This window comes from Nuphar pumila, chromosome 11, assembly GCF_984573655.1.
Source record: "Nuphar pumila chromosome 11, dmNupPumi1.hap1.1, whole genome shotgun sequence".
Taxonomy (NCBI): domain Eukaryota; kingdom Viridiplantae; phylum Streptophyta; class Magnoliopsida; order Nymphaeales; family Nymphaeaceae; genus Nuphar; species Nuphar pumila.
In genome coordinates, this window is record NC_143259.1 from 6,477,144 (window position 1) to 6,604,777 (window position 127,634).

A 127,634-nucleotide genomic window follows, 5' to 3' on the forward strand; every position below is an offset into this window, starting at 1 on the left:
TCACATTTTAAGTGGCTCATTTAGACCTAGTTGATGAGACCTGGGCCAAGCCCAGACTCAAAAGCATCGGTCTAATATCGAGGTTCAAATGATTTTTCTCCTAGACTAAGTACGAAAATATACGATATTACATCCCCACCCCTTAAAAGAATTTCGTCTATGAAATTAGAACGTACCGAAGAGGTGTGGGTAGTGTTGACGCATATCCGCCTGAGGCTCTCAAGTGCACTCATCCAGTCCGTGATGCAGCCATCGCACCTTCACGAACGGAATTGCCCTACTCCATAGCACCCGCTCCTGGCGATCCACAATCTCTACTGGCCTCTCCCCTGTCGTCAAGTTAGGTTGTACCTCAATCGCTTCATAGCGGATCACATGTGAGGGTCAGGTACATACTTCCTCAACATCGAGACATGAAACACGTCATGGATCAGCTAAAATTGAAGAGAAAGTGTTACTCGGTATGCGGTCTCCCTGACTCATCCAAAAACCTCAAAGGGTCTGATATACCGAGGACTCAGCTTCCCCTTCTTCCCGAACTGAAAGACACTCTTCGTTGGCGAGATCCGAACAAACAAATGATAGCCTACCTTGAAACTTAGCTCCCTACGCCGTTGATCGACATACCTCTGTCGGATCAAACGCACCTGGTCCGCATAATGTTGGATGATCTCTACAGACTCCACTGCTCTAACTCCAACCTCATCCCAACACACTGGGGATCGACACGGTCGGCCATACAGAGCTTCGTACGGGGCCATACCAATACTGGCATGAAAATTGTTGTTGTACTAAAACTCTGCAAGATTCACATGCTTGTCCCAATCTCCTGCCCAATCCAAAGTGCACGCTCTCACATGTCCTCAAGTATTTGTATTGTATGCTATGTCTGCCCATCCGTCTATGAATGAAACGTCGTGCTAAACTTCAATGTAGTGCCAAAGACATGTTGCATCTGGCACCAAAATCGAGACATAAAGCTAGGGTCTCGATCTGACCCGATCGATCATGGCACCCCGTGAAGTCGAACCACCTCATCCACATATAAATCTGCCACACTCTCCAAGCTCTGACTGATCATGATAGGCAGAAAGTGGGCACTATTCGTCAAACGATCCACCATCACCCAGATGCAATCTCGTTGTCGTCGGGTCTTAGGCAGCCCTACGATGAAATCCATCGATATGTCATCCCACTTCCACTCTGGGATATCAAGTGGTTGCATAAGTCCACCAGGTCGCCGGTACTCGATCTTCACTTGCTGACAGGTAAGACACCGAGAAACAAACTCAATGACATCCATTTTCATCTTGTTCCACAAATAACTCCTCTGATGATCTTTGAACATCTTGGTGGAACCAAGGTAAACGGAATATCTAGACTTATGAGCTTCGCTCATCAGCTCCTCCCACAACGCCTTCGGGACCCACCATCTGTCTCCGAACATGATGGTCTTGTCCTCTTCACGACGAAACTGTGCATTAGGCTTCTGGGCACTCACGCACAGCTTCTCAAAATTTGGATCAACTGCCTGAAGCTCATTGATCTGATATATGATCTCTGGTTGCGCCTACATCCCGGCACAAAGGATGCATCCGAAGTCATCCGCGAACGGTTGCCATCTGACGAATTCCTCGACTAGATCCCAACTGCGCCCAATCAGGCTAGCGGTTGTGACCAACACCTTCTTACCAAGCGCATCTATCACCATATTCGCCTTACCCAGATGGTAAGCGATGAAGAAGTCGTAGTCCTTCAGGAACTCTAACCACTTGGGCTGCCTCAAATTCAAATCTCGCTACGTGAATATGTACTTGAGGCTCTTATGATCGATAGGACCTCAAACTACTTTCTATAAAGGTAGTGGCGCCAGATCTTCAACGCGAAGACCACTACCGCTAGCTCCAAGTCATGCATGGGGTAATTCTTCTCGTGCACCTTCAGCTGTCGAGAAGCGTATGCGATAACCTTCCCGTGTTGCATAAGAACATAGCCTAGTCTGGTTCCCAAAGCATCGTTGTACACAACGAAACCACCCGTCCCAGAAGGTAACGTCAAGACCGGTGTTGTGGTCACCCTCCTCTTCAGCTCCTGAAAGCTATCCTCGCATCAAAGTAACCACTCGAACTTCAGTCCTTTCTGCAATAGCCGAGTCATTGGAGCAGTTATACGCAAAAAGTCCTGGATGAATTGACAGGAGCAGCCCGCCAATCCCAAGAAACTCCTAATGCCAGTCATAGTCTTTGGTTGCTCCCAAGACAAAACGGCCTTCACCTTGGTTGTATCAACCTTTACGCCCTTCTCGGAGATCACGTGGCCGAGAAACATCACTCTATTAAGCCAGAACTCACACTTCGAGAACTTAGCAAAAAGTTGATGTTCTCTCAGTGTCTGCAACACAATCCGTAGATGCTCTCTATGCTCCTCCACGCTCGCAGAGTAAATAAGAATGTCATCAATAAACACGATGACAAAAGAATCCAGCCACAGACTAAAGATTTGATTCATAAAGTCCACAAATGTTGTCGGAGCATTGGTGAGTCCAAAAAACATCACCAAGAACTCATAATGTCCATATCTAGACTTGAATGCGGTCTTCGAAATGTCCTCCGCCCTGATCTGCAATTGCTGATACGAAGAACGAAGGTCAATCTTTGATAATACCTTTGCCTTCCTCAGTTGATCGAACAGATCATCGATCCTAGGCAAGGGGTATTTGTTCTTCACTGTCACCTGGTTCAACATGTGGTAATCAATACAAAGCCACATGGAACCATCATTCTTCTTGACAAAGAGGACCGATGCACCCCAAGGAGATATGATTGGCCTTATGAAACCCTTGTCAAGAAGCTCATGCAACTGCTTCTTCAGCTCCACCAGCTTTGTAGGTGCCATGCGATATGGGGCTTGAGAAACTGGTGTCGTACCAAGCACTAGCTCTATCGAGAACTCAATCTCTCTCTGCGGTGGCAATCCCAGCAAGTCCTCGAGAAAGACGTCTGGGAACTCGTGAACAATGTCCAACTGCTCCAAAGGTGTCGTCTGACCATCCTGCGAGGACACAATGGCCAAGAACACCATGCAACCCTGCTTTTCGACGATATTTTTGTTATTGCTTTTTGACGATATTTTTGGATATCGCTTTTCGATGATATTTTTGGATATCGCTTTCGAAGATATTTTTACATCACTTTTTTATATCAATTTCGACGATATTTTTGACATCGCTTTTCGACGATATTTTTGATATCGCATGTATTCATATTCATAAAATAAGATTTTATTCACATGAATCACTTTTTGAAGATATTTTGATATTGCATGTGTTTCACTACGCATAAAATAATTTTTTATCGCATGCAACATTTTTCGTGAAACCCTTTGTTTCGCATGTGTTTGCTACGCATAAAGTAATTATTTATTACATGCATCATTTTTCGCGAAAACTCTAGTTTTGCATGTAACAATTACTCGCATGCATCGCTTTATGTACAAAATGATATTTAAGACATATACATCATGATATTCATATACATCCTTCTACGTGCAAAATAATATTCGCATGCATCACTTTGGGTATGAAATTATTGGATTAACATGTGAATAATATGCACACACATCATTGACATGTGTAGGCATTCGTAAAAGTGTGAATGTAGTTATGTATGATAAGCATGCATAGAAACTTGCAATAATTGTTATAACTCATGACAGAAATAGGGTTTTGTGAAACCCTAAAAGTGATGAGTTATTCTATCATAGAATAATATTTTGTATGAAATAAACATGTGCAGCCCGGAGGAGGCTAACGAACCTTTTGTTGCCCTAAGAGCACAGGGGTGTTTGACTGCTATTGTACAGTAAGACGTCAAGACCCGCTTGTATATTCTGAGTATGCTTATGACTGCCACGCATATACATTCTAAAATGGGTACTTGGGTTACTGAGCCTCATTTTGACCTACCAAGTATAAGACATAAAATAATGATCCCTGTAAAAAAGATAACTCTTCTGACTCATTATGTTCTAATCTCTACCTTGGAGAAGGTAGATGATACAACCTCGGGTGATTCTGTTATGATCTTTTAGAGCGAGGTATCCTAGTGGTCTCCACTCACTCGTAGGTCTTTGGAGGTCGGGGCTATCCATGTGTCCTAGGTGATAGATCTCCAACTACTAAAGTAATTTAAGATGCATTCTATTTTTGTTCTGCCTTAGCGGTGACTTCTCCTGGTAACGGACTGCCCATTTTGGATATGCTCAGGCAGGCACCTGAGTTAAAATACTTGAGAATAATATACCCCTGGATGCTTCGGTTGTATGCAATCTTCTGTCACCCCATGTACCAGGGTGGATAAATATTGAAACAAAGGCCTCTAAATCACACAGTTTGAGATGAAAACATGCCTTTATAATATAAAACAATAAAATATATTTACACCAACTAGACTGTCATAAGTCTAATCATTTTTATGGGCAAATTATTGCAAGAAAAGACTAGGATGCAGAGCAAACATGGGATGTTGTGGCGTTGTCTACCGAGTCTCATTTTTCTTTCTCGAGCACTGAATTCAAACACATGACATTATATTGGTTTTGTAATATTTTAAATAATACATTGTTCTTTTGAATAAAAGTATTTTATTTGTCATGTAATCTTCTTTTGAATTCAGTATAATCGTTTTTTTGGGCAACGTAACCCACCGAGGTTTTGAACCCCTGTTTGAAAATGTTTTCGATGATAATTTTAAATATTTTCAAAAAAAATTATTTTTCACATGTTTTTATAAGGGTTAAAATCTCTCGACGTGTTACACAGAGAAAGAAACAAACACACTACTCTTACCAAGGAGCACAAACTAAAGCACCTACATTTTGAATCGCCCTTAAGGCAAACCCCCAAGAGGGAGGTGAGAAGATTCAGGTGAATTTATCCAAATCCTCCACTGCATCTAAGATCAAAGGTGGAGATTTCATATCTTCACAAAGATATTAGCAAATGTATCAAGCACACAATTGAAAACATTTGCTACACATACTATTTGTTCATAGAGATATCAATGAGAAGATATCTTTTGTGGTTTAAAACTCCCCAAATTTCTTCTCATACATAATTTCATAAAATGTTTAAGCCCCTCTAATTTTCCTACAATAATTTCCTTCATATGTTGACTATTGGTGTTCAATATTTCCCCATAAAACAAAAAAAATTCAATTTATGTGATAGGCGTACCATCAATCAGCAATCAATTCATGATTTAAAATAGCATTCCGGAATCAGACAAGGCTTTCATTACAATAAGAGATGCATCTATCACCCATTACATCATTGTGGCTACAAAAGGTTAATCAAATCAACTTTACAACTTGTCAGTATCAAACCTAGGAATCTGTCCAGTTAAATAGTTAAGACATGATGAAGCTAATCTATACAAGAGAACCAAGAGAGATCAGAAAAGATGCTCATGCATCCAAATTATGAAACAAAAGTATCCAATTGGTTCAGAGTCTAGGACCGAATCATATTTCGCCACTTATCCTTCAAGTCTATCTGTAAGAGCAACCATCCAGAAAAACAATCAGCAAAGATCCTAAAAAAACAAGAAATTCTGATGTTCTCCATGCTGAAAAACCAAATACCTCTGTTCTCCCTACAAAAATTTCACGATAGCAGTCCAGGATACGCTTCCAGTACCCTATCCCATGCCTTCCCAGAGAGGAAAAAAACCACGCAAAAATGGAAAAAAATCATTACAGCATTTTATATTCCAAGCTAAGTTGAACAACAATAAGCACGAACCAAATTGATGTAAGAATGCAAAAGAAATACTGAGAATAGAATAAACAAGAACCAATAACGTACATGAAGAAAAGCACATTGGGTGAAAATACTCACCTCTGAATTCAAGAGGGAAAAAAAAGGCAAACTAGAAGATTGAGAAAAAACAGTAATCAAGTGTATGGATGTGCGGTGTAGATAGAACTGCAGACTCAAATTGAAATAGAGAGCACTTGTTCCAAAAGATTATGGTGAAACCACTTTTGAAGACTTTCATTCCATTGTGCATCCCCACATCATTCAACAAAAATATCAGTCACAAATGCCTCCTACTTCTAGTTCGTTGGAATAAATCTATTAGCAACAGGATAACAAACATAAACAAGATGGCAGATATGTTGAAAATGTCAAAACCACAAAATTCCATAATTTTCACCATATATATATATATATATATATATATATATATATATATATATATATATATATATATAGGGCGCTCTGGGTGCACCTACACCAATGTAGAGGAAGCCATAAGTTTTCATAATCTTTTGGGTTCTTTTGCTGATCAAACCCTACAGATGGATTTCTTAGTAGAAAACAAGTTTTGGATCATGCGATAGTTGTATGCTTCAAAGCTCAATTCTCACAATCTACCAAAATTTTATGACTTGAAAAATCACATTTTAACATCCAAAAAACATGATAGAAGTTATAATTTGTCTCAAACAAACTATGTTGAATACATCTATGAGGTATCAGTGGGAAGATGCAACCTACACCCATGGTTTCTACTAGGTGGGTGTTGTTAAGATTGTGTGTGTGTGTGTGTGATAACCAAAATACCGATCAGGGGTATTTTGGTCATTTCACATTGTAATAGTGATCAGCCCATTAGGGGCTGACTGTGTTTTTAATTTTTTGTATTTTATTTATAAGTATTGAAACAAGTGACTGATGGGACAGCTCCAACTAGCTGTTGGAGATGCTCCCAACAGTCACAAATGTGACTGTTGGGGGCTAGCTCAACAGCTAGTTGGGCTGCCCCAACTCTCCCTCTCTTGTTATAAATAAGGGTTCTCCCCATGTATCTTTCAATGCTTTCTCATGCATTTTGTAATATAAAAGCATATATTTTTTAATCCTCTTGACCCTTGGGTGGGTGATGTGCATCGACCCATAATTGGTCCTTTGTGATTTGGTTGTGTTCTCATAAGCCCATAAGAGGCACTCATTTGTTTTTGTTCTTATTTCATTACATGGTATCAGAGTCTTGGTGCTCATGGGTTGTGAGATTTGTGGGATTTGTGGAACATCGGTTTCTAGGATCGTTGCATTGAAAAGCTCACCATCAAAGTTCTCTTCAACAAAATTCTTGTTACCTTCTCTCTTCTTTCTCTATCTCCCTCACTCTCTCATTATTGTAAAAATGGAGGATAAAAGAGAAGTGGTCGTCTCCATTCCCGTGAGACTCGATAATATGCAATGTGAACATCCATAGTAAAACATAAAATATGTGAAAAGGGTCTATGGGGTTTGGTTGATGACATCGAAAGAGAGCCTAAACTTATACTCACCAAGATGGAAAATGGAAAGGAGGTGGCTCTTTAAGGAGAAGAGATGTCTAAGGCCGTCACTGAATACGAAAAAAAATGGAAATAATGGAGGATGGGTCATTCCAAGATAAATGGATGGCTCATCAATAGTGTTGACATCAAAAAATTGCTTTAGCTTAGCAAAATTTGATTTTGCTAGTGATGAATCTTAAATTTATGTATAGTCTTAAGAATATAGCTCACATATGCAATGTGCAAAATAAGGTTAGAATTATGACCCAAAGAGAGATGCGCATTAGAGAATATTACAATGACCTCTCTCTTCTTTGGGATGAATTGGTTCTCCTAGAGTCAAAATGGCATTGCCCCCAAAATGTAGAACTTCGTAAAAAACAAATTAGAATGAAGCATTTCTACCAATTTATTAATGGGTTTAGATCCAAATTTGAAGGGACCAAATCGGCCCCTTCTTCGTAGATAAGGTGTACCTACCATAGTTGAAACACTTAAAAATTTAACCATAGAAGAAAATAGGTTGAAAAAACTTTCCTCTTCTAAAGAGGAAGAATTTGTGCTTGCTATGACAAGGCTCGAAAATCACACAAGGGCTTATAAGCCCCCTCACTTTGGAAAAAGTGATGAGAATGGAAGAAATTTCAATGATTATGTAAGGATCCAAAATGATAAAAGAAGCAATCATGAATACAAGAAGAGCGACAAATTAATATGTTGTCATTGTTATGAGTCATGTCATATCAAACTCTTTTGTCCTAAAAGGAGAGAAGATTAAAGAGATGATAAGAAGGGAGCTTCGGTGGAACCATCTCTTGAAAGAAATGGTGTACATAACTCCAAAAGCATCGGCTCATTGTATTTGGCACAACTCATGAAGGCACTACAACCAATGTTCCAGAATCAGGCTTCTTCCTTCTCGGGCGTGGTCGTATCCACATGCATTGATCCCCGGTAAGACTTATTAGATTCTTGATTCCGGTGCTTCTTTTCATATGACCCCAAATGAGTCTATACTATCTGAATGTCATATTAACTTAAATGATTCTTATGTTTCAACCGCCGATGGAACCTCTTTAAAAATCAAAAGTTTTGGAACTTTACAAAAACATCAAACAATTTTTTTACCCAATATTATAATAGTACTAAAATTAAATTTAAACCTCCTATCCGTTTCTCAAATTACGGATCATCGATGCAAAATCTTGTTTTCATCTAATGTTTGTTTGATATAGGATCTCAAGTCCGGAAAGTCGATTGGGCGAGGCCATAAAAGAGAAGATCTCTATGTTATGGACAATCTTGAATTATCAAATCATACATTTTTTAATTTTGTAAAAAAGAAAGATATAGAAAATTGGCACAAGAGACTAGGATACCCTAGTGTGTCGAAATTACATTTGTTTTCATTTTTCACAAATTATAAAGAAAGGAATTTTTGTGAAGATTGTATTCTTCGTAAAATGAAATCTTTATCTTTTGGGCATAATCATTTTATATCAAAGAAACCATTTGAGTTGGTAGACTCGGATGTATGAGGACCGACTCTGGTTATATCCAAAGAAGAAATATCTTATTATGTTATTTTTGTGGATGATTATAGTAGATACTCTTGGATATATTTTCTTAAACATAAATCCAAAGTATTTGATTGTCTCCAAAAGCTCAATTTAAACCAATATTAAAATCTTTAGAATCGATTCTGGAGGAGAATTTGTATCAAAGGACTTTAAAAAATATCCTGACTTAAATGGAATTATTCACCAAAAATTATGTCTCTATACTCCTCAACAAAATGGGCTAGGGGAAAGGAAGTATAGACATATTGTAGAGACTCTAGAACACTTATACCAAAAAATGTTCTAATTTTTTTTGGGCTGAAGCCACTCTTACGGCGGTTTATTTGATAAGTAGAATGTTGTAGAAAACTATCAAAAGCATTTCTTTCATTGAAAACATTATTTAAAACATCTCTCGATTACAAAAGGATGAGAGTCTTTGGTTGTAAATGCTTTGTTCTTACCAAAAAAAATGACACAAACTTTATGCAAAAATTATTCTTTGCGGTTTCCTAGGCTACGCTAAAAAAAAAAAAGGATATAGATGTTATGAAATTAAAAAGAATAAATTATGTCTCAAGAAATGTCACTTTTCTTGAAAAAGAAAATAGATTTGGTAAAGATTAAATCCAAGAGCATTGTTACTATTCATTTTTTTTACCTTGCCAATGAGCATATGAGTTGTGATGGCATTCATGATGTGCATGAGAGTGACAATGAGGACACTCATGATGCACATGAGAATGTGAATGAGGGTCTTGATAATACATACCAACCTCATAGTGAAATTAAAATCTATACTCGACGTACCGAAGACCATCCTTTATGTTCTTTAGAAAGATATTATCAAAATCAAGATATAGATTCCTCTAGTGTTAAAAGATTCATGAGAATTTCAAAGACTCTTAGTAGATTTGTATCCTATGATTCCTTTGAACCCAAATATAGAGCATGTCTAATAGCTATACACCCATATGTAGAACCATCGTCTTACCATGATGCTAAAAATAATTAAGAATGGATTAGAGCAATGAATGATGAAATGAAAGATTTAGAAAAGGCAAAAACTTGAAAAATTCAAACATTACTCAAAGGAAAGAAAACTATAGGATGTAGATAGATCTATAAGATTAAAACTAAAAGTGATGAGACATTAGAAAGATATAAAGCTAGACTAGTGGCCAAAAGATATAGTCAAGAATATAGAATAGACTATGATGAGACATTTGCTCCAATCGCCCGAATGACTACTGTTAGAACTTTTATTTATATAGCATAATTTAAAACTAGTTTATTTTTCAAATGAATGTAAAAAATATCTTTTTGAATGGTAATCTCAATGAGGAAGTTTACATGGATCCCCCACCAGGATTAAGTTTAGCCTATGTAAAAAAAAATCAATTACAAAAAGTTTTGTATGGCCTAAAACAAGCCACAAAACTTGGTATGATTGATTCAGTAGTGTGATAACAGAACTTGGTTTTAAATCCTATTATACTGACACTACATTAATTGTCAAGTCTTCTAATGCCGGAATGATAATATTACTTCTCTATGTTGATGATATGATTATCACGTGAGGTAATAAGCAAGAAGTTAGTCATATTAAAGATGTGTGAAAAGTCAACTTTGATATGACAGACCTTGATTTTTTACGATACTTTATTGGAATAGAAGTGGCTTACTCACCTTGTGGTTACTTGTTATCTCATACTAAGTATGCAACAGAGATCATCAAACGGTCAGGACTCAGATAAAAAATGAGTTGATACTCCAAAGGTCATCAATGCAAAGATGAAGAAAGATGATGGAGAACCTCTGAAGGATCCAACTTCATATAGACAAATGATTGGAGCTTTATCTTATCTTTATTATTCGTCCTAATATTTCTTATGTCATTCATTCTATTAGTCAATTTCAACATGCTATCACTATAGTACATATGAGTGTTGTAATGAGGATTATTAGATATATTAGAAATTCTATTAATTATAGGTTATTTATTTCATCATTTTTCCGTTAGAAGTTATTGCATATTCTGATTCTGATTAGGAAGAGTATGTGAATGATAGACGCTCAACCATCGGTTCTTGTATTTTTGTAGGTGATTCTCTAATTTCATGGAGATGAAAGTAGCAGGGTGTCCCTCTCTTCCACTGAAGCAGAGTATTGTGTCATGGCGACAACTACTTCTGAATTAGCATGATTGAGACAATTGTTAGAAGACTTGGGAGTTCACATTGCAAAACCCTCAAGATTATGTTATGACAATAAGAACACAATATACAATATACATTGCAAGCAATCATACATTCCATGAAAAGACCAAACACATTGAAATTGATTGTCACTACGTTCATGAAGAATTTTTGAAGAAGACCGTCATGTTGCCATATGTACCATCTGAGTATCAACTGATGGACTTCTTCACTAAAGTGCTCATGTCACCTAGATTTCACTTCTTACTTGGCAAACTCTGGGTTGTTACATCGTGAGTTTGAGGGGGGGTGTTAAGATTGTGTATCTAATACATATGTATTCATATGTATATATAGATATATACATGTATATTTATATGTATATATATATATGTGTGTATTCAAATGTATGTAAACTGAAATACACATCAGGGGTATGTCGATAATTTCATATTGTAATAGTAATCAGCCCATTAGGGGATGACTTTGTCTTCTTCTTTTTTGTATTTTATTTTTAGGTTTCGAAACATGTGACTGATGGGACAGCTTCAACTAGCTGTTGGAGCAGATCCCAACAGTCACAAATGTGACTGGACCCCAGCTAGTTGGGCAGCCCCACTGTCCCTCTCTTGTTATAAATAGGGGTTCTCCCCATGTAACCTTCAATGCTTTCTCAAGCATTTTGTAATACAAAAGCATATATTTTGTATCTTCTTGACCCTTGTGTGGGTGATGTGCATTGACCCATAAGTGGTCCTTTATGATTCGGTTATGTTCTTGTAAGCCCATAAGAGGCACTCATTTGCTCTTGTTATTATTTCATTACAGGTGTAGGTGATCCCAAAGCACTCTATTGTTACCATAACACACACACTCATATATATAATAAGCACAAAGTGACAAAGAAATACAGTCAAATGTGCCACCATATTAAAATGAAAAGAAAAGAAAGAAAAGCCATACTTCTTGACAGCATCTCTTAATGTTTCCTCTTCCAATGAACTCCATTTCTTGATTTTTCTTCGTCTCGTGTATTTAGTAGCAGCTTTCTTCTGCATAGGTGAAAGTTTGAATTTCTTTGGGGTAGGTAAATGTATATCTCTTGAATGACTCTCAGATTTTTCAGACGAGGAGGACTCAACTAATTCATCATCCCACTGTACAAACAACACAAAAAAATTATAAAAACCAAGAGAAATTGTTGTAAAAAGAAAAAAGAAAACATGAAGCCTATTAATAAAAATCCACTAGCGTTCATTATGATCAACTGAACTTTAGAACAGTTCCCAAAAAGAATGGATATAAATGATTGCATGAAAAATCCCAATGATCAATCTAGCTAATTAGAATGGCATGAGCTTAACTAAACGTGTAACTGGATTAGTTTATCATATATTATAAATTTTTGGAAAAGTTAACATGTAGTTTTTGACACAATATATATATACATATATATATATATATAAATATATATATATATATATATATGTTTGAACAGTTAGGAAGTGTATAAGAAGAGAGTTTCCTAGGAAAAGGACAACCATATGTCAAGTGAGATGTGTAGCTTGTTACATGAGGCAAGCATTCTCATCTTAGAATCATATTGCGAAATGACATGCAATGAGTGAAATGCTGTGTAACGTAGGTATTTCAAGATTACAAAATGCCTAGTGTTATTCATGCTGAAGGTGATAGTTCTGACCAGAGTCACAGATATCGGTGATATTTTCAAAATATCACAATATTATCGCTGTAAAATAAAAAAATTACAGGAAAAATCTCGTGATATTTTGAAAATATCAGATATTTCAATTTATTGCGATAATATCTGGAAAATATATTCATGTTTTATGTTCATATTTTATTGCTTCTTCACTTAACATATATTTTTTCTTAATTATATTTATAGTCATGTTTTATTGCTTCTTTGCTTAACATGAATTTTTTCTTATTTTTCAACTTTTTTCTATTTTTTTATTTTTCAAGATTTTCCTGATATTTATCAAAAAACCTATAATATCACGAGATTTTTCCCCACCGAGAAATAGCCAAGACTGATATTTGTGATTATGGTTCTGACTGCTAATACAAGGTGCTTGCTGCTGCCATATAGACACATTGTATACTATATAAGATCAATGAAATACTTTAAATGAATATTTTACATCCAATACAGTCAATTCATCATATTTTTAGTGAAAACCCAACTCTCTCTGTGTTAGTAACATGTCCAATTAACTGGACACCCATATCTTGCTTTTGGAAAACAACCAAGTTTTACCAGATAGCAACAAGTATACCCATGTAACACAGCCCAAAAGGGACACTTGATAAACCTCTCTTTAACAAGCCCACGTAGAAGAATTTTGCTAGAATCAAATAAAAATTGGCTACATCAAAATATAAAAGCAAACTGAGAAACATTGACTAGATGTATCACTCAACCATGTTCAAAGGTCACTAAAATAATTTAGCTAAATGCCCCTGGATCATGATAAGCTAGTATTCTTAGTAACAAGACTCGCCTCTTTTCTCCTTTTTCATAGATCAAGGTGAGAGAGACATCAAAGAAGTGATAAAGAGAGCAACATGGGACATGAAATATCAGATATGGCAGCAGCAAAGAAATGTGCCAGAAAACTGATGATGTCAGCATGGAAAGTGCTGACATCAACTGCAATGATAAAGAGACAGGGACTAAAAATTAGAAGAGAAAATAATGAGGAACAAGAAGAAACTTGAGCAAGTTAAGGGAGAAAGGGAAAATGACGAAAACGAACGAAACGAACTAAAGGGACGAGAAGTTACCTTAGATCAATGAAGCACCTAAGGAACTTGTAAATGCATGAGACTTTTTTAGTGGGTTTCACATATACAAGACCGTCTCCAATTGTACCCTTGATACATCTTAAGATTCTTTTGACAGCATGGATATGGTCGTACTTGGGTGCATGCATAAATTGGGATACCTAATTCACAGCATAAACCAAGTTAGGGTGTGTAAATGTAAGATATTGTAATGCTCCTACAATACTTCTAAATTTTTCTCAGAAATCTAGAAGCAGATCATTCTCATTCTCTTGTTGTAGCTTGGTAATTCAACGCTATTAGAGTCATAGAAGGTTTGCATTTCAACATTCCACTATGCTTCAATAAATCCTGGGCTAACTTTATGTAAGCACTAACGAACCAGCTGTGGTCTACCTGAACACCAAAAAAATATTTTAAGAACTCCAAGGTCCATATGAAACTTGCTTTGCAAGTAAAATTTGAGTTCTTGAATGCAAGATAGTGTAATACTAAAAGCATCTATGTGCAAGCAATGAGTAATCACGTTGACTGCAAATGAAATCCATAGATTTTGTTGTTGTGCTGAATGTATCTAACAATGCCCCCAAATGCTTGTTTAAGACCATATATAGCCTTTCACAATCTCAAATCAGTATTGGCAACATTCCCTTCTGGATATCCAGGAAGTGTTCTATATACACCTCTTCATATAAATCTTCATACGAGAAGGTGTTTCCAAACCAAAATTACCTGCAAAGGAAAGCACAACTCTAATAGTTTCCATTCATACCATTGGATTAAAAGTTTTACCAAAATCTAGAACATATTCTTGGAACTACTCTTTTTCCACTAATCTAGCCTTATACATTTTTATACTTCCATCAGCTTTATATTTGATATATAAACTCATTGAAAACTGACAAGATTCTTGTCTATTGGTCTATTTAGAACTTGTCAAGTGCCACATTCATGAAGCGTCATATCTCCTCATTTATGGCTTCAACCCAACAAGGGTCTTACAAGCTTCTACAAAGTGCTTGGGCTGTTTCGCTCACTCAAGTGGAGCAGAATACAATTGAAAATCAAGAGAAAATGTATTATAGTTTGCCAACTTATCAGGTGGATATCACATTATGGTAGGGCTTCTTAGTTGCACACCCCGATCATTGACATGTAAATCACCAGAGTTAGAAACTGTGGGTTGCTCACCACCTTCAACTATTCCCCGCACAGACTCTCTTGATCCAGACGTTTCCAAATGCTGCTGTTATTTTGCACCAGATTCTGCCTTGTCACATCTGACATACACTAAAGGAAAACACTAAAAATTAGCTGAACTGATACTATGCCCAGGATTACCCTTTGGCAACTAGCCAAAGTATATCTTTCAACATCCTATCGTTATTTTTCGTCTTAAAGACCCTCATGCAACAAATAGTTTGCCATCCTTTGGTAGTCTATCAAATGTCATGTCTTGTTTCTATGCAAAGACACGCATCTTCTCCTCCATAGATGCCCTCCCTAGAGGTTAAAACCATCGATGACTTCACAAGCCTTCTGTTATGATACAAGCTCACATTCTTCTGTTACGCAAGCATGCATTCACAGTCTGTTATCAAGGAATGTGGATTAATGGTTGGGCCTGCATTAATTTTCCTGTTTTCAGTCTATAGTTTCCTTTGCACTTGCTCTTCATCAATTTCATAAAACTTCTTGGTTTCAGCACCAACATATTCATTTTCATCTTCTTTTCAAATTCAATTTTGAACCTCTAACATTTTTTAGTTAGGTTGTTTTTTGTTATTTTGCAAGACAATATTCAATGAAACATCTCAACTAAGCACTAGATCGTGTACAGCATCATTGCACCAATTACATAACCAAAAAAGGCACATATTTTGAACCATCATCCAGCTGAGTCCTTTGGTTTTAAAAATTCATACATAGGGGCCACAACTAAATATGCACAAGAGTAACAAGTTTTTCAAACCATATTTCTTTTCAAATTTTGCATTCTAGTGTAATTGTATGAAGCAGATTCACCAAGAAACGTCATGCTAACTTGTGCCAGAAGCATAGCTCAAGGACAGCCATGTTCAACAACCTTCTAGCCCAACAATTGCACAACTCATTCACTCAACCACTCCATTTACCAGGTATAGCAAAACTACCTCTCAAATGCTTAAAATTCTTTTACCTTCTTTAGTCAATGCTTTAAATTTCTGAGAACATGCAAAAATATCATATTTCTTCTTGAGGGTATGAATCCAAACTTTTCCATAGGAATCATTGATAAATGCAAAAGAGTATTTCGAACGACTAATTGATTCAACAAGAACTTTCCGAAGTATCAAAATGCATCATCTCTGAAAAAATGTGCATTTCTAGCAGTAGAAAAAATAAAATAAATTTATTCATAAATGCAATCTCACAAAAAAATTAATTTACAACATTTACTCAGACTTGATACACTTGGATAGCAATTTACTGCTAATCCAAAAAAGATCATTTTACGACATTTTAAACTAGTAAGCAAGTTTCTGATAATAATTTACACGTCAAAAATTTTTCCACCAAGTCTAAAAATAAAATAAATTTATTCATAAATGCAATCTCACAAAAAAATTAATTTACAACATTTACTCAGACTTGATACACTTGGATAGCAATTTACTGCTAATCCAAAAAAGATCATTTTACGACATTTTAAACTAGTAAGCAAGTTTCTGATAATAATTTTAGACTATTGTCACTTACACGACTCAAATTTTTCCACCAAGTCATAGCATAGCATGACACTGCCAGTGTATTCAATAAGCCAATACACAATGTATGCTCCCTTAATGGGTAAACCTTTTCTCTAAAAGATTTGTAGGCACTTCAAAAATTAAAATCTTCAAGTGACAAGACGCTCTTTCTTAGACCAAGAATATGTTACTTCATTTTCCCAAGCATCAATACATCAGATGTGAATTAAAACAAAGTTCGGAACTAGGTGCAAGCTGTTGAGAAGTGCAATATGTGTTTTACTTTTCTGTGTGATACCCATCTTATTCTTTTGTACACATCCTTATCTATAGGGTATTCTTGTATTTTCCCAATTAGTTGCAGGAAATAACCATGTTTGTCTTGTTGTGCCTTACAGGGGTCAACCGCACATATTGTTGTAACTATCCCCTTTAGAATCAATGAAGCATATTGTCTTCTTATTTCTTTGTTCTAGCCTATTGCTTCTTCTTCTTTGCTAACCATGGATTCTCAAGCATGAATATGGTATCGAAGCCAAGTTTGTGAGGAGGAGGAGCATCAAATTGTTTAGAAGAAGGAAGTGTAGTTTCATTCTGTTTCAGAGACACAGGCATTGCTGACATCAGCAAGATGCTGAATGACTGGAGATAAAGGTTTGGGTCCGTTAGCTTCGATTTGGGATTGTGGTAGTGCTTCATTTTACGAGCTCTACGAATCAAATTTCATGAGTTTTAGTTGGATATCGGAATTTATGTGATTTTTTTCAAGTATTTTTTCAGATACATTCTAGTTTGGACCAGATTTGGGTTTTTTTGTTGAATCTGTTCAAATCATTAGTCTATGGAAGGGAAGACTACTACTATTCTGCCATTTTTTATTTAGAAGTATTGTGGATGCATTCATTTGGCATATTTTGGTGTTTGTGATTGGTTTTGGTGAAGATTTAAGAGGGATATAATAGGCGGTAACTTTTTTGCATGTTTAAACACAATCAGGTGGTTTTATTGCGTTGATATTGGGCAGATTGATGTGCTATGGCTGTTGTGTGATGAAACAGTGTAGCTGGCTGTGTTGTTCAAGTATTGAGCAAGACTTTGTTGGGTGTTCTTGTATTTGGCATTGGCAAACTAGTTCTAACTGCTCTCTTTGTTCTTTTGCAGAGTCTTGGTATTGGTGTGGCTATATTTGTTAATTTTCAGCCACATACAACATATTTGTTCTTTGTTGTTATGGTTATTGTTTTCTTGTGCAGCTATTCAATTGTAGTTGTGGTTTGGTGTGTAATGGAGAGGAAGGAAACTATTCAAATCATACCCATCAAGTTTGATGGGACAAATTTTGCGTATTGGGTTGAATTTATGAAGACCGTGGTTAGGGGTTTTGACTATATTGGGTATCTTGATGGTACCTAATCCAAACCCAAGAAGGGAGATGCTAACAACGATCCTGAGATTGTAGAATGAGGGAAGGATAACGAAAAGGGAAAATTGTGGACCCTGGGCTTGATAGAACAAAATATCGCAGTTAATATCAAGAAGTATGAGGCAGCCAACGATGCTTGGGAGTATCTCACACAAGTTTATGAGCAATACAATTGCGCTAGAAGGTATCAATTGGAGAAAGAACTATAAGCCTTAAGACAAGGAAATGAGTCTATTCAAACGTTCTATGCTCAATTTCAGCATTTATCTGATGCCATAGAATCAATGATGTCTATCAGCAAGTGCACTATGTGTGATGAGTGCATTGAGTGCAAAAAATAGAGACATTAAGACAAAGGACCATAAGCAAGTTATTGACTTTTTCATGGCACTTCGTCCTGAATTTGATAGTGTTCGTGGCAGTATCCTCCATCGTCCTTTTCTACCTACATTAATTCAGACTATGGGAGAGTTGTTGGCAAAAGAAACTAACATTAATTCTCGTAGTGGCCAGTCTTCTAAGAAGACAATGCTTGCAGTTGCTTGTCAACCAGGTCGTGGATCTAGTGGTGGCAGAGGAGATTCTATTCAGTGTCATTACTACAGAGGATATGGGCACATGAAGAACTCATGTTTAGTGTTGAGAAAAAAGAAGGGTGGAACAGTTGCAGCCTCCACTGGAAAAGAGAGTTCTAAACCCAAAGATGTGCAGTTTGATGGCAGTGGCAGTGGTGCTCAGTCCACTGCTTAATCTGGGGTGAGACCTTCTAAGCATGCGAGTGGTGCTCAGTTTCAAATTCTAAAGCAGATGCAATAACAAATCCACCAATTACAGCTCTTGTTCAGTCTTCCATTGCTCTCTCATCTTTTGTCCCTTCTTCCGCTTTTGGTACTGCCTTTGCCGGTATCTCGGATGGTTCTCTTGGGTGGTTGATAAACTCAAGAGCATTATGCCATATGACAACTCTTGAGTTTGTTTAAACTAATTGTTATCCATGCAATCGTGTTTTTCACACTGCAAATGGGCCGTCCATGTCAATTTTGAAAGTGAATTCTATTACCGCTAGTTCATATCCTGAGAGTAAATTGAATATCTCTCAAGTTTATTATGCTTATTCTCATGCTATGAATCTTATTTTTGTTGGTCAAATTACCCAACTCAATTATAATACTTTTTCTCTTATTTTATTGTGTTTTGCATAATCAACTATCAAGGAAGAAGAATGGGATTAGCCATAAAGAGGAAAACTTATATTACATGCACTAACTGGATATGAGTTCAAAGAGGAGATATGGAGTTGGTCTAAGTTGGTCTAGAAGCTGTAAGAAGATGAGTTCTTGGATTATCACCAAGCGAATCTTCAAATGGAACCACCAAAAGGATTATTCACATGAACCACAAGGATTCATACACAATACTCAAGAAAGGGTATACCACAATCAGAAGAAAAAATTTGTAATTTTATTGATTGGGAAAACACCCACTAAAAGCATTGAATAACAAGGTGGTAAAACCCCATATTTATAATACAAAGGGAAGAAGGAAAGAGGGAGTCGTTGGACCCTCAACGGCTCTACATATGTAGAGCCGTTGGGGGTCCAACGACTCTCTCACTTTATGTTTTTTGACTTTGGTCAAAAAAGCATAAAGTTCAAACAATGTCAAAAACCTAACTAAAATAAAGAAACTATCCTCATTCTAATTAAACTATAATATTAAACTAAAAATATGAAATTACATATCATGTTACATTATTTAACACTCCCCTTCAAACTTACGGTTGAATAACCGAAAGTTTGTCCAAGAGAAAGTGAAATCGAGAAGCAACAAGAGGTTTGGTAAAGAAGTCTGCCAGTTGATATTCAGAGGAGACATATGGAAGATCAATGGTGCCATGTAGAAATTTCTCTCATACGTAGTGACAATCCATCTCGATATGCTTAGTCCGTTTGTGGAATGTCCAGTTTCTGGCAATGTAAATAGAACTTTTGTTGTCGCAGCACAGTTGTGATGCTCCTGTACTCCTAACACCCATGTCGTGAAGCAGTAGCCATGGTTCTGTACTCGGCTTCAGGAAGACCTTTTGTTCCTTCTTGCACCTCCAAGAGACCAATGATTCCCCTAAAAACACACAAAAACCATTAGTTGAGTGTCGGTCATTGGGATCACTTCTCTAATCTGCAACAGTATAAGCAGTTAAGTCTAAGGAAGATGAAGCTGACAAGAAAAGTCCTCAAAAATGAAAGTTTTAATATATCTAATAATGCATAAAACAACTCCCTTATAGACAATGATAGGAGCATGTTGAAATTGGCTTGTATTGTGAATAGCATGCACAATGTCAGGTCTTGTAATGGAGAGATAAGTCAGTGCCCCGATAAGTTTTTTGTAAGGTGTTGGATTTTCAAGTGGTTCTCCATCATCAATCTTCATCTTAACATTTACAACTTCGGGAGTGTCAACATGTCTTTCATCTGAGATACCAGACCTGTCAATAATATCTAAAGCAAATTTAAATTGAGTTAATAAATAGCCTTTAGGAGAATAAGCAACTTTTATTTCAAAAAAGAACTTTAGAAAACCTAAGTCACTCATTTCAAATTGTATTTTGAGAAACTTTTTAATATTGTCAACTCCATGTTTATCACTTCCAGCGATGATCATGTCATCTAAATAGAGAAGGATAATGATACCTACATCAAAATTCTTAACAAACAAAGTTGTGTCACTAAGACAAGATTGAAAACCAAAATCAAGCATAACTTGACTAAACTTATTATACCAAGTTTTTAGGGCTTGCTTAAGTCTTTATAAAGCCTTATTTAAACGAAGAGTTTTTCCCTTAAGAATATTTATGCAAGGTGGTGGGTCCATGTATACTTCTTCAACTAGGCTTCCATTTAAAAATGCATTTTTGGCATCCATTTAGTATATATGTCATTTTTTACAGAGGCAAGAGCTATTAGAATCCTTATTGTGGTCATTCTAGCAACTGGGGCAAAAGTCTCTTCATAGTCTATTTCATATTCTTGAGAATAGTCTTTGGCAACTAATCGGACTTTAAACCTCTCAAGAGTGTCATCACTCTTGGTTTTAATTTTGTACACCCATCAACAACCTATAGGCTTTTTGCCTATTGAAATATCTTGAATGGTCCAGGTATTTGCCTTTTCTAAGGCTTTTAATTTTGTTGTCATAGCTTTGACCCATTCAGGTTGTTCTTTTGTTGCAGCATAGTTAGAAGGCTCTTTGTAGGAGTGTATCAAGACAATGTAGGCTTGATATTTTGGTGAAAAAGACTCATATGACACAAATTTTCTGGGAACTTTTGACACTCTAGATGACTTTCTGGTTGATATTTGTTTTTATTCTTTAGTGTGTTTTTCAAGAGCACATGGTTTTTCTAAATTTCCCTGCCTAGAGTATTGAATACAACCTTGATCATCACTAAATGATTATGTCCTTATCATATCATTTTGCTCGTCTTGACTTTCATTAATATCACCTTCATCAATCTTTGGAACCAGGTCCGACAAAAAAGAGTACTCATCTATTTTCGTAGGATTCTTACTAAAAGAATTTTCCTTTCCTAGTATATTCCTTGATAGATATAATTTTTCAGTTTTAAGGTCAAAACATCTATAGCCTTTTTGGTGACTTGCATATCCTAAAAAGGCACAACAAATTGCACGAGGGGAAAATTTATCATTTTTATATGTAAAAACAAAACATTTATACCCAAAAACCCTCAATCTATAGTAATCTGAAATTTGCTTAAAAAGTTTTTCCACAGGAGAGATATTGTTTAGTGAAGAAGATGGCATTCTGTTAATGAGATAAGTTGCAGTTAGAGTGGCTTCGGCCCAAAAAGTTTTTGGTACTTGACGTGTAATGAGTACAGTTCTTGTTGTTTCTATAATATGTCTATATTTTCTTTCAGCTAAACCATTTTGTTGAGAAGTATAGGGACATGATCTTTGATGTGTAATACCATGAAAGTTCAAATAATCTTTAAATTATTTTGACAAAAACTCTCCCCCTTAATCAATGCAAAAAATTAAAATATCATTCTTAAACTGTTTTTTACCAGATTATGAAATATTTGAAAATATGAGAAAACTTTAGATTTATGTTTAAGAAAATAAATCCAAGTATGTCTTAAAAAGTCATCTATGAAAATTATATAATACATAAAACCCCTTTTTGATATAACAGGTGCAGGTCCCCATACATCTGAATGTATTAACTCAAGTGGTCGTGAAGAGACAAAGGTTCTTCCTTGAAAAGGTAATCTTTTCATTTTTCCAAGAATACATTGTTCACGTGAATAAGTTTCAAAATTACAAAAAAAAAATCATCTTTGAAAAAAATTGGATCTTGGATATACTAGGATGACCAAGTCTCTTGTGCCAAAGATCCAAGTCCATTTTCTGGACATTATAACATAATGCACTCTTGGGTATTTCAAAAAAATCCATATAGTACAAGCCACCTTCTCTATGGCCTTCCCCAATCAGCTTTCCTGACTAGTGATCCCACACTCGACAACCACTAGAGGAGAAGGAAACATTATATCTATGGTCAGATAAATGAGAGATAGATAAAAGATTTAGGTTAAATTTAGGAATATATTTAATTTATGGAATACAAAATCCTTTTGAGTTTTGAGAAATATTTTCAAAATTTCCTATTACCTTGATTTCAAGAGATGTTTCATCAGCGGTAAAAACATTCGACCCATTTGAGTTACGACATTCGAATAGTATATCTATGTTTGGTATCATATGAAAAGATGCACCTGAGTCAAGGAACCAAAAGGATTTACCGGAATCGAAAATGCCAACGGAAGAAACAACAGCTCTAGTGGATGAAGATGCTCCTTTGAGTAGTAGTTGAAGTGTCTCCACTACTTGAGTTAAGGACATGCTTCAAATGGATGTTGCATTTGAATTTTGTGGAGATTCAACCGAAGCGACCTTCTTTTCATTAAGTTTCTTTAATTTTGGACAATAAGTCTTTACATATCCCGGTTCTCGGCAACAGTAACAAATGACTTTTCTTTTCTCAAAAGCATTCCCTTGTTTCTCATCATTAGTCCTCCCATAGTGTGGAGGCTTGTATGTATGAACATGATTTCCCGGTCTAGATACGGCTAGAACCGAGTCATCATCATTTTTAGAGATATTTTTTTTTAGCATATTCTCTTCCATGTTCAATTCTTCTATTGTGTCTTCTATGGAAGGCACCATTCCTCGATGAAGAAAAACGGATTTGGTTGATTCAAATTCTGATCTTAACCCACTAATAAAAAGAAAGAAGTGATCCACATTTATCTGACTTTGGCGGAGTTCTATATCTTGTGGATAATGCCACTTAGGTTCTAGGAGAGTCAATTCTTCCCATAATTCGGACAAAATATTATAGTACTCTCTAATGCTCTTATCCCCTTGAATCATATTTCTAACTTTGTCTTGTAGGTTGCACAAATGTGCAATGTCTTTAAGAGAATACATTCTCTTAAGATAATTCCAAGCATCGTTAGCATGTTCAATTTTTGCAAGACTTGAACATTTTTTTATGTCAACATTACTTATGAGCAAAGACATAATCTTGGCATGTCTCATTCTCCATTCTTTTCACTTTTTTTTGTAAGTGGTAATGATTTTATTTTTCTCAACTTCCGTGAGAAGTATTTCTTTCTCTCCTACCTATGTTGTCAAAGGCGCACTACCTAGTCGGTTCAGTATATATATATATATATATATATATATATATATATATATATATATATATATATATAAACTACAGTCAGTTTATATATTGCTTATACATATATATTGAACTATATATGTATATATTGTAGTTTATATTTATATATATATATATATATATTGTGTATGTTTTGTTTATCTACTTTATTGATTAATAATTGTTTATTTTGAAATGTTTAATTAGAACAATGGAAGATGCAAGCCCAAGTAATATTAATTGTTTGTTCGATGTTTAATGTCATTCACTCTTATGTTTTGACCCTTTAATATTAATTGTTATGCTTCATACATGCTTTATTTATTTCAATATTGTGTAGTTTATATTTTTCTACATTGTTTGTTCCTAATTTTTTTTGCCCGCCTAGGCCTTTTCGAAGGTCCACCAACTAGCCCCGCCTAGCGCTTTTGACAACATAGCCTTTTACCTTTGTAAGGATTATTTTAGGTTCCAAATTGGTACCATCAACTAGTCCCCACAACTGTTTTCCCCATATAAGGTACTTCATAATTGAAGCCCATGTAACATAGTTTGAATCGTTGAGTTTAATGGTGACATTATCATTGCCATCCATTTTACAAGGTTTGGATAAAGAAATAACAAAGGAAAGAAAGAAGAGTAGAGAAGAAGAATAGAAGAGAGAATATGTACTCCACCGCGGATAGTGAATATGAGTGCTCCTCCAAGCTTCTAAGCTTTTACATGATCACAATTTCATATACACTTGAAAAAAAATGTTGTCTCTCTTTCAAACTTTGGATGGCACGCTTTCTGATGCACCAAAAAGAATAGCTTGATCACTACCGAGCTTTGTTACCATGTAAGAAAATGAGTTCTTGGATTATCACCAAGCGAATCTTCAAATGGAACCACCGAAAGGATTATTCACATGAACCACAAGGATTCATACACAATACCCAAGAAAGGGTATACCACAATAAGAAAAAAATGTAATTTTATTGATTGGGAAAGCACCTACTAAAAGCATTGAATAACAAGGGGTAAAATCCCATATTTATAATACACAAGGAAGAAGGAAAGAGGGAGTCGTTGGGCTCCCAACGGCTCTAAATAGAGCCATTGGGGGGTCCAACGACTCTCTCACTTTATGCTTTTTGACTTTGGTCAAAAAAACATAAAGTCCAAACAATGTCCAAAACCTAACTAAAATAAAGAAACTATCCTAATCCTAACTAAAGTATATAACTAAACTAAAAATATGAAATTACATATGATGTTACATTATTTAACAGAAGCTACCAATATGGATGAGTCAATTTTGTGGCACTAGAGACTAGGACATATCAAGTTCTAAGTTGTCATCAGGGAGTTTGGATGGGTCCAAGATAGTCATGTCAAGTCATGTAGAGAAGTGTGAGCATTGTAGATTGGCAGAGAGTCATGCCTTGCCATTTGCATCTAAAGTTAGGAAGTCTGAAAGTCCGTTTGATCTTGTACACTCAAATGTGTAGGGTCACTCACCAGTTTTTTCCAAGGGTGGTTCAGTATATTTTATTACATTTATTGATGATTGTACAAGATATACGTTGGGTTTTCTTTATGAAAAATAGAAATGAACTCTTCGAGATTTTTAAGAAATTTTGTATCATAATTGAAACTTAGTTTGCAGCTAAAATTAAAGTCCTTTGTACTGATTCTGGTGGAGAGTATATTGGTAGTATGTTTTAAAACCTTTTGCAGAAAAGAGAAATAGAGCAATGTGTCTCTATATACCTAAGCAGAATGGTGTGGTTGAGAGCAAGAAATAGCATATTCTAGAGACTGCTAGAACCTTGCTTTATGAAGGACGTGTACCTAAAGAATATCGGGCATATGAGGTGTGTACGACCATGTATCAAATCAATTGCATGCCATATGGAATTCTTAAAGGTATATCTCCGTTTAAAAAATTGTATGATGTCCCAAATTATAAGATGATGAAAGTTTTTTTATGCACTTATTTTGCGTTTTTACCTTATAGATATAGAGACAAGCTTTCACAGTTGTTAAATGTTGTTTTTTTAGGATTTTCTAATGGGTGGAAGGGTTGTAAGTGTTATAATCCTATTAAAAAATGGATATCTACTATCTAGGCATGTTGTATTTCATAAGGGTGTGCCTTATTTTGGTAACCTTGAAATCATGGAGAAAGATTCAAATGATTTTTTTTTGTTTATGTTTCCTATGAAAGAGAGAATTGATAAATGTATGGAGATTCAAGAGAAAACTCAAAGAAGAGATAGTAGATTCGGGCAAACCTACTCCAGTAGAGAAGAAAATATAATTGAGAAACCATCTTTGGATCAAATAGAGTTAGAGGAGATAGGTAACTTAAAGGCCAATTCTAATCTCCCTCTGGCTGATTCAGAGCATACAAGTTTAGAGTCCCCTTCCACCTCTTCACCTCCTTAGGTACATGTTGCTCATATGACCATGATAAGGACTTTACTTGCAGTGGCTGCTATAAGACAGTGGAATATGTAGCAATTAGATGTAAAGAATGTCTTTTTATACGAATATTTAGAGGATGAAGTGCATATGGAGCAGTGTTATCGAAAATGTGCCTCAAGGTGCAAAAGGTGTGCCTCGCCTCAAGGCACAGCCTTTTGTGCCTTGAGGCGCAAGCCTGAGGCATAAATGCCCTAAGGTGTACGCCTCAGGGCAAGGCACGTGCCTCGGGTGAAATGGGGTCAAAGCTCCCATTTGACCCTTATTTAAGGATAAAGAGGCCTTGATTAAGGTCGGGGCCTCCCTTTCTCCCCTAATTTCTCCTATAATCTCTTTCTCTCCCTGCTCTCTCTCTCTCTCTCACTCTCCCTGCTCTCTCGTCTCTCGATCCTCCCTCTTCCTCTTTTTTTGTCTCTCTTTGTCAAAAAGAAGAAAAAAAAATATTGCTCCCTCTCTCATCTCTCGCCTCTTGCCGATAAGTACTCTCTCTAGTCTCTCTCTATTTGTTTGTCTTTCTCTTGCTCTCTCTTCTTTTCTCTCTATATGTTTGTCTCTCACTCTCTCGTCCCTCGCTCTCTCTACATGTCCTTTTTTTATGCTCTCTCTCTATTTGTCTCTCATTTAAAATGCTGCATGTTGTTGATTAACTGCATGGGTATAAATCCTATGGGATTATTGGGAGTATACTTATTTCTTTTCTTTTTGTAGCATGTGTAACTGCATGTGTAGATCTTGTTTCTCTGTATACTTATTCTTTTTTTATTTTAAATATGATACTTACTATTTGGATTTTTGTTTTTTTTTATTTTCTACATTGACTACATGTGTAACTGCATGGGCTTTACTATCTAGCTGGTTGATTGTCCCTTTTTTAGCATAATGCGGTGAGCCCCTAAAAAGCCTAGGTGAAGCCTAGGTGGACTAGGCAGTACCCCAAATAAAAAAATTAAAAAAACCTACAAAATATGTAAACAAACTACTAAAATTAATAACAAACATGTATATAACATAAAATAAATCAACAATAAGCAATAGACAAATAATAACATGTCTTTGAACAATGTAAAGCAATTATATAACATAACCTACTCAAACAATTTAAGAATAAATTAACAATTGAATAAACAAACTATACAACTAACAATGTGAATGAACAATATACAAAAAATAAAATCATGTATACAAAAAAACTAACAACAATACACATAATACAAGCAATAGACAAATAAAAAGAACAAATGAATCATTAAATAAACAAACCATGATGTAACTGATAATCTGCTCAAAACTTAAGAATAAATGAGCAATTGAATAACCAAACAGTACAACTAACAATGTCCATAAACAATATACAAAAAATAAAATCATGTACAAAAAAATTAATAAGAAGAAACCATGCAACTTATAACTTGCTCAATGCAAATAAAAGGCAAGTAGGAAACTACATAATTTAAACACAATTAAAACTAAAAACATCACATTTAACCAATGTCTTATATGCTAATCTTCATCTCTAAACTGTAAAAATCCTAAAACCAAACTATCTTCTAGAGCCTATTTGCCAAACATTACGACAGTATCTCCTCAGTGTTGCATTCAACTTTCGTGCGATGATCTCTTTATCTTGGGCTATTTTTTTGGCAAGTGGGTTATCATCATCATCATCATCATCATCATCTTCAGAATCTTGAACAATGGTTGGAAGTCCTTCGTCTTTGAATTTTTGCAAAATTCTTCTTATTTGAATTTCTTCCCGTTCTGCAAAAATATCAGCACAAAAAGTGGCAGGAATAGATGGAAAAGGACATGGATGTACATTTTGACGAAGATCAACAATATGTTCCTTAAATTTATGAAGTCCACCACCTCCAATAATAGAACCACAAAACACATATCTCAAGCTTAACCCTTTATTATCAACGCTTGTGCAATATTGCCATGCATGATCACCTCGTGAAGGAGACATCAAAAAATATAAAATAAAACACAACAAAAAATTAAAACATAATCAATTAACCACCAAATAAAAATATATGCATACATATGTTCAACAAGTCTACACACATAACTAACTTAACTAAGTAAAAAAAATCAAACAAGCAACTTAGATGTTAAAGGCGACAAATATGTAGCACATTCAAATATATTTGCAAATATAAAGACATACAACACTATAAGTGTATTCAAGTTTAAAATAGTCAAAGAACCCCAATAAGTTTATAATAATTTTACAATAACAACTTGAATTTAGTCCTTAGATGATGAACTTGAAAGTCCATCATCATTATTTGAATCATCTTCATTGCTATATTGTTCTTCTTCTTCAGTTTCTGCAGAGTTAGCTTCTTCCTCTTCTTCTTCTACCATCACAACCTTCTTTCCTTTGTCAGACCTTTTCTTTCTTAGGTCTTTAGTAACACGCGTTCTTGCCCCCGCCCTATGCCTTGACGCCTTGGATGCCTTATCAACAAGATTTCATGTAAGTGACGTGTCATCTTTGAAGATTGCCTCATCTTCACTTAACCACAAATCCTTATCATTGACTTCTCTTAAAACTATGGGATCGAAATCTCCTTTGTTCAATCGCTCCTCGTACCTTTGTTGCAATCTCTGATTATATTACACAAAAACCAAATCATTCAACTTCTTATGCAAAAGTCGATTTATTTTCTTTGTATGAATCTACAAAAAAATATAAAGTTAAAATATATACAAACTGCCAAATATTATTTAGTAATCAGTAGTAAATAATAATTTACCACTTCAAAAGTACTCTAGTTATATTCGCAATTGGATGCACTGCATGTGAGGCCTAAGACTAGAACAACAAAGGTCTTGAGCTGGGGACAATCAATGGCAAAAGAAATCCACCAATCCACTATAAAAAAAATAAAGTATATAAGTTATAAAAATAATGCAAAGCGAGTTATATGAAATTTAATCATCTTACATGGGGTTTTCACTTTCCTTTTCTTCTTTGCTTACTCTATCCCGAAAGGCCCACTAGCAGTTATATATCTTATAAGTTTGTCAAATAGTACTTCTCGATCTTCGCTTCGAACAAAATGATTAACGCAATCATATAAGTCATTCTTTATCACGTCATTGGACTCGATATTTTCATACTCATAATATATGGTTGGATTCAAATATAAGTTTATTGCATGCAAAGGTTTGTGCAATTGATTGCTCCATCTTTTATTGATTATCTCCTAAACTGGGTCATATCTTTGTTCATCATCACGCAAATTTACCTATTAAATAAAAGAATTGTAAGTAAAAATTATAAAAGCTAAAATAAAATTTTAAAACAAAATTTACAATTAGTAGAATACAAAAAAAATAATTTATAATTATACCTTTATTTGTTCTTTTGTACAGTCCATTTTCTCGTAGATGTAACCCATAGCAGGCTTTTCATCGCTATCAACCAATCGAAGCATGTCAATCAAAGGGGCCATTGTTTTCAGAGCACAACTCACTCCCTTCCAAAATTTTGAACTCAAAATCATGTTTTCACAGCTTTTACCAAAATGACGTTTTTGAGAAACTACTTTTTGCCCAATCATCTCCAATAAACATGGACCTTAGGCCTTTTTTGCAATTATATATGCTTTCTAGAGTAAAAAATCTAGTAGCAAATCTTGTCCCTGCAAGCCTATGTAAGTCCTTTTGTGTGTGTGTTCTCTGTTAAAACATATGTAATAATATGTAATTATACATCTATATATATATATAAATATAGATGTATATTCACCATAATACCCGATAGGGGTATTATGGTCTTTTCACAAGTACCCAATAGGGGTACTTGTTTTATTCCTTTTATTTTGCTGCTTTTTATTTTTGTTTTTTTATTTTTTAAAATGTATTTTGGATACCGAAAAGGGGCCCCACAATGGAGTCGTTGGGGCCCCCAACGGTCATGTCAAAACATACAAACCATCTCATTTCGGTAAGCAAGGGAGTGGTGGAAGAAAAATGATTATATGTCATCATTGTTATGAGCCGGGACATATTAAACCCGTTTGCCCAAAGCTAAATGGAGCATTCAAGCCAAAGGTGGCTTCCGTTGAAGAATCATCCACCAAAGAAGATGACGGCAAGAACGGGGATCTCAAAGATACTCTTGGACAAATTTCCTTGGCTCTCCAACAAATTCTAAAGGCTACTTCTTCTACCTCCGGTGCCGCCATTGCCTCATCATCACCTCCCGGTACGTACTCTTGGATTTTAGATTCCGGAGCTTCTTTTCACATGACCCCTCATGAAAATGCATTAACCAATGTGCACACCAATTCAAAAATGTCTTGTGTCTCTACGGCCGATGGAACTTTTCTCAAAATAAATGGTGTTGGAACTCTTGATTCTAAAAATATTCAAAATTTCCTTGTTCCAAAAGTTAGAATAGTTCCAAAATTAAATCTTAATCTCTTTTCCGTTTCTCAAATAGCCGACCATGGATGTGAAATATCTTTCTCATCCCAAGGGTGCTTTGTGCAGAATCTCCGGTCCGGGAAGCGGATTGGGCAAGGCCATAGGAAAGGAGACCTTTATTTTATGGATAGCTTAATGCTTCCAAATACCTCATTTTGTACTTATGTCCAAGACAAAAATATTGAAACTTGGCATAAAAGGCTTGGACATCCAAGTTACTCTAAAATGTATCTTTTTCCTTTTGGACACAAGTTTTGTAAAGAAAAAGATATCAATTGCAAAGATTGCATTTTTGGCAAAATGAAGTCTACTCCTTTTCCTATTAGAACCTTTGTGACAACAAGACCTTTTGAATTGGTGCATTCCGATGTTTGGGGGTCATCTCCGGTTCTATCTAAAGGTGGTTATTCGTATTATGTTACTTTTATTGATGATTATACTAGATATGTATGGACTTATTTTCTTAATTTTAAATCGGAAGTTTTTAACTTCTTTAAAGAATTTCATGCAAAAGTTCAAAATCAATTTCAAAGTCAAATATCCATTCTTAGATCCGATTCGGGTGGAGAGTACTTATCAAATGATTTTCAATCATATCTAAAACATGGCATTTGTCATAAAAAATCTTGCCCAAGAACTCCTCAACAAAACGGTCTAGCGGAAAGAAAACATAGGCATATTTTGGAAACCACTAGATCCTTACTCATTTCTAAAGATATTCCTAAAAATTTTTGGGCCGAAGCCGTGTTAACCTCCACCTATTTAATCAATAGGATGTCATCTTCAAAATTGAACAATATCTCTCCTTATGAAAAACTTTTTAATATGACACCCGACTACAATCGTCTTCGAATTTTTGGGTGTAAATGCTTTGTTCTTTTACATAAAAGAGATAAATTGTCACCTAAAGCAATAGAATGTGTATTTTTAGGATACGGTGAAAATCAAAAGGGCTATAGATGCTTTGACCATAAAAATAATACATTATTTGTCTCCAAAGATGTAACCTTTTTAGAAGATGAAAATGGATTTGAAATATTGGAAAAACCAAATGAAATTGATTATATGTTTATCAATAATCTTTTAGAAGATTCAAATGATGACTCTTTGAGTCATCCGGAAGTTTTAGAAAATACTCATGATTCTCATGATAATGATGCATCACCAACTAATGGTGACAATCTCCAAGTATACACTCGGCGTGAGGAAGCCCAACCTATTAGTGCTTTAGAAAAATTCTTGCGGCTTAATGAACCTCTAGAAGAGACCTCCCTTAGGCGTTCTTCTAGAGAATCAATTCCACCTAATAGGTTTGTCTCATACGAAACTCTCTCACCTAAATATAGAGCTTGTCTAATATCCTTGCATTCTTACTATGAACCTTCCCATTATAATCAAGCAAAAAGTATACCTCATTGGGTTGAAGCAATGGAAGTTGAACTAGATGCTTTAAATAAAGCTAAAACTTGGGAAATAGTTCACCTTCCTCCAAATAAGAAAGCTATAGGATGTCGATGGGTCTACAAAGTCAAAACAAAAAGTGATGGTTCCCTAGAACGTTATAAAGCTAGATTAGTTGCTAAGGGATACTCACAAGAGTATGGCATCGATTATGAGGAAACTTTTGCTCCCGTGGCTCGCATGACAAGCGTTAGAACTTTAATTGCGGTAGCATCATCTAAGAAATGACCTATATTCCAATTAGATGTTAAAAATGCCTTTCTTAATGGTCAGTTGAATGAAGAAGTATATATGGACCCTCCGTCGGGAATCAGTGTTAACCAAGGTCAAACCCTTCGGTTATTAAAAGCTTTATATGGTCTTAAACAAGCTCCTAAGGCTTGGTATGATAGATTTAGTGCTATCATGTTACAATTGGGATTTCGCTCATGTTATACTGACACTGCTCTTTTTGTTAAACGTGCAGGTAATAGTATCATCATCCTTCTGCTTTATGTTGATGATATGATCATCACTGGCAATGATGAAAGTGGTATTCTTAAAGTTAAAAATATGTTAAAACATAATTTTGATATGTCTGATCTGGGTTTTCTCAGGTACTTTCTTGGTATAGAAGTTGCATACTCTCCTCGAGGGTATATATTGTCACAGATGAAGCTTGCTGCAGACATATGTTCCAAATCTGGGATTTAAGATGATAAAAAGGTGGAGACTCCCGAGGTTATCAATGCTAAACTACGACTGGAGGATGGAGTTCTACTGGATGATCCTACGCCCTACAGGCAACTCATAGGCTCCCTCACCTATCTGACTATCACCAGGCCGGATATTGCTCATGTTGTGCACTCTGCAAGCCAATTTCAGCATGCTCCTACATCTGTGCATATGAGTGCTGTGCTTCGGATCATTCGATATATTAAAAATACTTTGACTAAAGGGCTATTCCTATCCTCAATCTCTTCCTTAGATTTACTAGCTTATACTGATGCTGACTGGGGAGGAAACCCAAATGATCGAATCTCAACTACTGGCTTTTGTGTTTTCCTAGGAGATTCGCTAATTGCTTGGAGGTGCAAGAAACAGCAAAAAGTCTCATTGTCTTCTACTGAAGCAGAATACAGGGCTATGGCAACTACTACAATGGAGCTGGTGTGGCTTCGAAGTCTTCTTCAAGATATGGGAGTCGAAATTACCGGGGCTTCGAAGCTTTGTTGCGACAACAAAAGTGCCATCTACATTGCCAGCAACCACACTTTCCATGAGAGGACTAAACATATTGAAATGGACTGTCATTATGTACGTGATGAATATCTTCGTGGGACAGTTACACTACCATATGTCACTTCAGAATATCAACTTGCAGATTTCTTCACGAAAGCCCTGCCTGCTCCTCGCTTCTTGTTCCTTCTTGGCAAACTTTCGGTCATTCCCCCGTAAAGTTTGAGGGGGGGTGTTAAAACATATGTAATAATATGTAATTATACATCTATATATATATATATAAATATAGATGTATATTCACCATAATACCCGATAGGGGTATTATGGTCTTTTCACAAGTACCCAATAGGGGTACTTGTTTTATTCCTTTTATTTTGCTGCTTTTTATTTTTGTTTTTTTATTTTTTAAAATGTATTTTGGATACCGAAAAGGGGCCCCACAATGGAGTCGTTGGGGCCCCCAACGGTCACAATTGTGACCGTTGGGGGCTCCCAACGACTCTATTGGGAGCCCCTTTAGTCTCCTTTTCTTATAAATAGGGGGAACCCCCCTTGTATGTGTTAAGGCTCTTGAGAGCCCCTCTTCAATAATAGTGATATTATTTTTCATGTGTGTAGCCTTTTTATAAGGCCTTTCGTATATCCTTTAGTGGATTTCCTCTCTTATGCTTGTTGCATTTGTCCGTGTGGGACATAGTGAATGCTCTAGCATTCTTGGATTCTTCCGCATATTTCATTACATTCTCATCATACTTAACACTTGAGTATGTTTGTATATGAATATCACCAATTGCCTTGCTTTTTCAAAAAAAAAATTCAACTCTTTCAATTCTCCTATATCTTCCAACATTAGATCTATACAATATGAAGTACAAGGAGTCCAAAATAAATTTTTCTCTTATCCATCAATAATTTACTCATTTTGACGTAGCTGAAGACATTATCAATAACAACTTGAACCGCATTCTCCTTCCCAACTTCTTCAACAATATCATTCAACAATGCAAAAAGCAAATTTGCATCTTTTACTTCATTTGATGCATCAACCAATTTCAAAAACATTATTCCCAAAGGCCAATTAACCAAAAAAATTAATGAGTGTACACCCTTTTGTATCAAACCAGCTATCTGACATTATGTTGCATCCATATTTGGACCAATGCACTTTATATTGGTCCAAGAACTCCTTCGCTTTCTTCATTTTTTTTTTTTAAAGTGATTCTCCCAACTCGTGATATAATGAAGGCTTCATCCCTGGTCCAAATTGGCCTATAGCTTTAATCATATTATAAAATGAAGGCAACTTCATTGTATTAAAAGGTATTTCATTGTCATAAAACCATCTATTAATGTACTCGCACATTTTTTCCCTTTCTTCCTTTTTGAAACGATTCTCTAGTGTGGTTTGTTTGTTTGTTTGCCTTCCTTTGCTTGATCACTTCGAAAGTACAAATCCATAAGTTCTTCTACATGTGGTGGTCTCAAGCCGAATGTACTACTCGATTGTCCCTCCATTTGTGAAACTGCATCATGTCCTTTGCTAGAATCGGAAGCTGAGAACATACATTTACTTCTTTCATATATATTAATTGTCTCTCTTATTTTTTTCATTTGTCTTCTTCGATTCCTCCATGTACTTATAAAGTACTGGTTTGATTTTTGTTGTTGTTTTCTCACAAGCTTCCAATCCCAAGTAGATGTTTTATTTTGTATATGCCTCCTTTATAAGTTGGTCCACATTTAAGGCACGTCACAGAATTTGAATCTTTTTAATCCTGACAATAGGCCCAGTTTCCTGTTGGATCACTAGATTTCCACTTGAAGTTCTACATATGTTCCAAATCTGGAAATGTCAAACTTGGAGTGGACCCACTAACACTTGTTCTAAAAAATGATAAGAATCTAAAAAAAAAAGAAACATGTAAATTTGCTAAATTAAAAAGAGTAAGCAACAAATAACATAAGCTTATATATTAATATATATCATATATGTGAAAAAAATGCATAAACTATACAATACATATAATATATAAATATATATATATATACATAAAAAAACATATATATATATATGTATATATGTGTGCAATTGCGCATCTGATCGGTGTGTGGACTCTGGGTGCATGCATGTGAACTTGTGAAGTGTGAATTCTGAAAAGGAACAATAAAACAGAACATATGAACTACGCACCAGTCACGCAGATATATAATATTATAATTGACACACACACCTTTGACAACTAAGGATGTGTTAAAATATATTATTATATATTTTTACACAGATCTTCCAGGCATAAAACCAAATTGATTCTGTCATGATATCGGAGAATCAATTTGGTTTTATGCCTGGAAGATCAACTATGGAAGCTATACATCTTCTTAGACAAATTATTGAAAGATATAGAGAGATGAACAAAGATTTGCATATGGTTTTTATTGATTTAGAGAAGGCATACGATAGAGTACCTAGGGACGTTCTCTGATGAACAATGATGAAGAAAGGTGTTTCTCTCAAGTACATTAGTATAATTAAAGATATGTATGAAGGAGTAGTAACCAATGTCCGCACTTGTGGAGGGGTGACAACCAATTTTCCGATAACGGTTGGGTTACATCAAGGATCTGCTTTAAGCCCTTTCCTATTTGCGATAGTGATGGATGAACTTACGAGATCAATTCAAGAAAATGTACCGTGGTGTATGTTGTTTGCTGATGATATTGTTTTGATTGATGAGTCTAGAGCTGAGGTTAATGCTAAGTTAGAATTATGGAGACAGACATTGGAAGCTAGAGGTTTTAAGTTGAGTAAGAGTAAGACTGAATATATGGAATGTCGGTTTAGTAAGCAACGAAGTAGTGATGGGAGTGTAGTGAAGCTTGGTGAGCAAGATATACCGGTGAATGATTATTTCAAATATTTGGGATCCATCATTCAAAAGTATGGAGAAATTGATGGAGATGTAAATCATAGGATAAAGGTTGGGTGGATGAAATGGAAAAGTGCTACTAGAGTGTTGTGCGATCGTAGAATGCCATTGCGGTTGAAGGGAAAGTTTTATAGGACGACTATTAGACCCGCTTTACTATATGGTACGGAATGTTGGGCTGCCAAGAGACATCATATTCAAAAAATGAGTGTAGCTGAGATGCGGATGCTTAGATGGATGTGTGGAAATACAATAAAAGATAAGATTCGGAACGAAGAGATACGTAAGAAGGTAGGTGTTGCACCCATTGAAAATAAGATGCGAGAGAATCGTTTACGGTGGTTTGGACATATTCGGCGAAGGCCTAATGATGCTCCAGTTAGAAGGTTGGAGAAATGGGAAAATATATTAGTTAAAAGAGGTCGGGGTAGGCCTAGGAAGACTTGGATGGAGATGATAGGAAAGGATATGAATGCTTTGAACCTCACCGAGGACATGGCGTTGGATAGAAATGATTGGAGGAAAAGGATTCATGTGGAAGACCCAAAATGAATTTCTTTTTGGTTCATATCGCTGACCCCAATTGTTTTGGGATGAAGGCGTAGTTGTTGTTGTTGTTGTTGTTGTATATTTTTACACAGAAAACATATATACGTGTGCAAACTGTGCAACAACATCTGTGTGTGTGGACTGCGGGTGCATGTGAAGTATACAACAACTACGCCTTCATCCCAAAACAATTGGGGTCGGCGATATGAACCAAAAAAGAAAATCATTCTGGGTCTTCCACATGAATCTTTCTCCTCCAATCATTTCTATCCAATGACATGTCCTCGGTGAGGTTCAAAGCATTCATATTCTTACCTATCATCTCCATCCAAGTCTTCCTAGGCCTACCCCAACCTCTTTTAACTAATATATTTTCCCATTTCTCCATCCTTCTAACTGGAGCATCATTAGGCCTTCGCCGAATATGTTCAAACCACCGTAAACGATTCTCTCTCATCTTATTTTCAATTGTGCAACGCCTACCTTCTTACGTATCTCCTCGTTCCGAATCTTATCTTTTATTGTATTTCCACACATCCATCTAAGCATACGCATCTCAGTGTAAAGCGGGCCTAATAGTCGTCCTATAAAACTTTCCCTTCAACCGCAATGGCATTCTACGATCGCACAACACTCTAGTTGCACTTTTCCATTTCATCCACCCAACCTTTATCCTATGATTTACATCTCCATCAATTTCTCCATACTTTTGAATGATAGATCCCAAATATTTGAAACAATCATCCACCGGTATTTCTTGTTCACCAAGCTTCACTACACTCTCATCACTACTTCGTTGCTTATTAAACCGACATTCCATATATTTTGTCTTACTCTTACTCAACTTAAAACCTCTTGCTTCCAATGTCTGTCTCCATAATTCTATCTTAGCATTAACCTCAGCTCTAGACTCATCAATCAAAACAATATCATCAGCAAACAACATACACCATGGCACATTTTCTTGAATTGATCTCGTAAGCTCATCCAACACTATAGCAAATAGGAAAGGGCTTAAAGCATATCCTTGATATAACCCAACCGTTATAGGAAAATTGGTTGTCACCCCTCCACAAGTGAGGACATTGGTTACTACTCCTTCGTACATATCTTTAATTATACTAATGTACTTGAGAGAAACACCTTTCTTCATCATTGTCCACCAGAGAACGTCCCTAGGTACTCTATCGTATGCCTTCTCCAAATCAATAAAAATCATATGTCAATCTTTGTTCTTCTCTATATATCTCTCAATAAGTTGTAAAAAGATGTATAGCTTCCATAGTTGATCTTTCAGGCATAAAACCAAATTGATTCTCCGATATCATGACAACCTTCCTCAACCTAGACTCAATCACCCTCTCCCAAAGTTTCATAGTATGACTCATGAGTTTTATACCACGATAGTTTGTGCAATCTTGTATATCACCCTTATTCTTATATAGAGGTACCAAAGTACTCTTCCTTCACTCATTAGGCATCTTATTTGTCCGCCAAATCTTGTTAAAAAGATTTGTCAATCATTCTAAACCTTTCTCTCCCAAGCATTTTCAAGCCTCGATAGGTATACCATATATATAACTCGGAAATATAACCCACAAAGACATAAACCAAAAACAAATTATATTAAATTACAAACAGATTATATATAATTTACAGTATATACACATATTTATATATAAATGCAGTATATAATATATAATATGACAAAATACAGTATTAATAATACTGTCTTTCAGCATATAATATTGTATTATATATGTTGAGACACAGTATATACTATGTCACATGGGTGCAGGTGCGGGTGCAGGGATTCGGCACTTCCAAAAAACACGGGTGCGGGGGTGCGGCAGGGGCAAAAATGTAATATATATATATATATATATTAACCCAGCTTAATCGAGTTTCTTCATTAAGCTCTACTGGTCTGAGCCGAGTTTAATAGTTTAATCGAGCACTGTTGGATGCATATATGGTTTTAATTTTTTGCTATTGAATCAGACAAATATCAGGACTTGATGGATATTTGATTACATGTAAAAGAACCAAATAAGATACGAACACCGATCCAAACGGGGCGAGACCCCATTTTCCCCCTGGCCAGGACATATATGCTTGGTTTTCCATCCGACACTTTTAGTTATTCTCTCTTAGTTCCGTAACTGAGCTACTTTAGAATGGTAACCAAGCTGGTCATCCTTGAAGAAAGGCTGCATTGTCCATGATCATTACATCCTGCCCCAAAATCTGGCAGCTCATTGGCTTTAGATATTTTGTATTAATTTTTGTAGTACGTAACCTCCAGCCCAGCGCATATCTCGAAGGAAATCAAAATCTGATTTAATATTTGCAGGCAGGTACAGTGGAATGCAATCTGTATGGGCCAACATGGGCATCATTACCCTTTTGCCTTCCTGAACCCTCTATTTTAACAGAACCATTTGTGCTCTCTTCAATTTTCAGGATACAGTATGGTTGTTCTCTGAGACCATCCAGATTTTCATGAAAAGTTAAGCTCTCATCAACTACGAGAGGTGTCAGATCTTTAGTAAAATGTGGGAATGATGAAGAAAGCCACCAGGCGTAGTATCAATGCATTGCCTAATTCACTCCCCATCAAAGTTGCGGTGAGGACCAGCATCCTATCCAAGAGATGGAGGTATCTCCCCACCGCAATCCCCTCTGCAGATTTCGATGAGGATCATTTCCCTTCGACCATGAAACAACTCAAGAGACAGAAGAAGCTTGGCGAGTGGCACTCGCCGCTAGAAGGAACTGATCTCTTCACTGTTGTTAATCAATTCTTGTTGAACCAGGCACCTTCGCAGGTTGAGCCTGCGCTTGACCCAAAGAAACAATTTAGAGAAGAGACTCCTTGGTAGATGGCTACGGCATGTGGTTGCCGTAAAGAAAGTTGAAGAGTTGTGTCTCGAAACTCGCCATGTTGACAAACCAGTTCCTATGTTTTCTGGCTATCATGCCCATTTCAGCGGGCCTCTTTTTTTTCAAGTCCAAAAGTTGGACATAAATGACCCTAGGTGCGTTGACCGCACCCAGGGTCGGGTTGACCGCACCGGGTGCCGCACCCGCATCGCGTCGCATCGACGCGGGTGCGGCACCTGGTTGGCTGAATCCCTGTGACATAGAGAGTATATATAATATATATAATATATCTAAAATACAGTATAATTAACAGGAAGAAAAAGAAAAAAAATGAGAGATAGTGAGAACGAGAGGGTAAGAAACCGAGAGAGAGAGACGTACCTGCCTTATTCTTCTTGCAAAAACCCAACAATGCCGGTGAGAGAGAGACATACCTGCCTTATTCTTCTTGCCAAACCCAAGAGAGAGAGAGAAGAGAGAGAGAGAGAGAGAAGAGAGAGTGAAAAAGGAGCAAATTAGGGCACCCTTATCCCCTTTTATATCGGTCTTAAAATGGTCAACATAAAAAAATGACCAACCTAGGCTTAAGACTAGGCGGTCCAAGCCTAGGCGCCGCCTAGGTGCTAAAATAGGGCCTCACCACCCAGACCTCGTCGCCCAGGCGGTGGGGGCAGCGCCTAGCTCTTCTAGGCGCCGCCTTTGACAACTAAGGTCATGGCACAGGTTATTGTTGAGATTATTTGAGATTAGATAGCTTCAAAGAAAGTTGGGTGTCTCTATTTGTGAAAGAACATCCTTGTACTATGAACATGAATGTAATCCATATTGCAAAGAATTCAGAGTTCCATAAGAGGATAAAGTATATTGAAATAGATTATCACTTTACTAGGAGGGCATATGAGGATGGAATCATTGTTAAGATACACGTAGCATCTTCCTATGTAATTGTATTTGTCTTGTGTATACCAAAGTACACTTAAGTGTACTTTAGGTATTTTTTCCTCTTTTATGTGTATTCCTGTACATTTAATTTGGTTGTATTGAAAGGTAAACTTTAGGTATAACTTTTATGTATTTTAGGATAGGTATACTCAAGGTATACCTAATAGGATAGGATAAGTATATTTATGTATAATCATAGGCTAGTTTTAGGATCTTTTCATTTTTTATTTTATTCATTTATTTTTATTTTTTTGTATTATTGGTAGCTAGTCCAACTAGTCATTGGACTAGCTGTTGGGGACTACTAGCCATTAGGATGCCTTGTTGTCTACTTGAGAGAGGATGGATGTGTGTGTGTGTGTGCGAGTGTTATAGTGAGGTGTTCTTGTATATTTTTTGTACATTTTTTATTAATAAAATATTTAATTATTCATGTCTTGTTTTCTTCATGGCTACGCATGGTTTATTGTATCTAGTCAAACGCATTTTAATAATGCATTTGGACTTCATTTATGTTTTAATTTTTTGTGTTTCTTGTGCCTCGGCTTCCGTGCCATTTCATGACAATCATATCTTTGGAGCATGTGGGTTCAAAGGACAAAATGACAAATATATTCACTAAAATCCATCCCCTATTACACTTTCAGTCAATTTTTTTCAAACTTGGGATGATTCCTCTTGCATCATCTCAAGTTTCAGGGAGAGTGTTGAGAAGTGTAATACTAATATGTGATTTACTTTTCTATGTAATACCGCTCTTATTCTTTCGTACATATCCAGTTTCATGGAGAGTGTTGAGAACTATAATATGTGATTTACTTTTCTATGTAATACCCCTCTTATTCTTTCGTACATATCCTTATCTATATGGGCATTTTTGTATTTTCTTAATTAGTTGTAGGAAGTCAACCATTTTTGTCTCTTGTACCTTAGAGGGGTTGACCCCATATATTGTTGTAACTCTTCCATTTAGAATAAAATTCAGTTTGTTCTTTTTTTTAGAAAAGTTTTAACTTGATTTCTCATTGTGAAAAACATAACAATTTGGATCACATCCACATTCATTAGTGCAAAACAAACATGACGAGTCCATTCACGAGATTCCTAACACTGACATTTTCCTATGTGAAGGTAAATCACGTGAAAATCAATCTCTCTTTCTAAACACACCCTAATTATGAGGTACATAATGAAGTATAGAAAGGCGTCTGACAATGCCAATGTCGATGTTAGTGTCTTGCCGTTCCAGGATTGACATACCACCGTCTTAGCAATGACTAAAAAACTCCTGGATGGATACAGTGAGAAGTAGCATAGGAACATGTGGAGTTACTCAAAGTTTAGCATTCAATAGAAATGAATGGAGAAACATGTTCCTCAAAAAGCTCATCAGTATTGGTTAATCCTAAGAAAGAATTTTGAATAGATAATATGAGACTTCAAGTTATGCTTTCTGACACATAGGTTCATAAGATAGATTCAGTTTACAGAATATCCTCAAAAGTTAAAGGCAGAAACATTTGTATGCAGAAGTAAACAGTTATAATATCAAAAATAGTATCATATGCACATAATACAAACTAAAAGAAAAATAAGTTTCCAACCTCATAAGTATGAGCAGTTTTATTCCGATCCAAAAGGCTAAACTTAAGGGCTCCTCCAGGACGGTGTACACACCATCTCCCCGAACCAGTTTCCCTTATGTTTCTAGTACTCGGTTCTCCAAAGTCACTTGACTCAACAGCTTTTTCAGCTGTTGTGGGATCTCCTGTTATAACATGTGGAATTTCTTTAGAAGCTTTCTCATTCAGACGATCATTCCCAATTTCATATTTCTTTGCCATTTGTTGAACCATCTCTAGTGCATTTGGAAGAGGATCCTCCACAGCCATCTGCAAATTCAAGGAACTTGTTTTAAGAGCTGCCTGGACTTTGTGAATCATGTGTGTTTGGACAAACCCAATCCTCTCTCCCAAGTCACCATCATCAATCATCTGCATGTCACAAACATTTCCCTCCATGTTTGATGTGTCACCATGAACCACTGCAACTGTCGCTTCTCCACTAGGTCCACAACCTTGAACAGCAGCTTCATTTTCATTCAATACACCCTTGCAACACATATCTGTGTAAGTTGTTCAGATGTAGGTAGTCAAAAATCAGAAAATAGATGTGCAAACATCAATAAAATGTAACAAATGGTCATAATATGCTAACAGAAAGATCTACTAATAAGATATATGCACTCCCTTGATGCTACAAGCAAAGCCCACAGATGAGCAAAGCCTTCCAATGAGGCTGCCACCATACAACCACTACTAAGAAGCCTAAAGGTGCGGTCACACCCTAGACTTAAGAGAAAGGCACACATCCCCATCCACAACTTATTTCAACATTTCTTTTGGTAGTCATTAGGTAGCTCATTCATTGGTTTCCATCTCAACTATGTATTCCACCTCTGCTTCCATTACTACCAATTAAGTATATATGCATACATAAATATAGATATATACATATGTAGAGTAATGGGTAGGTGTTAAATGAAATACGCAAAATGATACGTGCTAAATGAGTCTTTCAGGTTTTTTTGTTTTATTTTTAAATTCTGACCATACAAATGTGATCTATGTACTTGATTTTATAGGGATCAGCTCTTGAAGTGTTAGATTCCGACACACTGGTGAGTTTTTATAAGGTTCAAAAAATCAACGGTCCAAAATCTTTGTAAATTTTTGAGGCTCCAAATATCATTTTTTTCACCGAAAACACATGATCCAGGTGTAGATTCCCGGTAAATCGACCATGCCCAACACATTTATGGGGTCGGAACTGCGAAAAAACACCGGAAGAGCAGAAAAACCCATTTAGCACGTATCATTTAGCATATTTCATTTAGTACCTACCCATTTCTCTACATATGTGTGTATATATATATATATGAGAAATAAATTATAGAGAGAGAGAGTGCACAAGAGAGATCCCTATGCCCCTCAAAGGTATAATTGTTTGAATTCTTTCCTTTGAATCATAAAGGCGTAGGAGTCGAACTAAAGCCTCTCAGAGCTTCTTGTTGTTTACAAAATCTTGAAACCACTAGGATTAGTGGAAAACTAACAACGGACACCCAACAAGAGGCACCTCAATACTTGCAAGGTTTTAAGTTGATACCTCGTTAGCATGGATTTTTGCCTCATACAACTACAGTTTTAGAAAATTTGTTCCATAGCTTTGTTAACCTTAGTTTTAGCAGATTTTTTGTGGTCCATTTTTCATTTACAAGATCACTTCCAGGGCTTCTTATACGGCCTCTTTGAGAGCCTAGTCAACAAGGGGGACTAAGTAATCTGCCACGCTTGTTCACAAAAATCACCCATATTGTTTTTTTTTATTTATTTAAGTTTTTGGTGCAATATGAGCATTTGAGTTTTGATTGCTCTAAAAACACATCAAACACGAAAAATGCCTAATCTAATATATGCTTTCAACGAAGTATAGATAACACATCTACAGGTTTGGATTAAGCAAAAAATACATGTAATTATGTTTTCTAATGGTGTTTGGAACAGTTTAGGACATAAACTGTTTGGGAACTACTCTCTCTCTCTCTCTCTCTCTCTCTCTCTCTCTCTCTCTATATATATATATATATATATATGTATATATATATATATACACACACACAGCTCATATTGCACCAAAAACTTAATGAAATAAATAAAAAATCAAGATTTCTCCTTATATGCATTCGATTCAAAGCACGGTTTATATATATATATGGTCAGGGCCTGACCGTCCAACTGAGTTGGAAATCATAGGTGTGAATCTTGTTGGCTCATTCGGACCTCACAAATGTGTTGAACATGGTTCAAATGTTAGGAATTGGCTTTTGAATCATGTTTAAAAAAAATGAGCTCAAAAATTTTTCAGGCTTGTTGATTTTTGAAGATTTATAAAACTTTGCCTACGTCTTGTAATGAACCACAAGAGTCTATTCCAACAAACCAAGCCATGTAGATTATATAATGTAAGGTTAGATTCATGAAAAAAATAAAAAGTACCTCATTCGCACCTCAAGGAGACCTGACCTATATATATATATATATATATATATATATATATATATATATATATATATATATATATATATATATATATACACACACGGGCCTATTTCCTTCAATGGGCCAGCACGACGCGACGGTCCCTCCTCACCGTCGCAAGCCTACTTGTTAGCTCGCTTGCCGGTCGCGGAAGCTTGTAATTAGAGAGCAAGAGAGAATAGAGGGAAAGAAATTGCAATCACAACGAGGGTGAACAAAAGAAAGCTCAACGCATTTACTTCATTCACAATTTTGCTCGCAGGCTATTACAATTCAAGTATACGAGCTGCCCCTTCGGGGTATTGATTCACCTGAATCGGGCAGCTTACATCAGACTCAACAAAAGCAAAACAGACTCTAAGCGCAATTGTACAATGTAAGTCTCAAGGGAACATGCCCCCCCCTTCAAATCATGCGCCGTCCTCGGCGCCATCTCTTTCGTGGTAGGCTCTGACTTCAGCCGGGTAGCAACTGTTCATTTGGAATGCAGGCTCCCACGTTGGTTCCGTTGGTTCCTCCCACTACACCAAGTATTTCTTCGCCTCCCCCAAGTAGTTGACCTTGCGGCGAAGGATCTGACTGAGGTGTTTTTCGAATCCGTTGTACTGTCGAGGCCCTCTGCATGATAGGAGCGCGTTGTGGCACACTGCGTTCTAGGTCTCCATCATCCGGATGGAACTGCTTGAGGTTGCACACGTGAAACACTGGGTGCACCTTGAAGTCTGGGGGCAACTCCAGCTTGTATGTCAACTTGCCCACCTTTTTTTATGATGGTGAAGGGTCCTTCATACTTTCTGAGCAGTCTGTGGTGCCGCCCGCGAAAGATGCCTGTACGACCAAGATATAACTTCACCAACACTTGGAACCCCGCGAGCCGACGGTGCTTGTTCGCTCACTTCTTCATTCTCTTTGACGCCTTGTGTAAAAATGCCTTCGCCAACTCATTCTGCTCGTGTCAGTCGCGAACAAACTGATAGGCGAAGGATGGCCTTCCCTTTTCTTGTGCGGCAAGAGTGTGCGAGGTCAGTGGCTGCTGCCCCGTGGCTATCTCAAACGGGTTGTGGCCTGAAGACTCGCTCTTCTGCAGATTGTAACAAAATTGTGCCACATCAAGAAGCTTCACCCAATTTTTCTGATTGGCACTAACAAAGTGCCTAAGGTACTGCTCAAGTATCTCGTTGATGCTCTCTGTCTGCTCATCTGTCTGCGGATGGACGCTTGTTGAAAACAGCAAATCAGAGCCAAGTAGTTGAAATACTTCACGTCAGAATTTACTCGTGAAGTGAGCATCGCGATCACTCACAATGTTTTTTTGTATGCCCAAGTGCTTTACCACATGCTTTACGAACAACTCTGCAGGATACTCCTTAGAAGTTGGGATGAAGGTGGCATACTTTGAGAAATGATCCACCACAACCAAAATAGAACTGAGGCCCTCTACCTTTGGCAAACTAACAATAAAGTCCATGGAGATGCTATCCCAAGGACGCTCTGAAATTGGTAGAGGCTCAAGGAGACCGGCAGCCTTCTGGTTTGTCCCCTTATCTTGTTGGCAGATGAGGCATGCCCGCACATACCCCTCAACGTCGTCTCTCATCTGTGGCAAATAGTAGCCACGCTCAAGGAGTGTTAAGGTCTGCTCTTGACCAGGATGGCCGGCCCATAGTGTATCATGGCACTCCTTAAGTAGTTCTCAACGGAGGCTTTCCCACCGTGGCACGAAGATGCGTCCCCTTTTTGTCACAAAGAGGCCATCCTGTAGCCAAAATCGTCGAGTCTTCCCTGCCTGCGCTAGAGAAACAAGGTGTTGTGCAATCGGATCCTTCTGTGTACCTTCGCGGATGCGGCTCAGCAATTCACCCTCCAAATGCACTTCGAAAGGTTCAACGCGCGCAAATTCACCATGCCAAGCACATCCACATGGTTAGATTTGCAAAAAAAGTGTTGAAATGCCCATATTTCTAGTTCTCATATTTCAGTTTGCATATTCTAGTGACTATATATATATATAGAGAGAGAGAGAGAGTAACTAGATTATAAAATGAAATATGAAAACTAGAAATATGACCATTTCCAACACATTTTTTGCAAATCCAACCATGTGGATGGGATTGGCATGGAGAATTTTCTAGGAATCAACCATTGGATCATGTATTTTCGATGAAAAAATGTGATTTTTGAATGCTTGAATATTTATAAAGATTATGAGCCATTGATTTTAAAATCTTAAAAAAATCATGTTTATGCATCAAAATCTGTTGTTTCAAGAGCGGGTTCTTATAAAACCAAGCATGTAGATCACATCTGTACAGTTAGATTCAAGAGAAAATAGCAAAAAATCCATAAAAATAGAGGTTCACACATTAGTTCTCATATTCTAGTCTCTCTCTCTCTCTCTCTCTCTCTCTCTCTCTCTCTCTCTCTCTCTCTCTCTCTATATATATATATATATATATATATATATATATATATATATATATATATATATATATATATATATATATATATATATATATAGCACTAGCACATTACTTGCATATTGATCAACTCTGTTAATAATGTGAAATTAGCACTGACCGATCCATGGAAGGCCAGGAGAAAGAGGAGGAATGGCGCTCTCCTGCCTTCTCTTATCGTTCAGCGCTTGGGAGCCACTCAGCGCCGTCCTGCCTGAACCAGTTTCCGACTTTGAAGCAGCAACTCCCAACACATCCCGGACATCAGACCGAAACACTACACTTTTCCAAACACCATCGAGCGCACCTTTACCCTGGACGGCTCCAGCTACATCGTCCAGAAAGGGTGGCCCCAGGTCGTGGGCGGCGTTGCGCAAGAATACCAGTAGCGATTCCAGGGCAACCCTAAGTGCCTCGCTTCTCAACTCGTGGGTCTGGACGCACTCCCCTCCGGACACGGCCACCACCACCGCCTCGAGCTCGTTCCTCGCTTCCCTCAGGCTCTTCCGAGCCAAGCCCATGCATCCCGCCATCTCCATCTTGGCGATCCGCTCTCTCCAGATCCTCTGCAGCGCGGAGTAGTACTCCCGCTGCTCATCATAGGGCCCGTCCCTCAGGAAGCTCAGGGTGCAGGCCAGAGCGACGTCACCGTATGCGGTTCTCATTGATTCCGTCGATTCCGATACCCCATTTTGCAACAAGGAGTCGAGTTCCTCGACCATCTCGAGGGAATCGAGAGTATCCTCGGAGATGGTGCCCTTGGCGACCTCGGAGGAGATCCTCCGCAAGAGGATGGTCTTCTTGAGACGGGCATCGTCGTCGGAGAGGGAGAGGACCGTGAGGAGCTTGTTGACAATCCAATCGTCGACAGGTTGCCGGAGGACGAATTCCAGGATCCACCCGGCAGTCCGACTGTCCATGAAGGAAGGTTGATGGCAGTTCCAGCAGCGTTAGGGTTCTTGACAGCACGGCATCGCGAGGCGACGAGTGCCCAACAACGAGTGAGAGGAAGGAAAGGAAAGGAATAGGAGAGAGGATGGAACCAGGGGCGGAGCGGGTAGGGTGGGCACGTGCCCACCCTGACTCAAAAAAAAATGCTCAAAACGGTAATGGGTCAGGGTGGGGGTGGGGACGACTCGAGTGTTCGATCCAAATGGGTCTTAGCATAGTTGGCAAATTCGTTTGAGTCAAACCGTTTCTGAAGTAAAACCTGAAGTTGCCAAAAACCAGTGAAACTTGTTCAAGAGGTGAGTTTTTGAAGAATCGTTTAGTTGCATGTTTTTCTTATTTTTTACTTTTTTTTAATATTTTATGTGTATTTTTTATTATTTAAAATATTTATTTATAAAATATACAAAAAAAAATCAAAGTCATCCGCGTTGACTGGTTGAGTCTTATTGAGTCACGAGTCAGACCCCAAACAATTTTTAGCCGAAACACCCTGTGGGCCAACTATGGGTCAGGTGACTCCAAACCGAGTGCGGCGAGTACATGCCCACCTCTCTCTCTCTCTCTCTCTCTCTCTCTCTATATATATATATATATATATAGTTAGAATAAATTTATGGTTTTTTAGGAATTAAGGTATTGATTTGGACTTTTCAAATGATATAAATGTTTAATTAGGGGTTTAATTTTTCTTTCTTAGGAATTAATAACATGAATGTTTTGATTTTAAGAGTTTTATTTGTTTTTTTATCATAATGTACGATGCTTGTTAGGGTTTTTGTGTTTTTAGTTTTTTTTTAATAGCATAAATATTTAATTAAGGTTTTAAGGTTTTTTGTATATTTTTTTAATTAGCAGTTAGGCATGTAATGAATGTGTTAGTTAGAATATTAGGGGTTTTGGTTTTTTCAATGAACATAAATCCATGAATTTTTTTAGAGATTAAGGTATTTGTTAACATTTTTTTAAATGATGCAAGTGCTTGCTTACAATTTTTTTAGTTTTTTTTGTTGTTTTTTCTTTTTCATATATCATTAAGCAAGATTTTATTAATGAATCTTGATTTTGATTATTACTTATTAAACCTCTAAATCTTTGATTTTTTTGTAGAATTTAACTTTTTTATTTGGTTTATTAAATGTCATGAATATTTAATTAAGTATTTTTATCTTTTTTATTTTAATCAATATTAAACATGATTCTTGAATACATGCTTGATTTTGGTTAGAATTTTAAGGATTTTATGTTTATTTTTCAATTAACATATCTACTAATCATGTTTTTAGAATTAAGGGTTTTGATTTATTTTTTAACTATGCAATTGTGCCCACCCTAGCTTAGAATCCTAATTCCTCCTATGTCCACCACCAGCGGACCGCCATCGTCTTCTCCAACACCACTCATACCTTCCTTTCTGCTCAACTGCCAACAACGCCTTTCTCATCGAGTGCAGATCAAGTCATTTGACATCCTCAACGTCCATAATCGAAGCAGGTTATATGTTCCCCCACGGAACACGCAGGTGCATGTTCTCGGGTCTGAATGAGCACCACGTATGTAAGCACGTGGGGCTCGTTTCCCCATGCATGTCTGCATCACTTAGCATCGGAGTTCGGTGCATTTGCAAAGACTTAAGTACCCTTTTCCGCCATTAGCGCCATAAAATGATGTTTTGAGTAAAGGACAAAAATGTCCTCCCGCCATAAAGGGTTAAAATCATCATCGTTTTCGCCCTAACGAGTAAACTCCTCTGCTTTAACAGGAGCTCCTCACAATATGTCGCCCTAAACGTTCTGGATCACCCTTTGACTATGCAACATCTGTTATAACAGGAGCTCCCTTTGACGTCGTCTGCTGTCGCGGGAGCACCCTTTGTCATCGTCTGTTGTCGCCGGAGCACCCCTTTGTCGTCGTTTGCTGCCGTCGAAGCACCCCTTTTTGTTGTCTGAGCGTAGTCGGAGCACCGTTGCCACCATCGGTTGCATCTACCTTCTAGGTGTTTCTCCTCTACTATCAGATTAGCAAAACTTGTGTCATTTCGGTGAATTTTGTATAAGGTTTCGTTATGTAAACAAATCGATTTGTAAATCTTAATACTAATTCTTACAACTGGTTGTACTATTCATGCTAAATAACACCTATTTTCATACTGAAATAAATCAATTTGTACCTATCCACGTTTTGGGCGTCGAAAAATAGTTAGCACAATTTGTTCTTATGAAGGCCAAACATTACAACAATATGTACTTATGAAGGCTAAATTTCTACAATGATTTGTATGTTGGAATGCAACAATGATTTATACATTCAATGTAGTAGTGATTTGTTCGATTCAGCAACAATTTATATGTTTGAAGCAATAGCGATTTACGATTTATGATTCATGATTTATACATTTATGATTTACGATTTATAACGATATGTACTTATGAAGGGTGTGATTTATACAACGATTTGTACGTTTGAAGCAACAACGATTTATACGTTTGATGTAGTAGCAATGTATAATTATGAAGTTACCTCGATTTGTACTTAATTTTGCTAAATCGTACTACGATGTTTACTCATGAAGCCAAATATTGTGATGACTTGTAATGTTGGTGATTGTGTAACAAATGTGATAATTTGTAATAATATATACTTGAGGAGGCAGTTGTAACATATAATGATGCGGTTAAATTTATGTGTTGTGCAAGTTAGAAATGACTACAATTCGTAAGACAAGAAAGCCTTCGTCGTTGAAGGGGATGACTCTTGGAGAAATCATCTGGCAATTCGATATATATGAGGGTTATGTAAAGTACCAAAATATAATGAACATTGAGAATGAAAAAGACAAGAACAAATTGTTAGATATTTATTATGGGGAGCCTGATCCATCAGATATTGAAGATGAAAAGCAAACGAAGAAAGATGAGGAAGAATTAAAGATGAAGAAGAAGGACGACAAAGAGAAGGAAAAGCAAAGGAAGAAGGAGGAGGAGAATGAAAACTATGCGCACTTATGAGGCAAAAGATTTTTTTCCTGCCGACCATGCAAAAATAAATCTACATGCACATCATTCTTCATGTTATCTGGCATGATCGTCAGTTGCATCACACTATACTATGCATCGAGTTGTTATTTACAGTGCCAATAAAAGAAATGACTTATCGTATATGTGTGTTGACGATAGCGATTCACGTGACAACGATTTAATGACTGCTATGATGCTGTGAAATGATTTCAATTTTAATCGCTAAATGAATAGTGATTTGAATACGCAATTTGCCACTGTAATCGTGCAACAATGTAAATACCGCACACACATGTTTCAATATCATAATACAAATATCTTACAAATTGACACTAGCAAACACATAATATGTTACAAATTGATATACATATCGCATAATATATTACAAACAGATACAAAAATTCAGCATAATAGCTTACAAATCAATATTAACAAACAAAACAATATCTCATAAATCGATAGTATGTTACTACAACCGCAATTTGCGTTTTATTATTCCAATATTTTCTATACAAAGACAAATCGTTGTGGCCGACATAGATGTCATTACGTAAATCGCATAAATCGTCAACCAAAATCCAGGTCTCACAAGGCATATCGATTATTGACAATGAGCGAGATGTGAAATGATGTTTCTTTTATAAATAAATGACACATATTTTCGTAACAAAGGCAAATCGTTGAGGCGATTTATGATTTATACATTTAAAGTGTCAATGATTTATATATTTAATGCAGTAGCGATTCATGATTTATAAAGTTACAAAGATTTGTACTCAAGTTTGCTAAATCGTACAATGATGTTTACTGTTGAAACCCAAATGCTACGACTATATGTACTTATGAAGGGTGTGATTTCTACATCGATTTGTATGTTTGAAGCAGTGATTTATACATTTAAAGCAGGAACGATTTGATGCAATAGTGATGTATACTTGTTGACGATAGCGATTCACGTGAGAGCTATTTAGTTATAGTTATGACACTTTGAAGTGATTTTCATAGAAATCGCTAAATGAGCAACGATTTGAACACGCAAATGACTACCTCATGTCGCTACAATGTAAAATCCTCATGCACAGGTTTCAATTACATACTACAAATATCTAACAAATCGACACTAGAAAGCACTTAATATTTTATAAATTGGTACAACTATCGCATAATATATTACTATACCTAACGCTATACCCTAAACCCTAAACCCTAAACCCTAAACCCTTAATATCTTACTAAACCCTAAACCCTAAATCCTAAACCCTAACCCTAAACCCTTTAACTCTAAACCCTAAACTCTAAACCCTAAACCCTAAACCCTAAACCTAAACCCTAACCTAAACCTAAACCCTAAACCCTAAACTCTAAACCATAAACCCTAAACCATAAACCATAAACCTAAACCATAACCCTATCCCTAAACCCTAAATCCCAAACCCTAAAACCCTAACCCTAAGCCCTAAACCCTAAAACCCTAAACCTCAACTGTAAATTTTAAACCTAAACCCTAACCCTAAACCCTAAACCATTGATTTGTATGCTGATTGTGTATATCGATTTATAAGCTATCAACAAGAATTTTATATCGATTTGTATGATATTTGATCATCGATTTGCGTTATACTATGACATTAAACTCCTTGATTTGTTAAACTGCTTAAAAGTCTATGTTATTTTATTATAAAATCTTTGGCGAGTCCCATAAGCATTAAACTCCTCTGTTATAAAAGGAGTTCCTCGCAATATTTCTCCCTAAATGTTCCACAAAAAATCTTTGTTATCGTCTGCTTTCGCCGAAACACCCTTTGCTGTTTCGGTGAGTTTCGTGTAACCATGTGTTTTTATGATTTATGAAGTTACCATGAATTGTACTTAGGTTTGCTAAATCTTACAACGATATTTTTATGTTGTGCAGGTTACCAATGGCTTACATTCGTAAGAGAAGAAACACTTCGGCGTTAGAGGGAATGACTCTTGACAAAATCCTCGATTAGTATGCTTTGTATGAACAATTAAAAGTGTACTACAGAATAATGACACTTGAGAATGATAAAGAAAGGGAGCAATTGCTGGTAAAGTATAGAGCAGAATCTAATTCGTCAGATATTGAAGATGATGATCCAATGAAGAATGATGAGGAAGAAGTAAAGATGAAAAAGAAGAAGGATAACGAAGAGAAGCAAAAGCAAAGGAAGTAGGAGGATAATGAAAAAAAGCAAAGAAAATCAAGTCCAAAGAAGGAGTAGGAGGATGGGGAAAAGCAAAGAAAGAATAAGGAGGAAGAGAAGCGAAAGCAAAAGGAGGAGGAGGAGAGGGAAAAACAAAGGAAGAAGAAGGAAGAGAAGCGAAGGCAAAAGAAGGAGGAGGAGGAGAGAGAAAAGCAAAGGAAGAACAAAGAGAAGGAGGAAGAGAAGCAAAGACAATTGAAGAAGAAGGAAGAGGAAAGGCAAAGGAAGCAGATTCAGGATGAGGAAGAGAAAGAAAGACAAATGAAGGAGAAGGAGGACGAGGAAGAGAAGAAAAGGCATAGGAAAGAGAAGAATGATAAGGAAGAGAAAGAAAGACAAAGGAAGGAGAAGGAGGACGAGGAAGAGAAGAAAAGGCATAGAAAGGAGAAGGATGAGGAATAGAAGGAAAGACAAAGGAAGGAGAAAGAGAAGAAAAGACAAATGAAGGAGAATGAGGACGAGAAAGAAAAGGAAGAAGCAGGAAAAGGAAGAGAAAGAATAGGAAAGAAAAAAGCAGAGGATGGACGCGAAGGAGCGAAGGAAGGAAGAAGTACAAAAGCAGAAGAAGTGAGGGGATGAAGAGAATAAAAGTGTGACCAAGGTACGTTAATCATTATTGTGTATCACGATGTACTGTTGTAAATATTATTAAGTATAGTGATTACTATGTATAGCGATTACTCTGTATATAACGATTACTCTGTATAGTGATTACTGTGATAGTGATTACTATGTATAGCTATTACTCTGTATAGCGATTATTACAATAGTGATTACTTTGTATAGCAATTACTATATATAGTGATTACTTTGTATAGTGATTATTGTGATAGTGATTACTATGACAATGATTACTATGTATAACGATTATGAGGTTACCATGATTTATACTTAAGTTCGCTAAATCGTATAGCAATGATATGAGCAAATGAAATGACGTTTGTTAAAAGTGATTTGATACACAAATTACTATAGTCGACTATGATTTACTGTGATAGATACTATTATGTATAGCGATTACTATGTATAATGAGGCTAATTGTGATTTGATATTTTATGTTACAAGCAGGTCAGAAGAGAAGCAGAGCAGCAGGTGAAAAGCTGAAAGGCCGGTGTCAGTGGCCTGTAGTTCTGTCGTGGTATAGAAAGCTGAATGAATATCAGAATGACCGATTACGAAAGATGCACTTCGACGGCCTTCTAGACCAACATTATTTTGAAAATTGCTGGAACACCATGACCCACCTGATCAATAAGTTGAACCATAAGATGAACATGTTCCAGTTTGGGGATTTTGAGATCACCATGACCCTAGAAGATGTGGCACGAATTACGTGCCTTAAGTGTCATGGAAGTATTGTCCTAACACGAGATTCAAACTATAACCCAAGGAACAAGTGCACGACCCTTCTAGGAATGTCGATGGAGGAATGCCGTGAGTGTATTTCTGGTGGAAGCAATTTCTCATCGATGAAAGTTTATTTTTCTGTAATAAATGGGAAGGCCGGCCCGCTGCATGTGCATCTGAAGCAACTGACCAAGAGTTGTACGACTTCCTTCTTTATTTTTTTTGACTTACTTTATTTTTTGATTGTTCTGGTTCGAGAATAAGTTACTTGTGGCTGCAGTTCCTGAAAGAATTAGATGAAGTCGACAACTGGGCATGAGGTGTTGCTATGCTCGCACACTTGTACAATCAACTTTACCGTGCAAGTAAGGGTACAAAAACTGTCAGAGGATTTTGGCCATTTGTTCAGATATTTGTTTATTACAGATTTAGTACTTGTAGACTAAGCTCGTTGAAGGTTATAGTCTTACTAATATATTATTTTTGTAGGCCTGAATGTGAGAGCATATTATCGCCTTGCATTCTCAGTGTGGCCCTGCGGTTTGTTGTTTTCCCAAGATCGGCCAGTGGGCTACAATAAATGTCAATGAGGAAAATGCTCAGTTCATTTTAGATGGTCTGCAATTAAATGAGGTAAATGATTTAAAATCATTGTAATGTTTAACATTTTTAAGTAATCATCGCTTTAGGATTCTGTCTTTCTTAGTACAAATCGTTATCTCTTAGCATCTAACTTTTATTAGAGTAAATCATTATAATGTTTAGCATTCTTAAGTAATCATCGCTTTAGGATTTTGTTTTCCTTAGTATAAATCGTTATCGTATTTGCATCTAACTTTCATTAGCGCAAATTGTTGTAATGTTTAGCATTCTTAAGTAATCATCGTTTTAGGATTTTATTTTCCTTAGTATAAATCATTATCGCATTTGCATCTAACTTTCATTAGCGTAAATCATTGTAATATTTGACATTCTTAAGTAATCATCGCTTTGAGATTTTGTCTTAGTACAAATCGTTATCGCATTCAGCATTTTGCATGAATAATTATGTCTATATCTAAACCACAATCTCGATTATACAGGTTGTGTGGAGACCGTATGGAGATAGGGAGGACGAGGACGAAGATGTTGTTGTGCCTGCGAGACTGTCTGTCTACGATATTTAGCTCTTTAGCAAATGTGAAGCCGAGTTGCAGCATGGTAGTCGAGTACTCCTACAAGCTGGCTTGGGACAGTCGATACCAAAAGTGCCTGTGGTATTGAGAAGGAAGATGAATAGTGGTGGGGCCAAGAACGTGAATTGACACAAACACTTCAGGAAACAATTGAATAACTAGAACAAATGAAGTGCTCATGTCATACCATATGATTGTAAAGAACGACAATATGACCCCAACTATTTCAAATAATATTTGCAACCCATACATCAAAATTGACATATTGAGGAGAAGCAACCTGAAAGTAAGGTCACTTTTGTCCCCGAGCATGTCGTCTTCCATCATAGACGTAACATCCACCGTGTCTTTTTGGCGTATACTATGATTCTCTCTATTGCAGTATACGATAAGGAGCAAACACAACTCCCAAAGGAGAAGGTATTGTCCGACAAAAGGTTAGCGATGCTGGAGAGAGAGAATAAAGAGTTACAAAAGGACATGTAGAATTTGGGGAGACAAATTGGGTCACTGGTTGAGATGATTACCAGTGGGTTTAATAAGATCAAGGGAACGAAGAGGCCACTGAATAAAGAGACTCCATCAAGGTAAAGAAAGAGACGATTTGTATGTCCATCTGAGTCGTTAAGTGCCAATGAATAAACATATTATGTGATTTGTGTATCCCGATAATTCTATGTTGTAATTCTATCATTCTTTGTTGTAATTATATAATTCTTTCATTAATAAGTGTAATACAGAAGTGCCACTGAAAAATCGACAAGACTACATAAACTTAAGTTTGAAAAATCTTATAAGTTTCCTTTACTTATGTATTCCAAATGTTACAATAATATGTACTATGTAGGGTTTAATTTCTATAACCATTTGAACGTTCAAAGCAACAATTTGTACGTTTGAAGCAACAACGATTTATGAAATTATCATAATTTGTACTTATGTTTGCTAAATCGTATAACAATTACTGGCTTAAGGTTTATTATGTATCGTGACTTCTGTGATAGCGATTACTCCGTATAGTGATTATGAAGTTACCATGATTTGTACTTAGGGTTGCTCAATCGTTAAGCGATTACTGGTTTAGGGTTTATTATTTATAGTGTTTCATTTAAGAGCAAGGAACGTCGCATAACATTAGTTTAGGGTTTAGGGTCTAAAGTTTAGGGAAACGTCATCTGACACATTGTTGATGTTATGCGATGTGTCATTCATTTACACGTACTAACATCGTTTCGATGATACTAGCAAATAAAATGACATCTTTTAATTAATGCGCAATATAATTTATTTATTTATTATATTCTTTGGGCATGATTTTTGAAAATGGGTAGGACATGAAATGATGTGAAGATGTAAAAATGAATGAAGTGTCACATAACTTCAGTAGTGTGTTTTGTAAGGAACACAAGACGTTTCCTTTAAGAGCATGGAACATGTGACGTTTTATTTAAAGAAGAACCAAAGCCTTTCCTATAACCTGCTTCGTGAGCAACGAACAAAAAAACCGATGTTTCCTTTAACCTCCTTCGTCGCAAAAGCTGTATTGATGTCGAAGAAGGACACTACGATTCAGTTGAACGTCCACAAAAAGGATACCTTCGATTCCTTTGGCCTGCTTCATCTTTTTTATGTCATTTACAGTTCGTTTACTGAATACAATGCTACAGTTCATTTACTGAATATTCAGCTAATTTCAGTGCAACATCCACAAAATAAGGTGTCAAAAAACTCAGTAAAGTTCTCGAAGAGAACATCGACCGGATGCGAGATGAATTTGCATAAGGAAACACTATCAGTAATTTTGTACGTAGAAAACCACTATCAATTATACATTTACGTATGCCATGGGTATGTATATTAACAAGTGCATATTTGTTGTAAACAGAGTATACATGATTTCATCATGTATATTCAAAGCAAGGGAACAACCATGCCAGTCCACGTCGTCACCCCTTATTTTATGGTATATTGGTTATCTTATATATTTATTTTCTTTTTGATTTATTAATGTACCTTCATGTTTTAAACTTACTATTATTATTGTTTCGTTCAACAGAGTATCGTTCGTCGAATGCCATACACGGTTGAATTTCTAGATGGACTACAATACTGGGGTAACGATGACTAAATGGACGACTTTTGTTCAAGTGAAAAGGTTTGTGACCATATCGATTTGTAAGATGTTAAATCTATATAAGATCTTGTTTTGATTCTTAATATCGATTTTTAAGCTATCAAAAGGAATTTGCATGTCGATTTAAGATATTGTTTTAATTCTTAATATCGATTTCTATGCTGATTCTAAATATCGAGTTTTAAGATATCAATAGGAATTTCCAAATCGATTTAAGATATTGTTTTGATTCTTAATATCGATTTCTATGCTGATTCTTAATATCGATTTAAGATTACACTATAAGAATTCTGTGGATTAGCGCTGGACGCTATCCGATGCTAATCCATCATAAATCCGTCGCTGAACTGTTAAGTGATGGATTGGCAATAGCTTAGCGATGGATAGCGTCTGTCATAATTTCTTGGTTGCTAATTAGCGACAAAACTGATCTGACACTACTTTCATCGCTAATTCACGACGGACTAATGAATGCTATAATGAGTCGTTAATTTGTCGCTAAATAAAGACTGGTTTGGTTTTGCGACAAATACATATCCTTCACTAATCTATTGCTAAAATTTAATGATGAATATGTATCCGTCTCTAATATCTGTCGCCAATTTAGCGGTGGATTAGCAATAGATTACATTCCATCACAAAACATTAGCTGATTCAGTTTTTTGAGACAGATAAATATTCGTCCCTAATCCGTCGCTAAATTGACAACAGATATTCATTGCCAAATACCGTCGCTATTTTGCAACTGAATTTCTTCAGAAAATCTATCATTGAATATTAGCGACGGATAATATTCGTCGTTAATTCGTCATAAATTTTTTAAAAAAAATAAATCAATTTTATTTTAAATATAAATATCATGAAAAACTTTCTCGTTATACAATTTATATAACCTGTGTATAAAAAACAAATACACATAAAAAATATATATACAAAGCAGGTGAAACAAATTTAACACAAGTTATAAGTGAAACAAATTTAACAATCCAGTATAATCATCGCCAAGTTCTAATTAGTTATAAGTGAACATATACAAAGAGTTTCATTTGAAACAACAAGTTCGTGAAACAAATTCAACACATGAAGCTAATCCTCGCCAAGATTCAGAGCACCATCCTTTTTATTGAATCCACATAGCGATTTCACGGTTTAAAAAGTAAGGTTCAGTTTTCTATTTTTTTTGACAGGGTTTCAAAACCCAAAATAATCTGATTTTTTTATAGGAAATCACTGACATGTTCACGGTTTAACCCTAAATCATATTTTTTGACAAAAACTTGAACATTAAATAATGTGGTTCTCGCGTGCCCGAAATCGAAATCCACATATTATTGATAAAACATGAAAAACTTATTCTAAACTTGAAAAATAATAAAGAAAACTTGCAAATAATACCACGAATTTGGATTTGACATTTGAATGACTAAAATAAGCATGAACATGATAAATAAAAAAAAATGTATTAAATACATGGTTAGAATTTGATTTAGCCTTTAAAAAAAGAGATTCAACCCATCGAACGGGTGAATCACAATCTTTTTCGAGCATTTAGCAAAATAAACTTATTATAAACGATTCTAACAGTATAAAAGCAGGAAAAACTCCATAGATGATCATTAGATCATCTTCTTTGGTTGTGGATCATGTGGTTTCTACGAAAAAGATAAGAAAAGCATGCTTGCAATGGGGATAATGGTGAAAAGTATAAAAAAGATAAAAAAGTAGCTAAAATAAAAAAAGAAAAAGAAATTCTACCTTGGGGGAAGCTGCAACATGGAGGAAGGCTGGAGAAGGAGAGGACCATGAAAATCTAGAGAGAAAAAGAAGAAAAAAGCCTTCTTGACCCCCCCCCCTCCCTAGAGTCCCTATTTATAGGTTTTCAAGCATTAATTAGGGAGAGTCCTAATTGTTTTGAAATTTTCTTAATTAACTTAATTTGGGGGGCAGTTTTTCTAGATTAGGTTTGACTATTCAACCTTCCTAATTAGGCCCTAACTAACTTAAAAGTCCTAATTCTATTAAAATGAGTCCAAATGTGGCGCCACCCTCTGTGGGCCCACACTTGGTTTTTAAAAGTCTAATTTAAAAACTTTAAAAACCTAAGTTAAAATCTAAAGTAAAAATGGAAATTTTAAAATCAAGTTTTGATTCTTCTCGACTCCCAACCTAATTAGAATACTGACTAACCCTAAGTTAACCTAACTCTTTCAAATATGGCGCCACCCAGAGTGGGCCCCACTTGATTTTTCAAAAGCGATTTTTAAAACTTGAAAATGAAAGTTTTCAAAAAGAGGTTGAGAATTTGGAATTGAAAGTTTTTGAACCAAATAGAGTTTTGACTGGATCAGAACTCTTCCAGATGTGGCGTCAACTGAGTGGGCCCCACATCAGGGTTTTGAAAAAGTTAAAATAAAGACTGAAAATGGTTTCAAAATAGAGTAAAAATCACTGAATAAAAATCAGAAGTTTTTTTAAAAATAGAGTCCTAAGCGAACTGAAACTCTAGACTAGAATCCTAAACCAACTAAAACTCTAAAATTTAGGTTTTTGAAAGCCAAATGAAGAGGTTTTTGAAAGATTTTCTCAAAATAAGTAAAAAAAAGCAGTCAGCATTAGAGTCCTAACTCAATCGAAACTCTGAAATAGAGTCCTGATTCAACTGGAACTCTGCGAAATGGACTAATTTTTGAAAAACAAGTGAAGAGAATGAAAATGAAAGTAGAAACAGAAATCAGAATGGAGTCTTAACCAGATTAGGACTCTGGGATAGAGTCTTGATCAGACTAAAACTCTAGATTTTTGTTTTTTCTGACAATAATTGAGAGAGTTTTTAGAAAACAGGTGGAAATAGGATGAAATTTGAAATGAGGATTAGAGTCTTAATCCAATTGAAACTCTAAGACATAATCCTAGTTCAACTAAAACTCTAAAATTTTGGGTTTGTTTTTGAAAAATAAGTAAAACAAAGGTAACATATGAAATCATGGTAGAGTTTTGAACTGATTGGGACTCTGGGACAGAGTCCTGATTCAACTAAAATTCTAGAATTTTGCTTATTTTGGAAAACAAATGAAATGATTTTCAAAAACAAGTAAAAATAGCAATAAACAGTGAAATCAGAATAGAGTTCTGACCTGACCGAAACTCTGGGGACAGAGTCCTAGTTCGACTAAAACTCTAAAATTTTGGCATTTTTGAAATATAAATAAAGAAGTTTTAAAAGGTTTTCTTAGAATTTGATAAAATGAGTTGAAAAACGAAGTTAGGGTCAGAGTCCTCATCCAACTGGGACTCTATGACAGAGTCTTAATTTGACTAAAACTCTCAGAATTTTGAATAAACAAGGAGGTTTTAGAAGTTTTTTTGTAAAAATAGATAAAAACAAGGTGAAAACTGAAATAAGAATTAGAGTCCTAATTTGACTAAAACTCTTAAAATTTAGGATTTTCTAGAAAACAAATGCGAGAGTTTTAGAAAACATGTGAAAATAAGATAGAAATTGAAGTTGGGTTCAGAGTCTTGATCCGACTAGGACTCTGGGGAAGAGTCCTAATTCAACGAGAACTCTGAGAATTTTTGGTTTTCTGAGAAGCAAATGACGAGATTTTAAAAGACTTTTGAAAACAAGTGAAAATGAAATAAAAAAATGAAATCAGGACAGAGTCTTGATTCGATTAGGACTTTGGGGCAGAGTCCTAATTCGATTGAAACTCTGAGAAAAAGACCAAATAAGGGGAGTAAATAAGGTATGAACCCACTTCTGACTCGGTATCAATAAATGGAAGATTGAAAGGTCTTAAAAATGTAAAATGACAGAGTCCTAGTTTAAGTAGAATTCTGAAACAATTGGAATTATGCAAATTTTAAAAGAAATCATTGATTTAGAAGTGACACCACCTGGATGAGTCTCATCTGAGGTTTTAAATAAATTAAAAATTGGTTTGGAATGAATCCAGGTTGTTTTTCTGAAGAAATGCTTTTGAAATGAAGCTTAGAGGGTTAGCCAAATGACAAATGCCAATTTAAAAACCCAAAATTTTGAAATTGCTTTCGAAAGAAAGGTTTTAAAATCGAATATGGATTAGATGTTTAGAAAAACCAGAGTGCTAGATCTCGAAAATGAGATGAAATGCAATGAAATGATGAGAAATGATAAGAAATGATAAGAAATGATAAGAAATAATGAAATATAATGAAATATGACACAAAATGTCATGTGAAATGCGAACCTTGGATAAAGGATTTCAGGTATTGGACCCCGATCGATAGTTGTACCCGTTTAAAAAGTGATAAAATTTGTAAAAATAAACAAAATGATTCAAGAAATGATTTTTGTCCCTGTAGGGCCAAGAGTGACACTAAAAACCAGGGTTTTAATTGGAATAAACTGAGTTTTAGGGTTTCAGAACTGAAATGAACTGACAAGACACTGACTTAACTAAACTCCTAGACTGAATAATCGAGAAATGATATCATTTCTTAGAGAAATGATGAGAAATGATCACTGGAGTTAAGTGAGTTTTGGACGAAAACTGGGTTTGAGTTGGAAAAAAGATCAGTAATATTGAGATGAACTAAAACTGAAGCTCAAACACTAACTCAACTGACTGAACTTAGCTCAATTCCAGCTGAAATGAGCTGAAATGGGCGAAAATAGACTCCTAGACTGTGGAAAATGGATTTGAACTGGAACAACGCTACTTGAACTCCTGGTGAGCTCATGTTAGACTCAAGAGAATAGGGTCGACTGAATTTGACTGACCCGGGAACAATTGACTGGGATTTAGGTTAGAAATGAGCTTATTTCTCAGGAAATGAACCCATTTTGTCGAGAATGGTCAGAAATGAACATGATCTGCTCATCGTGAGCTCAAATGAGCTAGAAATGACTAACATTCTAACTGTTCTAATCTTAAAAATGAGATTGATCGACTTTGACTGACAAGGATCTAAGGTGACCTAAGGGTAAAATGGGAATCTTACTGACAGAATGGAGGTGAAATGACACCTAAAAGGGGACAGACTTAGGGTTAGACTCCTACACTGACCTATAGGTTTGACATCTATGGTAGGGGGTGTCTGGATGTGAACGAGGAAAATTTGGGGTTTTTACAGGCTGTCATAAAAATTGTATAGTGATTCAATAATGCATATATGTGTTCTAAAGGTGTCAAAAAAATTTATAGTGATTCAATCACGCATATATGTGTTCTAAGGTTGTCAAATAAGATTTATAGTGATTCAATCATACATGTATGTGGTCTAAGGTTGTCAAAAAAATTTCATGGTGATTCAATCATGCATATATGTGTTTTAAGGTTATCAATTTTTTTTATAGTGATTCAATCATGCATATATATGTTCTAATTTTGTCAAAAAAAATTTATAGTTATTCAATCATGCATATAGTAATTACCGTTTCGATTCTTAATATCGATTTAAGATATTGTTTTGATTGTAAATATTGATTTTTAAGATGTCAATATAAAATTTTAAATCGATTTAAGATATTGTTCTGAATCTTAATATGGATTTCTATGCTGATTCTTAATATCGATTTAATATATTGTTTTGATTCTTAATATCGATTTCTATATTCATTCTTAATATCTATTTTTAAGCTATTAATAGGATTTTTTATATCAATTTAAGATATTATTCTGATTCTTAATATCATTTTTTATGTTGATTCCTAATATCGATTTAAGATATAATTTTGACTCTTAATATCGATTTATATGTTGATTCTTAACATCAATTTTTATGCTATCAATGCGCATTTTCATATCGATTTTGTAAGATATTTTATAATCGATTTGCAGATATTGATTTCTGCATTATGGCAATTGGAAAAATATTGGGTCTTATACGTGTTGGATGTACAAAAACAAAAAATATGGTTATACAACTCTTTGGACTTTAACGTTGGTGTAGATCGTGACATTGTGCATTTGGTAAGTTTCTATCTATAAGATTACCATATCTTGTATCATAGCCCAGAATTTACTTGCTTTTGCATAAACCACATGTTGGATTTTTCAAAAACATGTTGGGTGTCATCATTGGCCCATGGAGGCTTCACGTCGCAGAGGATGCTCCTTTACAAAATAATGACATCGATTGTGGCATTTGTAATAAACTATATTGAAGCAATATACTATGAACGAGAACCAAAATTCACCGTTGTATGCTGTACACTTAAACATGTTTTATTATCCTACATTATTGGTGACTACATTTCTATATTGGTCTGACTTTCGTTTTTTTTTTCAGGATGATATACCTGAATTCTGCATAGAACTATGCAAAAAATTGATAGATTTTCTAATTGTGGAAGATACAAAAACCCAACCTACAAGATTACCTAAAAAGCAACGAAGGACGCGAGGCCCCCAGGAATAAGAAGTCATTTTAAACGTCTACCTGTTGTCAAGGATAACGTGAAGAGGGTTACATTCTACTGCTTAGAGAGAGAGAGAGCAATTTTTGGTTCAACATTCAATTTCTTGAACATGACAAATTTTTTGTGTACAAACATTTGTAACAGATTTTGTAGACTGTGTATACAAATTTTGTAAGACTGTACAAAATTCACATTGATCGATAAACCAAAATTACGCACATGACACACATGTTTTGAATGCGCAAATCACCACCTCAAGTGCACAAATCGCAACAATATAAATTTCGTAGGCACACATTTCAAAATCATAATACAAATATCTTGCAAATCGACACATCTTACAAATTGATATAATATTACATAATATATTACAAATCGATTCTTAATATTGATTTATATGCTTATTCTTAATATTGATTTCTAAGCTATTAATAGGAATTGCTCTCTCAATTTTTATGATATTTTATCATCAATTTACCGATATTGCTTCCTAACACGATGTCTACTATAAAATTATAGGATATTATATTGATTTTTGTGAGATATTGTTTTGTTTGTTAATATCGATTTATAATATATTATGTTGAATTGCCGTATATCGATTTGTAAGATATTATGTGTTTTCTGATGTCGGTTTGTAAGATATTGTTTTTGTTGTTAATATCGATTTGTAATATATTATGCTGAATTACCATATATCGATTTGTAAGATATTATGCTGAATTGCCGTATACCGATTTGTAATATATTATGCTGAATTGTCGTATATCAATTTGTAAGATATTATGTGTTTTCTAGTATCGATTTTTGAGATATGGTTTTGTTTGTTAATATCGATTTGTAAGCTATTATGTTGAATTGACGTATCGATTTGTAATATATTATGCTCAATTATTGTATATCGATCTGTAAGATATTATGTGTTTTTTAGTGTCAATTTTTATGATATTTGTAGTATGATTTCTATTGTAGAATTACAAAAAAGAATTATAACATTACAACAAAGAATTATCGATTTATAACAAAGAATTATAGAATTACAACAAAGAATTATCGATTTACAATAAAGAATTATAGAACTACAACAAAGAATTATAGAATGCTAAACATTACAACGATTTACACTAATGAAAGTCAAATGCTATAGCTATTTTGTAGCTGAAAAATTCACACGCGATTCCTGTATTGCGTTGCTCACTTTTGAATTGAACTGAGCCTGTCATGAAACACACCAATATCATACAATACATTAAGTTCAACAAGAAATGCGAACATCCCCCCAAATTTGTTACATACCAAAAGACTTGTCAAACTCATGCCATAGTTTCACTCAAACAGGTCGGGAGGATTGTAGGTTCCAACGTTGTAGTGCATGTCTGTAAAGTATTGTTGCATGTTAGAAATTACACAAGTTAGATATTGATAAGTTGCACATAATACAATTTACATGAGAAGCAATATACTGTATTACATACATATTCATACGAAAGGCTTGGTTGCTTAGGAGTTTGTTGTTTTTTAAACATTTTCTTGCCAACCAATTCCAGTGAACCTTTTATCTTCCGACAACTGCGATCAGAGGCAGGTTTCCTTTTGATACCCTTCGCTAGGTGAATATTTCTATCATAATTTACAACATTTGCTCCTGACTTGTCGAAGATGATGTTTATGCTTCGGTGCAACTTCTCATAAGGGTAAGGGAAAGCGTGATTTTTACCTATGTTGTTCTCTCCTGTTTTCTTAAATTGGTCTTCATGAGCTGCAACAGACTCATGGTGAATTAACTGCATTTTTTCAAGTAATTCCCTTGACACTTTTCTTATACATACATAAGCTTCTTCACTTTTTGATGCCAAATCTGCAACATGCATAAGTGACTTACATAGTTGTTGGTAACGGGAGGCTATGTGGCACTTCTCATCAACACTAGATGTACTGACATTATTTGTATCTAGCAGTTCAATATTTACTTGTCTTGTCCATCTTCGCATTATATATGACTCATGTATTTCTTGTATCTTCTCTTGATTAAGTGCCTTTAATGCATGACGACATAAAATACTTTTGAATTTAAACATTTTGCATGTACATTCAATTGTTCTGTTGTCAAAATTGTACGTAACATATGCTTCTTGCCTTTCTGAATGCTCTTCGCCCTCCCATGCAATATGGTATTTGTGCATATTCCCATATTGCATACGTCCTTCTATGTTGCAATTCATGACCTGTATAACCTTCTTCTTAGTCCATTCAAATACAGTTAGTGTATATAGATCTCCAGGTCGTGTTAATAATTTCATGCCCAAAGTTACAGGGCGAGTGTTGAAGCATTTCACATCTTGTCTAAGACCGTCTACAAATAATTCATACTATTCCATGAAGCAAAACATTGTTAAACATGAATACAAGTTTTTTTTCAGTGTGACATGCATAGATTCAGCTCTTTGTGTGCTTATCATACCTTCACAAAAGTATTGTCTTCCATATGCCAATGCTTACTTCTCTTTGTCTGCATATAAATATTGTAACCACACACAATCTTCAAGGTCATACATCTGAATCATTTGCTCCTAATCAGACAATAAGTTGACCTTGTCTATGCTCTCAAGTACACACTTTCTAAACTTTTTATTAAACCCTGTCTTCTGATTAAAAATGTGTCATATGTTCTTTGTTGCATTTTGAAAGATATGACACAAACATAAATGATGATGTGTATATAGCCATACATGAGACACTGCAACCACAATTGCATGATCACCATCTGTAAGTACAGCTCCAAGGTGCTTCCCATTCATTGCCTGTGTGAATACTCTGAACAATCACTCAAAGGTTTCCTTGGTCTGGTCATATAAAAAAGCGCCGCCTAATATGCAACTCCGTGAGTGATGGTTCATTCCGACAAACTGCACAAATGGTCATTGTTTTGTATTAATCTTCACTGTCATATAAAAAACAAGCGCGTCATTGAAGCATTCATAATCTACTCTTGACTTTGAATCTGCCCAAAACATATTCACAACATACCCATCTTCATCCAGTTGCATTGCACTAAAGAAATCAGGGTCATTGCTTGAATGCTTCTGTAGGTAATCAACTAAAGAACATATTCCTCAATTCTTCATGTTGTCTGACATCTTCCTTCTCAAGTAGTTTCTTAGATCCATAGGTGTGAATGATACATTCTCGCGACCACCATCTATGTGGGTGCACAATTGTATGTCTTCCTTGGTGCAATGTCGGTGCTATCAGCTATTTCAGCAATTGCAACATGTGCTTCAGTTACTTTACGACATGACCTTAACATAGGAGTCATAAATGAAGCGACCAATTCATGGTTATGATCATTGATTAAAGTATGAACTACATATTTTCCATTCGAAAGTCTTCTTGACACAATTCTCGCTGGACAACCACATTTTGAATCTGGCTTGCTCCTTGTTGTATTTTCACTTGACTTCTTCCAACCTTGCTTAGAACAAACATATGCCTTTCTCACCACGACACCTTGTGCATTTTTTGCCCAAGAATACCTTCTAACACTGAAGCCAAGTTTTAAGGCATAATCATTGTAAAATTTGTATGCAACTTTCTCATTATTAAACTGCATTCCCTCTATGGGAACAAAGTCAAGTGTACTATCATATAGACTCGAGGTGCCTGCACCTTTGTCAAGTGCACTGTCATGATCATCTACCTCATTATCGAATTGCATTTCGTCTGCTGAAATATTCAAGTCAAGAGTGAATCCAATGCCTGCACCCTTCTTATCATATGCATTATTAGTGCACATATTTACTTCTTCAAGTGCGTCTATAGTACAAATGTTCGTTGCTCCGTGACTTTCAAATGATTAAGATACATCATCTTCACTACAACTAGATGATAAACTCACCACTGTCATAAGCAAGATATCAATTTGCGTTAGCCAACACATACGTTTAGTACGATTTATTGAAGATGCATATAACAACGACTACCGATTAGTTAAGCAAGTCAAAGAAACGATTAAATGAATCACAGTTTCAAAGCAACAACATAATAGCTTACAAATCGATAATAACAAACAAAATCATATCTCACAAAGCGATACTAGAAAATACATAATATCTTATAGATCGATATACGACAATTCAGCATAATATATTATAAATCGGTATACGACAATTCAGCATAATATCTTACAAACTGATATACGACAATTCAGCATAATATATTACAAATCAATATTAACAACCAAAACAATATCTCATAAATCGATACTAGAAAACACATATCTTACAAATCGATATACGATAATTTAGCATAATATATTACAAATTGATATAAACAAACAAAACAATATCTCATAAATCAACACTAGAAAATATATAATATCTTACAAATCGATATATGGCAATTCAACATAATATATTATAAATCGATATTAACAAACAAAACAATATCTCACAAACCAACACTAGAAAACACATAATATCTTACAAATCGATATATGACAATTCAACATAATATATTACAAATCGATATTAACAAACAAAACAATATCTCATAAATCGCCACTAGAAAACACATAATATCTTACAAATTAATATACAACAATCTAGCATAATATATTACAAATTGATATTAACAAACAAAACAATATCTCATAAATTGATATACATGTTACTACAATCACGATTTGCGTTACATTGCATATATTGAGTGAATGGATGATACCGGATGGGGTAGAGTCCATTGCTCGCATCTATAACCAAGCATTCTTGTCAACAGATCCCACTGCCTTACAAATATCTTTAAGTTTCCAATCGTCGAAACGATAAAATCTACCTGTAATAACAAAACAATGCCTTAATGACACTCACAACAACATGCGTTCTTCAACAATAGCATGATGACATGAAAAGATACTCACCACGCTTTAATGACACTTGTTGGAATGTTTGTGCGTCATTGCTTTTTTCCATACTGCCTAACGAAAACAAAGAAGAGAAGACTATAAAAAGAGATGGCCGACAAATCACCCTTTGATGCCCACCAATGATCGAACTAGTCGTTCGATTTATAGTTATCTCCATGAGGTAGGAACAAACCCAAAAAAGTTTTTTATCTAACACAAGGTAGGAACGAGATGGTGACCATGTGTTGTAACACAAGCTAAAAACAAAGGCGGAACATGCAAATCTATTTACGAGGAGCAGGAGGACATTTTCGTCCAACGCATATCTATCTTACGGGAGGACATTTTAGTTAAAAGCATATCTACCTTTTTTATATGTTATTTTATTATAAAGTCATCGTGGGCAACATTGGCATATGAATTATCACGGGTCTCAAGATATTCCTCCGTACACACCGGGGAGAACACACAACACCCTCTCATCCACAATGGACCATGAGGTTCTTTGAAGATGTCAAATAACTTTAGTTAAGTGATTTGACAGATCACCTGATTCCTTCTCTTTCTCATCTTTTTTCTTTTATCTCCTCCTCCCCCACACCTTTATCTTCCTCCTCCTTTACTCCTTCCCCACCACCACACTCACCATCTCTTTCCCCTCCTCTTCCACTGGCCACTATTGGAAGCCCATCTTCTACAGCCAATCCTTAGCTGATAGCTGGGTGCATCTACAGTCCATGGCTGGCTAGGTGCCTCTGTATGTGTGCATCTAGAAAGACTTCCAGGGGTAATAGAAAGCTGTTGAAGAATTATTCTCAAGAAAACAAGGTTCATAACTTCATACAGCTAGTCCGGATCTGGTGCAATCACTTAAACACCTGATTGCCCTCCATCAGGCCTTGGGCCCCATAACTGACAGGCCCTGTCTCTAAGATGTAGGGTGATCAGGTGCTTAATGCACAAATATTTGTGCAATCATATTGCACCTGATCTTTTCGCTCCAACAAAGGGCACCCTTCACATCAGAAGCCTGAATGGAATCGCTCCCTGTCACCAGACATGAAGCTCCTATAAAAGTACGACAAACTAAATATAAGTCGCTTACCAAAAAGAGCTACTGGACTCATAACCACCATCACCTGAAGAGCAAATAATCTACGGAACCTTATGGCAAAGTTATAGCTAAACACCACAGGTCATTATGAAAGTGTGCCTCATTGATGCTACCAATCCTAACAGAAATCCCTTCTGTAAAATGCCTCCAGCTTTTCTATCCATTCCACAGCCAAGATATGCATCCATTTTGCACCCTGACCATGCCCATGCATAACGATGGACCCATATTACCCTTTGAAACTTGCACCAATTTACCAACGGGGCAACACTTGTCTGGAAGGAGCAGTTAGTGCACGTCACCTTGGGACGTTGCAAGTAGGAATCCCAATGGTATATAGTTGCATAACTGGTAGGAGGTCTGACTAACCCCAGCTTTATCTGTCGATTTTTTTTTTTGCAGCAATTTCTTGAATTGAAGGCTACCTGCCTTCTACCATTAGAATAAGAAAACCTTGATGTGCCGGCTCTTCCAATCCTACCAAATCAAGAGAATGTCAAATGTGCTGATTTTCTACCAGGACGATTCTTCTAGATTAAGCTACTATTTTACATAAAAAGTGCACATTCTCTACTATTATTTAATTTTTATCTGCATTTTTCTGTAGAAGAATCAAGGATGAAAAGCTGATAAGCATAACTATGATGTTGGCCTTACATGAACAGCAGAGGCACATTTCAATCCAACCATCCATTCTTTTCAGACTCACTTCTTCAATGCCTTTGCATACTTATCACTTCAGCCGTTTCATTTAAGTTTTTATCTGGAGTCATCATAACCATATATTTTTTTCTGCATTTGACTTTGCTATCATATGGAAATGATTTTTACAGACAATCAAACATGAAATTGAGGCACATGATCATGACTTAATTAATTAACTGTGATGAAAGATTTTTCTACGCTTATAATAGTTTGTTTCTCTTATGGTAGCCCATTTGATCCAAGATCATTATATTTCTTAACTGAGAGCAGACTGCTGTTAGGTTTTCTTCAGGGTAATTTTAGAAATTATAGTTGTCAATGGCTTAAATCCTTAAACTATCAAGATACGAGGAAAGAATATTTTCCAATAGAAACTTGAAATCACATCTAATGGCTTTAACTAATTCGGTTGGTTTCGTGTCTTCAATTTTCTCATTCTTCTCCAGAAAAAATAATGTTTTTTAATTTGACATAATGCTAAGTGGAGATAAGAAACAATTAATGTATCAAAAAATTTCATTCCTAGTACCCATGCAGTCAAAGAATTGCATTCATGTTTAACCACAGCTTGTATTCATCTAGAGCTAAAACTTCAGTCACTTGACAATCTTTCATGTCACCTCTAACTGCCTTCTTTCAAGTCTTCAGTGGCCTTTCTCTTTTCCTAACTTATATTCTTCCTATATTATACATAGACTATTGCTTGAAGACCAAATTTTTGCAGTTTTAATCATCATTTCTGTATCAAGAATATAACAAAACAAGGGAAACATGAAATAAGATCCCCCCTACTTATGAAAGTCCTACGTTGTGGGTAACGTGAAATCTATCTATATTTTCAATTAATAATGCATAAGAAGTTCTCGGAGTAGTCCATCAGCATAAAGTTTCTGAAAGGCCCATTGCTAGGACTCTGACAACTCACATTTGCACTTCTCTTGCTTCATTATATATGCATTACAGTATTATTTGGAAGTCAAAACCCAACTACTTATAACTTTTGTCTCATTTAATTTTTGTTTGCAGTTTTTGTTATCTCATTTATTTCTGTTTGTTTTTTTTTCTTTTCAGAATAATGATAGTGAAATTCTTGAAGTTCACGTTAAGCACACAGCAATGACAGTGAGTTTGTGTAGCCTACAAACTTCAGCAGTTGACACGGAGTAAGGTAAGGCAACAAACGCAATAAAATGTGATACTGGAATCCCAACTGAAAAAATGCAACACAACCAAACATAAAAATATGGAAATACAGATTACTCGGATCTCCAACACCCAAAAGAAATCCTTCGTTTTCGACATAACGAATGGTGCTGAATGAAATTCAACAAAAGCAATGGCAAGGAGATAGCAGCACGCTTCCAATCCCAAAATTTCTGTGTCCCCTTTGTCTCGCAAAGATTCGTTCTTCTTTTGCTCACACACCAGCAAGAATGGATGTCAATTGACAAAGTAATCCTCACAAGCACATTTCCAAACACCAACAAACCCAAACTCAAAATCAAATTGCCCAACACCCTCGGGTAAATGATGGGCCATTCGCCCCAAAGGGGGGTCGGCGTAGAGAGGTGGGGCCTTGGCTGCTAGACGGGCAGTCATGGTTTGATTCTCATATGTGTTGCCACTCTTCATAAGCCAATGCGTAGCATAGGCCCCGGGGGCAGGGGTCCTAGCTTCGGAGTTTTAGGTTGTCGGCACGACGACTGTAGGTATGGCAGGCTGAGCCAGCGCCACCAGGTCTTCATGCCGGTGCGGATTCTTCGGGTTATAAATTCAAAAAAAATTGATGGGCCATTCAACAAATCGAAATTTCAAGAGCTTCACACACATCAATGGTGAGTTTGTGCACCAACTTATCTGGATAATTGGGGTAATCCACGTTCCAGTTTATCTTGATAAATGGGTGCATCTAAACACCACTTTAGAGACAAAACAAAGCACAAAAAGGAAAACCCCAATAAAGACAGATTACTCGTAACAAAAATCACGTCATGCTAAAAGTTTTCACAGTTAGGCGATTCATCCGATCAAAATGGACGTTTTGTAACAGTAAAAAGAGTGTTGATGTATACTAGTGAAGGAATTGCGATACTGGGGGTGGTCAATTGATGCCGGTATCATCAAAATCATACTCGAAGTCATTGAAGAAGAAGTCGTCGGTGAGGGGCTTGTCCGGCAACGCGTTGGTGATCAAGTCGAGGGGATCCGGATCCGATCCCACTTCTGGACGGGCTGTTCCAGGTTGGATCCTAACGCTGCAAATGGTTCGGATTCAGGATGGTGGTTTTGCAGATTTTGGCTGTTATGGAACGGACCAGATCAACTCTCCAATGTATTTTTTTGATCCGAAATCCGAACCATTTGCATGGATCCTTGTTCCAAGATAAGTTTGGTGGGGTGTTTTTGGTAAGACAGACTTTCCCACCTTAGAACTAACCCATGCCTGCCTGATCTCCGTCCTAATTTCAGGTAGGGTTGGGAAATAAGCCTAGCCACTCATGGCTCAGCTCATGTTCAGCTCTTAAAGAGTTTGTTCAAACATGTAAAATAGGCTTGGTAAGCTGAACATGAACAATAGGTAAGGGGCTCGGATCGTTTAAGTAACAAAACATATAGTTCAGATTTATTTTACATCATATAGTATATATAGAACATACTATATTTGGTTTACAAAAACTAAGTTTAATAGTAAAATCTTATCACTTCTAGTTTCGAATCAATGCATTATTTAAATCTTCTTTATTCCAGCTCTAAAGTAATGCATTTTGAGTTCCAGCATGATTGACCATTCGATGTAAAGAATATTCAATTCTTTTCTTGGTGGAAAAATGCTTCTTTGCTGCTTTGCTAAAGCTTCTTACAGACTACAATCAACCCATATTTCGAAGGAATCATTGTGACAATATAACGACTTTCTTTTTTATAACTTAAATATTTTTAAGAAATTCTTCTTTCTACGTTTCAGAACTTATATTACTTCTCTTTCACTTTTAGGAAAATAGTTATTCTTTTGTATTGCTTAGCATCCTTTTTTCTTAAAATGTCGAGATTTTCCCAAGAATACAAAAAAATCTTACATGGATGTCTCGTGCGAGCTGGCACTGGCAGCTATGGTTCCATATTTCCCTCGTAAGAATTATCGCTCCTTGTACTTGAAATGTTTCGGTGATCCTAATGGTTTTGAAGGCGTGACCATAACATTTCAAACTCTTTTAGGCAGTTGGAGAGTGCTCAATCAAGTCTAACGCACAATATAAAGTTAAACCCTGACCCTTTCCAATCACGATGCGGAAATAGTTCCAGTGTCTTTCATTTCTCGTTTCTTAAGTTGTGCGGCTTATCATTAGGCCTCGCAAATTCTCGACACTGCAGTGGTTTTAGTGCGGCAATACTTTCTGAATTTTTTGTCAAGAGGACCTTCCTTGAGTCCAACCATCAATAAAACTTGTGGCATTTGAGGCAGTGCCACTCGTGGTGTTTTCTGAACAGCTAATGGAGACCAAAACGAGGAAGTGGTGTGCGCAGCCAAAATGCCCAGGGAGGATCAGGTGCAATGTGATTGCACACTTTTAGTGTGATGCTTCAGCTGATCACCCTCCATGTTTGGGATACACCCAACAGCAGATAAGAGGATGACTAGGTGCAGCATCACACCAAAAGTGTGGAATCACATTGCACCTGATGCTCCCTCGCGAATAACAGGACCACCAGTCAGGTCCATTTTCCTCTCAAACATGATTGGAGGCGTGCGTCAAAGTGGGATCCTTTCAGGTCCCCATAGATACGGCTGGTGTTGAGAACCATCCATTGTAGGATACAACCTATGATTCCGCAGAGTCTTCAGCTCAACAAACGCCAGAACCCATAAAGCAAACAACCAGTGAGATGAATGTAAAAGAAAAAAGAATAAATTAATAAGAACCAAACAGAAGCTGATGAACTGCTACTCATTTCCATCATGCAACACATCTGGTTAGCTATAAAAATGGGGCCAACTGTGCATCACCGCGCAGAGGTAAACCGCTTCGAGCACCCAAATCCCGACAATTGGCAGCGGCCTGCAATGGATAAGCACAACTGAATGAGCACACACACACACACAGATTACACAAGCACACTAGAAGATTAGCTAGGAAAGAAATAGCATACCACTTGAGCAGCAAAAGGCAACATTTTCTCAGCCACCATGCCTGCACAAATTGCTGCCACAGCGATGGGAGAAACATAGAATCAATAAAGATACTGGATCCGATGCTAATAGAGGAGACAAGCACAACGACAAGAGAATAAAGGTGCATCCGAAAACAACAAAATGATCAGTGATGCCAAAACTTTCTTACTCTTCAAGTGAGAACTGGATATGGAATGCCAAAGACTTATCACTTGAATAGTCAGGTGACCAATAGTATCCCAGGTGGGTAAAGGGGAGTTTTACACCGTGGACACCAAAATAGGGCCATGGTCAATATGACACCTCTCGGCCTGTAACAGGATGTCTGAACTATGATGGTGGTTTCTCCTCGTTATGGAAAAAACATAACAGGGAAGCGTTGAGAAGGTTTAATAATTATTGACAAGAAAGTCATCCAGAGTTTAACACGTGAAGCTAAAAAACCAGGTGTCACAATTGTACAAAGCACAAATTCTATGCAATCTATTTTGTCTATACTCTTTTATGGAGTATAATGTCAAGAAATATTATAGGGTGCAGTTTTGATAGCACAATAACCGTGCAGTCAAATTACACGCCAAACCATAATTGATGATATAGCCAAATTGATTAAATGAAGGCTTATTTCAAAACCTAACATGTCAAGATTTCAATTTTCAACACACTTGATGATATTAACTTTGATAACATGGAAAAAATACAATTACTTTGTCAAAATAGGAAATGTCAGTATTTAAAATGATAACACTGCATCTTTTTTCACCTAAAAGTTATGTATGACATGGTCGAAGTCAAACAGTGTTTAAAGTATTACTCAACCACCAAGAACCATATGATAAACGTCATTCACCTTAGATGCTTCCCAACCCAAGCTTCAAAATCAACTATTAGTTACTAATAATCCTTGCTCGCATGTGGCATTTTGGCGCATTGCTCATCTGAATGCCTACAAATACCGTTTTGAAAGTTGAAAACTTAGAGATCTTACCCCATTCTCTTCTGATAATTTCTGTCTGGATCTATAATTTACTCAATTTCTTCTCAGAAATTTCAAAATTCTAAGGTTGTCTTTGTTATTTCTTGTAAAGATCTCAAAATGACAAACAGAATGCACAAGAGGGAATTTCAGGGATTTATATAGACCTTTGGCCCTGTTCCTTTTCTCTTCCGCATCCCAAATAATCCCGATGCAATCACTGGTTACTACTTAGCAGGAGATGAACAGTAATATCAACAAAAGGATAAAAACGAGGGGAATTGGAGTTCATATCCACAGGTTTCAGCACAGATATCCTTACTCCCATTAAATTCCACTCAAGTACTCATCAACTTCTCAATAAATCCTTAAAATCATATTAGGGCCCAAAAGTGTCTCCACTTGATCCCAATCAAAGCCATGTAAATCTAGGTATCCTCTCTTAATTTCAGTATTTGAAGATAAAATATTAAAGACAAAGAAGTGATTAAGAGGATCAACAACTTTCAAATATCCTGTTGAAAACCAGTGGTCCACTAAGTTCCAGCTTAGGGTTGGTTCGTTTAGTTCAAATTTCTACAGTTTTTCAGTTGCTTCAAGAATTTCATGAATGTATTGAATTTCTTTAATTTAAAGTATTAAACCAAATTTTAGTTATCTATTTTCATAATTGGCAACACTGTCATGGCTTGAGAACTTGGTATGCTCACCAAGTTAGTACGCAAAAATCAAATAGATCTATAAAGTTCCAACATGAAAGCAACTGCAGCCGGAACGCTATATTAGCTTTTATGAATATAAACTGAGGAAAAGAAAATAGAGAGAAGAAATGAGAAGAGAAAAGTGGACATCGTCCATAAGTTGAAAAAAACTAGGTAAGGTTGCAAAATGTCTAACAAAACAGAATCAACAGAGCTTTGATGTCGAAGCCAAGGATCATGTTATGACATATGATGAGCAGACGTTTCTTATCCTTATTGATTACTTAATTGTTGCAATTTCGTTTACGGTGTATCTCCAACATACTGAAATAATAATAGCACAATAATAATACATTGTCATCTAATTCTTCCCTCAAAAAAGAATAGCATACTACAAGATTATCAGCAAAAAATTTCCATCAAATTTTGAATGCCATCCATGTAATATCATGCATTTTTATACTTAGTCAAATTTGAGATTTCTAAAAATTTGTCAAAGTGTTGGGGGAAAATCGATAAACCTTTGATATTAGGAATATGTTAATTGAGTCTGGGCTTGGCCCAAGTCTCATTGAAAAGGTCTAACTGAGCCAACTGAAAGGTAATAAAAATTTTTATTTTAAACCTTTAAATTCAAGCGAAAATCGGGTTAAATTCAGGTGAATTTCAGAGGCGAAATTCAAAGTACATGCCGTTAGATGCGTCTCAAAATTCTGAGTCCAACGATATTTTACTTTTCTGAATTCGGGCTACGATTGGCTCGAAAATCGTAAAAAAATCTGCCTCGAAGGTCTGGGTCTGGATTTGGATCGGACTGGATCTAATACATATGATCCAAATTAATATTGATCTGGACTCAGTCCAAGACTCATATTAATTAGGAATTGATCCAGCTTAGGATCCGAATGGATTTAGATATTGGATATGAATCTAAATCCAATATCTAGATCTAATTAAAATACAACTTTATATTTATTATACAGGTTAAATTAAAATAATTTTAAAGTTTAAAAGACTCCCATAGGGGTAAGGTACCCTCTAAAATTTTCTGAGAATTTATTAATTAATAAATAATTTTTAATTGTTTATTTTAATATAAAAATTAATATATTCCAAAAATTACTAGGAGAGGCAGCTAACTAATTAAGGTTTCTATAAAAGTCCATTAGAAGCTTTAGAAAGAGTAGAAGTTGGAAAGATTTGGAATTCTATGGAATTAGGAAATTTAAAAAAAAAAGGTCAAAGGTAGAATCTTTTGGAAATTAGAAAGTAGGGTTAGAGATGGACTCCCACGTGGGAAGTCCAATCTCCAGCCACAATTAGAAAGGCTGGAAAGTGGGGGGCGTCACCCCCTAAAGCCCATTATTTAACTAAAAAAAAGAAAGAGAAAGAAAGAAAGAAAGAGGGAAAAGAATGAGAGAGAGAGAGAGGAAAGAGAGAAAGGAAGGAGGAAGAAGAGGTCTTCTTCTTTTTCAGATATCCGTCGATTTTTTGGGTCATTTTTTAAGCTTCAAAAAAGGTACGTGTTCGTTTCTTTCGATTCAAATAGGGAAAAGAGCTTAAACATGATTTAGGTGATATTCTCTAAAGAAAAGAATATCATGATTTAGGTGATATTCAAAATAGGAAAAACTGACATATGCATGGTGATCTAGTTTTATTTCAGATTTGAGTTCGATTTCCATATAACAACATGCTTTGATTCAGACTTATGTACATATGTGCGTGTATATATATATATATATATATATATATATATATATATATATATATATATATATATATATATATATATACATATATATATATACCTGGACGGATCTTTCCATGAAATAATCGGTCAGATCTGGACAGATCTGACCATTTCAGCCCTGAACAGACGGGACAGATCTATCTCAATGCACTTGTTGTCCAATCTGGACAGATTTGTCCACTGCGCTGGTGGACAGATCTGAAAGGGTATTGTGCTATGTTGGTTACAACAACAACAACAACTACGCCTTCATCCCAAAACAATTGGGGTCGGCGATATGAACCAAAAAAGAAAATCATTCTGGGTCTTCCACATGAATCCTTCTCCTCCAATCATTTCTATCCAATGCCATGTCCTCGGTGAGGTTCAAAGCATTCATATCCTTTCCTATCATCTCCATCCAAGTCTTCCTAGGCCTACCCCGACCTCTTTTCACTAATATATTTTCTCATTTCTCCATCCCTCTAATTGGAGCATCATTAGGCCTTCGCCGAATATGTCCAAACCACCGTAAACGATTCTCTCTCATCTTATTTTCAATGGATGCAACGCCTACCTTCTTACGTATCTCCTCGTTCCGAATCTTATCTTTTATTGTATTTCCACACATCCATCTAAGCATACGCATCTCAGCTACACTCATTTTTTGAATATGATGTCTCTTGGCAGCCCAACATTCCGTACCATATAGTAAAGCGGGCCTAATAGTCGTCCTATAAAACTTTCTCTTCAACCGCAATGGCATTCTACGATCGCACAACACTCCAGTTGCACTTTTCCATTTCATCCACCCAACCTTTATCTTATTATTTACATCTCCATCAATTTCTCCATACTTTTGAATGATAGATCCCAAATATTTGAAACAATCATCCACCGGTATTTCTTGCTCACCAAGCTTCACTACACTCCCATCACTACTTCGTTGCTTACTAAACCAACATGTTGGTTATGTTTACAAAAATATATATATAAGCTATGTTTGGGACAAGACAGTGTTGTCCAGTCCTAGTCGACTGGTTCGGCTGGGGCTGGGTCCCTGGGGCAATGCCTATCAAGCCCAACTGAACCAGGTTCGGCAGGACAGGCATAGAGCTTGCCAGATCCAACCACCGGGTTCGGCTTGGGCAAGTGTGCATGCTGTTAGGCTCAGCCTAACTGAGTTCGGCTGAGTAGGCAAAAAATATATATAGAACAATATTGGGCAGATCTGCAATATAGAAAAACAAATGGTACAGGCCGGACAGATTCACATTCTGTCAGAAATCATAGAAACAGAAAATTTTCTGGGCAGATTCACGATTGTTTAAAAAAGACTAAAACTGGTACAACTCAGGGCAGTTTTAAAGGGGATATATGTATGTACTAATGTCTAGATTTACTTGCTTTTGTATATGACCAGAAGTACATATAATTTCAGATTTTCATCTTTATGTATGTTCAGGTTTACATATATGCTCGGACTTACATGTATGATTAGAATTACATGTCCATATGCATGTTCCAAAATTACATGTTTACATGTATAGATTTACTATGCGTGTTTAGACATTATGTGTCCAGGTTCATACATGTTAACTGCCCATAGTTACGTCAAGATCTACATATGTAAATTGCTCATGTTTATTTCCTGATTTACATAGCATGTTCGGACTGCATGCCTGTTAAATGATTAGATTATGCATGCTCATGACTGAACTGTTGTGCATAACTTCATATGAGCTTTAGTATGGTGGTAGGCGACCACTAATGTTGTCCCGTGGGCAGGCAACATGGATTGGACTCGATGGGTAAGTGTTGTACTGAGTTTGCCGAAATGGCAAAGGAATTTTGGTTATACATGATTTTTGATATACAAAGTGTTGTTTACCTACATATGTATGAAATAAAAATATAAATCTTAAAACTTGGGGTTTTGTTATTTCACTTGCATAATCGCATGAATATTTGCATATCGATTATGAGATGAATCATGAAAAGAGAGTTGTATTTTCGTAATCATGTGATCATATGTATGTAAAATTTGTTATTTGTGTACATTCTTGTTTAGTGTATATGAATGTGCATTTAAGAGCATGTTGAGTAACTGCATAAGCGGTATTTACATTATAGTTTTTGCATTAGATGCATCAATAATCATAAGTGAACCACCATAGGTCATGTGGGACAAAGTAGGTGTTGCTTCATGTTTGGTTTTATGCATCACAAAAATCAATTTAATGTTTATTTAATTTTAAATTAATTGCATTGTTCATGTTGTAACAGGCCGAGGTCCCGTGATGAGTTTCACATGTTGATTTGCAAAACGAATGTTGTGTTTTGCATGTTGATTTGCAAAACTTGTATTGTGAAATAAATCATTCTTATGATAAAAAGATAAAAAAAAGAAAATAGTGTAATTAATGTTTTTCCTGGATGTCCCTTCCACAGCGTGGGAATCCTGGATTGTGGTTTTGAGAAACTGTGAGGATACTAAAACTCTGTGTGCATTTGTGCCCCTAAACCCAACTAGACGGTTCACCTCCCGGCCACGGTTTTAAGAAAATTCTGTCACTTTGCCTGGGGGTGTTGTGTAAACACATCTGTTGTTATTGGTATACCAAGAAAGTGGCATTAGTGGATGTTGATTTCCCTAATATCCCGACATTAGATGCTGATTTTTAATGTTCCGATGAATGGTGTTGATTCCTGATATCGGTCGAGGGCAAAGTATGAAACCTAGTAATAAAATACAAATTGTGTGTTAAGCTACAACTGAAAACCTAACTTGAACTCGAGAATTTGTTGTGCATGTTTTTCAGTATCCGCGGGTTTTAATCAAAGTGAAATTAAAATTGCATGCATTTAATAGGGACATGCATACAAAAAAAACTCTGATAATAACTTAATAAGAGACTCATGCATTTTACTGTTCTACATTAAATCATGCATTTTTCTGCTTTCTTGAATGCAATATATCATGTTACATGATTCTTATTCTTATAATGCATGAATGGTTAATTGAATTATGAGATAGTTGTTACATTTTCTCTAAAAATATTACTTGAATCTATTTTTTTTTACTTATTTTAGTTGTTAGAGGAATTCGTACGCAGGATCTATGATTCTGACACCCTACTTTTTGTATTTTTCACAACCTCTGAGACCCAGTGATGAGACTTGCTGCTTCGGGGAGCTACGAGAGTTACACGTCTGCTTGACAGTTTTCAGTTTGGACAGAGGGGCTCCACTTTTGGGCTTATTATTATTGTTATTATTGTTCATGTTCATTGTTTCTAGACATTATGATTTTAATTGAATAAAGTTGATTTGGTTTTGTTGATGGTAGTGTAAGATCTATTGTAGTTGTAGATGTGATTTAGACGGTAAGACTCTGGATCTCTGGAAATTGTTAAAAAAAAACACTTTTTCCATGAGTATGAGTTGGGGTCGTTACAATCCAAATCTGAATCATTTTCAAGACAGCTTGATTTGATCGGAATGGGCCTTAGATAAGGAACATAGGATATTCTCGTCCCACTTGGATCCATATCCAATTAATATTTTCTTCTCAACTTGCTTATTTTTTATGATGTATATAATATTTTTAACCATATCCACAAGCTAATTCACATCAAGAAAAAAAAAACATAGCAAAGATCACGTAAAGGGCACAGGTTTGATCATGAACACCTTTAGTTCAACAATACAACCTGCACAGTGGTGTTAATGGGCGCATACCATAGATAACAGCTCCAATAAATGCATCCCCAGCTCCAGTAGTGTCAATAAGTTCAGAAGGTGGTATGGCTTCAGCAGTACCAAGAATCAACCTACCATTCACCATGCCAATCCCATCTGCACTCAGCTTCATCATACACTACACAAAAAATGGAAAACACAGCATTAGTGAATTACCACTGACACAAACAGCACAGTGACATGGAAATCAACCAAAATATTAGAAAAATGCACTTAAACAGGAGCATGTACAGTATAAATACTAAAAAAAACCCACAGCATTTTTTCATAAGACTATAATTTCATTTGAAGAGACAGCCACCAAGTTACCTACCACATGCAGACAAAGCTGAAGCAAATTACAGGAACGGTGCTCACCAGAAGAAAACATAGACAGAATGCAGTTCGAAGATTTATTTTCAGGCCTTTTAAGCACTAATATCAATCTAGTATCTGGTTATATATGCAACCACTACAATGCAACAAAATTCGTGAAGAAATTTGGAAAATTATTTAGAACAAGGATTTACAGATAGAAACAGTCATGAACCTTTGATGGAATACTTTTTGGGATAATACTGCCACCATCAATATGCTGCTTTAATGACTCAAACAAGTTGTCTATATCCATGGTCTTCATGTCAGACCCATCTGCATAAGATCATGACCGACCAGTTGTAAGCCTTCAAAACCAGACGCACATTAGCACACATGCAAAAGAAGACATGCATGCTGCATCCGCACCTTGTAAGCTTCTCTCGAGCATTACACACCCTGATTCTCCAAGAGTCACAATCACAAATTTGGCTTGTGGCAACTTCAAAAGCATAGAAAGCAATGCAGTCGGAATTGTAGGAGCCCCTGTCCATGCCTGTGATAAGCACAATTTACCATTATATTGTTGAACAATTGTTAACATTCCTGTCAATTGAGGAAAACAATATTACAGCCACTGTGAACTTTTGATGGAGCATAATTGTTATTGGACAAAATTTATGCACTATCTGTTAGGGATAACAACTCATTTTGTTAGTTATAAATGTCTTAATTGGGTGTGTGCATGCTTATGGTAGGCAATACACAGTTAGCAAACTCATCAGGATCCTGCAACTCAGCTGAGCCAACTTGGTCTGGACATCCAGTCAACACTTCAGAGTTTCCACCACGACTCATTTGGTCCTGGCCTGGGTCACAAGTAGTCATCCTGTGACTCAGCCAAGCCTTGACCAAACATAATATGCATGAGTATGCCGCCAAGTTTAGACCACGTGATGTGTTGACTAGGTTAAATGACGTGAGTCAGATTCACAAGTTCTGTCCTTTGTTTCCTCCTTTTACTTACATTTATCAAATCAAATGAGTATTCAAATTTTCTTTTCATGTTAACTGCACTCTGTATATAAATGTAATTAATGCAACTCACTGGTTTAATGAGCCAAGGCCTATCTGAAACCGAGTCTCAAGATTGTCAACCATGAGATAATACTCATCACAGTACAGATAAAGTACTTGATTGATGATATAAAAATAACATGATTCTCTTCAATGTGATATATTTGAACTATTTTGACATTTGTTAATAACTGTCTAGTTACTGAAAATTTACTTATAGGAATGTGAACTTTCATTACGCAATCAAGTGCAAATAGTTTTCTACAGATGATAAGCAGTCATTTGGTTGACCACTATCTTCCCATTACAAGAGGAAGCATGAACTGCATGTGCGGAGCTTGGGAGACAGCACCCAGAAAATAGCATGGTCACTTTATATTTTTACAAGTTTTCACAAGCAAGACCTATGAAATCTGTTACATTGATAAGTCACTGACATTGTTACAAATCTGGCATTCCATAGACACAAAGGATGTTTATATGGAACTCGATTTACGTTGAACCTCCACTAATCATGAGCTCAACAAAGAACTTGAAAGTATCTCCTCTTCCTAGAATAACAAATACTAATAACAGTTTGGCATGGTATGTACTTCAACCAAATAATAATGACAACTTGGTATTATAGTTATATGTATGTATATGCAAGCTTAAAGGGAGCACTAGAAGATATTTGCAATAAGGAAGAATAGGAATTTTCAACAGTACATGATGGCTATCGGATTTATTTGTACAGACTGCAATGCAGTTTCTCTTTCTTATGTATGTGCATATAAGGGCATGTATGCATTTAATCATCGATCTATTTATCATTCCATCTGTGCCACTCTCATCCATTCTTTACTTGGCAAAGAAGATTTAACCTCATCCCCCCACCAGAACATTTGAAGGTAAATTAAGATTAGGCAAGTATATTCCTAAACTGTAAGTTAGTAAAGCACCAGATAAGAAAAGTTCGGGCCTTGCACATTAGTTCGTTCCAAAATAGTCCATGATATGATTCTTTTTGCTTTTAAAATCTACTAAGTTAGATGACTAAGCATGACCCATGTACTTGCCTGAGGAAATTTGGCTGAGCATACAACATAATCTGCCAGTTTGAGCAGATCATCCAATCCTTCTCTCTTCCTCTCAGCATCAACTAATATAGGTATCCCCAAACGAGAAGCCTGCACCAGAAAAAAATGCACAGATAGCGGAGATTACCCAAAGATCGTGACATATTTATGAAAAAAATTATTACAACCCTTTAAGAACTTGTATAACCTGCTTTACAACATTTTCGTAAAGCAACAGCACATCAGTAATTACACCCTTTACTTACACCCAATACAAACAAAGATAAAAGGAAGTTTTATCTTCTTAAAAATATGCATGAAACCTTGTAGCAATAATACAAGTGTTTTCTTTGTATATTGACAAACCAAATTGCATGTGTTTTTAACTCCTGCCATAAATGTAAGTCCAATGTTGGACTCATCGTAAGTTCACTTTTCTGTGCACTTAAGCATTCATTCACATGTTATAAGGGACATACCATCTTCTTAAAAGTAAGTTCCTCCATCTGGAAGCATAGCTCCCAACTCCCAAAATACAGGAACAAATACAGGGATGAGGATCCCCCAGGGATGAATTCACCCAATAATTCATCCGTGTCATAATAAACATAATTACAAACCAAAAAGCTTGATATGAATCACACTTGTGTTTTTCTTGCAAACAAGGATCAATAATGTACACATTCATATTTCAGTCATTTATCACCAGCTAATGAATGCATAGTGTGGGAAGCCACAGTTTGGTCAATTATAAAACTGAAAATGCCTTTAAGGCTGTATACATGTTTAAAAAGATCACCTTCATGTACACAAACTCTTCAGAGTAGATGGGTTGGCTAGGGTAGGGCAATTGTGATTTGTTTTCTCCATGTTTCACCATTTGTTGTGGCAATTCGATAGAACTTGTCAATTTTCATCCTGACTGAAAAGAAGAAAAGTAGAAAACCTAACTAAGAAACTATAAAAAATGAAAAGAGAACCGTTCCCATTTCCTTGAGTCTCCTTCACCCTATTGGTGGTTTGCAACTTCATGAATGATTATAAAAACCAATTTACATAAATGAGGACAAGCAACCACCTATTACAGGATTTTTGGTAGGGATGCCACTTCAACTCAATCATGTACACTACGACAGAGATCTTATATGAATATGTTAAGAAGGCTGTATGGAAGTCTTTCTATGTACTGATGCAATAACTAATTCTACAGTTGAATCAACTGAGCATTCTGATGTCACTTGTGACATGAACTTGCATCAAGGACATATCAGTTATATTGTGTTGCTTAGCTTGGATGATATTAAGTTCAAAGGATCAAGATTTCCACGAACTGAAGATTAATACAAATGCCGTCATTGAATCCAATTCCTAAGAAATTTACTGTAAACTCCAGGAGCTAGGCACCATGTAAGTACATTTCATTAGTCAGAAATTCAAGGTGGTTTAGATAAGGCAGCACTATCACCAGTCAAATTCCTTTATTCCACTGGCATAAACCTACCAACAGACAATGACAAAGAAATAAATATTTACTTCTTTTGCGATGACTAATGCTGTCTCATATAGTCTGCCATCAAAATATACAACACTTGCACCATTCAATGCTGAGGACAAACTTGACGGCGAAAGGTCATCAGGCACCATAGCAGGGTCTCCTGGAGTGTGAATGCAAGTGCGAGTTTTTCTACATCACAAATGATTTGAGAATATTAGTTAGGAAAAAATAATATGTATAACCAAATAAATGCTAATATGAAAATTTGACCAAGTATACTAAAGCAGGCACTGAGTAGTAGAGTTCAAATGCCATAATCATCTTACTCACTGAATATGACAAGCATCCAGAACTTTTCACAAAAAAAAAGACATGTATAAAACTATAAATGGACAAATGCCAACTAAAAACTAAAAGATAAATTGCCTACAACCATCTCAAAAATGATCTTAACACATTTTCTCTTATACAATCTACTTCAAAAGTGCTGCATAAAATAGGTGTACAAGTCTCAACCTTCTACTCATCTAGGGCTGCAAACAGATTGGATAAAAGCCAGATCTTATTAGATCCGAATCCAGCCTGAAATGTATAATGTAGATCAAAATCTAAATCCGCATCCAAATCAGATCCAATATGGTAGGGTTGAATCCATATCCAAAATATATGTGATACTACTGGATCCAGTAAAAAATAATAAAAGCTAAACTCCTTACAAATTAAAAATGAAATGGATTGGATTTTTTTCTGGATCCAAATTAGTGTTAAAATGTATTGATTCATATTGTTAAGATATTGTATTTTATCTAATATATATATATATAATAAAAATAATAGCATTTATTGAGATAGTATGCTTGAGAAAAAACATTTCAATTACAAAGGGGAAGTCCCCTATATATAAGCACAAAAGAGAGAGGAAGGGACAACATGAGAGGTCATGGGAGGCAGTCCAGCTAGCTGTTGGACTGCCCCAACAGTCCTTTGACAAAAACAAAAATTAAAATAATAAAACCAAAAAACAGTGCAGCCCCTACTGGTCTGTGCCTATTACATCAAAGGAAAAGACTGGAATACCCCTGATGAGTGAAATTCAGGTTAGTAGAGACATCAAAACAACCATGGTAGGCATGAAAGTTGCATTTTGAAGAGCGAACAATAACTGATAAACTAAATAAAATAGCATACAAGCATTAACCATAATCAATGAACCAGAACAAAATTTATGCAGGTGTACAAGAGTGCTCTGTCAATGCAACTATAAATGTAGCATTATATATCAGAAAGCAAGACAGAACTCTTACGTTTGAGAGTCAACAATGACATAGGTAAAAGGTGAATTCCCATCCTTAGAGACCTGCATTGTACAATCATTGTCATCTAGTTAATCACAAAATGTTTTGTGGTACTTCTTGAACAAATTACGCCCAGCAGACTGAAGATCAGCAAATACTCTTTCTAGAAGGGAAGAAATTAGTTTTGAAATTGGAAACCCTTGTCTACTCTGGATAGTTGCCATTGTAGATATAAGTGGAAAATGAATTAACGATCACAGCACCATTTACCATGCAAACTATATGCACCAGAAAACTAAACAGACATTGCTGCAACAAAATTCTTGCTTAAATGCACAAAGTGCATATGAACTCATCCTCAGAAGCCAGCAATGCTGAAAGCCAAAATTATTAACTAAAAAGCAGAAAAAAGTTGACTCAAAATGCAAATGCAACATCCTGCAACAGCTTCAGAAACTTCACATCAGAGAAGAAGAAATTATGTATTTGGGTAGGTCTAGGTCACTATATTTTAGGCATTTCATATTAAATCCTCAATGGTTTAGGAGGGCCGTGGGAACACATTAATATCTTCACTACCAGATACAACATATCACGTGTCAACTATCAAGTTAGCCAATTTATGCACAGTACATGGTCTGAAGTTTTCCTGCAACTAAAATGACTTTTTAATATCTGATTCCTGTGATGAGCTGGTTTATACCAACAAGGATAGTCCAGGATCAGTGAAACCAGAAACCCACTTCCAGTTCTAAAAATGATATCTGTTGCCACCAAAAATAGACAATCCTAGGAAAATTGATACTAGAAAGAAAGACTAAAACTATGGAAAGATTTGTTTCAGCCTGCTGTCAGTTTTGTCAAATTTAACTATAGAGAAAAGGAACAAGAACTTTTTCATGAACATGCTTTGCCACTAAAGTGAAAAAGAAAACATAATAAAAATTCCACCATCCTTTAGTCACTGTACCTAGCAACACTAGCACTATAAAAGCAAGCTGAAGATAGCCATGCTCTCAGCGATGAACATAACCAACTCCATCAACTTATAAAGATATGAATCACATGAGTTGAGAAAGGTACAGTTCTAAAACACCAAGCTGATCATGATGTCCGACTATTTTCCTAGTTTTGCAACTTACAAGCGCTTAACTTGAAAGCGAGGGATGTTTCTGAAGCTTGAATTATTTCTTTTCATTTAAAGCCATATTTTGTAATCTGAGCATGCTAGTGTTCACATTTAGCTCCACTAGGTGGTGAATGACAGGTTGCTGCTGGTGCACCAAGATCTTGGTATCTTTGCATAGAATAGTTCATAGTGTAAAGACCCCACCATTGTTGGGAGTACAATGAGAAGTTGGTCGTATTTTGGTTCATCTCCCTTAGTTTGCCATTTCTGAAACACTTCTGTCCCCTCAATCATGGGAAGTGTTTGAGCTATAGAGTATATCTCTTCTATATCTGCAGAGAGCAAGGTTAAAAATACAGCTCTAGCCTTCAGGAGTGCTCTCCCAATTTATTTCTACCTGTTGCTTTTGTTTCTGCATCCTTTTTTGGCATGATTTATTTTTGTTTTATGCTTGACTGCTAGTGTGCTTACTTTGGCATAACATAATCACATGTAAACCAAACAGCCCTTCAAAATAAATTAACATGTGCATCAGCATATCAAGACAAACTCTAAAGCTTACGGCATTAGTGATGGCAAGCAATACATAACGATTCTTGTCTAGTAACATAGAAAGGCATTCACTTCAAGTTACTAAAGAGAACCAAGAAAGTGGCAAACAAATACTAGACCACTGAAAGCTGAGGCAAATAAACCTGAAAAAGGCGTAGTTGATATTTATAGCATAATTCGAGTATAAATAGCATATTTCACACCTTTTCTATATGAAACAAAAGAGTATACTGGACTTACCACAATATATGTCGTGTCAACTCCGTCTGATTTCAATTCTTCTAGAATACTCTTTCCTTGGCCGTCATTAGCAACCTAAATCATTGTTTGAAAAGTGAGTGAGGAACCTGTACACCGACGCTCCTCAGAACTTGATAATACTCGATTAAGTGATCCTTGTGCACTCAGTTACAAGCTTATCCTCATGCAGCCTGAATCACTCTTGTGTGTTGTCTGAACTCTGAAGCCTACGTTTGGCTCCATTCTCAAATTTCCTTCTCTATAGATTATTCCAGTCAAATCTCTTTCACTCTAAAATCATTATTGTACATCTTCTACACCATCAATTACTCATGCATGAAATCCCTCAATCAATGACAGCAGTGAACAGATCATACAGATGAGACGATACATGACAAGCGCAACGAAACAATAAGAACAAATCAACAGAAATGTACACCACCTTTGTAATAAGCCTCGGCCTCAATCCCAAACGGGCCGTGCAAGTCAAAGCATTCCCAGCATTTCCACCTCCTTCAACCTAAAAACGTGAAATAGTTCTGAAGTTACGGATCAAGATTAGCATCCAACATCAAGCAAACACAAATGCAGAATGAACCAAAAGCTTGAAAACACAAACAACAATGCACGCGCTCTTGGTTGCAATAAACAACCGAGCACACCAGAAACATCATCCATATGACAAAACAAAACTCCTAGGAATTCAACAAGTAGAATGAAGTTTCGTGACAACGATTTCCTAGAGAAAAAAGCAATCGCAAGAGCGATTATACAACCGAGGCCAACCAAAAACCTATGTATCAAATATCGCGGATATTTTGATGCCAAAATATCTCGTATGCTACGAATAACGCGATATTAACCCAATAAATACCAAAAAAACTGTTCTAAACTTTTTTTTTATGTTTTTATAGTTTCCGATGCTTTCCCGAAATTTCGGAAAAGAAGTTCTAATTTATCGCGAGATTTTCCCTCTCCGAGAAAATCTAGACACCGAGTTTGCGGCATTGCAGGAAAGCCCCCGGAAGACATCAAAACACACCATTTTCCGATAAAGAACGTTGAGGAAGCGCTCACCTTTGAGCTCACGCTCCGGATTTTATCGTCCGGTTGAGGGAATTGCTTCACGATCGCCAGGAAATCCACGGAAACTGAGCCGCACCCTAACTGCGACCGCCAGACCACAAATCAAACCAAGAATCTGAAGATCCAGCTACCGATCAATTGATCGAGAGAGAGATAGACTACTCACGACGATACGTTCCTCCGGAAGAGGAGGGAGAGAAGAAGAAGAGATCTGCGTTGCTTCTGAAGCCGACCCCGCCGCCATCCTCACCCTGAAAACTTACAGAAGAAGTTCCTCTGAAGCTGAATTCCTACGAGCGAGCGAATGGAACGGACGAAAGGAGATAACTCAGAAGACGAGTAAAAGAAGAAGACCTTGAGAAACTTGCAGAGTCGAAGTGAGGGATCGGCGGACGATGACGACGAGACGTCGACGTGGAGGGCAGGGACGACGGGAACCCGGTAAAGCAACTCATCCTCTCCCTCCCGCGTTCGAACTTCGAACCTCAAACCTCTCTTGATGATTTCTTAATTCTCTTTTTACATCTCCACCGAAAACTACAACTCACTATCCAGTATGACGGTATCCACAGGGCTGTCAACGGCTCGGGTTTGTTTCGCGTACCAGACCAGACCCGAACATGAATATCCTTGTCAATGAAAAATGCAACATACGGTTCCACTTAAATCCGACCCGAATAACATGTGGGTCAGGTTTTTTTCTTTTTCTTATAAATTTTCATGTAAAAAGCATATCCAATCACTGTCAAAATTATGTGGGTCGGGTTTGAGATTTCATTTTTTTGATATGCAATAATCGGAACTCGACTGGTTGTTATTTGTGGATCTGCTTGGGTATACCGTATAGGGGCGGGCAACTGGTCGGGTGGCCCAGTGGGCCAAGCCGACCTGGCTCACTATGGGCTGGGTTTGGGTCAAGGTTTTTAGGCTCTAGCCCGTTAGTTACCGGGCCAAGATCCGCCTGTTATATAGATGATGGGCTGAACTCATCCGACGAGCCTAAGCTAACTAATTAATTTCTTAGTAACATGAATAATAAAATAAATAAGCTGGCAGTATAGTAACTTGGTAACTACATAGTGACAAACCTTTTTATCGGCAATTTCTCATTTTTCAAAAACTTGCGAGAAATTGAAAAAATTTCATAAATCTTGCATTTTTCAGCAAAATCTCGGCAAAAAAAATAAATAAATTTAAAATTTATTTTTTATAAGAAAATATTAATAAAACTTATTTAAAAATAAAAATACATGATTTTTTTGCGATAAATAGCCGTTTAAAACTTAAATATCACATTTAAATAACGGTATTTATGTTTTTTTCATAAATCTCGTGATATTTTGAAAATCTCACGAGAAATTGCCGTCTTAAACTTTCAGGCAATTTCTTGCGATATTATCGCGAGATTTTCATAAATATGGCGATATTTGTCACTACGGGTAACTATTATCATTACCTAATTAGTTATATTAATTTTATGCAAACTAAAAATATAATTAATTGGGTACATGAAAAGTTATTGATTATTACTATTTACTTAATTAGTTGTATTAATTTTTTGAAAAAGATAAAGATGATTGGCTGGGTGCATGGGGCTAGGGATGGCAGTGGACCGGGGGAAAGCGGGGCCCCGCCCCGCCTCGCCCCGTTTGGACCAGGGATGAAGGGTATGAAACGGGGATGGAGGCGGGGATGAAGGTTAAAATCCATCCCCGTCCGGGGGTGGAGGCGGGGATGGACTGGCACGTTCCCCCGCCCCGCCCCGCCCCGCCCCATCCCCGCCCCGGCCCCGCCCCGGCCCATCCCCGCCCCGCCCCCGGCCCATCCCCGTCCCGGCCCCGCCCCATCCCCGCCCCCAACTCAGATGAACTGTTTACTAACCCTAACTCCCTTCCCTAATTTCCTAACCCTGGAGCCGGGCGACGTTACTGTGCACGTAGGACGCCGGGTTCTCGATAGCGTACCGGACTCCGGCCTGGGCGGCGAGGTGCATCACGTGGGTGAAGGCGACGAGGTCGAAGAGCTTGGCCAGGAGCCGGGCGTCGTTGATGTCGCCGGCGATGACGAAGACGCCGTGGTCGCCGAGGATTCGACGGCGGGCCTTCTTGAGCGAGGGGTCGTAGTAGTCGTTGAAGTTGTCGAGGCCGACGACACCGTCACCGCGCTTCCGGAGGGCGAGCGAGACGTGGGTGCCGACAAAGCCAGCGGCGCCGGTGACGAGCACGCTCATCCCGCGGGGTCGGGGACGGGGGCGGGGTCGGGACGGGGACGGGGCGGGGGCGGGGCGGGGACGGGGACGGGGCGGGGACGGGGACGGGGACGGGGCGGGGGTGGAGGACATGAAACGGGGATGAAGGCGGGGGTGGAGGATAAAATCCATCCCCGCCGCGGAGGCGGGGCGGGGGTGGAGGATAAAATTTTGAGGCGGGGCGGGGGTGGAAACCTTGTCCCCCGCCCCGCCCCGCCCCGCCCCACTGCCATCCCTACATGGGGCTATTGGTTTATTTAAGAAGAGTTGCTGACATTTGAAAATAATGTACAAATAACTGGGTTGGAAAAACATTGGCTGGGTCATGGGCTGCGCTTCAAACCCAGTCCATTAACAACCGAGTCAAAACTTGTCCCATCAGTAAATGAGATGGGTCAAAACCTGATGGGCTGAATTCTAAATTGGTTTGGGCCGGACCAGGCCAATGCTCACCCCTACTTGGGTGCGCACTGATGGATCAGATACCCAACCTATTGACAGCGCTATAATATCTACCAACCCCATTGTTTGCTGCCTTTGGACGCCCGTGTGTGTGTCCACTAGGAGTGCCAGTGGGTTTTGACCTTTGCCATAATTGGATGGATCGAGAGACCCGAATATGACTGGATATACTAGAGAGAGAAATTATTATAGCTGTGTCTAATAAGATTTACAAAAACCAGACCCAGTTCATACTCTTAAAATAATATTTTTGTGTTTTTTACATTGAAAGATTGTGAATCTTAATCGGAGCACAGCTCAGACTCAGGTTTGGTATGAAATTTATAAACTATACATGCTCTTTTTTATGCTAAATTGTACCTGACAGGCAGGCAACCTGGATAGTTAATCGGATCTCTTCCTCTGTTACTAAATCCTAACCCTTCCAGATCCAGTATGGGTGGATGGAAAAGTCATGTTTGGGCGAAGAGGTGTCCTGGACACACACAGTTTTTGTCTCAGGTGTTTTTTTTTTTTTGGGTGTGTTTGACTACGCTGCAGACCCCCACATGTTGCACGGGACTCTGGTGCAGTCAAATGTGGGACGTTGTTCTGTCCAAGCTTAGAGAAACAGTCAAACATCATTAGGGGAATCGGTGGAACACTGGGGGACACCTTTCTGGATGCACAGGACACCTAGAATAAGGTGTCCCATACACGTCCACTGTTTGTGTCCTGGTGGGGCACAGAGCAATCAAACACTCCCTAAATGTGCTGGCCCCTTTTTCACATGAAAACGCGGTCACACCACCTTCACTGAGGAACAACTTTTGCCATGAAGGCGGGCTTCTGGATGAAAATGGCTTCCTGCCCCTTGGCGGATTACAAACGCCCTTCCTTCCCTTTCATGGAAGGGATGGAAAAAGTAGCATTTTTTCACGGGGCGTGAAACAAATAGGTCCCTAGGTCCTGGTGGGCCTCACATTTTTCTGTGAAACCTGCCTCTTTCCCATGAAAGTGCTTTCCCAATGAGAGGATGGGGAAGCCACACCCTTTTCCATGACGACGATTTTTTGAACTGTGTGTTGTTTCACAGGAAACGGCATTCCCTCCCTTCTCCTGAAAGTGTGAAACAGTGGACCCTCAGGGTATGTTTGATCGCTTGTCCAGGGTTGGACGAAATGAACAAAAAAAATGGAACAAAACACTATAACAACTATTTAAGTCCAACGTTTGTTTGGACCGTACTCAAATGCTATGTTCCAAATATTCGGTTGTTTGACGACAATGTGGGAACAATTTGGAAAGCCATGGATAATGGGTGGAATTACTTCGTTTTGGATCATATGACTCAATCTGTCCACCATTTTACGAGTTTTAATAAGTTTATTATGATTTTTTGCTCGGATATGGATACAATTATGAAATTATATCTAAAATCATAAATTTTTGCCCTGAATATGGATTTGAAATTGGATTTTTGTCTCGAATATGGATCTCGAATGAAATTTTTGCCACAAATATGAATTTTTGCTTCGAATATGATCTCAAATTGAATTTTGGCCTCAAATATGGATCTCGAATTGATTTTTTGCCCCAAATAAGGATTTTTGCCCCAAATATGGATCACGAATTGGATATTTGCCCTGAATATGTATTTTTGCCTCGAATATGGATCTCAAATTAGATTTTGGCGCTGAATATGAATCTTAAATTGGATATTAAGAGTATTTACCTTCGAGAATGTATATATCTTCTTAGCCAAATGATATGAACAATTCATATATATTATGCTATCAACATTTCAATCAGCAAAATTACATGCATTGTTCTTTTATTATTTCTGCATGGATTTACTAATTTCCCGTTCTATTTTTCAACATGCTAATTATAGGATGATTCATAATCTTCTGTTCATTAATTTAGTTAGTGTTTTTGGAAGTGGCTGAGACTCAACCTTCACGTTTGAGAAATCCATAGCTACACTCTTGAAGCTGAGAAGAATGAGATCAGTCTTCTAAGCATGACTGCTGGCCTACAAGTAAGTTTGTCTGATAGAAGTTTTTCATGGTATCTTTGATATTATGTTTCCCTTTGTTCAACTGAATTTTGGAATTTTATAGATTACAAGTATTTATTCACCAGATTTTTCATTTTAAATGGTTGTATGCTTCATTTATTTACAACCAAATGTTTATTTACAGATCTTTAAGCATAAACAGACTCATTAGGCTAGTTAGAACTGTTTTATAACCTCTTAATATGTTAAGGACAAACTTTGAAAGCAGTTATTGTTGCTTTCTTCAAACTCAATAAGTACTTGAAAATGATCCTTCCAAACATCCACGAGAATGTGGATGGTTGGTTTGGAGTTGTTCGAGATGGTTGGGAGATGCTGATCAATTTACTTTGATGTTTTTGCATCTGTTTTGCTAGTTTTAATTGTGTGATTTTCTTAAATTGTTGTTGAAGTTATCAAGTTGCAAGCTTCTTTTAAGATCTTATTCAAAGAAGTAAGACAAGACATGGGGACAAAATGGACTTGTGCCTACGTGCTTTTCCTCATTTCTTTGATTGAGTTTGCAGCACTTCCACTAGGACTCAAAGTCTCCTTTATCAAAAATTATTTCTCAAAAAGCTGAGACTGAGAGTTTTGCAAAATCTGATATTTGTACAACTTAATATGAAATTAAAAATGCTCCAAACTTCCAAGCATCCAATGTCAATACCAAAGTAAGAGGTAAAGGAACAAATTCCTATTGTAAATGCATATTTCATCAATTTCAAGAATCCAAGTCTGAAAACATAAAAAGAAAAAGGTCACTACAAGAAAATTGTTAATTAGCGACGGAAAAAATCCGTCGCTAATTAGCGACAGATTAGCTAGAGATAGAATCTGTCGCTAATTTGCGACGGATTAGCGAGGAAACAAATTTTATCGCTAATCTGTCGCTACTTAGCGACGGATTAGCGACTAAATTGTTTGTCGTTACTTTTTATTACAAGAACACCATTTTAGCGATGGATTTAGAGAGGGAACTTTGTCGTCGCTAATCCATCGCTAATTAGCGATGGCGTAGCGACAGAATATATTCCGTCGCGTTTTTTGTATTTTGGTATTTTGATTTAGCGACGGCTTAGCGACGGAATTTTTCCGTCGCTAAGCCGTCGCTAAATGTCGCGTAAATCCCTAATCTCATCCCTCTTTCTCTTTTTCCTGTTTCGCTGTATTGCTCCCGCCCGCCGCCCTCTCCCTCCCGCCGCCCGTCGGCTCTCGCCACCGTCCGGCCGCCGCCGCCTCGCCGACGATCCTCGCTGCCGACCTCCCTGCTTGGCTAGCGGCTGCGCCAGGGACCCCGAGCACCGGCGACCCGCCGCCGACCTCTTCCTCCTCCCTGCTGTTCCTCCCTGTGGCTGCTGCCGGGAGGTGTTGTCTCCCCTTCGCCGGCGACTCGCAACCGGCGTCCTCAGCCGCCGACGACCGACGATCCTCCCTGCAGCCACCTCTTCACCTCCGCTCTGAGTTCCGGCGACCTAGTGGCCCCCGAGCTTCGCTCCAGGTCTCCCCCTCTCTGCTGTCGGGGCTTTCCCATGTTTTTTTATCTAGATTGCTTAGATCTCGTGGTTTCGGCTTAGATTTCAGGCTTTTTGTGGAAGATTTGGTGGAATCTGCGTTTAGTGCTCGGATTTATGCTTGTTGTAGATCGTTATCGTGTATAATTCGGCGATGCGTGTTCAGGACTCTGTTTTCGTTTTCACTTGTCCATGAGATTTGTGTTTCGAGCTCAGATTCCTGATTTTTCTCGCTCATTGTTGTGTATAATTCTACGATTCGTGCTCTAGGCGCTCTTTTGTTAGCGCTTTACCGATGATCATTTTTTGCGTACGATTTCAGGACTGATTTGATTTTCAAATTTGGATTTTGTTCTCTTTTGTATCTTATTCATCTATAGAATACTCTGGATCAATGTTTTCCCATTTTATTTTCCTTCATTTTTTTGTTGAAATTTAACATCAAAAGCGTCATTCGTTAGTATTGAAATTCACGTAGATGGTTGAAAATGTATTTTTTTTTTCTGTTGCCCATTGTCTTTTTATTCAAAAGTTTTTTTTTTTCAATACTTAAAATTTAACATCTTTTGGTCGTATCTTCTTCTTATTATTTATTAATGAGGACGTTGTGGCATAGTAATTGCTTAATCTGATCCCATGGTAGCCATTGTAAAGAGTCAGCGGGTTTCTGAATTCTAACACAGTTCATGCTTTACTTAATTTCAATCGATAATCTTAGTTAGCTTGGAAAAGTTGTACATTAGATTTGCAGTGAGCTTTTAAATTGCGTCTTTGTTGTTCAAAACATTTGTCTTGACAGGTGCGATCCATTGAACATAGACACAAATTTCCCTTTGGTTTTGAAATTGTGAGGTTTTTTTGCTTGATCTAGCAGAATGCTCTTAGAGTAATTTGTCCTTGAATTATGTTACTTCCCATATCAGACTCCTTGACTCATCCGGAGTCACAAAAGTTGACAAGATTTTGCACATATAATTTGACTAACTCCTAGCGTTTGTTGAGCTTCTCTCACCTTGTATTTGGCCTCTTTCTTCAATAAATGGAGTATCTAGTATGCCAAGCAACTTGATGATCCATTGTGTTTCTTAGAGGCCTGCTCTTTAGTTTATGCTGGAAGTGTAAATTGTATCACACTTCAGCACATTGTCCAGATGAGGAGAAACCGATGTGTAACAAACAATCAGTTGCATTTAGGAACATGAAGGTTCACCTGGGCTCACCGAGCTCTATTGGTTTTCTCTTTCGCTAATTGGTGTTCTTCTTTTTTGATGTAAGGAAGTCTTTTTTTTTCTTCTATTACCAAAAAATCAACTTCACAGATTGGGAATATATTTAGAAGTGCTTTCTGTTCAGCTACAACGGGCCAGTTGGTTTTTAACTTCTATTTATGGGAAAAAAGAATGTAAGTTATGTAACTGCTTAAATGACTAATTCCATTGATCTCTTCATTTGCATTAAGTCCTGTTGCCTGCAAAATTATGTTACATGAAGAACCACACTGTAGTTATGAAGAACCACACTGCTAAAATATAATAGACTATTTGAAACATTAGCATCTTCTAGTTAGATTTGGCTTAACATATATACTATTTTTCTTTTCTCTTCTTTCAATTAGTTAGAGTTGTTTTAATTTGTTTTAATTTTTTTAGTTAGTGTTTCATCTTGTTTCATGATTAGTTAGTTTGTTACTTAATTTGTTTTGTTTTTGTGCAGATTTTTCAACGGAACCAACTCGTGCTCGGCCACCTGTGGTAAGTAAATGACAAAAACAATGCAAATCGGGTAAATACCCGTGGTGAGTAAGTGATGCAAACGTATCACATGTTATTTAATTTATTGAATGCAGCACTTTATTGTTCACACACTCACTTAGTTGTTGATATCTAGGACTGCTTTGTTGGAGTTCGGAGATCATGCTGAGCATGATTTTAATATAGAAATATGGAAGTGTTCTTATTTTTGGAGTACGGAGTCCATGCTAAGCATGATAGTAATTAGTGAGATATTGAAGTGTGTTTGCTGCAGGTACATGTTTGCCATTTATTTGATATGAATGATTATGATGTATTGCAATGTTTGATGTAATTGTATCCATGCTTGCATGTAGTTACTTTCAATTTGATTTTGACTTCCATGTGAAATTTTATAATAAAAGCATGCTTCAAATGATTGTATCGTGTCATTAATAGTTTGCACATGAAAATATTAAGTTATCAATGCATGCATCAAAATTCTTGTTATTGTTTGACATAGTATATTGCATGATAAATTTGATATTTTCTTCATCGTAGCATTCTGATTGTTTTTTTCTTAATTCGTTAGGATACTATTCGTAACATCATACGACAGAATGACTACAAACCGTGAATGGATGTACCGTAGGATAGTGGACAATGAGTTATCGCATGAATATATGGATGGTGTCGATAGTTTTATTGAATTTACAACGGCGAGTGTCAGTACGGTAGATCCCACAGGTCGAATTAGGTGTCCCTGCAAGATTTGTAAGAATAATCGATTTGTAGAACCTCATGGCGTTAGACATCACCTATACAGGAAGGGTTTTGTGAGTGATTATCAGAACTGGATGTTTCATGGAAAAGAATTTAGAAACGATTTTGATGCACGGGTGAATGTGGTGCACGATAATCCATATACGAATTTGATATTTGATGCTGCAGGAACAGAACTGGGTTCTGCTATGAGTTTTAGTGATGTAAGAACTGCCGTAGATGAAGAATCACCAAACGATGCAGCTAGTAGATTTTATGATTTACTTAAAGATGCTGATGAGCCACTTTGGAACGGTTGTGAGAGTCACACTATCTTGTCTGCAGTTCTTCAACTAATGAATTTGAAGTCCGAGTATAATTTGAGTCAATCATGTTTTGACCGTTTGTGCATGATTGTGAAGAGTATGTTGCCTAAAGATGAGAAATTGCCACAAAATTTCTATCGTGCGAAAGTTATGGTCAACGCTCTAGGTATGGGTTACAAGAAGATTGATGCTTGTCCAAATCACTGCATGTTGTATTTCAAGGAGCAGGAAAACGACATATCATGCCCGTCATGTGGGCATCCTCGGTTCAAGCCAAAGACAAGAGGCAATGGTAGCACGAGATCAAAGGAAGTTTCATACAAGTCGCTCCGCTACTTTCCTATCACTCCTAGATTGCAGCGATTGTATATGTCTTCAAAGATAGCTAAACACATGAGATGGCATGCAAATAAAGTTCGACACGATGAAAACAAGATCATGCATCCTGTTGACGCTGAAGCTTGGAAGCACTTTGATCGTACTCATCAGAACTTCGCAATGGAAGTGCGAAATGTTAGACTCGGTCTATGTACAGATGGATTTAATCCATTTGGGGGTAGATCAACTCCATACTCATGCTGGCCAGTATTTGTAACTCCATACAACCTTCCACCAAGCTTGTGTATGAAACGTCCAAATCTTTTCTTGTCTCTATTGATCCCTGGTCCGACCTCACCTGGCCAAAATCTTGATGTATATCTAAGGCCATTGATTGATGAATTAAAAGTACTGTAGGATGACGGTGTTACCACGTATGATGCCCACAAAAAACAAAATTTCAACATGAAGGCCGCTGTTCTATGGACAATCAGTGACTTCCCTGCATATGGTATGTTATCTGGTTGGAGCACACATGGGAGGTTGGCTTGTCCGTACTGCATGGAGGATTCCAAAGCTTTTAGATTGAGGCATGGAAGGAAGCCTTGCTGGTTTGATTGCCATCGTCGATTTCTACCCAGCGATCATCCGTTCCGACGTCAAAAGAATGCATTTACAACAGGCACAACTGAAACGGAAGGTCCATCCTCAAGATTGTCTGGCATAGAGATTTTAAGAAGATTGCGATACTTTCCAGATGTATTAACAGATGCCCACAGTCCTACACCCTTCCGTGGATTTGGGAAGGAACACAATTAGACGAAAAAATCTATTTTTTGGGAACTACCGTATTGGCCGACCCTATTGATACGACATAATTTGGATGTGATGCATGTAGAGAAAAATGTGTTTGATAATGTGTTCAATACAGTAATGAATATTAAAGGAAAAACGAAGGATAATCCGAAGGCCCGTATGGATTTAAAATTAATATGTAAAAGACCAGAATTGGAACTCAAAGAGTATAATGGCAAAGTACTGAAACCAAAGGCGAAGTACGTGCTCGGACCTGATCAAATAAAACATGTATGTCAATGGTTGAGACAACTGAGATTTCCAGATGGATATGTCTCTAACATTGCTCGGGCTGTGAAGATTGACGATGGACAGTTATATGGGTTGAAGAGCCATGATTGTCATATCTTTATGCAACGATTGATACCCCTAGCATTCCATGATATGTTAGACAAACCTATATGGGGGGTATTGTCTGAGTTGAGCGGATTTTTCAGAACATTGTGCGCATCGGAGGTCATTGTATCAGATGTAAAGAATCTCGAGGACTCTGTCATCACCACTGTTTGTCTGTTAGAAAAGATATTTCCGCCAGCATTTTTCGATGTTATGGAACATTTGATCATACATCTGCCATATGAACTAAGGGTTGGTGGCCCTGTGCAACATCGATGGATGTACCCATTTGAAAGGTATATGTTTTTTTATATTTGTCTCTTTAATGACAGATATTTAAAATTTGAAATGTATATTCTTGTCAGATGCATGTTCGACCTAAAAAAAAAGGTTCGTAATAAAGCAAGAGTAGAAGGCTCTATTTGTGAGGCGTACACTTTAGAAGAGATTTCAAATTTCTCATCTATGTACTTCTTTCTCATCTATGTACTTCGAACCTCATATTCCAACACGTTACACATGCCCGCCCCGTAACGATGATGGAGAACAAGTAACTGTAGCTGACAAGCTGTCGATATTTCAACCACTTGGGCATGCATTTGGTAGTTGCCGATCAAGGCTATTGACAGATCGAGAGCAAGATGCAGCACACATCTATATTCTTTTTAATTGCTCAGCGATCGACCCATACATCGAGTAAGTATATGTATATGCAACTCAATTATAAATCCTTTTATGTTCTATATGTGGATACATGACTCGGTAATATAAGTATTTGTGGTTTGCAGACGATTTGATCTGGAGTTGCGAAACGAAGTTTCATATCTCACTGATGCAGAAGTACAAAAAGAACGTGAAACTAAGTTTGTGGAGTGGTTGAAACAGTTGGTAAAGAAGCTAACATAAATTTTGTACTTATAAACAACACTAAGTTACTTAATTGATCGTGATCACAATCATTGTTTATGTTTGTGCGTAGGTTCGCAATGGTGATGTTAAAGATCAAGGAATATGTGATTTAGAAAATGGTCCGACCAAAGTTGTGCAATGCTACAACGGGTATATCGTAAATGGTTATCGATTCCATACAAAAGACTATGGTATAAACAAATCAACGATAAATAGTGGTGTGTGTGTCAAGGGTAGCAGTTACGGTGAAAATGAACATGATTACTACGGTGTTATAGAGAAAATAATGGAGTTGACTTACTTAGGCATGAATAACAGGGTTACGGTATTCAAGTGTCATTGGTTTGATCCAACTGCAACATGACTCGACAAAGCTTCAGGCATTGTGGAGGTGAATCATAAATCTAGGTTTGGAACATATGAACCATTCATATTAGCCTCGCAAGCTCAACAAGTTTATTATACTTCATATCCGAGTATAAAAAAGTCAGATAGAAATGAATGGTGGGCAGTTTGCAAGGTGAAATCCAAACTATACCCCGAGTATGATCAGTTACAGGAAGATGAGTTAGCTGAAGACAGTGATTACTATCAATCAGATGATGTCTGTGACTTCGCTTATGGTCACGATGTTGCGCATGATATGCATGTCATATCTCCATTGGCTGATGAAACATTCATAGAGGAATGTGATCCAAATGATGTACCAAGTGGATGGGCAAACAATGAAGAAGAAGAAGAAGAAGAAGAAGAAGAAGAAGAAGAAAGTCAAACTAGTGACGATGAAGAATTCTCAAGCTAGTGAGCAAAATCTTATACTACAAACCTCTATTTAAATGCATTGTAATACTTGATGTGAGTTGTATTGCAATACTTGGTGTGAATGATTAAAAATTTTATTTGAATGTATTGTAATACTTGATACGAATGATTCGAATGCATTGTAATACTTGATGTGAATGATTTCAATTATCTGAATGTATTATAATTTATGCAATTAACGAATGATTTGAATTAGTGCAATACTTGATGTCAATGATTTGAATTATTTGAATGCATTGCAATGCTTGATGTGAATGACTTGAATGCATTGTAATACTTGATGTGAATTATTTGAATGTATTGTATGACATATGTTATTTGTTAGAATATGGTTCGTGGAGGTTATAGTGGTCGCTCATCCAGTAGTAGCCAGACTCAACCTTCATCTTCACGGGCTCCTGTGATAGGTATATCATATAACTAATTAGATGCTTGATTAGTTCAAATGCACATTCTGAGAATTTCTAATGTATTTTTTTACAGATGATGTTGCGCCTGTACACGACCCACCTACACCAGTTGATCGCACAAGTCAACAGCCAACACAAGAAACAGGGTCTTCTCAGGCTGGCACAAGAAGACTCATTCGAATAGTGTATATCGATAATCGACCGTAAGTATTTTGTTTTCAATTATTGCATATATTTTAAATATTTTATATTGATATTTACTGTGTAACAATTCATGTGCAGCACGAGGTTTGAGCCACAAGAAATAGTACGGGAGATTAGGAATTCACTTCTTCAACATCTACCAGGACCAGTTGCTCAATGGAAAGAGTACCCAAAGGAGGTGCTAGACAGATTGTGGTCCTCATTCATGGTATACAGTTGTTCCTCATAGTTAATGTGTTTCATATTTAATTTATTTAAGCAATGTCTACTAACTTTCTGAAAATATTTGTAGGCTTCGAATCGCTTTGCAACTACAGTGGAAGAAAATGATGCAAGGAGGGTGTGGCAGAAGGTGGCTGCCAATCGATTTGCAGACATGCTGCACACTATGAAGACTGCAGCAAAAAAAGCATCTGGCGTAGTAGATGATCCATTACTGTGGAAGGGCCATGGTCCTATTACTATCAGGAGAGATTACTGGGATGAAATGTGCGATAAGTGGGCGGGAGATGCATTTAAAAATCGCTCTGCGAAGGCTTCACAAAATTGATCGAAGATGCCCGAAGCCCATCTACACACAGGTGGATCTAAGACATTTGGGAGCCACCTAAAGAAAATGGTAACTCATCAATATATAATATTAATTTTATAAGTATTGTTGCAAACTTGTGTACTAAATCTTTTGTCATTTAACTTCGCAGGAAGCAGAAAAAGGAGGCAGTGTACCATATAAGGATGTGTTTGTAGAAACACATAAACGGAAGACCACGGGAGTCTTCGTATCAGAGAAGGCGAGAACGACAATGGTATGTATTAATTCTATTAATAATCATTGCAATATATATGCAAGTTATCATAATGTTATCATTAATTATTAATGAATACTTTAAACATTATTTTGTAGGAGGCATATGAGCAACAAATGGTAGAGCGATATGGCGAAGACGCTACTCAGCATCCATCATTTGATCCTACAGCATGGGTGACTGCAACAGGTGAACCCAAAAAAGGTCGCGTGTTCGGGTTTGGGAGTAATATGAACACTTCACCAGTTATTGGTTCTTCCAGTTACGGCTCACCGACTTCTTGCGCCGACATAAGCTCCAAGCAGCCGACTATTCTTTCCGGTGATGATGTACGCGAGATCATTAATGAATCACTGAATAACTACTTCCAATACACCGTCGCCCCCTTTCTCCGAAATGAGATCAAGGCCGCTGTTCAGGATAGGGGATCTTCGATTCCAGGTCCCTCTCAGGTATAATCACATATATAGTTTTTGACTGTCTTAAAGCACATCTGAGCATGGTAGAATCACATAGAGTTTTTCTAGATGCCTTAGAACACATATGAACATGCTATAATCACATATTCAATTTTTTTACTGCCTTAGCACACATATGAGCATGATAAAATCACATATAAAGTTGCTTTGCCTGCCTTAGAGCACATATGAGCATGCTATATTCACATATTCAATTTTTTTACTGCCTTAGCACACATACGAGCATGATCGAATCACATATATAGTTTTTTGCCTGCCTTAAAGCACATCTGAGCATGGTAGAATCACATATAGAGTTTTTTTATATGCCTTAGAACACATATGAACATGCTATAATCACATATTCAATTTTTTGACTGCCTTAGCACACATATGAGCATGATAGAATCACATATATATATTTAACTTTTTGTCTGCCTTAGAGCACATATGAGCATGATAGAATCACATATAAAGTTTTTTTGACTGCATTAGAACACATATGAGCATGCTATAATCACATATTCAGTTTTTTGACTGCCTAAGAACACATATGAGTATATTATAATCACATATTCTGTTTTTTGACTGCCTTAGCACACATATGAGCATGCTATAATAACATATAGAGTTTTTTAACTGCCTTAGAACACATATGAACATGTTATATATCATTTATGATAGAATCACATATAAAATTTTTGGCTTTGCCTGCCTTAGAGCACATATGAGCATGCTATATTCACATATTCAATTTTTTTACTGCCTTAGCACACATACGAGCATGATCGAATCACATATATAGTTTTTTGCCTGCCTTAAAGCACATCTGAGCATGGTAGAATCACATATAGAGTTTTTTTAGATGCCTTAGAACACATATGAACATGCTATAATCACATATTCAATTTTTTGACTGCCTTAGCACACATATGAGCATGATAGAATCACATATAGAGTTTTTTTATTGCCTTAGATCACACATGAGCACATGATAGAATCACATATAGTGTGTAATTTATTTCATTATATTTTGTTTATCAATACTGACTGTTCTTTTCTTGTGTAGGCTGCTAGCGATAATCAGGATAGTGGAGCTGAAGGGACAGATAAAGACAATGAACAAGAAGACGCACAAAATCTTGGCGATGATTAGAGGACTGTGTTGAAGAAGTTCTAATTTTTTTATTTTTCCTAAATGTAATTATTGAATTGTAAATAATTAAACTTCTTAATTTTAAGGTGGAATGATTAATTATTGTAGATACTTGTTATATGAATTTTTTTGTGTGGTTTATTTTTTATTTACAGGAAATATAAATTGTACAGGAAATAGAAATTGTACAGGAAATATAAATTTTTAAATAAATTTTTTTTGATTTTTTTTTCGTGTTTGCGACGGATGATTCCGTCGCTATACATATTAATCTAGCGACGGCTTAGCGACGGAATTAAATCCGTCGCCAAGCCGTGGTCGCCGTTTAGTACCGGTGGATTGGCGACGGAATATAGCGCTCGTTATTCCGTCGCAATTAGCGACGGACCTGGCGACGAAATAATTCCGTCGCCAGTTAGCGTCGAAATATTCGCGACGTAAGCATACTGTCGCCTCGTTGTCGCTAATCCGTCGCTAACCATGTTAGTGACGGAATGTGGTCGTCGCTAATCTACTGCTTTGTTGTAGTGGGTATAAAAAAGGTACATATTACATCAGCATCATGGAGGTAAAAAGTCCCAAGTGATCAACAAGGCTCATTAGATAAAAATCATACCATATTCTACAATAAAAAGATCATGAACTAAAATCTCAAAAAATTCTTTTCTTACACCCCCCCCCCTTATCTACACTGTCTTCACCATCATATATACATAAAGGCACATGATAGTCTTCTGCATGGTTCAAAAGATGATTGGAATATACATAAAGTGTTTGAATAATCGCAATTCCTTGTCAAGCCCAAAAACACAAAGTACCAGACTATGATGGTTTTCATGATAAGATAAATGTCAAAAATAAGAATATTTCTTCATGTTCCAGCAGCCTAAATATTCTGTCAAAGCTTGTACATCCATGTACTGTAAATAAATCTTAAGAAGTGTATATGCCAGTCTGTATGGTAGAAAACACATGTATTCATGTGTTTGCCCCCCACATAGACTGATGCATACAAACCCTCCAAAAATTTATGGAAAGTAGTTAGCCATTTGTTTTAGAATAAAATCATTTCTACATTTCAAAAGTCCCATGTGGTAGAAGTGTAGTTGAATCAACAACGTCATGGGTGACAGCTTGTGATATTACACTGCAATTATCACTCTAATAACCAGCTTAGCACATAATGTCATGCCTACTACCAAGCAATGTTGTGATACCGAACAAACTCAATCCCTTATCAAGTAGAGGAAGCGTGGTTTTTCAATAACTATGTTTCACTTGTCCCTGTTCATTTGTAATAGGGGGTGTGGTGGAATGCTATTTACACCAATAATGGGACACGACAGACGGTGTTACGCACATCCGCCGCATCCCACATTTGTTAACAAACTTGTTCTAATTGGCCATTGCATCCCGCATGGTGCGCAGAACACGCGATCAAACATACCCTTAGCAACGTTTGATTCATGGACAATGTTGGACAAGGACACTATGTCCTGTCCAGTTATGTTCTGACCCTGTCCAAGGAAGTCACATAGTATCTTTGTCGCATCAACCATGTTAGAACACTACTGTACATGTGTTTTGGCCGAGTCAGGCGTGTCCAGACCCAACCGAGCCCGTGCAGAACCAAGTGCCAGGAGGTATCCCTTCTTGCATGAATACAACTAGGGGGGGCGTGAAGGTTGGTTTAGATTTTGTGTGTAGGATTCGTGGGGGTCCCCCTTGAGCATAGTGGGATGGTTGTGAAGATGTTGAGATGAGAACACTAGATCAAACCCTACTGGCGTATGAGTGTGTCACTAGTAATCAAAGGTGGGCCACGATGCTTGTGGGGCTTTACCCAGGGTTTTCGTGGCTTAAGCGAGAGTTCCTCATTATAAAAACAAAATGTGTAGGATGAAATAATCAACTAATAAATGTTCCTATATATCATGAGTTAAGGAGATCTAGAAGCTTTACATATGAGAGAGAGAGAGGTCATTAGAGAGATTAAGAAAAATGTTATATATAAAATAATTAATATAGTTATCAACTTTTGGCACTTGGAACATTTCCATGAATCTTAAAAGAGTCATTTCGTTCATGTAACGACCTCAACTTACCTTCATAAAACTAATGGATTTTTTTTTAAAACAATTGTGAAAACTCAACAAAGAATCCGAAGCATCACAAATTTAATATACCAAACCACAATCCATATCGTGCATTGAATCAACTAAAGAATAAATTAATCTTTATTAATTTAAATTAATTTGTCAAATAGTTCTAGACATAAAAATCTTCTATCTCAATTTAGCCATGCTATCAGAAACCAGAACACCAATCACACCGCTTGCAGTCTTCAACCAGGTAGTCCTTTGTACAAATTCCTCTAAAAATTCAAACAGTAAAAGAAATAGCATAAACCAAATCATGCATAAATTTCAGAGGAATCACAAGTAATAACTCACCATAATTATTCTACTCTTCAACCATTCAACCAAATATCATACAAAAATGAATATTAGGCAAAGCCAAATATGCATAATGCATGAACTAATGTTGAATAGTAAAATTTGCATGATTCAATGCACATGAATGAATAACTTATTAAGTTATTTATTGTTTTTGCATGTATGTCCCTATGAAATGCACATAAATTTAATTTTCATTTTTTTTTAAACCTCAGGATACTCAAAACGAGCACAAATTCTCGAAGTGCAAGTTAGGTTCTTAGTTGTAGCTTAACACACAATTTGTATTTTACTACTAGGTTACACACTATTTCCTCGATCGATATCAGAAATCCTCACCTTCCATCGAAACATTAATAATCATCACCTAATGTCGAGATATCATTAAAAAATCTCAACCATTGATGCCACTTTATTGGTATACCAAAACTACAGTTGAGTCAACAATATTACCCCAGGAAAAGTGATTGAAATCTCTCTAAAACCACAGTCGAAAGGTGAACCACCATATCAAGTTCATGGGCATAATCACATATGGAGTTTTAGTATTCTCACGGTCCCCCATGATCGTCATCCAAGATTTTCACACTGTGAAAAGAACATCAAGAAAGAGATTAATTACATTGTTTGGTCTCTTTTACCTTTTAAATAATTTCAAGTTCTTTATATAAGAACCGTTTTGCAAATCAACATGCAAAACCAATTTCAGGTCTTGGCCCTTACAATTTAATAATATAATTAACTTTGAAAAACCAATAAATTTTGAGAAATAAATTTTACAATGCATAAATAAAATCAACAATAATTGGAGCAACATATGCTTCTAGCCTACATGGCCCAAAAGTAATTTGACCACCAACAAATCCCAAAAGTAATTTATGCATCTTTGCAGAATTTCAGTGAACATACAATACACACATTATTTTTAAACATGTTCATAATGCACATTCAAAACATACAAAATGAATGCACATTAAACCAAGCACATAGGCATGAAAATTGATGCTTGCAAAACACATTATCATGACTAATTCAATGCATAAACAACCAAACATGCATATGATAACAATTATGCAAACATCAAATAAATTTTAGATTTCATGCTTATGATAAGCACAATTGCAAACATGATCAAATCAAAGCCAGTTTGATATATCCTCTAAAAGAATGCATGCATCAAACTTAAACCTGTACATGACGAAACTCATGTACTCAAACAACAGTGCAGAAATTTCTACCTATCCAACAACTAGGGTTGATCCATGTACATGTTCAAATTCATGTACATGGGTCAAGATGCTGGCTGATCCATATACATGATCATAATCATGTACATGGATCGGTCAGACCTCAAGTAAACATGTACATAGGTCGGCCACACCAAAAACACACATGAGCCAGCCTATTGGCAGATCCATGTACATGTTTAAAAACATGTACATGGGTGTACATGGGTCGGCCAGGCCTGTGTACATTGCTATACCTGCTGGTCTACATATTTATCTATGAAAAACTCAATAAAAACTGAACATAAACATATGTACATACATGGGCATGTGTCACGACAAGTCTTATCCAAAATGAACATATAATTCTGCAAATCTGAACTGAAACAAACATGTGTATCGGCAAGTCTGATTCAATCAAAGGAGCATGTACATGACAGATCTGAACTAGATATGAGTGTACATATGCTCAGCAAATCTAAACCGGCCAAACAAGCAAGTACACTGTAGATCTAGACCGGATCTGCGTGAACAAGTGCTTGGCAGATCTGAACCAGATCTGCATATGCATACACTTGGCAGATCTGAACTAGATCTGCCCGAGCATATACTTGGCAAATCTGAATAAAACATACATTTATTCAGATACACATATGTGAGATTCAACACATCGAAAACAATAAACCATATCCAATTGTATGCTTATGAAACAAAATGTGCATATTTTTCGATACATGATTATGCCACACAACAAAACTAAATCAACAAATATGTTTAGATGCATGCACAATAGCCAAACCTGAACCAAATATGAATATTTAGATGCAGGAACAAGAAAATACACATATCTGAAAATATTCATAATCTGTTTGCATAATCATGAAGCTCGACGACATGAAATTTATAAATATATCTATATACATATATATTCAGACTGCATGAGCAAGAGAGCTCTACAAACCTATATATATATATATATATATATATATATATATATAGTTTTGTTGATTTTATTTTGTCTCGGCATAACTATATATATATAAGGGAGAGTGAGAGGAACAAAGAAAAATGAGAAGATAGAAAAAAAATGGGAGAGAGAGAAAGAAAGTCCCGCCGCCAGCCTGGATGCCCACCGCTGGTCGTTGTACACACACAGAGAGAGAGAGAGAGAGAGAGAGAGAGAGAGAGAGATTTTAAAGTGATGTTCCCCTGTTCCATTCTTATTGTAAGAGGGGAGGGGCAGAGCGAGGAATCTGAATTAGGGTGGGCACAAATTCTAAGGCTGAGAAACGAGATGAACAACTTGCCATTTGGGTCAGCTCGGCTAGACTCGACTCATAAATTAAGCCTACCAAGCATGGCTATTAGCTAGCTCAATTAAGTAAATGAACTGAGCACTAACATGGCAAGCTCGATTGGCTTGACTCGTGTTGGTCTAATATATTTTATGCATAAAATGCATATTATATATGTTTTGCACGTAGATTAAATATATATTTATATGCATTATACATATATTTTTATATATTATAAGCTTTAAAAAACAATTTTTTTAAAAGATGAGTCAGCTCATGATTGGCTCACAAAGGGCAGGGGTGTAGCCTTAACAACCCAAGCTTGAAGAGTCTAAGCTCAGATCATTTACCAGCCCTATCAAACCCCTTCGTTGGAGAGATTTTTGGGTGAGAGAGAGAGAGAAAGAGAGAGTAGTGTCAGGGAGGGGGTGAGGGTGGCCACTGCCCACCCCTAGCCTGAACCTCAATGTGGCTCCGCCACTAGGTGGAACAGTGTTTCACCTTACCACAAACGTGGTGGAAGCGCGTTGCATGCATCCGCTGGGTCCAACATTTGATTGCCGCAGCGTTTCGCACGTCTGTGCATCCCGTGCGATGGTGGGAGGCACGATCACCCTCTTGATAAACTCATAAGTTAAGACACACAGTGAAAGTCGAACATGGGGCGAAGGGGGCAGGTCAGCACCTTCTCCCAAGATCCTTTGCCACTCAGACGACCCAGGTGCGTGTAATGTCATGTATAACATCAATAATACAAAACTAAACAAATCCTTATGCCGACATAGCCATGCTTGTTAAATGGCATTCTAAGTTCGGGTGGTAGTATTCTAGGAAGAAAAGTGCAGGCATATCTGTTGCTTATGTAATTGCTTACGTTATGTTCCACTGATGCAGTGGATATATTATGGATAAATAAATATGGCAGTATTGTTTACAAAGGCATATCTGTTGTTTACACGTGTATCGTCAATAGCAGTATTGTTTACAAAAACATACATGAAAGAATTTTATAACTCAGATTTACACCCAAAAAATTTAGGATTTCCGATGCATATATATATATATATATATATATATATATATATATATATATATATATATATATATATATATATGAATATTCGCCCAATAAAAAAACTCTCCCAAATCTACTCAATAAATGTTTTATTACGTTTTTGATGTTTTTTTTCAAAATTCTGACCGTACATATGTGATCTATTAGCTTGTTTTTATAGGAAGCAGTTCTTAGAGCATTTGATTTCGATGCATAGATGGATTTTTATAAGTTTTAAAAATCAATGGCATACAATTTTCAAGGCTCCAAATACTATTTTTTCTATCCAAAATTCATGTTGCAAGTATCAATTTCAAGTAAATCAATCATGCTCAGAATTCTGAAAAAGTTACTAATTTTTTTCATTGGATAGGTGGAAACATAGCATCATATTGTTAATATTAAACTTCATCAATGATTTGCCAAAAAAACATATGGAAGTATATAGTATGTTGAATATAAGATTGCTGAAGTTACAGAAATACCTACTAAACTACTTAGGCAAAAAATGCAAAATTAGAAGTAGAGGTTTCAAAAAAAAAAGAAAAAAAAAGAAAAGGGGTTTTAAGATTTATATTATGCACATGATAACACTATATTTCTTTGTTTTGACTTAAACATTATTCAAAGAAAATTTCAAATAAGCATATAGGTACTCGTGGTATGCATTATGTTCCATGCTTTGATAGTCAATTGAGGATATTGTTTATTTCACATTTAGTTTCCCTCTCTCTCTCTCTCCCCGAAGAATCAAAAGGAAACGAGAGGGTGGTGTATGCTCTCCCTTGATGATTCACTGAATCCCACGTCTGTGTTCAGGGGTTTGAATGAGCACCACGTATATAAGCACATGGGGCTCGTATTCCCGTGTATGTTGACATCACCTAGCATTGGAGTCTGGTGCGGTTGCAAAGACTTAAGTACCCTTTCTTGCTATTCTTGCCATAAAATGACAGTTTGAGAAAATGACAAAAATGTCCTTCATTCAAAAAAAGAAAAAAAATGGTTCAAAAAAAGGACAAACATGTCCTCCATCCAAAAAGTCAAGGATGATGTTGACTCTTCAAAGTCTACACAGCGAAACGAATCTTAGCCGACGATCCGATGGTGATCCGGCAAAACGAACCTGAGCCATAAAAAATGTCTGTTTGAACTTTTCATCGTCATCTTATTCTTCTTTCTTCTCCGTAAAACACTGTAAAACCCCCTCTCTCTCTCTAGAGAAGAAATAAAGGGAGGCAAAGAGCCGACAATCCGATGGTGATCATCATCCTTTTTCTATTAGCAGTGGCCGGAATGCTGCTCTCGTCCAACGGAAAACCGACTATGGCGGCTCCTCCTCCGCCTTTGAGGGACACCTACAACAGAATCTTCCTCCAGTACACTTACAACAGTGTACAGCCTCCGGCTTTCCCATCATGACGAAAATCACAAAGAAAAGAAAAACAAAAAAATCGTGAGAAAGGGTGTTACAAAAATCTCAAGCAAGAAACAATCGAAGAAAACATGAGCACCACGATTAAACAAAACACTTTATTTTTTTTTTATATTTACAAGAGAGAAAGAAAAGAAAAAATTTATACAAGGCCCCAAAAAAATTTGAGAGTATCTATTTACAGTAGAAATCAGATCAATGAGTAGCGATTTATAGTAGAAATTATATAAGAGAGTAACAATTTACAGTAAAAATCAGACCAGAGAGTAGCGATTTACAATAGAAATCAGATCAGAGAGTAGCGATTTACAGTAAAAATCAGATCAGAGAGTAGCGATTTACAGTGAAAATCAGATAAGAGAGTAGCGATTTACAGTAGAAATCAGATCAGAGAGTAGCAATTTACAGTAAAAATCAGACCATAGAGTAGCGATTTACAATAGAAATCAGATCAGAGAGTAGCGATTTACAGTAGAAATCAAATCAGCGAGTAGCAATTTATAATAGAAATCAGATCAGAGAATAGCGATTTACAATAGAAATCAAATCAGAGAGCAGTGATTTACAGTAGAAATCAAATCAGAGAGTAGCGATTTATAGTGAAAATCAGATAAGCGAGTAGCGATTTATAGTAAAAATCAGACCAAAGAGTAGCGATTTACAGTGAAAATCAGATAAGAGAGCAACGATTTATAATAAAAATCAGATAAGAGAGTAACGATTTACAGTAGAAATCAGATAAGAGAGTAGCAATTTACAGTAAAAATCAGATAAGAAAGTAGCGATTTACAGTGAAAATCAGACCAAAGACTAACGATTTACAGTAAAAATCATATCAGAAAGTAGCAATTTACAGTGAAAATTAGATCAGAGAGTAGCGATTTACAGTGAAAATCAGACCATAGAGTAGCGATTTATAGTTGAAATCAGATCAGAGTAGCGATTTATAGTGAAAATCAGATAAGAGAGTAGCGATTTATAGTAGAAATCAGATCAGAGTAGCGATTTATAGTGAAAATCAGATAAGAGAGTAGCGATTTATAGTAGAAATCAGATCAGAGAGTAGTGATTTACAATAGAAATCAGATTAGAGAATAATGATTTACAATGAAAATCAAATCAGAGAGTAGCAATTTATAGTGAAAATCAGATAAGAGAGTAACAATTTATAAAAGAGATCATATAATGGCCCCAAAAAAATTTGGTTCGGGGGGCGCGGCCCCCCTGGACCCCCGCCCGATGATCGCGCAACGGGACCCGCGTCGGGGGGAGCCCCCGAACCCCCCTTATGTAAGGGCAAAAACTCTAAATCAGGCTCTACAACTCATCAAGTTGAATGATGCTACCCACACTGAGAGGAGCCCCCAAACCCCCCTCCTGTAAGGTCAAAAACTCTGAATCTGGCTCCACAACTAATCAAGTTGAATGATGCTACAAACATTGAGAGGATTCCCCAAACCCCCCTCCTATAAGGGAAAAAACTATGAATCGAGCTCCACAACTCATCAAGTTGAATGATGCTACCCACGCTTGGAGGAGCCCCCAAACCCCCCTTCTGTAAGAGCAAAAAACTCTGAATCAGGCTCCACAACTCATCAAGTTGAATGATGCTACCCACGTTGGGAAGAACCCCTAAACCCCCCTCCTGTAAGTGCAAAAACTATGCTACCCACGCTGGGAGGAGCCCCAAAACCCCCCTCCTGTAAGGGCAAAGACTCTGAATCAGGCTCCACAACTCATCAAGTTGAACGATGCTACAGTCAGTGTGCAGGTCAATCAGTGTTTGATGGAGCAATGTAGGATCGTCTGCCGGATGTGCACAAAAGCAGAAAGAGAAGGGAGAGAGAGTGAGAGGGTTGATGTTCATGGCCTTCTCCAGGGGGGATTCCTTTCTTGAATAATCCTGCAGTGCAGGGACTGGATCTTAAATAACCATCTTTGGAGTACTTAAGTCTTTACAACCACTCCTTTCTAGAATCATCATTTTTTTGGTACCAGTGGAGGAAAGGGTACTTAAGTCTTTGCAATCACATCAAACTCCAACACTAAGTGATGCTGACAAACATGGGGATACGAGACACACATGCTTATATACGTGGTGCTTTTTGGGACCCCCGATCATGAGATGCCCTGTTCGGGGGGGGGGGGGGCATATAACCTGCTTCGAAAGGAAACAAGCAAGTATCCATAGCTCATGCATAATGCATACTTAGTTGATTTAACGATCATTCACACACATCTGCACATATTATTGGGTTTTACAAAAAAAAGATGTTACGGGGTGTGCGGGGCCGAACAAGGGCCTGCATGACCCCAACCTTGCCGGTCAGATCAAACAGATTGATCTGTCTGACCCGACTTGACCAAGTCGACCAACTATGGTCCGAGTGTAGTTGGCATAGCAGCGTGCGCCATACCCATGTTAGTGCTGTTGTAGTCTGTTGCACATCAGGGCCACAACAGAGCTAGGTCTGCTACCCCTGTAGGTTGTGATGTAGCTGATGGCTTCCAAACACCTTGCTAAGTATGGTCGACTGGGGGTCAGTTTGGCCCCAGTTGTGGCCTATCGTGCCATTGTGTGAAAAGAAGCTAGTGCACTGCACCTTGTATTGGGACTTTGCAAGTTCAAATCTTATTGTTATCATTGTATAACGGGTTGGGTTTTGCCTAAACCCAATGTTTTCTATTGTAAAAAAATAATAATAATGCAGTTGGGTTTGCCGATGCCTTAGTCGACTATCGATTCTCGCATGCGCGGCGACTGTCACACTTTTGCCAAACACAGCAGACACGTTCTGCTGTGTTAAGAAGGGGGCAGCTGTTGCTGACCCACATGGGTGCATCAAGCTGAGTTCAAAACGACAGTGGCTCCCTTTCCTCGTAGTTGTATGATCGGTAGGGTGCCCTCCCTGATAGGGTATGGATTTTGTGGTTGTAGCGGCTGCAAGCCTGCCATTGGTTGCCATAGTGAGATTGTTATTAAACTGTTATATATATTAGATATGCAGTAAGATTGTTATTAAACTGATTGATGTTTATCGAATGAACATACACGAGCATTATTTTGCAAAACACAAAAAATATTACATTTGTTGTAGTGCACTCAACAGGGTGGTCATACATTTGAAAACCAAGTAAAATGATAAAGATTCTTGTCATTATGTTATTGAAATGAGTGTATATGTGTGCGTTTCACAAAAATGCAATTTTCATCATATGCACATGAAAATAATGTTATGCTATTATTGAGCTTTGACAGAGAATGAGATATCCATGATGCAAATTGTTTTGTATGTAAATTAAATATATGGTTTGCATATGAATGTCATGATTACGTCTAGTACATGAACCATTTATTGTTAAATACATGATCTTGATAATTGCACCTTTATGATCATTGCAAGGTCATGAGTTATGTGAAAGCTCAAAACTGAGCTTGTGGTTCTGCATAACCATTGTGGTGTCATATGAGCACTTATGAAATTTTGTACTTGAGACATGCCATGGTAAACGCTACGTTTGATGCATATGCCTGGGTGTGTTTCACCTAGAATAGAGTTTGTGGCTGCATGATCAGTGGGGTACGATACATACACCCCAATTCAGAAATAAAATTTAAAATAATACAAGCATAAGTAATCAGCTCAGATTTGAGTCTGTAATCCTGAGAAATGTTGTTGGTACTTATTATGCATTAGGTTGATAATGTGCATACACTTAGATTGCTCTGAGAGTGGGTTTGGGGTTTTGAAAATCCCTTGTGGTGCAATGATTCACACAAAGAAATAAAGAAAATTAATATATGCAGATATAACCTAAGTTACGAGATTCTGGGTATGCTTGAAAGATGATGTATGTTACCAGACTCATGTTTTACTTTAAAGAGGGTAGATGATACAAATTCAGTGAGACATTTTTGTTCTTGTGAGATCTAAGCATCTCACCCAGTCTTCAATCCTTGAAGTTAGGGGGTCAGGATTACCAATGTGTTCTAGGTGGTTGATCCAAGTCTCATGTAGAAGTTTTGGGATGCATCCTATTCTAGTTTTTACCATCGAGGAGTACTCTCTCGGTCACGGACCGTCCCCTTTGGGTATCCGTACGGCTAGTCACACGATTATTCAATGAAAGCATAACAAATCCTGTGTGGTCTCAATATATTACGATGTTGAATGTTTGTGTGTACCCATATGGTAAGTTAAGAAGAGAAACATAAAGTCAATTTACTTTTGATGTCTTTAGTTACGTACCTTGATTGATATTGCGATTGTTGAAGTATGATTGTGGTTTATTTATGTGATGCATAGTTCTTTATGTATCAATGCATAAGCTGCTTGCATTATGTAAATATCATAAAACCTATATGAGTTTTGGTATTTAGTACATTATTATTCAGATGTGTTGTACATATACTTGTCCACATGATACAAAGCATATTCATCTTGATATTTTGTTTCTTACTCAGACTGGGTGTAGTCTAACCCTCTTTAAATTATTATTTTTTATGTAGCAAATAAAAATCACAAAGCAATTGCGAGCATCACTGCGGATGATGCCATGAGACCATATATTCTATTGATATCCTGTGGAACTCTGACTCAATTTATTATTTTTATTATTTATAAATTTACATTACATGTAATATTTTCAAACATGGTTTTACTTATTTAGCCTAAAAATATGAAAGTGGTATTAATCGTCTATAACTCGCACAACTTATTTACTCAAAGGGTTAACAAGTGATTCTGATGTGATTTTAAATAAAAAAATTCATTGTAAAATTTTGAGTTAAATATTTCGGGGCGTTACGCATAAAATATTAAGGTGGGCACCTGATCCTTCTTTCATTAGGTCAAGGTGGGCACTGCCCACCCTTAGCCTAAACCTCAATGTGCCTTCGCCACTGGGTGCAATGGTGTTTCACCATTTTACAAATGTGGTGGAAGCGTGTTGTGTGCATAGGTTGGGTACAACATTTGATCGTGGCAGTGTTTCGCACGTCTGCACACGAGATGCATTATTGAAGCATCCACATTTCATTCGAACCACCGTAGACTCCATCAGATGTCGCCACATCCTCCTTCGAATCAGAGCAACCCCTTCTTGTTGCGTCAGATTCATATTCACCACGTCGGGGTCACTGTCAACCCCAACATGCACCACTACTGCGGTACTTAACCACGCTTGACAGCAAGAGTGCATCTTCTAGAATGCCCTACACACGTGGAGTGGTCGTAGAAGGTCAACTGGCCATGCGCCTTCAGCGCATGCCCAAGGTCCAAACTGTCGTCCTCACGTAGCCACGATCGTGCACACTGCACGCTTGCTGTGCATAGTACGACAACAATTACACTATCATGCACGCACACGTAGTGCGCAATGGAGAGTGTCACGCGTGTTGGCTGCGTACGACAATGGTTACACCGCTGTGCGTGCTGGGCGCACTTAGCAACAGTTTCTCCACTGCACGTGTGAGCCTCGCACGACAACATCACGCGTTTGAATTTCAAATGCACTGCAGCATGGGATGGCTGCGCGCGCAAGCCATGCACGACAGCTACGACGATTCAAAATTTAAATACGACATGCGTTATGTGTGCCATTTTGCGCCACACGCCATGCATGGTGCAGTAAAGGCGTTGCATGTTCGCATGCTGCAACCATCAGAGGCGCATGCGCCTCTGATGGTTGCAGCATGCGGCGACAGTTTCCACCCCAACTAGACGTGTCCCACTCATCTGGCACCTTTTCCTGCTTTTTAGTTTTTGAATTTCCTGAGGCTTATTTAAGCCATTAGTGTAGTTTGTAAAACATATAGATGAATTTTATGAAATTGGCCTTTGGCTTTCGTCTTGTGAGACATTTTCTTTTTTTCTTTCGTTGAAGAGAGGCTTTTCAGCACAAGGCTGTGAGATCCTTCTCACTGTGCCATTTCGGCTCATGCAAATATTATAAAATACTTGGGTCTGCTTGGGCCATTGGTAGCGCGTGATCGATGACATTGGTAGAGTAGGCGTACACCCAACGAGCCAAGGAACCGATCGACGGTCTAAGGGCTTTGTTCTTCCCTCTTCACCAAAGCAGGTTTACAACATAAATACACAGTTCAAACTTTCAAAGCTCATCATTCAACTGTGCATGAGTGCTACTTCCTGGTAAGCACTTATATTTGTTGAGTTTATACATCTTGCACGGGGAAGCTATCGTTTGTGCGAAACCACTGTCACAAGTAACTCATTGCCCTTGAGTTGGCCTTGCTAACTCTCTACCTTAGTGCACAGATGCCTTACGGGTGCCTACATTTTTGTCGGATTAGGGCACGTTGTCGGGACGACTCCTAACGGACTGGAAGAACGCATGTCACCCGCGACTCCATAGCCTTTGGAGGCTTCTATCCCTACAATGTTGTTTCCCTTGTGCATGTGCTTGTTCATACACTGCCTTACTCGCGTTGTACTGCATCTATCGTAGCCTTCCGTGCCCTTGCACTGCACGACACACTCCCCTTGAGAGCCTTTAGCCCGTAGAGTGTTGTAATGTTGTGTTCACTGTTGTTGCACACCCCCTGCCATTGCATCATTGGCAACATGTTGTTGCTATACACTACGATGTTGCACTGTGCCCTGCATAGCCCCCATCCTTGCGCACTAACTTCTGCACCCTGCATGCAACTCCTGCGCTCTGCGTGCATCCTGCGCATTGCACAACCGCAGTATAGCGCCAGCATGCCCTACGCGTCGCACGCCCCAATGCACTATCGCACCGCACCAGTGCACTGCGTGCTCTATGCACCACACCTGCTGCACTGCGTATGCTGCACCACATCCACTGTAGTGCACCCACACTATGCACTTTACACTCTGCCACCTGCTGCTCCCAACAATAACCACTTCACTGCAACCTCCATTCACCCATACAGACACTCAGTAAGTATTTTGTATTCTTTTGAGTGGGCACCTACGTGTGCTAGGGGTGGTTATTGCAAGCTTGTAAACTGGGCTTGCATGCCTGCATATCTAACTCGTAACCCTAGCTCTGGCTAGACGAAGCTCATCCAACAAGCCTTTTATCTTTTTTGCGTGAGTTATTTTTATACTTTGTGGTTTGCGCGTTTGCACATTCACACGCTGGTGTCGACCACTTCAAAAAAAAACTTAATTAGCGATAGAAATTTGTGATGGATTATTTTTGTCGCAAATTTGCGATGAATTAACTAGAGAAAACTAGTTATTGCTAAAATTAGAATTAGTTACAAAATTACCGATGAAATAATTTTGTCTCAAAATCCATCTTTAATTAGCGACAAAAACTTTTCGCTGCAAACCCCATCGTAAATTAGCGATGTATTAACGACAGAAAAATTCTGTCGTTAATCCATCGCTAATTTGTGACAATGACGAAATGTTTCCGTCACTAAGCCGTCTGTCGCTACTTTTCGATTTAAACATGGGCCCAAAATTCTCCATCCCTCTCTCTCTCGACCCCTCTGCAGCTGCTGGGCTACGAGGCCACTGGCGAGAGGCCGACGATGGCACCCTGATGTCTCTCCCTCTTAGCCGTGGTCCCCCAATGCCAGCCACCCCCATCCTTGTCGTCAGCCCTCTCTCTCCGACCACCATCGTCGTCTGTCTCCCATCATTGGTCACCACGGTCACCAGTCCCAATACCTCCATCTAGTCATGTTTCTCCCAAACCCTTAGCCGAGGTCCCCCAACGCTGGTCACCACCGTCGTCGGCCCCCATCATTGGCCACCACTGTCGCCTATCCCAACACCTCTATTTTGCTTTGTTCAGTTCTCTCTCTCTCTCCCAAACCCACAGTCGGTCCCCCATCGCCGGCCACCACTATCACCAGTCCCAACACCTCCATCACCGACACCTCTTCCAGGTGGAGTACGCGCTGGAGGCCGTCCGGAAGGGAAACACGGTGGTGGGCGTCCGCGACACCGACACCATAGTCCTCGGCATCTAGAAGAACTCCACTGCCAAGCTCCAAGACTACCGCATGAAAGGGGTTTCGTCCACCGACGTCAAGGATTCCGACCACCACCGCCAATCTAACGGTGAGTGGTTCCACTCTCTCTCTCTCTCCCCCCCCACTCTGTCCGCTTGCTGGGGCCATCGACGCCGATATGGCTCGGTTCTGATGCCCTTCCACCCCCTCACCAGACTCCCTCTTGCTCTCTCGCTGTGAGGAGTTTATCTTTGTGGTGTTGGGGCTCCTAATATTTTGGTGGATTTTTTTTCTTTAATAGATGGGGCAAATTGCAATGCTCTTAATTGACTTCGGTTAAACTGCCTTTTTTTTATGTGGCAATTAGATTTTCAGTTGTGTTTCTTCTAAATCTTCAGATCAATTTGAGTATATTTGATTGTCTTAGGAGACAAACTTGGGATTATTTTTTTGATGGATTGTATCAGTAGCCACTAATCCAATCTTCTTTTTCTATTTTTTATTTTTGTAGTTATGAATTTTCATTCTACTGTCTCTATTTTATAAAGTTCCTTATTCATTTTTTTGTTATTACTTTGGCCCATATTCCAGTGGCATTGTGTTTCCCCTTTAATAGAAAATAGTGCTTCTGCCATATCTTTACTTACCTGCTTATCTCATATGTGAGAGTTTGTTTCTTATTTTGGTGATCTTTTAACAGGGGACTGGAAGCTCTCATTATGAAGCATCATGGTGAAAGCATAACGATCAGTCAGTGGAGAAGACCAAATATACTTCTGCTGGTGCATGAACAACCCTGTTTTGTACTTTTTTCTGTTGAATTGTTGATTTTCATCACAGAATGTGCTTGTACTTCGCTGCATCGTGATTTATTGATAAATTTTTTTATGTACACATGGTTGTTAAAATATTCATTTTATAGATTTGGTTTATTCTCCATGGGTGTCTTCCTGTTGGTCTAGCTATAACAAGCCTATGTTGCTGTGGCATGAGCATGACGTCCATGTATTAGAAGTTCCTCTGTCCATGAACTTGATGTGTACATCCAAGTAGTTAAGAGCATGTCTGAAGTTTTTGAAAGGAGGGTCTTTGAAAACAAAATTCTTTCTTACATGGTAATTGGTTAATGTAAAAGAATTCCTCTGCATTTGCAGTAGGGTGTGAATGCACTTATGTATACTTTACTACAGGCATGGAGATACCCATTTTTTTTATCTTTTTTTCTTGTTCCAAGGCACCACTTATTTGTTGGAGGTAAATGATTAGAAAATATCCATCTTTCCCCATGGGCTCTAGCACTTCTTTCAGCTATGATACTAAATTCTCAATCTGGTTTCAAAGGGACACTATCTGTATGTTTATACTTCTAATAGTTTAACCTTTTCAAGGATTGTATTTGAATGACTGTATATTCTGTTATAATATGTATTCTATGTTTGTTCATTATTGTTTTCTTAATTTTCTTTTTCTTTTTGTTCTCAGATGCAGTATAGCCCTTTTTTCTTAGCTCATCTTTGTACTATGGTGGCCAGGACATTTGTGTTCGTTCACCGACTTCGCAAGCCTGTACCTTGAACACTGTGAGTGTCCTGTACAAAAGTATGTTCTTTCTTAAAAGCCTTGAATCAGAGCATAAAGTGGGGGATATTGTTTCAGTTAGTGGCAAGGTACAATTTATGTTTATTCACTTTCTTACAACAACATGGAATCCTTGTTTTTTTTTCCTCTGAAGGATAGGGTTGGGATGGAATCATTCTGTTGAAATTTGAGTGCTGCTGTTTTCATTTGAAATCTTGGTCATAGACTGCTATGAAGCTTCTTCCCTGGAATTGGGATTAGCATTTGAAAGGTGGTATTGACATTTTCGAGAATTGTGGGAGCCACCTCTTTTTCCCTAAATTTTTTCTGTATATCTGAATTGAGTTTTACCTGCCATATGAATTTATTATCACTGGGACCAACTCTTTCAGTTTTGTGCCTAAAATGTCAGATATTCTAATAGCATATATATATATATATATATATATATATATATATATATATATATATATATATATATATATATATATATATACTGCCAAATTCACAATGGGCTTCAAACCTAAGTTATCAAAAGATTGCAAGTCCGCAATGACAACCTTGCACCTTAAATTGCAGTATGTGTACTTGCACAAGCAGGTCTCTTCTCAAATAATATGCTATTAGTGTACAATAATGCCCCTGGCATCACTTCTTATCACTTAGTCCTAATCTTGTGTGTCTATAGACAATATGATAAGTTGTTGAATGGATCTTCACTATAAAATTGTATTGATATAGATGGAAGGATGTGAATTATGAACCCTCTGAAAATCAGTTGTCTGATTTTTGAAGATCCAAGGGCTGGTGTATTGCAACAGATTTGACAGTTGTTACTAAACAATCATACCTTCATGAATATAGCTTCTGGGAGATTTTGGGAACAGCCTATACACATGAATTTTGTCTCAATAGTATATTTACTACAACTGTTGTGAGATGTGGCAAATATTTTTCCTTTTCTTTTACTAACTTATTTTTTCCCTCTGCTCTTTTTTTCCCTTGTCACTCAGATTACTGATTTACAGCTTGACAGGCTGCTAGTAGAGACCTATGCTTTTAAAGGAAATCAGGTTGGATTAGAAAAAATGTACCAGGTGATACTTTTTATTTCACTATTGAACAATTCTATTGCCTTATTTGAAGGTTTTTTTTTAAGGTGGCATATGAATGTATATCTAAGTCTGATTACCTGGGTCTTATCAAGTTTTTGGTGGTAGACCTGGTAAGTTTCTAGCAGAGTATCAAACAAATTTGTCTTATCCAAGTCTGATCATCGACTTTCTCGATATTTATATTTCAAACAATTTTTTTATTTTTTTAAAATTTTGCGACGGATAATATCCGTCGCTAATATTTGGTTTTGCGACGGAATGTAATCCGTCGCTAAATTATCGACGGATTATGTTCGTCGCTAATTAGCGACAAAACAGTTCTGTTGCTAATTAGCGACCAAGAATATGTGACGGACACTATCTGTTGTGAATCCGTCGCTAAACATCATCAACAACGGATAGTGTCCGTCGCTAATCCACATTTTTCTTTTAGTGGACTACTCGAGCCAAACGCCGCGAGTTGCGAGACTTGATCGGCATTGAGCTTGAATATCATTCTGCTGCCCAACAAAACAAAAATATCCCAAAGCCCAGCCATAGATCATCGGATCCTAAGAAGAAAGCCATACTAACGATCCACGGGATGCACGACCACCGTCTTAAGAAACTCATAAGTTAACCCACACTGTGAAAGTCGAACACGGGGCGAAGGGTGCAGGTCAGCACTGGTGGGTGTAATGTCATGTATAACATCAATAATACAAAACTAAACAAATCCGTATGCAGACACAGCCATGCTTGTTAAATGGCTTTCTAAGTTCGGGTGGTAGTATTCTAGGAAGAAAAGTGCAGGCATATCTGTTGCTTATGTAATTGCTTACGTTATGTTCCACTGATGCAATGGATATATTATGGATAAATAAATATGGCAGTATTGTTTACAAAGGCATATCTGTTGTTTACACGTGTATCGTCAATAGCAGTGTTGTTTACAAAAACATACATGAAAGAATTTTATAACTCAGATTCACACTAAAAAAAATTAGGATTTCCAATGCATATCTTATATATATATATATGTGTGTGTGTGTGAGGAATAAAAACCTACCCAATAAAAAACTCTCCCAAATCTACTCAATAAATGTTTTATTAGGTTTTTGATGTTTTTTCAAAATTCTAACCGTACATATGTGATCTATATGCTTGTTTTTATAGGAATCAGTTCTTGGAGTATTTGATTTCCATGCATGGATGAGCTTTTATAAGTTTTAAAAATCAATGGCGTACAATTTTCAAGGCTCCAAATACTATTTTTTCTATTCAAAATTTATGATCCAAGTATCAATTTCAAGTAAATCAATCATGCTCAGAATTTTAAAAAAATTACTAATTTCTTTTCATTGAATAGGTTTTGGACCGTGTGTATATATATATAGGTGGTAAATGCTTAAATACACAAATTGAAGCATATTTAATGAAGGTAAAACTGGTATAGTTTTGAACTTTTTAGTTATTAACTCTGGTTAAAAGCATAATAGTTTCCAGGGACACATTTTTGAATAACTGAACAAACATGATCACACTCGAGAACATGTGGCTTACAGACACTGGGCCAAGTCAGAAGCTGGAGGATTGAAATTAAAAGTAGAAAATTAGGACCAATCAGCACATGCTTGACAGCCAAGTGGGCTCCACAAACCTGCTGTCACGATTCTTCATCTACCTTGACTGGTCGGAGATTTCTTAATTTCATGACTCAGCAGCTGCTCCATCTCTCACACATTCATTGCATTTGCAATATATATAGAGAGAGTACATATTAGGCCCCATTTCTGGTTCTGCTCATAGGTTTTAAGTGTTTTATGATAGATCTGAACCACTAGATGTGTTTAGCATGCTTGATTTAGTGAGAATCTACTCTTGGATCATATTTTTTCAACGAAAAAACATATTTTTTTAAGTAAAAAAAATGAGTACCTTCATAGCCATTGATTTTGGGTCACTGAAAAAACCTTTGTACAAGGAGCCTAACAAGGCCTAACGAAAAAGGGGTCCTAAGGAATGCATGACTCTCTCTCTCTCTCTCTCTCTCTCTCTCTCTCTATATATATATATATATATATATATATATATATATATATATAGAGAGAGAGAGAGAGAGAGAGAGAGAGAGAGAGAGAGAGAGAGAGAGAGAGATTCTAACCTTTTTTTTAGCTAACTACGGCATGTATTACTTAGATATGACTGGACAGATGTGTTCATTAGATTTACCAGGAAACTACATTTGGATCATGTTTTTCAAATATTCATATTTTTTAAGCCTTGAATATAAAATAAAATCTTAGAGCATGGATTTTTAAACCTTATAAAAACCTACCTACATATCAGAGTCAGATGATCCAAGAGTCAATCATGTACAATTCATGTGTTGGTCAATTTTAGAAAATCATGAAAACCCCTTCAAAAGCCCCGTTAGCACAGTGGATAGCAGCTGCCACCTCTCTCTCTCTCTCTCTCTATATATATATATATAATATTAGCTACCTACTTGTTGATGGGTGTTCGGTATAAAACTATTGACTAGAAATCACTCTTTTCTTCAAGAAAAATCAATTTGTTGTAGATCAAATGTTATGGATGTGATATACATGGTTTTTAGTAAAAAACTTGTTTTGAATAATGTGATTATGACAAGTAATTATGTTTTTAATGAATTTCAAGAATCAATGGCTAACAATGTGCCAAAATTTCATGACTAAAAAAATCGTGACACACACATATATCCCATGGCTGTGCATCTTCCCATATATCTTTTGCAATCAGTGGGACCACCAATGCTGTGAATTGGCTGCAGGCAATTTGAAGACAAAAAAGGTTTACCACACTTTGTGAAACAACTAACAGTCAAAGAGAACATTTTGTTTAAATACTGCACACATTAAATAAGTACACTAATTGGTGTCCTTTCTCACTGTATTTACTTGGTTCAGTACGGTATATTCTGCTTATGAGTTGTTTCCAATTCCCATACAAACAGCCAGGTACTCCAGTAACGCGTGACCAAATACAAAAGGTATGCCCTACTCCAACTCTTAACACTAGCTAATGAACAGGAAATGAACTAGCAGTGTGCCAGCAGGTCTAATGTGAAGATTAGATATACACTTTTGAAAGATCCAAATGTAGTAATTTTATGAGTGAAGTCGAAGGACGTTATGAGTTCAATACATAAGGATGTGCGTCCTTTGTTGCAAGGCCCAAATGATGGAAAGACTTTCTTGGTAGGTAGGGATGCCAATAAATCAGGTTTTATCAGATATCCAGGCCGAATTTGATTCCATTTAGTTGCATTTGGTAAGTCAAAACCATATCCCATTATAATCAGATTCAGATATAGTTTTGATTTTTTTGCTACTGAATCTGAAAAATATCC

General features: G+C 36.9%; 2 protein-coding genes across 3 annotated transcripts; both read right to left on the minus strand.

The window, feature by feature from the left end:
- Window positions 1-5,246: 5,246 nt before the first annotated feature.
- On the minus strand, window positions 5,247-48,282 carry LOC149821772 (uncharacterized). Of its 2 annotated transcripts, XM_089981474.1 has the most exons (5): window positions 47,379-48,281; window positions 42,306-42,826; window positions 12,068-12,261; window positions 5,641-5,707; window positions 5,247-5,551 (listed from the first exon to the last, which is right to left on the minus strand). In XM_089981474.1, the coding sequence occupies exons 1-5, from the start codon at window positions 48,175-48,177 to the stop codon at window positions 5,510-5,512; spliced, it is 1,623 nt and encodes a 540-aa protein (XP_089837600.1). In that variant the 5' UTR covers window positions 48,178-48,281; the 3' UTR covers window positions 5,247-5,509. The 2 variants fall into 2 exon arrangements, with proteins under 2 accessions (XP_089837600.1, XP_089837601.1); XM_089981475.1 differs by lacking the exon at window positions 12,068-12,261 and having other exon boundaries at window positions 47,379-48,282.
- A 26,775-nt stretch (window positions 48,283-75,057) lies between these two features.
- On the minus strand, window positions 75,058-91,326 carry LOC149821773 (pfkB-like carbohydrate kinase family protein). The gene is made up of 13 exons (XM_089981476.1): window positions 91,149-91,326; window positions 90,961-91,045; window positions 90,786-90,875; window positions 90,151-90,228; window positions 89,709-89,783; window positions 87,797-87,849; window positions 86,531-86,681; window positions 84,998-85,108; window positions 83,292-83,418; window positions 83,098-83,198; window positions 82,548-82,686; window positions 75,376-75,428; window positions 75,058-75,284 (listed from the first exon to the last, which is right to left on the minus strand). The coding sequence occupies exons 1-13, from the start codon at window positions 91,247-91,249 to the stop codon at window positions 75,204-75,206; spliced, it is 1,245 nt and encodes a 414-aa protein (XP_089837602.1). The 5' UTR covers window positions 91,250-91,326; the 3' UTR covers window positions 75,058-75,203.
- Between the last annotated feature and the right edge of the window lie 36,308 nt (window positions 91,327-127,634).

Excerpts from the sequence above, each read along its gene's own strand:
- LOC149821773 (XM_089981476.1), bottom strand. The coding sequence starts at position 91,249 with ATGAGTTGCTTTACCGGGTTCCCGTCGTCCCTGCCCTCCACGTCGACG. Across the intron at positions 85,109-86,530 it reads CATTAGTCATCGCAAAAGAA|GCTTCTCGTTTGGGGATACC; the intron begins GTAAATATTTAT and ends TTTCTGGTGCAG. Across the intron at positions 75,285-75,375 it reads TGCCTTTTGCTGCTCAAGTG|GCCGCTGCCAATTGTCGGGA; the intron begins GTATGCTATTTC and ends TATCCATTGCAG.
- LOC149821772 (XM_089981474.1), bottom strand. The coding sequence starts at position 48,177 with ATGGACAGTCGGACTGCCGGGTGGATCCTGGAATTCGTCCTCCGGCAA. Across the intron at positions 42,827-47,378 it reads TCCTGGCCTTCCATGGATCG|ATATGTGTTGCAAGGGTGTA; the intron begins GTCAGTGCTAAT and ends CAACTTACACAG. Across the intron at positions 12,262-42,305 it reads AAACTGCTCATACTTATGAG|TGGGATGATGAATTAGTTGA; the intron begins GTTGGAAACTTA and ends TTGTTTGTACAG.